This window comes from Hemicordylus capensis, chromosome 2 (genome assembly GCF_027244095.1).
Source record: "Hemicordylus capensis ecotype Gifberg chromosome 2, rHemCap1.1.pri, whole genome shotgun sequence".
In the NCBI taxonomy this organism is placed as follows: domain Eukaryota; kingdom Metazoa; phylum Chordata; class Lepidosauria; order Squamata; family Cordylidae; genus Hemicordylus; species Hemicordylus capensis.
This window is the reverse complement of record NC_069658.1, coordinates 15865456-16009634: the sequence shown is the minus strand read 5'-3', so window position 1 is coordinate 16009634 and position 144179 is coordinate 15865456. Positions and strand designations below refer to the sequence as shown.

At 47.1% G+C, this 144179-nt stretch overlaps 2 protein-coding genes across 2 annotated transcripts; both read left to right on the top strand.

Annotated features, from left to right (window-relative positions):
• The first annotated feature begins 42313 nt into the window (after positions 1-42313).
• Positions 42314-65488, top strand: LOC128345941 (uncharacterized). Its single transcript, XM_053298642.1, has 6 exons — positions 42314-42418; positions 45641-46080; positions 50637-50776; positions 53984-54103; positions 63581-63694; positions 65432-65488. The coding sequence occupies exons 2-6, from the start codon at positions 45642-45644 to the stop codon at positions 65438-65440; spliced, it is 822 nt and encodes a 273-aa protein (XP_053154617.1). The 5' UTR covers positions 42314-42418; position 45641; the 3' UTR covers positions 65441-65488.
• A 224-nt stretch (positions 65489-65712) lies between these two features.
• Positions 65713-123629, top strand: LOC128348269 (maestro heat-like repeat-containing protein family member 1). The gene is made up of 21 exons (XM_053304070.1): positions 65713-65803; positions 68203-68352; positions 71691-71810; positions 79867-79946; positions 81322-81457; positions 83068-83163; positions 85556-85660; positions 87412-87547; positions 88822-88940; positions 90415-90564; positions 95762-95916; positions 97713-97863; positions 99350-99522; positions 103571-103708; positions 105317-105431; positions 111125-111301; positions 114883-115032; positions 117870-117995; positions 119365-119467; positions 119949-120011; positions 123273-123629. The coding sequence occupies exons 2-21, from the start codon at positions 68245-68247 to the stop codon at positions 123431-123433; spliced, it is 2562 nt and encodes an 853-aa protein (XP_053160045.1). The 5' UTR covers positions 65713-65803; positions 68203-68244; the 3' UTR covers positions 123434-123629.
• Positions 123630-144179: the final 20550 nt, after the last annotated feature.

The following is a 144179-nucleotide window of genomic DNA, read 5'->3' as shown; positions in this document are numbered from 1 at the left end:
GGAGAAGACTCCAAAGTAAGGGGGCCACCCCAGAGAAGACCCCTTGGCAATGGGCCCATCACTGAGTGGCAAAGAATAGACTTTGCATTCAGAAGGTCCCAGGTTCAATCCCTGGTCTCTCTAAATCAGGCTGGGGCAGACTTCTGTCTGAAACCCTAGAGAACCACTGCCCTAGTCTGAGCAATGGTCTGACTCAGTATAAGGCAGCTTTCTAAATAGCCCTTTTTCTGGCCACCATCCACATCACGTCAAACAGGGGGGGTATCCAGAGACACCTTTGAAAACTGAGTCCATGTGTGTTCAGCCCTGACACTTTGTGGGACCCGAGTCAGAGGGATTTACTAGTGCTGGTACATAGGAACATAGAAAGCTGCCATATACTGAGTCAAACCATTGGTCTATCTCAGTGATTCTCAAACTTGGGTCCTCGGGTGTTATTGGACTTCAACTCCCATAATCCCCAACCAAAGGCCACTGAGGCTGGGGATTATGGGAGTTGAAGTCCAATAACACCTGAGGACCCAAGTTTGAGAATCCCTGGTCTATCTAGTTCAGTATTGTCTTCACAGACTGGCAGCAGCTTCTCCAAGGCTGCAGGCAGGAATCTCTCTCAGCCCTATCTTGGAGATGCTGCCAGGGAGGGAACTTGGAACCTTCTGCTCTTCCCAGAACGACTCCATCCCCTGAGGGGAATATCTTACAGGGCTCACACTTCTAGTCTCCCATTCGTATGCAACCAGGGTGGACCCTGCTTAGCTAAGGGGACAAGTCATGTCTGCTACCACAAGACCAGCTCTCCTCTCCTGTGGATGAAGCATCTGTGTGAAGCATCAATGAGATGCTTCACACAATCGTGTTCCCTACAGCTCTCGAGTGTTACACCAGTAACACTACTTTCCATGTAATTCAAAATGAGGGGTGAGATATGGATTGTCTCTCTCAATTATTTTGGAGATTGTGCAGTTTTCCCCTTCTCTCCTTCTCTCTTAAATAACAGTTGACAACAGTAAGGCCCCTTATCTTGTTCTTAATTTCCTCTTCTTGTGTCCCCTAAGTGAGGAGATGATTGGAGATGTTGAAATTATGAACAAACTACTCTCTGTGTGTGTAAGAGTGTTCTCCTCCTCACACATGATGTTTTTAGCTATACACCAAATATTTTTAAGCTTATACCTGAAGTTAGTGGCTCAGAAGTGGCTCTAAGTGACAGGCGTGCTCACTGCTTCTGTGGCACTTACAACCCGGCCAGCATGGCTTGCAAAGGCAGGGAGACTCCTCCATGTCTACTAAGGAGTACATCCCCACTTTCCTACTACTTGGGAATGGGAGAGCAGCTGCAAGCCTTTCAGAACACATTCTTCCAAGCTTTGAAAGTGGCATGGGGGGGTCAGGAAGGAGGGGAGGTTGTCAACAGCCTCCTTTTCTCTTCTTGTGCTCCTTTGAACCTTTTCAAGGAGTGCAAACCAGCCTGAAGAGCTGATCCGGTAGCAGCATCAAGAGCTTCCTTCCTGCTCTGCTGGAGCCCCAGGAATCTGCCGCCTGAGGCCACCTCTTGCCTCATGTACGGGCTGCCCCTGAAACCAAGAATGCCCACATCCACTAGGCTGCAGCAGAAATACTTAGAAACGAGCTGACCTGGCACAGAGCATATGCACCCCTAGTTCTCCCTGTCTCCCCCCTTCAGCCCCAATTCATTCTCCCCCCACCCCAGTTCGTCCCCCCCCCGGCCATTCATTCTCCCTCAGCAGCCAGGCTTCTCCTTCCTGCCTGCCACTGCTTCTCCTCCCCACCCGGTGGCTGGCCGACCTGGCCTCTAGTTCACCGCCACTACCGTCTTCTTCCCCACCCACCTCCTCTGCCGTTTCCCCACCAGCCTCCACCGCTGTTTCCCGCCCTGCTTCGCCTGCCCGCTGCCATTGCCACCATTTTCTTCCCGGCCACTTAGCCACCCTCTTCTCCCCACCTGCCAGCCGGCCTCTTCCCCCCAGCTGCCGGCCGCGCCGCTGTTCACCAGTGTTTTGTTTCCCCACCGGCCAACCGGCCAGCAGCTGCTGCCATTTTCCCCCTCCCGACTGTGCCGTCACTATCCCAAACTCTCAGGAGAGCTGCCACAGATTGGAGACGCCACTACCAGTCTGTGAAGACAATACTGTGGCCTTCTTGCAGATGTTGGCCTACAACTCCCATAATCCCTGGCGATTGGCCACTGTGTCGGGGGATTACGGGAGTTGTAGTCCAAAAATATCTGGGGGGGGCAAAGTTGAGCAGGTCTGGTGTAGACAATACTGAGCTAGATGGACCAAGGGTCTGACTCAGTATAAGGCAGCTTCGTATGTTCCTGTGTAATAACTCTTGCTTGGCAGGGGGCACCTTCTGATGCTTTCCCAGTCTGACCCCCCCCCACTACCTGCTAATGCTCTCCTATGGTCATTTCCTCCACTTAAGCTTGCCCCGCTCCTTTAATGTTATGTCATACCCAATTTTATTAATGCCATTTCACATTCAGTCCACGGAGCTGTTTGTAATACCACGAAGAATGACTTGCAATGGATATCTTTCAGGCAAAATCTCTTCAGGTCTCCATTTCATCCTTGTGGTTCAGGAGAGAGAAATGAGCAGATTATATCAAAGGCTTTATCAGATGCCTATTGTCCTGTTGGGCTAGATTAATCTGAATGGCTTTCAAAAGAAAACTGCTACCTGCTGATATCCTATGGTAGCTGTCAGCTTGTAGATGTCTGGCTTTTGTTGTCGGTAACTTCTATAATTTCTAAACACACACACACACACAAAATACTGCATAAATGGTAGTGGTTCTGCAGATCAGAAACAACTACAGTGCCAATTTATTCCAAATGGCCTCTCTTCAGACCAACCTTTTTAAAAACAATAAGTGTACCCCCTCTATTGCAAACCTTCAGCTCAGGCATGCCAAAGAGAGGGTAAGAGGGCAGGCGGGTGGGTGGGCGGATGGGCGGGAGAGAGAGAACACACAAATTTCAATAATTTCAGTGTTAGGAAGAGAAGCTACTGCAGTCACTGAGGCCATTCTCACGACCAGCTCTACCCAGATAGGGTCGTGCCAGCCCAGGTAGCGCTGGTTGTGAGGAGTGCCAGGGTTTTTCCCAATCCCAGCACTCTACCCCAGGTAACCCTGCTCCTTAACCCAGGCTAGAAGTGAGGTCGGAGGATGCACATGTGCCTTCTGCCTCACTCCCAGGTTGTGAGGATCAGTGGACTGCCAGCAGCTCTTACTGGGCTGCTGGCAGCCATCTTACCCATAAAGTGGGTAGAAGGAGCGGTCCGGCAGCACAAAGGTGTTCCAGAGCACAATGCATCTCATGCAGTGCATTGTGGGATACCAAGTGACCTGGCTTCTCCCCCCACCCCCGCATTCCTAATTACCATCAGGCTCACCACAGTGCCAATCATGTGGGCGCGTGGCACGGTGGAACCTGGGAGTGACAGGGATCGTGTGAGGGAAGGTGGGTAGGCTCCTACCTTCCCCCCCCCCCCCAGTCCTCCCCAACACCAGTCTCATGGGTCATGTGAATGACCTCATTGGCTCACATCCATACTAACTTACTCATAGGAAGTCTTATTGAAATTAATGGGACAGGTTTACTGGTCCCATTAATTTCAATGGGAGTACTCAGTGTTAATTTTCTGCAGCTTATCGGGCTGAGGGGATGAGTACACTGAGCTTCAGCATGTAGCCAGCCAATAAAAAGCTAATTGCTACTGTATTCACCCAAATAGAAGATAGCTCTAAATTTAAGATGATGCATTAAAAGATAGAAGACCGGGTCTCAAGATCCGTGAGACCCAGTTTTGGGGCGGTGAGCGGGAAGAGTGGGCTAAGCCCGCTCTCCCGGCTCACGAGCAGCAAGGGAGCCCTGGGCTGCCGTATCGGCCGCCCACACGATTTCCGGCTCCGAGACGGAGCCGGCGGGGGCTGGGGAGCTCAGGGGCCGCGCAACCCCCGGAAGCCCCAGTATGCCCTGCACAAGTGCGCAGGGCATACTGGGGAGACCCCTGGAGCTTGGAGGCGGCTTTTCACCTCCCCTCCAGGGGTCTACTCGTGAGTAGGCACGGTGTGAAGCCGCGCCACGGCGACTCACGATTCAAAAACCTAGGTTTGCGGACTGCTCGCTCTGCAAACCTGGTTTGGGGGCAGGGTTTCTTGAGTGGGTTACCTGCTGCAGAACCACCGGGCTTGTAGCTGAGCCCAGTGGTTCTGACAATTGGCAAAAATCGGGCTAGCAGAGGCTAGCCCAATTTTTGCTGATCGTCAGAATAGCCCCAGAGTCTGGTCTGCATTACAAGATCTACTCATGGCCCCCGCCATTGACTGAGATTCGACTGGCAGGGAATAGTGACAGGGCCTTTTCAGTTGTGGCCCCTTGGCTGTAGAATGCCTTCCTGAAGGGACTTGCCAGGATATTCTTAGGGTTTTAAAAAGGTATTTGAAGACCCTCCTCTTTAGATATATGTTTTAGTGTTTTTATCTATTTAGTGTTTTTATCTATCTAACCCCTGCTAACTTGGCAAAGAGGCACCTTTTAACGTGGTGATTCTCTTTTATTTAGCAGGGGAGAGTAGCTGGCCCAATCCACCACCAGCACAGTAATTCCAGTGACTGTTGCTGTTGCCTATCTTATGTTTCTTTTTAGTTTGTGAGCCCTTTGGGGACAGGAGGATCCATCTTATTTATTTATTTATTTATTTATTTATTTATTTATTTATTTATTTATTTATTATTTCTCTGTGTAAACCTCCCTGAGCCATTTTTGGAAGGGCATTATAGAAAGCATTATAGAAAGATAGGGCTGAGAGAGATTCCTGCCTGCAACCTTGGAGAAGCCACTGCCAGTCTGTGTAGACAACAATGAGCTAGATGAACCAAGGGTCATCTTAGGAACACAGGAACACAGGAAGCAGCCATATACTGAGTCAGACCATTGGTCTATCTAGCTCAGTATTGTCTTCACAGACTGGCAGCGGCTTCTCCAAGGTTGCAGGCAGGAATCTCTCTCAGCCCCTATCTTGGAGAAGCCAGGGAGGGAACTCAGTATATGACTCAGTATATGGCAACTTCCTATGTCCCTATGTTCCTATACTATGGACTACTTTCCCCATCTTTCCCAACCAAAGGCCATTGCAACTGGGGAAGATGGGAGCTGTAGTCCACAACACCTGGGAATCCCTATTACAAGGAACCCCGCTGTTACACACTGCTGGCCTGCAGCACAGCCTCCTCACAGCTGTTTACACATGCACAGATGCGTGCGTACTGCTCAAGCCACCCACATCCCCTTGGGCAGTATTTAAGTCGATATCTTTAATATGTTTGACTCATGTCCATTTACGGCAACATCTCTAAATGACAACCTCTGTCACTGCCCTGTGGTCTGCACTGTGCGGTTTGATCTGTGAGCAATTTGTGGGCTGAAGGGACCCTTGTGGCCACATATTAGATTACCTGGCCTATTGGTGCCTTCCAACGCGATTATCCTATGCCGACAGAAAGGAAGCATCCCTGAACGCATGGCTTTAGCTCTTCAGTTGGGTGTGCACGGATCACACTGTTAACTCCTACGGTGACCCCGGCAGCAGGTGTGAAGCCTCCGCTGTCAACCAATATGCAGTTTCTAATCTCTAGACAAATGCATGGTGTCAGTTTTAAGATTGTCAATTTGCCATCTTAAAAAGGTACATAACATTCACTGGAAAAACAAAGAAAAACCTTGCTAAGGTATCTCCTTGAGGTCATGGTTTTTCACCTCTATCCATCTATTTTTGCTAGCTCCATCCATCTACAAATTCTTCCTCACTCTTACATGACTTTGATAGCACCTGGATTCTTTCTCAGTGCTACAGCCTCATATTTTCTTTGTCCTGCTTCAGAAGACAGCATTTCAGATCAGAATCCCTCCCAGATTCAAAATAGAATCATCAACCCGAAAATTTGGGCTTGTTCGGACAACCTTTTGCCTATGGTAAGACACTAGAGAGGGGCCATAAGTGGTCAACCCATAGGCACCCAGATGTAGAGTACTTATAATCATGCATTCACCCTTACAAATCTGCCAGGGCCCTCTGGTCTGCATTACATGATCTGCTCATGGCCCCCACCCAGGGGCGTATCTAGGGTAGGGCATGCAGGGCACGTGCCCTGGGCGCCACTTGAAGGGGGGCACCATTTTTTAAAATTAAAAATTAAAAGAAAATGGACACTGAAATCAAAATGGCCACTGTGCATGCTCAAATGGCCTCTGTGATGCCCTAGGCCATGCCAGGCCTCGCAGAGGCTAATTCAGCATGCATGGCAGCCATTTTGTTTTCAGCGGCCATATATATATATATATATACACCGCACATGCTCAAATGGTCCCTGCAAAGCCCTAGAGGCCAGCGAGGGGAGGGGGGACCTTTTCAGACCCACCCTACAGCCTTTAGGAAGCCCCCGAAGGGGCTATAGGTATTTTTAAAAATTTAATATAATATAAGTCACTGTACACATATTCAGTTTGGCACTATGTACAGAGAACCAGGACTTGTGAATAATGAGCTGAAGCGTATGAGCTAGGATTGTATTAATTTGCTCTTACTTTGCTTCTTGTGATACTTATGAAATGTGTGAGTTAAATGTGATGTCTTAATAATATAGCTATTAATGGTGAGTTTGTCTTTGAATCAGTGTGAAATCTTTAGTATTAAGGCCCACGGGGAGTTTCTTGCTCTCTTTCTCTCATTTTAACTGTCTTTCTGAAATACTAGAATATATTCCAAGCAGTGACACAGTTTCCTCTGCATATCGTTTAATTATTTTCAGAGTATCTGGGAAAAGCCAAATTCTCCATTTATTTTTAAAATTTATGTAATAGTGATGCTACAATGCATAGTAGAGAATTAGACATTAGTTTTCCAAGTACACCTGCACATAGTATTTGGGTATTTCTTGAGCCCCACCCTACTGAAATTTGTAGTTTTCCAGCACTTTTTGGTCTGGCTACATCCACAACTAAATAGTTTTTGAAATATTAAAAGATGAACGAGCTTGACTTGTATTTTTCAGCTGATATTATGGTAAAGTTATCTGAAAGATGGGTGTTGGATGTTTGGACAGGGGGCGCAATTTCAGTGCTTGCCCTAGGCACTATTTTCTCTAGATACGCCTCTGCCCCCACCATTGACTGAGATTCGACTGGCAGGGACTAGAGACAAAGCCTTTTAAGTGGTGGCCCCTCGGCTGAGGAATGCCTTCCCGAAGGAACTTTGCCAGGCTCCTCTTATGGTTTTTAAGAAGTATTTGAAGACCATCCTCTGTAGAGAGGCTTTTAAGTGTCTTCTATCTTTTGTCTGCATCTGGTGGGTTTTAAACGTGCTTTTAATTGGGTTTCCATTTTTAACACAAATGTATAATGCTCTGCTGCCTAGCTACTCTTCCCCACCCCCCAGACACACACATCTTATTGTGATCTATTATTTTGGTCACCTGACCTAAGCAACGTTGCACTGGAATGGCAGGAAATTTGTTTGTTTGTTTCTTTCTTTGTAGACCACCGAAGATATACATCTCTAGGCACTGTACATAATTTTAAAATAGAACAAACAGAAAAACAGAAAATAAGAAATTAAAACAGTTTCATAGGATAAAAGCAATAGTTGAAAAGGTTTAAAAGAAATGTAAACTAAAAGCCTGAGAGAACAAAAGTGTCTTAAGGGTCTTTTTAAAAAGCAGCCAGAGATGGAGAAGCTCTTATTTCAACATGGAGCACATTCCAAAGCCCTGGGCCAGCCCTAGAGAAGGCCTGGTCCCAGTCGCCACCAAACTAGCTGGTGGCAACTGTAACTGGACCTGTAACTGGCTGGGAAAGGGCCTTTAAATGCCATGCAAGCCCTTCATCTGGCAAAGATTGCACCACTGCGCTCGTAAGAGCCCCACAATTGCACATGCACAATTTCTGGCAGCAGAGGGATGCTGAAGGGCATCCTGTTTTCTGTTTTTCTGTTACTCCGGGAAGGGAACATGATGACATCCTAGGAGGGGATATGTATATGGGAGCGCAAAGGATCCTGGGGCCTGGCCCGCTAGGGATGTGCATAAAACCGGTTCTCCCGGTTCGGTTCGGGTCCGAACCGGGTCCGGACCGGACCGGGGTGGTTCGGTTTTGGTTTTGCCAGACCACCCCCCCGGTCCGGTTCGGTTTTGAACCGGTTCGGATCCGAACCGAACCGGTTCGGATCACAAAAAGTGGCTGGTTTTGAAGGGGACATTGTGTTCTACCTGCCACCCAAATTTCAAGTCGATTGGACCTTCCTCTGATTTTTTACAAATTTTTTTCAAAAAATAAATTTTTGCCCATAACTCACAATGTGGAGCCCTTAGGGGCAAAAAAGCTGGGGTGGGTGGTAGCCACCCATGGGTGTCCTCCACCCCCAAAATCCCAAGGCAATTGGTGGCTCCTAGTATTATTGGTGAATTTCTGAAGAAAATTTTTTTCCCATTGGCTAGAATGGGGGTTCGGGGCTGCCCCAGACCCACCTCTGTGGGGTGGCAGCACCCCCAAAGTGGGTCCGGGGCCATGGCAAAAATGCCCTCAGTCCCTCCCAGCAATCCCCGTAGAGATAGGAGTGATGGTTCTGTTGTTTTTCTGAGGTATTCTGAGTGTAGATTCTATGATAGCTTATGAGATTTCCAATGAGACACCATGAATCCACTCTCATTTGCTATCACAGAATCCACACTCACTCAGAACACCTCAGAAAAACAACAGAACCATCACTCCTATCTCTACGGGGATTGCTGGGAGGGACTGAGGGCATTTTTGCCATGGCCCCGGACCCACTTTGGCGGTGCTGCCACCCCACAGAGGCGGGTCTGGGGCAGCCCCGAACCCCCATTCTAGCCAATGGAAAAAAAATTTTTCTTCAGAAATTCACCAATAATACTAGGAGCAACCCAACAATTGCCACCCCATCTTTTTGGCCCCTCTCTCTGGGCGCCCTAACACGTAACACCTAGTCAGTCCATCTTAATGCCTACCTACTACCACCACTCCTATCCAAGCAAGTAAGAGGAGGACACTCAGAGAGACAACACCCACTCTCTGATCTAACAAAAAGGCCACTGCTGTGCTGCCTGCCAGCACAGCAGCAGCAGCGGAGCAGCACACTAAGCACAAGAGCAGCACACACAGAGAAGAAGCAGGAGGCGGAGCAGCAGAGCAGCAGACCTGCCGCTCTGCATGATGGGTGACGTGATGCCCAAAGGAACCACCGCCTCACTCAGTGCCTGCCACTGACTAGGCCCGACAGACAGAAGCCAGCCAACCTGCTCTGCTCTGATGCTCCCCATGGATGATGCACACACACCCTACATCTGCATCCCAATGACCAGACCAGACCAGACCAAGTGCGCAGAGTCAGCACAGGCCAGCAGCCACCAGCCCAGCAACAACAACAGCTACTACTGCTACCACCACAACCAGTGTTGCCGCTACAATAACATTCCCAGTCCAGTCACGCGCGCCACAGCCTGAGCCTAGCACACAGCCAACAGCTGCTGCCAGCCAGTGCCTGGCAAGCCCAGCCAACATGAGGAGGAGAGAGCTAACAAGTAGACGGCGCACGCACATCACCAACCCATCACGACGGCGCAACTGCAAGGGGAGAGGGCACAATTACAGGCAGGAGGAGGAGGAGGAGGAGGAGGAGGAGGAGGCGGGCGAGGCAATCCTAGCACAGATTTGAAAGTTTAAAATCCACCAGGACATCTTCTAGAATCTAGACTTCTGTTTTTTCTACCACCAGCTGTAGTGTCTAGTTAGTCAGTGTGCTGTGCAGCTGAGCTGAGCTGAGCTGAGCTGCATGTGAGGAAGGGTGATTGTAGCTAGTTCTTTAGTTTCAGCAGACTGAGCATTGAGCATGGGCAGTGGCCTTGGGAAGCAACACAATTACACGACACTCACCTGCTGCTGCTGGTTCTAGAAGTTGCCTCTTCTCGTCTTCACCTCTTCGTGTGTGTGTGTGTGTGTGTGTGTGTGTGCAGTGAGTGCATGCCTTTTGCCTTGCTGGAAAGAAATGCTTCTCTGGTCCACCACCACATATCTGCTCAAGGACACAGAGGCCCAAGGCAGAGGTGGTGGCACCAGTGTGAGTGCATGTGTGCTGGTGGTGTTTGCCACCACAGGTGTTTTGTGTGTGTATGTGTGCGCTGCTAGCTAGGAGGGGGGAGGGAGGCAGGGAGGGAGGCTGGGAGGCAGGGGGGAGGAAAGGGGAGGGGGAGAGGGATGTAGAGGGGATTGAAGGGGGGAGGGTCCGGCTCAGAGTTGGTCAGCCACATATTTGTGCACACACGTGCTCACGTGTGTGCTTCGGTGGGAGAGACCAGACTCTCATCATCTGCCAGACCGGGGTTGGGGGCAGGTGAGGCGGTGGTGGGCTGGAAGGGAGGGAGGATGGAAGGTGGTGAAGAGGAAGGGGAGAGGATGAGAGGGGAAGGATGGAGGGAGGCATGGGGGGGAGGAAAAAAAACATGTAGACAGACACACACCACACTACACACAGAAAGCATCCACACACAGAGACAGTGCTAGGCATCCATTCACACAGACAGACAGACAGACAGACAGACAGACACACAACAGGAAGAGACAGACTGAGCCTGCACCACACACACACACACAGACCCAATTCCCCCCCTGCACAGTTATCAATCAATATGTTGTGTTGGCAGCCAGTTCATTGCTATTCTGATGGTTTTGGGTTTTTTGCCATCAGCCAACATCAACAGTGACCACAATCAAGATGAACATAAGATGATAATAATTCATTCGTTTCATTTCAAAAAATCACCCAATCATCTTCTCCATGTAAACCAAGCCCCCCACACATGATTTCTGGTGACATTTTCAATAAAATCAATTCATTTGGCATTCATCATTTTGTTCTCCCTTTGTCACCTTTTTTTCTTTCTTTTGCATAATTTTGAGGCTTGATTTTGACATGGGGTTTTTAAAGAAAAAATTATTTACATGTTTATTTACATACAGTATTTACATATCTACACTGCATTTTTGAACGTATACCCGCCGCTGCCGCTAAGTCTAGTACTCCGTGGGCTGTGCTACTTTGGGGGGGTGTGCCGTGCCCACGCCAGGTCCCCAAATGCTGACAGGTGGATAGATAAAGGGCCTGTGCTGGTCAGCATTGGGTTTCTTTTTAGGTGGGCGTGGGCATTGTAAACATCTGGCCAGTCGCAGCACTACAACTACTACTACAACTGCATCTCTGTGTGGGCACACTACACGCTGCGACTGGCTGGCACGGCTCAGCATCTGTCACGTCAGCTCAGCTAGAGGTGGAAGGGGGGAGGGTAGGGATAAGCACAGAGTTCGAGCCAGGCAGGTGACCAACCATGGGGCAACCCACGGTAATCACTCGCCCGTCTCAAACTGCAGCTTGGGGTAGCCCAACAGGGGGAGGTTCACCTTAAGGAAGACCAGCTGCTCCACCAGACCAGGGTCCAAGCGGGAGCGAGAGGGTGTCACCACGTCCCCGGCACGTGAAAACACCCGCTCGCTCTGGACACTGGTTGGGGGGCAGGAGAGGAGGCGCACAGCCACCACCGCCAGGTCCGGCCAGACTTGGCGGCGGCTCGCCCAGAACTGTGCGCAGTCCACGCCGTCTCCCTCCACAGGCTCCTCCAAGTACTGCGCAACGCATTGCTCAGCACTGGAGGGGGGCCTGGCAGGTCGAGCCTCCCGCATACCAGGCATGGCGCCATAGCAGAACCGCTGAAACCACTGGGCGGATCTCGAGTCGGTAGCAAATGGCTGCTGCGATGGCGCCGCCTGGGATGCCGCGCTGCTGGACTGGGAAGAGGGAGGGGAAGGGGAAGCTGACGCCGGCTGGCCGCCCATGCTGCTGCTGGGTGCGGGTTGGGCCGCGAGGGCTGCCCCCGCACCACTACCAACACCCTGGTCTCTGCGGGCCCTAGCGGCCTCCTCCTCCCTAACCTTCTCGACCAGGATGCCCTTCCACCTGGGCAAGTCGTCGGCACTCACGGCATTGCCCTTGAGGGCTGGGTGACAGAGACAAGCGAGGACATACTCCTCCCTGTCTCCCAGCACATCAACGAGCCGCTTGTCAACCCCAGACCTCAGCCTCCCAGCCAGAGCACGACCCTCTGGCGTGGTCAGAGAGATATGGAGTCCACCCATCAGCTTCTCGAGACCAACAGCTGTGGGCAGCGCCTGGCTCAAGGGAGTGGTGTCGCCACACAAGCCCTTCGTGGCAAGCTGGAAGGGCTCGAGTGCCGACACCGCCTCGGACATCTGCTTCCACTCTGCGTTCGAGAAGTCGCAGACATCCAAGGACTCGTCCCTCGCCAGGGCGACAAGGGCTCTCTCCTGCTCCAACAGGCGCTGGAACAGGAGGAAGGTGGAGTTCCACCGCGTCTCCACATCCGTAGGGATGAGATGGCGAGGAAGGCCAAGGTCATCCTGCTTCTGGCGAAGCAGTCTCCTGGACTTCTCGCTGCGGTGGAAGTGGGCGGCCAGCTTGCGGGACTTATCCACAAGCGTAGCCGTGGCAGCAACAGCACCTGCGATGGGGCGGGCCCCCTTCTCCTGGGACGCCCTCAGCTCCTTAAGGCCAAGGGCGTCCCTGACGGTCAGATGGAGCGTGTGTGCCATACACCGTATGTTCACACAGTCCATGACTGTCTCGACAGCGGCGGTAACGTTGGCTCCATTGTCGGTGACAATGAAGCCGCGGGAGAGGTGTGGACACCCGCCAATCCACTCCTCTATCTGGCGGTCGAGTACGGCCGCCACCTCCTCCGCGGTGTGCCTCGTGTCCATCGTCTCCACGTGCAGGACGGCCCACCTGTGCCGTAGTGCATCGGGAGCCGCGCCGGACCCGGAAGCATCGCCCGCGGAGGTCCCCTCACTCTCCGGTCCCCACCAGTGGGCAGTGAGGGCCAGGAAAGAAGCGTGCATCCCACTGACACTGGTCCAGAGGTCAGTCGTGAAATGCACGCTTGTCCCGGCCGGAGCTGCACGCAGCTCGGCCGACACGAGCTCCCTGCACCGGCGGTACAGGGAGGGGACCACGTTCCGGCTGAACGTCGTCCTTGAGGGGATGACGTATTCGGGAGCCAGGTATTGGAGAATACGGCGGAAGCCGTTGTTCTCGACCACCTGAAACGGCTGGTCATCGGTGGAAATCATCTCCCCTATGAGGCGGGTGAGGTGATGATGGTCCACGCGAACAATACGCTGGCTGCCCGAGGACTGCGTCCACCGCTGGACGGGCAGTGTAGCCTGCCTGCTGGCTGGCACACTGCCGCTGCCCGCCCTAGTGGCAGATGCACAAGGCGCACTAGCGCTGCCAGCCTGTCCCCTGAGACCTGGGTGGTGACGCTCTAGGTGTCTCCACATAGGCGTCGTACCCAGGTGCGCAGGGTCCCTTCCACGGCTGACAAGCATCCTGCAGTGGACACAGCGGGCGTGGAATGGGGCATCTTGAGGGACCTCAAAATGCACCCATGCACCACTGCCCTTGGCCTCCTGCGCCCTGGGCGCCGTCCTAGGCCGTTTCTCGCAGGGTGGCTGCAGTCCTAGGGGGGGGGCGGCCGCCGCTGCCTGCCCACTGCTGCCACCCAACCCGCCCCTTCCGCCCTCCACAGCGGAGGAAGGGCCCGGCTCAACTGGCATCGGAGAGGCAGGCCTCTCCTCCACCACCTCGCCAGACCGCTCCCCACCAGAGTGTCGGGCTTCACGAGGGGGGGCCCCACTGAGCGGCGAAAGGATAGGGGGAAGGGGCCCCAGAGGGAGGGAGAACCTGGCTGCATCGCTGCCAGCCGCACGGTCCTCACCGCCCTCTACCTGCTCTTCCAACTCCACAGTCTCCTCCACCTCAACAACTGGCGGTAGCTCAGCAGCACCTGGTGCCGCCGGCGAGGAGGGACCCGCCACAGCCCTAACAGTGCCTCTGCCTCTGCCGCGATTGGCGGCAGCAGGCGTGGGGAACTGAATCCTGCGCACCAAAGATGGGGCCGGAGCAAAGAATTCTCCAATGGGGAGAACTGGGGTGTCCTCAGGCTCCCCGCGTCCTCTCCCTCCCCGTGCCGCAGGCGCACCCCGCACCTGGCCTCTCCCACCTCTGCCTGCCAGCCTTGAGCGAGCCCTGCCCGCCACACGGCGCTCAGACATGCTGCTAGGTCAGAAGGAGGGAGACTTTAGGAGGAAGGCCAGACAGGGTCAAAAAAATAATTTGGAGGGGCTTAGGGGCCAAAAAAAAGGCAGCTGATTTGGAGGCGGCGGGGGGGAAGTTTGTTTTCAAAAAAGGAAGCCAATTGGGGGGAAAGGAAGACTTTTTGATATGGGGGGGGAAGCCAATCGAAGTGAGGGGGAGGGTGTCCTTTTTGAATTTGGGAGTCAACCACCAAGCCAATTGGGGAGATGGGTCTGGGAGGGGTTTTTTTTAGAAAAATAGGGGGTTAAAGGGTGGAACCCCGGTGTGGGAGGGTGGCACGGGCAGTTGGGTGGAGTAGTTGTGGTGTGGGTGGCAAGTTTTTAGCTTTTTTGGGGGGGGAGAGTGGATGGGGGGAGGGCACAGCACCTACCGGGGGTGGGGGAGGGATGCAGTCAACGCTTGGGAACCTGCAGATCAAAGGAGGAAACCCTTATTTAGTGAACTGGAACACAAAGTGTGGGTTCTGGGGGGTGGTTCTCAAGTAATGCTCCTGTGGGGGGAGCATCAAACTCAATGCAGCCTATTTAGTGACTCTAAATTGCACACAACCAAAACCAGAACCCAGTCACACCAACACAGAGGTTGAACCCACCCACTCTGTGACTCTGCCTGCCCAATGCCATGGCAAGCAAGCAGCAGCAAACACTTGATGGCAGCCTCATGGATTGAACATCATGATCATCATCATACGTGTGTATTGGCCCAGCATGTAGTGGCAGCATCAGAGCCCAGCCAGGACCCCACTCAGACTGCCCCAGAGGCAAGGAAGCACTCTGGCATGGCATGGGCCCAGCATGTAGTGGCAGCATCAGAGCCCAGCCAGGACCCCACTCAGACTGCCCCAGAGGCAAGGAAGCACTCTGGCATGGCATGGGCCCAGCATGTAGTGGCAGCATCGCATCAGAACCCTGGACCCCACTCAGACTGCCCCAGAGGCAAGGAAGCACTCTGGAAGGCACCTGTTCAAAAACCACCTGCAAGACGCATGCAATGCAACGCAACACACAGCAGCAATTTCTTTACTGGGCATGGGCATGAAGACACAAGTTTTACAACAGTACATCTCCTCTCCAAGGTTCCCTCCCTCCTCCCCACACCCAAATGCATTTCAGAATAGGGGTGTCCCTATTTAAAACCGCCAGCTAGGGAGAGAAAGGGGCAACAAAAGGTGCACAATCGCACACGCACTAACCCCTCTTCTTCCGGTCCTTCTCCTGCCACTCACTGCTGGTCACGGATTCGCCGCCGCCAGCCAGCCACCCTGGGCTGAGACACAGCAGGGCGGCCGCACGAGGCACACAGGCAACCGGGGTAGTTCAACAACGATGGAGGGGCAGAAGTGAGGAGACAACACTATTTGTGTCGCTCAACTCACCCCCAAGCAGAGACAAAATCAACCAAAAACTATAAAAAGAAAAAAAAACCGATGGCAGCCGCCAGGTGGGTAGGCTACTGTGTGCGGCTGCAGCTGTGGGAGAGGAGGTGGAAAGTGAAGGGGAGCAGAGAGAGAAAAGACTAAGAGAGAGAGAAAAGAGAGGGGAGGCAGGGACAAAGAGAAAGAGAGGAGAGAGAGAGAAAAGAAAGAGAGAGAGAGGAGAAAGAGAGATGATAGAGAGAAAGAGGAGAGAGGAGAAGCGCAGCGCAGCAGGGAGGGGGGATTCAGGTGTGGGGGGAGGACACAGCAGTAGCAGCGGTCCAAAGAGGTGGGGGGAGCAGAGAGGGTGTGTGTGGTTGGGGGCTAGTGTGTGGCAGGGGGCCTGGGGTAAGTGGAGAGAGTCGGGGGCAAGGAGGAAAAGAGGTGGGGTGGGGGGAGCAGAGAGGGTGTGTGTGGTTGGGGGCTAGTGTGTGGCAGGGGGCCTGGGGTAAGTGGAGAGAGTCGGGGGCAAGGAGAAAAAGAGGTGGGGTGGGGGGAGCAGAGAGGGTGTGTGTGGTTGGGGGCTAGTGTGTGGCAGGGGGCCTGGGGTAAGTGGAGAGAGTCGGGGGCAAGGAGAAAAAGAGGTGGGGTGGGGGGAGCAGAGAGGGTGTGTGTGGTTGGGGGCTAGTGTGTGGCAGGGGGCCTGGGGTAAGTGGAGAGAGTCGGGGGCAAGGAGAAAAAGAGGTGGGGTGGGGGGAGCAGAGAGGGTGTGTGTGGTTGGGGGCTAGTGTGTGGCAGAGGGGTGTTGGGGGGAAGGGGAGGGGGCAACAACAAACAGCAAAGGAGAAACTGGAACAACTCGGGCAGCAGCAGCGATTAGGCTGGATGGGGTGGTTGGGGGAGGAGCTGGGCCTGGGCTAGGGTAGGGTCTGGGAGGAGGGAGGGTGGGGGGGGCAGGCAGGGGGGGGAGGAGGAGGAGGAGGGTAGCAAAATATATAAAGCAATATATATCAAGAGAACACAAGCCAGAAGTTTAAAAAAAAAATTAAAAGAAAGACTATAACCAGCAGAAAAAACTTGGGGGTGGGGGTGTGGGGAGGGGGAACCAAACACAGACTCTGAGGGGGGCCACTAAGTGAACAGAGACAATGAAACCACAATTGCTGCAAATTAATAATAGCAAATGAATAAGTGGAACCAAGCAAAGAAAACTGGACTCGGTTTGGCAGCAGCAAACTTGGGAGAAGGCTGGATGGGGTGGGGTTGGGGTGGGGTGTGGTTGGACTTGGAGGGGCAAGTTTGGAGCAGGGAACCAAAACTGATTATATGGGACAACAAGAAACAACAACAGAATCCTCTGGGGGTGGGGGGGAGGGATTCAGGGAACCAACTCGCAGGGCAGCAGCAGTCAGCAGAAACAAACAAAATGGTACAATTTAAGCAAAACCAGCAAGCAATATATAACTGAAACCAATGGAATGCAATGTGAAAATCAAAAAGTTGGACAACAACAAGGCAGGACAAAGAGCAATAATTAATGGAAGAAGATTTAAAGCAATGAGGATGCAGTGGGTGGGAGTGGGGGAGGGGGAGGGTAGGCCCAAAGGATGAGAAGGGAAAGGGGGGGAGGGGGGGGAGAAAAGCAGACAGACAAGGAACAGGGAAAATTGGGGGAAATTAAGAAGAAAGTAAAGTGAAGTAACACACAGTATACAGACAAGAGACAGACAGAGAGAGGAGACACACAGAGAGTCACAAAGGGCAGGTGGACAAAGGATTAGACAGAGCACACACAGAGAGACACAGGACACAGTCAGGACTCACAGAGACACCAGAGCAGCCAGCAAAGGGCAAGCAGGTCTCAGAGATGATCCCACAACTGCAGCCAAGAGAAGTTTCCAGAGAAGAGGCTTGGGTTTATATAGGTTTGAAATTCCCTCCTTTGGGAGCCCCCACCTTTGCACTCCCCCCACGGCCAACAGGGTGCCAGCTCTCAACAGTGCAACAGCCAAGCAGCCTACCAGACCAAAGGACTCATTCTGGCCAATCAAGGATCAATAGCGCAGCCAATACAATGCCTGGAAATAGCATCACAAAATGGATGCAAGGAGGAGCAAAAGTTTCGGGAAGGAGACACAAAATGGAGGACACACTTTAAAGAGACACTGAGTGAGACTCAATTTCATTCCCGAACCGGTTCGGGAAACCCGAGCCGGTTCGGTACCGAACCGGCTCGAATTCGGTCCGGCTCGGTCCCCGGGAGGGCCCGATTCGGTCCGGGATCGAGCCGCCGGATCCGGACCGGTTCGGACGAACCGGTCCGGATCCGAACCGAACCGCACATCCCTATGGCCCGCTCTGAAAAAGGCTGCTGTTGCAATAGCTCAGTGAGCTAAGCTCACCCTGGCAAAAGCATCCATGGAGACCAAACCACTCTCCTGCCCCCGTGTCGCCTTGCCGCCCAGGGATTAGCCCTCTCATAAGAGGGCCAGTCCACTGGGGAGGACCTTAGGCTTGAAACCCTTTGGTCTTCTGTTTCGGACTGTGTGCTCATGAGCTGAGCCATCCAAATAAAGGGGGCCTCATTTGTGTGGGGCCCCCATTCCCTCTGGTTAATGATTGACTATTTTCACAGCGACCCCCTTCTCTCCAGGGAAGCCTCTCCATTCACCCAAAGGAGAATTTGATACTCCATGTGTCTGGCTGTTGCCAGAGGGGCAGACTGGGGAAACATCGGGACTGGAGACAGACCTTAACTCTCATTCAGATTTCCCAGGTTCAGACCTGCGTTGCAGCATATGCAGATCAGCCACTGTGGGGAATCATGGGAGAGGGGAGCCACGATTTCCCGCAGCCCCAGTAGAGTGGGGTAGCCATAGCGGGCAAAAATAAAAATGTATATGTCTCGGTGGGCGACTGGATTGGTAGAGGGCAGCTTGGACGTGCTTTCACATGACAGTCACCAAGCCCTGCCAGGGTACCCATCCCTGTGGCTTGCTTATGTGGAGCAAACAGACTGGTCAGCATCTGCCATCTGGCCCACATGCTTGTCTCCATGAGCTAACACTCTCGCGAGAGAGCGGTCTGTGGGAGAAGGGCTTTCGTCACACATTATGGTTGGTGGTTCATCTGCCCGTATGAATGACGTTCAGCCTGTTCTAGAAAGGGTTGCACTCCCCGCAAGGACCAGGTTCTCAGTGTGGGGTGCTCATTCATCCAGCATTGTTGCTAGTGGCTCAAGTGGCCTCTGTGGCTCAGAGCACCTTCTATAAGCTTCCGTTGATATGCCAACTGTGCCTTTACCTGGACAGAGAGAGCTTGGCCACAGTTACTCATGCTATGGTAACCTCTCGCTTAGATCACTGCAATGCATTGTACGTGGGGCTGCCTTTGAAAATGGCCCAGAAACCAGCTGGTACAAAATAAGGCTGCAAGATTATTAACTGGGACTGGATGTTTTGAGCATATTACGCCAGTGCTTCATCAGCCAATTCAAACTCATTCAATTCATATGTTACCTTCCCAGTGATTTAATCGGGTTGCCCAGTTTATGGTGCCACCATGACTATATGTGCTTGTAAACACACACCTTGGTCGCTTCATAGTGCCCATCTTGCCATCCCGTCCCCTTCCTCTCCTGATTGCCAGGAGGGGGGGAACAAGGGACAGAGTGGGAAGAGGGTCTGCCCCCATGTGACCTTCCTATTTGACAAGATTACAAGCTTGGGATGGGATGTGCCAGGCAACTGCTTTATTAGATCAGAGGCAGGGGGCAGGGCAAGTGCTTGGAGAGGCGGCCAGCAAGAAGCACCGGAGGCATAGAGTGAGCACGATCCCAGGCAGGACTGGGCTGCCCTCTATATGATTACAGTTCCAGAAACAGCACGAAACTGTGGTTATGGCAGCACCCGCTTTCAGGTGTAACCCTGCTGCCAAAAAACCTCAGGTTGGGAAAGAGAATCTCACTTCAAACTGAAGGTTCAAATTGGAATATGGTGAGAAAGCTGTTTTTGCCACAAAACCACAGTTTCAAGCATTTGGTTGTACACAAATTCTAACCTCTGCCTGATTTAACTGCAGTTTAGCGTTACGTGCAAATGCAGCCTGAAAGAACATGATTTACCTTGCTGGACTGGGCTAAAGATCATCAAGTCCAACTGTAATCATTCAGATTCTTCTGGGAAGATCACACAAGCAGACCATGAAGGCAACAGCCCTCCCTAGTTTGCCCACAGCATGTAATATTCAGTGGTAGACTGTATCTGTACATGGAAGATCCACTTAGGTATCCTGACTTAGCCATTGGCAGACCTCTCCATAAATTTGCCTAACCCTTTCTTGAAAAATCATCTTATTTAGTGACTAATTTTAATGTAATTGTCACATCTTGTAGCAAATGCCCTGTGTGTAATGATGGGCAAACTTCACCAAGTTTGATTTGGAACCTTAAAAAAGCTCATTTGACCCTAATTTGGATCAGGTCCAAATTAGTTCATCTTAAGCTCCTGGTCTCACTTTCCTCCCAATGGGGTCACTGGAAAAATGACCTGGTCCAAAGGCCTCCAATTCCTCGAACCTCTCCCCCTCTACTAGGAAAAATGAAACAGCCTGGAAACATAAGAACATAAGAACAGCCCTGCTGGATCAGGCCCAAGAAGGCCCATTTAGTCCAGCATCCTGTTTCACACAGTGGCCCACCAGATGCCACTGGAAGCCTACAGGCAGGAGTTGAGGGCATGCCTTCTCTCCTGCTGTTACTCCCCTGCAACATCAAATGAAACATCTCCTTTCCCCAAACCTTACCTGTCATTTTCTACAAGAAAACCTGCTGATGAAGCCTGGATGCATCTGCAGCATCTGAGGCCTCAGGAAGGATCCCAGGGACCTGTCATTCTGGGTCCTTTGTAAGAGTCCAAGAGCCTTAAGAAATAACAGTTCCCAGAGATCCCAGTTTCTAAGCATGCTCCTGGTGCTAGGATTCCTGAGAACTGTAGTTTCCCAGAATTTCTGGCTCCTATCCAAGGAATCAGAAGTCCTGGGAAAGTGCATTCCCCAGAGCTCCAGCCAGTGGCTGAGCCAGACAGCGAGCAGCCCTCTTCATGCCCCTGCATCAGACGTCAGATGCGGAGGGCATGGTCTGTCTCCCAAATGGGGCTGTGTGGCCCATTCAGGAGTTAGAGCCTGGCCGGCACTGTGTTTGCAGCGCGGCCAGGAGCAGCTCTTCCCTGCCTTACAGGCAGGGGAGAGCCACTTCTGGCTGCACTGCAAATGCAGCATTGGTCGTCCAGCTCCCGAATGGGGCTCTCTGCTCCTGGCCACGCCGCCAACGCTGTGCTGGCCATTTAACACATAAACAGGGCCGCGTGGCCTTGCTCGGGAGCTAAACCAGCACCTCCTGCATCTGAAATCATACATGGCGGGTGTGTCGGGGCCACGAGGCGCAGCCCCTGAGGGGCAGCGGCCCGGGTTCTTTGTACTCGTTAGCCCAATGGTGGCTCCAGCACCCATGATGAAGCTGTGACCTAAAGAGGTTGCAGCAGTCCTTCATATTACCACTGACATCAGGAAAGAGAACTGTAGGAAGAGCAGGGCAAAGACTGGGACTGAATGAATTATACACATAGCCCAAACACCCAACAAGTTTCAACTTTGCTTGCCATTCACCCTGAAGCTCAAACTGGAGAAGTTCATCCTCTGAACTCCCTAGTTCTGTACCTGAGCTGTTATCAGTGTGAAGAAGCATTTCCTTTTGTCAGTCCTGAACCTCCTGACAATCAATATCATTAGGTGACCCAGAGTTCAAGTATTATGAAAGAGAGAGAAATGTTTGTCAAGAGATGATGATGGAATCATCTCCAGGACTACGTTCCTCTAGGATTCAAGAACAGAACAATGGGCAGTCATCATGGAAGTAATGCAGAACTATCAGCATCTGAAAAGGCAGCCTGACACGTTTATTACTGTCAAGTCGATGAATGCAGGCAATTGAAAGCCTCATAGCAAGAGGGAGAGAGGGGGCCCCCATTCAAGAGTTAGGATAAAATTGCAGTAGGTACCATACAGAGCAAAGGTTTTCCTACCTCAATTGAGCAAGCCCAGTTTAGGAGTGATTTATTATACTGAAGCTGGAATTGTTATCCTATTATCACTGACACGCCGTAAATATGAGACCAATTTTCCATGAATACCAGGGGATCACTCTTTGGAGATGGAAGGTTTCTTGAGCGAATGCTCCCAAACCCCTATGCGAAATATTTTAAATGATTGTGCAGCGGAAAGAGAGGACCGTTGCAGTACACTTCAGGGACGATGCAGTTACAGTAGGCTATTCAGTTAATTGGTTAGTCTGCTGAATCAGCTAGGGAGCGTTTCCATATGAAAAGAAATATTTTAACTATCGGGGGAAACCAACATGCTAACAAAGGTATATAAGAGCCAGCAATGAAAAGATACATAAAGCCCTTTCTCGTGTTCAGTGAGAAGGGCTTGGTGGAGTGAGGCAAGAAAGGGTCTGTTCAACTTTACCTTCCCTGCAAACAATCCCTCGTTGCTCCCTGGGTGGGCACATCCCCTGCCTAGACAATTGCCAGCAGCCCCCCGGCAGCGTGGAGGGTTGGGGGATGGGATGTGTCCTCCTGGCCCTTGGAACTCCCATAATGCACTGCACAAGTCTGTGGTGCATTATGAGTATCCCAGCAACAATGGGTGAGCACCCGGCGCTAGCACTCCCTTAACCTCATTTAACAGGGTAACTGTGAAGGCGGATTTGCTGCCGAAGAGCCACCTGCAGCCACACAGCTGCTGGTGGTTCTTAAGAGCAGCCAAGACCAGGCTTAGCTCCCTCAGCCCAGTTTTGGCTGATTGTAATAACAGCTTCATAGCAATGGCAATAGCAATAGCACTTACATTTATATACCGCTCTATAGCTGGAAGCTCTCTAAGCGGTTTACAATGATTTTAGCATATTGTCCCCAACATTCTGGGTACTCATTTTACCGACCTCGGAAGGCTGGAAGGCTGAGTCAACCTTGAGCCCCTGGTCAGGATCAAACTTGCAACCTTCTGGTTACAGGGCGGCAGTTTTACCACTGCGCCACCAGGGGCTCTTCCTGAATTCATAGGATTCTAAAGCATCATCTATGGTCAGTGTTGGGCCGGATGCAAGTAAACAAGCTGGAACTGAATCCAGACAAATCTGCAAGTATTCTTGGTCAGTAATCAACCAACCTAGTGATAGGGTGTCTATCTGTTCTGAATACAGGCGGATCTACCATTGAGCACCTGCGTACTCTGCACACAATTTGCCAGGGGGCCCACCAGGGAGGCCATCGAGGGAAGCCCACTCTCACCCGCTATTCACTGCCTCTGCCGCAGGCCCATCACTGGCTTCCGCAGTCCCCTCCCCATTCTCCACCACCGTGACGGCCAGCTCATTTCCATTTGCTGGCCACAATGTGCTTTAATGGCCTTGCCCCCAGCACCCTGGGATGAGCTCACATGAAAGCGGTGATGTCATTATGCCAGCAAAGGGAAACAAGCCAGCCATGACAGCAGCAGCGATCTGGGCCAGCAATGGGCAAGTGGTGATGGGTGAGTGGAGGCCCGTGGAGGCCAGTGATGGGGTTAGGGGGGAGTTGCAGCCAGCCAAACATTTTAGACATGGGCTGCCACCACTGTAACAACCCTACTGGTTCTGACTGAGGTTGCACTTCCCTTGGAAGAGCACGTATATAGTTTGGGAATGCTCCTGGACCCAGCCTTGCTACTGAATGCCCAAGTGGTGCCTTTGGGAAATATTTCCTTTGCCCAGCTGATGACTCTTCCAGATGGCAATAAACAGCACTTTGAAAAGACCTGTCTACAAGTTGGAAGTGAGAGCTTACTCAGCCTCCATACATTCCTTCAGGCTCGCAGTTCTTTCCCTGCATGGGTTTATGGGCTGGACAGCCAGTCAGTATGGACCTTGTTGGGATTTGTGTGTATATACATTGTCTTTGTTCTTGCCACTGCTGTATTGTATGAATATCTGTGTCTAGGTCTGGGGTAGCATTTAGAATGTCCGTGTCAATCATCAGTTCTGTAGACTGGTTGGTGTGTATTTCTTACTGGATGCTGGAGACTGTTGTTTTTCTGTAAGGATGATCTTTCACTCAGAGTAGGACCAGTGTTCCCTCTAACAGAGATTCCCAGATGTTGTTGACTGCAACTCCCAGAATCCCCAGCTCCAATGGCCTTTGCTTGGAGGTTATGGGAATTGTCGTCAACAACACCTCAGAATCCCTGTTAGAGGGAACACTGAGTAGGACTGTTTTTCATGATTTGATAATAGTTCAGTCATAAACCTTAGTAACTTTGTTCAAAAAACTTAACAAGCCTCAGTTTCCGCTCTGTTGCACTCCACTATAGGCCTTGTGTGATTCCACAGCGCCATCCGCTGGCCAGCTCTTACTTTCTGTGATTAACCAACAACTTTTCAACATTACTTTTCTGACCATTATTACTTGTCTGACTTTTCTTTCTCCATAGAGCTGAATGGGGAAAGCACAGGAAAGGACAACATTTCCCAGTGTTGCTCTGTGCATCTCTTCCAAGATGGTTTGACAGGGCTCTGTTTCCTCTTAAAGAGTGCGTTAAACAAGGAAAACAAGAGCTGGCCAGCAGGTGGGGCTGTGGAACTCATGCAGGGTCCCTGCTGACTTTCTGATCAACCCATGAGCTCACACTGAGCAAGATGCAAATCTATAGGCGTAGGTGGAGGCTGAGTAAGCGCTTGCTTCCAACTTGTATGAAACCTTTTTCAAAGTACTACTTATTGCAGTCTGGAAGAGCCCTTCAAATGGTGCATCAGTTGAGCCCTTCAAATGGTGCATCAGTTGAGCCCTTCAAATGGTGCATCAGTTCTGAAAAAGGTGAACCTGGCCATGATGACACATACCCTTATTACTGGATTAGTGGGATATGATGTACATGGAGCTGCCTCAGAAGATAGTTCAAAATCTCCAGTAGGTACAAAACAGCACTACTAGAGTTCTGAATGGTGCCAGATTTGGGGAGCAAATTACTCACTTGTATCAGCTAAACTGGCTCCCTGGGCAAACTTCAACTTGCTGCTTATTGCCTTTAAGTCTCTTAACTGCTTCTTTGTTTGCACTGGCATAGCCAGGGGAACGGGACCCTGTGTCCGCTAGGGATGTGCGTGGAACCGGTTCGGAGGCCCTATATGGTTTGAAAGTCCGGTGGTGCAGATGGTTCAAAAGTGAGGGGGGTAAGTTTATGGACTGGGGCGGGTGCTCTCCCCCCATCGTATTTCCCCCACCGGCACTATCATTAAAATCGGTCCCACGGGGCAGCAGCATACCTCCTTGCCGCCCCAGTACATCGTGGACCAGAAGTGGCCGGAAGTGTGTGCACGTCACGATGTGCGCATGAGCATGACATGGGCAGTTGACACTTCCATCCACTTCCGGTCTGCACCGTACCAGGGTAGCAAGGAGGTATACTGCTGCTCCACGGGTCCAATTTTAATGACAGTGCCAGTGGGGGGAAATGCGATTGGGGGTGGGGGTAAGAGCACCCTCCCCAGTACTTAACACACACACCTTTGAACTGGCAGTCACTGGTTCCGTGCACATCCCTAGTGTCTGCTGCCATCCACTTGGCTTTGCCGGGCGTGCACAGTGCACATGCACCAGTGAGATCCCTTGCTCATGATGTCATGTGCAAGAGGGCATGGCCATATCCTAGGAAGGCACATGTGAGCCCTCCAGAGCTCATTCCCAGCTGGTGGTTGCTGGCTGGGTGTGTTTATTTTCCTTTCTCTCTCTCACTGGAAGGAGATAAAGGGGAATAGATACACCCAGCCAGAAAATGCTGCCTGGAAATTAGTGCTAATTTGCAGAGGGTGCTGAGGCAGGTGGCTCCCAGGAGCTGGTCAGCCCGGGTTCTTTGAACCCATCAGCTCTGCCTCTGTTTGGTTGAGAGCCATAAGCATCGGGAGAAGAAGCACAGATCATTCATGCTTCCCTCAGGGGAAGGTTGACTCAGCCTTCCATCCTTCCGAGGTCGGTAAAATGAGTACCCAGAATGTTGGGGGCAATATGCTAAATCATTGTAAACCGCTTAGAGAGCTTCGGCTATAGAGCGGTATATAAATGTAAGTGCTATTGCTATTGCTATTGCTATTGCTATTCCCCTTTCTCCACTTCTCCAGCTCTGCAAGAGATGGATTTGTGGGGCAGACCCCAGAAAATAATATAAAAAATATGAGGGAGGGATGAATATTATATTTTCCTAATTTATTTTATGCTGGAGTATCCCAAACAAATAGGCCTGGTCCACTTAAGGGGGGAAGATTCACCTATAACCACCTCCTCCTTCAACTCACTCAGTGGTATACTTCACACAACCAAGGCCAGCCCAAGGGTCAGGAGTGCCCCCGGGGAAGCCTGCCTGGGCACTCCTAACCCACCCTGGATGCCCACCCAGCAGTGGTGGCCACAGCAGTGGTGGGCAGGAGGGTGGGCTTGGTGGCAGCAGCAGCAAGGAGGGTGAGAGGGCACATGCGCGATGGGAAACATCTTGGGTGTTCCCCATCTCCTGCCCATGCGGGGTCACTGCCCCTGTCAGCTTTGTGTCCTAAAAGGGTGCTTAGCCCGCTTTAATGGGCAGCGCGGCCCTGCACACAACCACAACTAACCTGCTGGACTCTTTGACAATGTTGCTACCTTTTGTCAGTGATTAACTCATGTGGTTTTTTTAAAATGTGACTGTCTACCCTGAGAACGGAGGGAGAGGACAGATAAAAAAGACAAACACATTGGTTCTCTCTGCTCAGATCCTCTCTAGCCAAGGCTGGTGGCTCCTTAGGGAAGCCTGCCTCACTTTTTCAAAACCAGAGCACTGGAGAACAAAGAAGAAAAACTCTTGAACTGATGAGACTCCCACATTGCAAGAGCAGCCGTCACCAAAGCCCTGTCTTTGCCAGGGAAACCACAGCTGTGCTCCACATGAATAGATAAACAAACGTGATTGCAATGAGTGGGGTGACAGTTCTCCATTCTAAGTGCATTCTCCCAAGGTGCTCCTGGGCATCTGTTATCTTCTCATTTATTTATTTATTTATTTAGAACATTTATACCCTGCCCCTTCAGTACACTACTGTTCCATACAATAGATACAATATACAATAAAAGTTATAAAAATTAACCAAATTGAACAAACAAGTTAAAATTCAGGTTAAAACCCACAATTAGTATAAAGTTCAAATTTAAAAAAAAAATTAAATGCTAAAAACTGAGAGTTATAAAAACTAAAAACTAAAGAACCTACCAGATATAACAAAAAAAAATGGAGCATTAAAAAGCCTCCTTTAAAAGGTGTGTTTTTAGATGTTGTTTTAAAAACACTGAGGGAGGGAGCATGGCAAAGCTCTTCAGAGAGGGTGTTCCAAAGTTGAGGGGCCACAACCCAAAAGGCCCTGTCTCTAGTCCCTGACAACCAGATCTCTGTTAGTGGTGGGGCCTGAGACAATGAATGGAGGACCCTGGCAGATTCATATGGGTGAATGTGGTCGGACAGGTACCCCGACCCCAAGCCATGTAGAGCTTTAAAAATCAAGACCAGCACCTTGAATCTGGCCCGGAAGCGGACTGGTAACCAGTGAAGTTTATTATTTGTTTAATATTTAACATATTTTTATACCGCCCAAAACTTACATCTCTGGGTGGTTTACAACAAAATAAAACATTAAAACATTAATTAAAAACAAAAACAAGAAATTTAAAAGACAACAATTTAAAATTTTTAAAACAATATCCTAAAACATTAAAAACAATCAAAACAGTATCAGTTAAAAGATACTGATACTAAAAGTTGGAAGTTCTTCCCTTAAAGCAAGTACTTTTGAGCTCTTCAAGCATTCTGTTGTTAGCTGCAATCCAGTCCCACTGGACTCCACCATGGCATGTCAATCCATTTCAGCCCCAGCCTAGCAAAGCATCTGTTTGCATGCAGAAGGTCCCAGATCTGATCCCTGGCAGCATCTCTATGTAGGTCCGGGCAAGACTCCTGCTTGGTCTTGGAGAGCTGCTGCCAGTTAGTGAAGACAATACTGAGCTAGATGGTCTGACCTGGTATAAGACAGTTTCCTATGTTCCTAGTCCCTGGTGTAAACTCCTCCTGAGGTTGAGGATCAGTGGAGATTAGCTCATGCCACAAATGCTCCTTCCTTGCTTTTCAAACCCATTGCTGAGCTTTACTCTTTGTGGGACTCCACACCCACAAAATGATCCTTCTGGTTTTGCCACCATGTTAGTCCATTACAGGTGTCCTTCTAACCCTAAGCCCTAAGAATACAGGAGGAGACCTGGTCGTAAAGGGTGCCATCAAGTCGATTTTGACTCCTGGCGCCCACAGAGCCCTGTGGTTTTCCTTGGTAGAATACAGGAGGGGTTTGTGGTAGCAAGCATGAATTGTCCCATTTGCTAAGCAGGGTCTGCCTTGGTTGCATTTGAATGGGAGACTACATGTGAGCACTGTCCAGGGGCTGCTTTGAGAAGAGCATCTAAGGCTCCAAGTTCCCTCCCTGACATATCCAAGATAGGGTTGAGAGAGTCTCCTGCCTGCAACCCTGGAGAAGCCATTCAGTGTAGACAATACTGAGCTAGATGGACCAATGGTCTGACTTGGTATATGGCAGCTCCTTATGTTCCTATGACTCCTATAGGGTCTGTCAAGACAGCCATTTCTCAGTGAGTGTTAGGAATATCCACAACTTCAGTTTTCAATGTGGCATTGATTGAGGAGGAAACCATTGGGAATCTGCCATCCAAAGAATCCCAAAGATTTAACAGAGGGGTTGCAGAAATAAACACTGCATACAGATTAGATTGAAAGAGCATGATGTGAAAATAGAGTCCAGACCAACTCCTAGGCTTGCCTCCTCCCACCTGTGCCCCTCTAGATCCACTCAGTGTGAACAGGGTGCTCTTTGAAGCAGTAACTGATCTTTCAGAAGGCTGTGATCCTTCAAGTATGCTTGCAATAACCCACCATCTTGTTCTGGGATGCATCTGCCTTGGGAGAGACAGCTTTTCGCCCTCTGGCCTCCCTTAGCATGCCTAAGATAAATGGTAAAGCGATGGGTCCACCTTCTATGGTCAACTTGGTTCTTTCTACTTCTAAAGGCAAACACACATTACATGAGACAGTGGTGGAATAAGCTCATAATCTGTGGCTGGGTAGATGCTTTGCCTGCAGAAAGCCACTGCCAGTTGGACTAGCCTGTACTTAACTAAATAGACTGGTTGACTGAACTTGGTATCAACCAGGACAGGGGTTCACAGACCTGGGTCAGGCAGGCCGTTGTGGCCAGGAATTATTGGTGGTGTAGTCCAACAACATCTGGGGACCTGTAGAATCCAGTAGGGGTGTGCAATTCGGGTTTTCGGTGATTCGGTTCGGAACCCGAACCGAATCACCCCTGTTCTGTTCTGTGCCCGAATCTGGGCTACCCGAATCACCCCGATTCAGGTAAGAAAAACAGGTCCCAGGGGCAAAATAGTGGGGTGGGGTGGTAGTGTCCAATGGTTGGAGGCTACCACCCAAATTTCAGGGGAATTGGGCAAAGGGCTGATTTTGGGGGAATTTTTGAAGGTTCTAGTGTTGTGTGAGAGGGAAAAGAATTTCTCTCTCTCCACTTTCTCCACACCATGCATGATTTTATAGACCTAAACTTTTTATAGACCTAAACTTCCCTAAACACGACTGCCGGCTCCGTCACAGAGCCAGCTGGGGTTGCGGGGATCAGGGGCTGTGTGGCCCCCGGAAGTTCCAGCATGCTCTGCTAAGACCCCCGAGCTGGGAGGCTGCTTTTTAGCCTCCTGGTCAGGTGTCTCCTCGTGAGTTGCTGTGGCGTGGAGCCGCGCCACGGCAACACACAATCTGAAAGCCAGGGTTAGCGGAGCGATTGCTCCACTAACCTGGACTTAGGGGAAAGGTAGTTAAGCGGGTGATCCGCTTAGGAGGAACCAGGCTCGCCTGAGAGCCCAGTGATTCTCACAGTCTGGCAAAATCGGGCTAGGCTCCCTTAGCCCAATTTTGGCAGTCCGTGAGAATAGCCTCATATGCTGGTTAAAACCCACAAACACACACACACACACACACACACACACACACACACAGAATAACCCCTCATACCAGAAATAATAACCCCAAACAACACAGAACTCCAGTTTGAGAACTCCCATATCAGGCAGCTTCAGAAAAGTTGAGGGGAACGAACAGATTTGGGGGGGGTCATACTTCTTGGCTCCCCTTTTCTCTGAAGGCAGAGTGTTGGAATGTCTGATGCCAGCTTTGGGGTCCAAGTATGAAGGGAATTCACAGTGTGCTCTTATGGGGGCCTTGACAGCTGCATGATGGCACTGAGCCCTGGCACCAGCCCTGGTAGTGGGCCCAGAAGCATTATACTTAGACACTGGCCATCTTCGGTTTTCCTTGATCAAAGTCAATTTTCAGGCAGGTCCTGAATGGGAGTTATCATCCTGGTGGTATTCTGGTGGTGTTACCACTACCCCATGTCATTCACGGGAAACCAAAACAGAAGCCCTTTTCAGACATTATGTTGTACCTGTGCTTGGATGTCTGTACACACCTACCTGTTTTTCTGCAAATGATTCTACTTCAGGGTTGATTTAAAAAATGATTATTTTTTTAAAAAAATTAAAAATCAGATTTTTAAAAATCCTGCTGAAGCTCCTCCCTTAACTCCGGCCATGACTGGTTGTGCGGGCTGTCCTTCATGAAAGCCCACACAGCCAATTCCCCCTCCTCTCTGCACTTTCACTGACTGCAGAGAGGACGCTCTCCGTGATGTCCGAATTTGGACAGGAGAGCAGGGGAAGTGGGGAGAGGAACTGCAAGTTCTGCATTACATGAGAATGTGGCAGTCTTGATATTGCCCATTGTATTTATAATGGTGTTTGTATGAAAATAGGTTAAGAAAGAATTCTATGAGGATTTAGAGGGCCTGAGACAAAAGGTTTACCTCAGGATGAACTTCATAGAACAGCCTAGCTCAAACCCTGTTGATAAGCCCGGGAAATCAATCATTTCTGGTATGAGGGGTTAGTGTGTGTGTGTGCGTGTGTTTTAACCAGCATATGAGGCTATTCTCACAGTCTGCCAAAATTGGGCTAAGGGAGCCTAGCCCGATTTTGCCAGACCGTGAGAATCACTGGGCTCACAGGCGAGCCCGGTTCCTCCTAAGCGGGTCACCCGCTTAACTACCTCTCCCCTAAGTCCAGGTTAATGGAGCAATCGCTCCTCTAACCCAGGCTTTCAGATTGTGTGTTGCCGTGGCGCGGCTCCACGCCGCAGCAACTCACAAGGAGACCCCTGACTGGGAGGCTAAAAAGCAGCCTCCCAGCTCGGGGGTCTGAGCAGAGCATGCTGGAACTTCTGGGGGCCACGCAGCCCCTGATCCGTGCAACCCCAGCTGGCTCTGTGATGGAGCCGGCAGTCATGTTTAGGGAAGTTTAGGTCTATAAAAAGTTTAGGTCTATAAAATCATGCATGGTGTGGAGAAAGTGAAGAGAGAGAAATTCTTTTCCCTCTCACATAACACTAGAACCAGGGGTCACTCCATGAAATTGATTGTCAGGAGGTCTAGGACCAACAAATGGAAGTATTGTTTCACATAACACGTGATCCACTTGTGGAACTCTCTGCCACAGGATGTGGTGACAGCCAACAACCTGGATGGCTTTAAGAGGGGTTTGGCTAACTTCATGGAGGAGAGTTCTATCTATGGCTACTAGTCGGAGAGCCACAAGCCACCTCCAGCCTCAAAGGCAGGATGCCTCTGAGTAGCAGTTGCGGGGGAGTAATGGCAGGAGAGAGGGCACGCCCTTAACTCCTGCCTGTGGCTTCCAGCGGCATCTGGTGGGCCACTGTGCGAAACAGGATGCTGGACTAGATGGGCATTCTTGGGCTTGATCCAGCAGGGCTGTTCTTATGTTCTTATGCCATTTTCTGTTGAAGATGATAGGAAGAAATAGATGTGGGTGTCATCAGCATATTGATAACACCCTGCACCAAATCTCCTGATGATCTCTCCCAGCGGTTTCATGTGAATGTTAAAGAGCATTGGAGACAGTTATTGAAGGTGAGGTTGTGTATTTAATAATTATTTTGTGATACTTATAGGGTACTTGTATTTATAACTGTGTTTATATGAATATGTATTGGGAGGGAATCCTCTGAGGACGCAGAGAGCCTGAGGCAGAAGGTTTATCTCAGGAGGGATTTCATAAAACAGCTTGGTTTAATGTTAAAAAGCCCCTATACATTTCAGGAGATAGTAGTCTACAAATAAAGAGGAGAAAGCAGCAAGAGAGCAGATCTCACCACAGGCATCAAAGGGGATTTAAACAGAGCAGAAGAACTGTGAAATATCAGATTTGTAGGACCTTTCTGGGAATACAAACCCTTGGTTTGGACGCAGAATCTAAATACATTCCTGTAATCCATTTTCCACTGAACGTGATTGTAATTTAAAATGGGAAGAGAGGAAAAACAAAGCCCCCCAAAAAAGAGGACCAAATGTGAAGTGAAACCATTTCGAACCATAAGGGCTCAAGGGAGAGCAGAGAGAAAGCCTTGAAAAGCTTACCTCCCTGCAGACAATGGTTGTTGCTGGTCTGGGCACGGAGATTGCATGTCCAGACATGCAGCGGCCTTCTCTGGCAGCGTGGAGGGGCAGGGTGCCAGGATGCATCGCCCCGCCCTCTGGAATTCCTATAATGTACGGTGCGAGTGCATGGTTCATGATGTGGATTCCCCCAACACCAGCCGGGAGCCCCCCAGTCTCCCAGCCCGGGCTGCAAGCTGCCAGGGCTGGCAGACGAGGAAGAAAACAGGTCTAAGGGAGCTCTAGCTCAACCCTGTTTGAGAGGCTGGCTGGTTTGACGGGTTTGCTGCCGAGGTGCCACCAGGATCGGGCGAGATCCCAGCAGTTCTCATGTGCGGGCAAGACCAGGCTTGGTTTCGTTAGCCCAGACTTGCCTGTGTGTGAGAACAGCCACATTGCCTTATTATTGCTTCCTCGTTCTTTGCTACAGGTATACTGAAAAACACAAGATGGGATTCCGCTGCCACTCTAACTGAGTAGAGTGAGCTTTAAAATCTAATACACTGATTTTATTTAATTGTGTATTCTATGAAGATTTTCATTGTAGTTGAAAGGAGAGGCATTTGCAGGAGACTGATCCTGCTTTGGGACACACACTGCGGTCACCCCATCACAAAAAGGAAATGGGAGGGTTGAGAAAGGGGCAACCAAGATGATCGGGGGCTTGCAGCTCCTTCCGAGGAAAGGCTAGAACATTTTGGGCTCTTTTACTTCAGAAGAAAGGTGTCGAAGAAAGGAATATGATCAAGGTTTATAAAAATTATCCATGATGTGGAGAAAGTAGTTTTCTCCCAGAACACTAAAACCCAGGGTCATCCAATGAAATGACTGGAGGGCAATTTAAGACAGACAAAATAAAGTCCTTGACACAACGCATAATTACTTTACAGAACTGTCCGCCACAATACATGATGGTGGCCATTATCTTAGGTGGCTCTGAAAGGAAATTAGACAAATTCATGGAGGAATTTACTTAGGTTTATCAATGACAATTAGCCATGATAGCTAAGTGGAACCATCAAATTCAAAGGCACCTCTGAATGCCAGTTGCAGCAGAGCAACAGCAAGATCCAAAAGGGCTCTTCTGCTTCTGTGTTTTTGGCACGTGTGCTCTACTTGCTTGCTCCATCCTCAGCCTGTATATTTATAAACAAACACATAATATAAAACACTGGAAGTGTTTGGTGGTGTTCTCCAAAGAGAATGGATGCAGTGTACTGTACTTGAATGTTCCATGGGCAGGGGAAGAGAGGGCAACTTAAAACAAATAAACTTTATTTAGCTATTAACCAAATCATCTTTTTTTGAATCCTGCAACCTTGTAAGATTAAGCAGAAAGGCCCAAATTTATAAACAGTTTGGATTTGAAATAGTAGTCCATGTGAGATATATATAGGGATGTGAATGCATGGACAGGAGGGAGGGGAGCAAGATCGCACCCACTTTCCCCCAACATCCACATGTTGAGCCAAAGGTGTGAACAGACAATATGCTGACTGGGGAGGAACAAACTCCCCTTCAGATTTCACATATTTGTTCAACTTGCGATAGATCGGTACTATAATAAATGCAGCTTTGATAAGCTTTTGCTTAAATTTGACTACATTGCATTGGCTTCCCCTCTTCTTTCTCTCTTTTGCATTTTTGATATTTCATATATTTTTATAGAATAAAAATATGAATTTAACAAGTTGTTCTAGTAAGAACAAATCTGCCTACTTTCCTTTCACTATCCCTACAAATGGACTAAATTTGGTCCAAATCAGTTAGGCAGTTCACAAGTTAGCCCTTTTGCAGCTCAAACGTTCATACGTCTGCCAGCTTGAATTGGGGTGGATGACATCATCACAAACTATGTGTTTGAGATGTCCCTACAACGGTATCAAATTTGGTCCAAATCAGTTCCCACTTGTACCTCAAACATTCAAGTCTCTGCCATCTTGAATCTGGGTGGATGACATCATCACAAACCATACAGTTAAGCTGTGTGTCCCTGCAGCTGTAACAAATTTGGTTCAAATCAGTTCAGTGGTCCACAAGTTAGCTTCTTGCACCTCAAATGTTTATGCATCCACTATCTTGGACTGGGATGAATGACATCATCACAAACTACATCACTGAGGTGTCCCTATGTGTCCCTACAACTGTACCCAATTTGGTTCATATTGATCCAGGCATTGTGAAGTTGATAGGGACACACACGGACACACAGACAGATGGACACACACACACACACACACACACACACACAGAATGCTGGGTGATCTCATAAACCTACTGGAAAGCTAAAAAAGAGACTATGCACAGACACACACAGACTATTTACAGGTGGGGCCAATGAGCATGATCCTACATAAGGGCCAGTGGGTGGAATCCTGCTTTCTCTCATCCACATGTTTAGATCTCTGGATATGTTGTGTGAGTGGGGCTATGCCTCCATCCAGGGGCACACCTAGGTAATTCTGGTGCCCGGACTGCCGCCACTGAGAGGCCCGACCGGCGCGAAGCCGGCCAAACCTACTGATGTCACAGGCTTGCAATGATCTCTCTCAACTGCTCAGGCACGCCTTGCAGTTAGCAAGAGATGCTAGGCCGAACATACAGGCCTAGCTTTGTTCCGGCTGCCACTGCCGCTGGGGGTGGGAGAGAAGGACTGCTCAGCTCACCCCCTGGCAGCCACCCCTCAGCTGCATGGTGGCTGAAATTTTAAAAAACAGATGCTCAGCACAGCGGGGCAGGTGCAGGGTGGCTGCAGGAGGCATCCCCACCCATTTGGAGCCCCCCCCCCACATTGGAGGCCACAGACCAGTGCCCCAAGGTCCAGGAGTTAGAGTGCCTCTGCCATCATTCAACTAAACTCACTCCAGCACACCCACCACTTTTCACCGCATGAGCCAGCGTGGTGTAGTGGTTAGAGTACTGGACTAGGACTGGGGAGACCCAAGTTCAAATCCCCATTCAGCCATGATACTAGATGGGTGACTCTGGGCCAGTCACTTCTCTTTCAGCCTAACCTACTTCACAGGGTTGTTGTGAGAAGAAACTCAAGTATGTAGTACACCGCTCTGGGCTCCTTGGAGGAAGAGTGGGATATAAATGTAGTAATAATAATAATAATAATAATAATAATAATAATAATGCCCCCAGTGAGGCACTACCTTGGCGTGGTTGTGGGGCTTGCATGCTCTGAGGAAGGTGAGAGCTATGCCATAGGTCCAACCATACTGGACAGGTCTCACCAGACGAGCCAGACGAAAAGTGCCTCTCCCATCAACAATATGGTGAAACGTAACTTTAATAAATCTATACCGGATCGGTCGTCCCCCAGGTCAACAAGGACTGTTCCAAGTGCTGGAGTCCCTGGACATCTGGTGGCAAGTGGGCAACAGGACTCAGGATCTTCAGCTGAGCAACCAGGGCTGGAGAGACTGCAAGGTTACTTGAAGAAATGTCGCTTAACCGGAAAAAATATACGAAAAATGCCAAAAAGGAAATAATGATCTGCTATTACAAGTCTAGTCCAACTAGAAGAGGTTATTTAAAAAGAATGTACCAAATTTGGAAAGAGAAGCATACAAATACAGAAATAACAGAACAAAGGCTAGCAGACCAGAGAAGATTCATAATAAGAAATAAAGTATTCACAGAAGTTGAGCTGCAAGAACTGCAAAGAGCAACACAGGCTCAAGATATGGAAGAAGAATTACCACCAACTGAAGCAGTTGCTCAGGCGCAGGTGGAGGAGATGTTGGAAATAGAGGATGCCACTGTTGCTGAACTGTTTCAAAATCAAAACCAGGCAACCTCCCCTTTGCCTTTACCTCAAAAACCCAAATGCCGTTTAACAGAAAAGCAACAAGAACTAAAGCAAAAAATAACTGAGCACATGAACCAAACAACCACCAGGGTTCGACTTCCAACTCTGAAAACATTTGCCTAAAAAACAACTTGCTCAGGCATTAAAAGATGTCAATGCTGCACTTGCAGAAATAACAACCAAGAATTTGCAAGAAACAAACCAACTAATGTACAGTGCAGCAACAATAACAACACAAGAGCTCGGATATAAGATCAGTGGACCTGTATATAAAGAAAGTAGTACATCACCGAAATGGAAGATTAGATTAGAAAATAAAATCTCCAGGCTTAGATCAGATGCTAGTAAATTGAAAGATATGAAAGACAAGAAGCTGAAGAATGAAAACACCAAACAGTATCTGATCCAAAAATACCACCTAGATTCAAGGAGAATTAGAGAAGTCCTGAAATAATAAAGCAGCAAATAACAGCAGTGTTAAAGAAGATTAGCAGATACGAAGCCAGAATTACACAACACAGGCAGAATCTCCAATTCCAATCGAATCAGAGATGTTTCTACCAAAGTATAGAAGGAGAAACTGCAAGAAACTTAGAAACACCAAATAAAGAAGAAACAGTGCAATTCTGGGGGGAATTATGGGACAATCCAATAGACTATAATAAAAAAGCAGGCTGGATGAACGAGGTCAAAAAATGTAACCAACAAATGCAAGATCTAATAATAACACCAGAATTAATAAGTGAAAGAGCAAAGAAAATTAAAAATTGGACTGCACCAGGAGACTATGAACTGCATGGCTTTTGGCTTAAACACCTAACAAGCCTTCATAAACAACTATCAAAACAGTTCAATCACAAAATCACAAAATACAAAGATCTACAAACTGAAATTGAAAGGCTGTGGCAGAAGAAGACCAAAATAATCCCAGTAGTAATTGGTGCTCTAGGTGCAATTCCAAAAGACCTTGAAGAGCACCTCAACACCATAGGGGCCACAGAAATTACCATCAGCCAATTACAAAAAGCAAATTTACTGGGAACAATATCTATAATAATAACTATAATATCTATAAATAGCTATAATAATAACTATATCTATAATATCTATAATAATAACAACAACAACATCTATAATAATAACAACGATATTGATAATAAAATTCAGCCATCCCAGGTCCTTGGGAAGGACTCGATGTTTGGATTAAACAAACCAGTCAATAACACCTGTCTGACTGTGTAAACAAAGAAATAATAATTTTCTCAAATATTTGAAATAATATAAAGTAGCTTAATTTTATATTTACATCTACTTTACAAATATACTCACACACAGAGCCAACACATGGAGCCTTCCATATGACTGCAGTCTCTTGACGTTGCAGCAGTGGCGAGAATAGGATTTGTATGTGTGTGTGTGGCCATATGCACGCAGACTCTTCAAATAATCAGGAATGCAAGGTATAATCCTTCTGTATGGAACTATTTCATGAGCTTCAAGCTTGATCAGAGTCCAAGCTTTGATTCTTGGCTTCCAGCTCCTATTTTGCCACATTGGACTGCTCTACACCAGTAGCAGGTGATGGGATTGTACTACTTAAGACTGCAGCAGGGGCGGGGGGAGGTGTGCCTTGTTTGAAGGTTCTGCTCTGTTAAAAGCTCAGATAGCTGGCACAGGCCTAGAATAAACTAATTCTCCCTGATATGCCAGTTTTCTTTTTGCAGGGAGCTTTTTTTATGTGGAGGAGCTTTGAAACTGGATCAGCCCACCTGTGGTCTGAGGTAGTGTTAATGAGACAGCTCTGGGCTGTTGACAAAGCGCCCTGGACTAACTTTTGGGCTTGTGTGGGGGATCAGCGAATCTAGAGTGAGCAGTTCATTACAAATTAAATTTGTGCAAAGCTTCAGCCTTGGAAATTGATGACAGAGAGTCGAAGTCAAAACATATTCAGATTTATTGGATGGTAATAATGGGTACAGAAAGGAAATATTGATTACTAGTTGGGCCAGGCTCAGAGTATCTGCGCCACTAGTTTCCCCCACCCGTCTGCTGCCACCAATGCTGATTTCTTTCCCAGCCCATTGGCCGTCAATTTATTTCCCCACCCACCCTCCTGCCTGCCACCATTTTCTTGCCCACCCGCCACCGCTATTTTCTTCCCCTGCCTGCCACTGCGCTGTTGCCATTTTCTCCCCCTGCCTGACGCCATTGCCATTTTCTCCCCCTGCCTGCCGCCATTGCCATTTTCTCCCCCAACATGCTGCCACCATTTTCTCCCGGCCCCCACCTCCTCCACTTTCTCCCCCCACCCGCCTGCCACCGCCATTTTGTTCCCTCTACCACCACCATTTTGCTTCTCGCCTCATCTGCGGTGCCGCTGCTTTCCTTTTCCCCTGCTGGCAACTTGCTCGCAAGCTCTTGCAAGAGCTGACACATGGGATTAGCGACAGGAACACCTAAGAGAAATATATGTATAGATTAAGCAACACAAAATTAATAAAACTAATAAGGCTACTAAAACTAAACTGAGGCTCACAAAGAGGCATTTTAGCTTGAGATCCAAATTAAAATCCACTCAAGGCTGGCCAGAGAAACGGGCCTTTAGAAAACAGCTTTAGACTTTAAAGAGAGCAGGGAGAGAGGGGAGCAAAAGAGTCTGGATCAGAGGTTGGTTAGTATACCTGTATCCTTCCAATGGTGTGTTGGACACTTGTTGCTCAGCAAGCACTGAGAAACCTCTCTCCAGTGACAAGCAGGAAAATGGGATGCAAGAGTGGAAACCCTCGAGAGTCAGGAAGTCACTAAGACTCTAAAGGTGGTCTGATCGCAGGAGACTAGTTCTCCAATGCAGCCAAGCATGCTGTACAGATTGGGCCTGGAGACAGGGCCAAACGAAATTGAAGGAGGGAAAGGCATGAGGGCCAAGGCACAGCTGGATGGAATAGTTGATGCTCTTCCGCACATGCCTGCAGTGGCCGAATTTGGAGGAAAAGCACACTGCTTGATGGGGTTTGTGGTACAAACAGGCAGAAGTGTGTGTGCATTGGGGCCAAATGCTGACCACACCTCTTTGCTGAGAAGGGTGACATCCATGGTGGACAAAAGAATAAATTTTGTCCAGTTCAATCCTAGGTGGGTATGCTCTAGAGCGCAATGAAGTGGAAAGGTTTAGACAACCTGTATGTAAGAACACTGAATAGGTGGACTCAGAGCTTATCTCATGTCAGGAAGACCTTCTGGGTAGAAGAGAAATATTTCTTTAACATAAAGAGCGCTTTCCATGTGTGTCATGCCAACCATCAAGACATATGTTAGAGGAATGAGTGTGCTGCAATCGTATCTGTTCTTCGTTTGAAGGTGATTAGCTTAGAAGTCTAACCCTTTGTGCCAACATTGAGAAGAGTTTTAGTTACTCCTTTTAGAGAAATACCTTAACTCGGGTCTACTCAGCAACCTCCTCTGTGCATGAACAGAGAAGGAGCACAAGAAGTAGTTCCCCCTTTCAGTCATGTGTTAGGCTTGACCTGGAGTTACCTTCACATGCTACCTGCTAAGTGACTTATTCTTGGGAGTTAGTTAGCCTATGTAGGCAAATGGTGAGCCCACATTCCTGCGAATCAAAATGGAAACTACAAGCCTGTGGTTCCAAATCACATGTAGGGGTGCTGCTGGGAGCCCTCAAAGAGGCTGTTCCCTTAGCAGTGGCGACGTCCATTCTAGCCTTCTCCATCACCATTCCCCTGCACGCATAGGCGAGGCAATCACCACAACACAGCCATGTTTACTATTATTTCTTGATTACACAGTCAGACAGGTGTTATTGACTGGTTTGTTTTATCCAGACATCGAGTCCTTCCCAAGAACCTGGGATGGCTGAATTTTATTGTCAATGATGTTGCTGTTGTTATAGATATCGTCACAGAATATAGGCTATTCCCATTAAAGCTGCTTTTTGTAATTGGCTGATGGTGATTTCTGTGGCCCCTATGGTGTTGAAGTGTTCTTCAAGGTCTTTTGGAACTGCACCCAGGGTGCCAATTACCACTGGGGTTATTTTGGTCTTTTTCTGCCACAGCCTTTCAATTTCAATTTGTAAATCTTTATATTTTGTGATTTTTTTCTATTTCTTTTTCTTCTATTCTGCTATCACCTGGTATTGCTATGTTGATTATTTTAACTTGTTTTTCTTTCTTCTCGACTACAGTTATATCTGGTGTATTGTGTGGCAGATGTTTGTCTGTTTGTAGTTGGAAGTCCCATAATATTTTTGCATCTTCATCTTCTTCAACTTTTTCAATTTTATGGTCCCACCAATGTTTGGCTATAGGTAGCTTGTATTTTTTGCAGATGTTCCAGTGTATCATCCCTGCTACCTTGTCATGCCTTTGTTTGTAGTCAGTCTGTGCGATCTTTTTACAACAGCTGATTAGGTGGTCCATCTGCTTCTTTACAAAGCTGGCACTTGCTGTTTGTGGTGGATTTTTCGACTTTTGCTCTTATTGCATTTGTTCTTAGTGCCTGTTCTTGCGCAGCCAGTATTAAACCCTCTGTTTCTTTCTTCAAGTTGCCATTCTTAAGCCATTGCCAGGTCTTGGTGATGTCTGATTTTTTCCACTTATATTGTGCAAATATTGACCATGCAGTGGCTTCTTTCTCCATTTTTCTGCTCGGTTCTTGACTTGTTCTTTCTTGTAGGCATGCTTTCCTTCATTGGTGTTGAATAATTTCTCGTTATTGACTATTTGAAGTGCATCTTCTTCACTCTCCTTGACATATTCTTCAAGGCCTCTTTTCTCCTCCTCTACTGTTTGATGGACTTGCAGCATTCTGCTTCCACCTGAGCTGCAAGGGAGGTATAGCCTATCTACATCACTGCGGGGGTGCAGAGCATGGTTGATGGTCATTATTTTCCTGGTCTTACGATCTAGCGTCTCTAGCTCTGCCTGGGTCGAGTCTATTATTCCTGCAGTGTATCTGATAACAGGTATAGCCCTGGTGTTTATGGCTTGTATGGTGTTCCTGCCATTGAGTTTGGACTTGAGGATTTTTCTAACTCTCCTGATGTATTCACTTCCAATTTGTCTTTTAACTTCAGTGTGTGCGATGTTATCAGCCTGAAGAATTCCTAAGTATTTGTAATGTTCTTTCTCTTCCAGGTTCTTGATCTTGCTTCCATTGGGCAGTTCTATTCCTTCTGTTTTTGTTATTTTTCCTGTGTTCATTATGAATGCAGCACACTTGTCTAGTCCAAACTCCATTGCTATATCGCTACTGAATATACGGATACTGTTTAGCAGTGATTCAATTTCTGACTGGGACTTTCCATACAACTTCAGATTGTCCATGTACAGCAGATGGTTGATTTTACATGATGTTTTAGATGTTTGGTTTCCAAGGCCTGTTTTGTTTAGTATTTGTGAAAGTGGGGTCATGGCGATTACAAACAACAGAGGGGATAGTGGGTCCCCTTGGAAAATGCCTCTTCTAATGCTAACTTGTCCAAGTGTCTTGCCATTGATTGTTAACTGTGTACTCCACATGCTCATTGCTTTTTTTATAAATATCTGAATGTTTTTGCTGACACCAGTTGTTTCCAAACATTTTAGTATCCATGTGTGAGGCAATGAATCGAAGGCTTTCTTGTCGTCAATCCATGCAACACTTAAATTTGTTTTTCTTCTCTTGCAATTTTCTAAAATCATTTTGTCAGTCAGCAGCTGGTCTTTTGTGCCTCTGGTGTTCGCGCAATTTCCTTTCTGTTTTTTTTATTTTTATTATTATTATTATTATTATTATTATTATTATTATTATTATTAATTCGATTTCTATACCGCCCTTCCAAAAATGGCTCAGGGCAGTTTACACAGAGAATAAATAAATAAGATGGCTCCCTGTCCCCAAAGGGTTCACAATCTAAAAGAAACATAAGAGAGACACCAGCAACTGTCACTGGATGTACTGTGCTGGGGGTGGACAGGGCCAGTTACTCTCCCCCTGCTAAATAAAGAGAATCACCATGTTAAAAGGTGCCTCTTTGCCAAGTTAGCAGGGGTTTTTATTACATATATCCATCCCATTGTCTTAGGTCAGGAGAGGCAGAAGTTTCTTGTTTGCTGACATCACCTAACTCCTGGTGATGCCATAAATAAGAGTGTAACCACATGACTCTTGTTTCCAGAGGCCTGGAGGCTTTCACAGATCTAATGACAGGAGCAAGCAGTGTTGCAAAGGAGTTTTTTCTGTGTGGAAATCTCAAAAGTGTCAAAGGATAGAAAATTCATGTTTTTCTGAGGTAAGCCATCTCACACTAGACCAACTCAGCCGTTCCTAAAGCTAGTTGACTAGCATTGGTCTGATGAATTATTTATGGGAGAGGGCGTCCCAACATTGGGTCCCCAAATTTTGAATGACAACTTCCATTAATCCCAGTCACAATGGCCAAAGTGATGGTGGGAGCTGGATGCAACTGAGGATACTATTGAGGATGCAACATTAGGAACCTCTGGTATTGGAGTCTAATATCTATCTATTTATATTTGTATACCACTTTTAATTTTTTTGAAAATAGCCTCATGGCGGTTTACAAAATATGAAGACAATGAAAAAAGGCAATATAATTTTATTAATTTAGTTTAATTTAATTTAATTTATTTTCTGCCTTTAAAAACACAGAGAGGTCATTCACACAATCAAAAACTGTGTTCTACCAGAGTTTGGGAGTTGAGTTTCCCTCTTACTTTGCTTCCACACAACCAAAAATTAGGAGTGCAGAGCTCCCAAACCCAGGCAGAACACAGTTTTTGATTGTGTGAATGACCTCATTATAAAACAATTAAAATCAAGAAACATTTAGACCAGATTAAATCTAATTAAAACCAAGGTTAAAACTAGATATTAAAAGCCGGGCTAGATATTTATGGCTTTCCTGAAGGCCTCCAAGGAAGACAGGCCTCTTTTATCCATAGGGTCGGCAACTGAGAAGGCCCGATCCCAGGATGCCACCAGATGAACTGGTGGCCTGCAAAGTATGACCCCTCTTGATGATCTTCAAGAGCAGTAGGGATCTTGTAGAGAAAGGCACTCTTTCTCTGGTAACCCAGACCTAAGCCATTCTGGGCTTTAAAGGTAATAACCAGCACTTTGTTCTTTGTCTGGAAACATATTGGTCCCAGTGCAACTGTTTAAAAACAGGCATAATGTGGTCTCTCCAGGATATTCCAGAGACCAATCTGGCCGATGTATTTTGAAGTAACTGAAGTTTCCAAACGACACACAAAGGCAGCCCCATAGAGAGTGCATTGCAGTAGTCCAACCTGGAAGTTACCAGCTGGTGCACCACTATTTTCAGGTCATTCTCTTCAAGGAATGGGCGAAGTTGTCGAATCAGTCACAGCTGGTAAAAAATGCTCCTGGACACAGCCTCAACCTGAGCCACCAGGGTGGGACTCAGATCCAAGAGCACTCCCAAGCTATTAGCTTGTTCTTTCTGGGGTGAGTGTAACCTTGTCCAGAACAGGAAGGCCTATCCCATCTTGCAGATTATGACCCCCCGACCTCTGTCTTGCTTGGATTCAGCTTCAGGGTATTATCCCTCATCCAGCCCATACTGCCTGTAGGCAGGCATTTAAGGGGCTAGTGCCATTTCCTGATATTGATGACAAGGATAAATAGATTTGGGTATCATCAGCATATTGATAACACCCAGCACCAAATTCCCTGATGACCTCACCCAGCGGTTTCATATAGATGTTAAAAAGCATTTTAAATGCTGTTTAAAGACGTTAAAATGCTGTTTAGAACTCCATCAAGTGTTATAAAAACAAACTCAAGAATCCATTTTATAAATTGAGATCCCTTAGATTCAGAGGATTTTATCTGAGGCCAGGATAATCTTTGCTTAGCTCCAGAATCTGTTTTTGGTGCCAGACCTGAACTCTTGAGAAATGTAAAGTAATAAGGGAGAGAACACCAAGATGTATAAAGTTCTTTTAGCTTTCACCATTGATTTGCTGCAAGAATTCCCACACATCTAAGTTTAGATTGACTTTTCAGAAGGGAAAGGCACCTTTGAACTGAATGGACCCATAGTTCTGCATTATGTGTGAATGCAGCCATTGTCTCTGCTAAATCTCTGCGTAAGCAAAAATTATATGAAAATAGCACTGTAATAGATTAAAGCCTTTGTCTCAGAGCTAGCTCACGTGTGGGAAAGAAATGCCAAGTTATCCCTGCTGAGCTGCCTGGATGAGCTTCTCATAAAACCTTTCTATATTTCCAATAGATTTAAAATGCTTCCGCCAAGCACCCAAAGCTTGCAGAGAATCGGATCAGTGGATTAGGTGCTTTAATCCAAGGTCCCTCTGTAACTGGGTATTGCGCACACACAAAAGAAAAAACTTCCACGATGAGAAAACTGATAGCTGCTGAGCACTTGAGGATGCTTTTGCACCAGAGAAATCCCCTTTCCACCCTCCCTTTTTCTTGAGTTAAAAACCAACTCTGAGAGGCGTGTAAAAAGAAAAGAACAAAAACCAGTTTTATTCAATTACTACAGACTGCTTCTGTCTGAGGCTTTTAGGTTTTAAATACACTCAAGAATACTTAGTAAGTTTCAAAAATAGGTTGTCTTAGGCTGCAGTTTCAGGTTGCATTTAGGCACACTTAAAAGTTTACAGCGTCTTTTGCAATGCCCTAGGTAGATTGAGCATAGGCTAGCGTACCTTATTTTAATTATGTTGCAGGTAAACAATAATAGAACAGTATCAGGAATATGCAAAGCACACACACAAAAAAAATTCAAGTTACTAGCACAAAATCTAACAAACTGTTCCATATGCTGAATCCCCTTTTCCTTGAAAACTCACCCAACACCTGATGAGAATCAAATTTCCTGCAATCCTGTCTCTCAAGGTTCTGCAGTTATTACATGTGAGAAACCTCCATGCTGGCTTTGACCATGAGGGAGCAAGAACTCCATGCCCCTCACTAAGCCTTACCACACACACACACCTCTCCAGCACAGAACTTCCTTTCTTGTTCCCAGAATTCTCAGCAACAGCTCTCTTGGTCCCACCCCTGGTGGACTGATTGGGTGATCTCTGTATGTTACCAGTCTGTCAGTCGAGACAAGGGTTCACTTCCAGTTAATTCTTTAGAGGGAGGGGAGACTGGCCAATACAAGCACACAGCAAGACCATTCTTCTGTAGTAGAATTGAAATCCTGCACTTTTCAAGGTGTCGTTTGAGTGAGCAGACATCCTTGGCACACAAAAGGTCCCAGATTCCCCATCACACCGGCAGTTAAAAAGGAACTTAGGTAGCAGGACTAAGAAAGATGCATGCCTTCCCAAGACCTTGGAAAGCCACAGCCAATCAGAGTAGACAGTTCTGGGCTAGATGGACCAATGGCCCGGCTCAGCTTAAGCCAGCTCTATGTGTTCATGTTGTTATCCTGCCTGAGCCTTTTGGATAGAGCAGGTGATAACGAATGAGTGTGCCATTTGCTCTATTGCAGAATGAATTCTTTCATAAAGAAGCTGCTAAAGAAGAAGGGTGTGAAGAGCAATGAGTCTGTTCCTCAGACGAGTCGAGGCCGGCCAGAGAGTCGGGAGGCTATCCGAACCCCAGGCTTTCAACCATCATCAAGTTTTAAAGATCCAGCCAGCCTGAGAACATCCCAGCTCTTGCCGCTCCTGGTGAAGCCTCCTATGCCAACATCTGCTGAGGTCAAGAAGAAGCACCAGCCAGTAGTCCTCCCTGAACTGGTACAAGTTCAGCCCTCTAAGTCTCGTCCAGGGGCTCATAAGACAGATGAGAGGTCCCCACATGGAGTTCCAGGCGAATCTTCCAAGGAACATATTGTTTTGCCAAAGCTGCCTGCTGCTAAGTCAAAGAGAAGCACCAGCCCAATACCAAAAAAGAAACTGTCTGAGGGTAAAGCACCTGAATTGCCAGGTACGTTGGACAACACCAAAAAACTCTTTGTCATTCACCTTCATGAGGCCTAAGTCACCAGGAGCATCTGACACCCATACTTCAATGACTGCACTGGTTTCCTGTTACCTTCAGGTTTTCCAGAGATGATGCAGCAGCAAACCCAAGTATTAGGGGTGTGCACAGAACGTGCTGGCCTGGCTCAGTTTAAGTCTAAACTGGACCCAAATTGGACTGGGCCAGTTCAGTCTGGCACCCCCTTGAACCCCACCCTACCTTCCGGTTTGGTGCAGTTCGGGGGGGGGGGTTCATGAATTTTTTTTAAAAAAACTTTTTTTAGAACTTACCCCCTCTGGGGGGTTTGCTCTAGGTGGTGGGGGTCCATGGGGGTCCCCCCTCCCCCCACCAGCCTCCTTTCCTCCCAAACTGGCCTGTTTGGCCCACTCTTCGGCACATTCAGGCCTTCCCCCTCCAGCATGGTGGCCATTTTGGAGGCCGCCGCACCTGCAGACCCCCGTCCCCTCTGCCCCGGAGGGGGTGAGTTCTAAAATAAATAGATAGATAGATAGATAGATAGATAGATAGATAGATAGATAGATAGATAGATAGATAACAACCCCCCCCAATGGGTCAGGGGGAGGTGTTTCAGTCCAGTGTCAGACTGAATGGCAGTGGGGTTCTGTTTGACCCTGAACAGTCAAACCGAACCAGTTCGACATCAAACACCTTTGAGGTCAAACCTGTTTGCTGTTTTATTGTGTTTTTATTTTAGCTGCTTTGGGCACCTCCATCTAGAAGGGAAAAAGCAGGATCCAAATTCATTACCTAGGAATATATATGACTATCAGTATTCATACTGTATGAGATTCAAGTACTGAAATCTTCAGATTTGGAGGTTGGGAATTAGCCAAATGGAGATTGAAAATTGTGAGAACCTGGGCAATTCCACAGGCCAATCAGAAAGTGTTTGACATACCTAATCCTCTACTCTTTACAGTAGATCAGACCTCTTATCTCTGTACTGCAGATGGGAGGGCTGAGAGCAGCTTCCCTAAAGTCACTACTGATTTCAAAGCCAAGGTGAAAATCAATATGCAGACCTCCTATTTTGTATATAAACACTATATTACTATACCAACCACCATGTTTTTTCATTGCCTCTACAATAAACATAAATTACGGCCAGTCTTTGTTTTATTATTTTTTCCTAGGGATGTAGCATTTAGTTGAATGATCAGCTAAGTTAATGGTTTTTAACTGATTTAATTTAAGTTTTTAAAAACATTTTGATCAACTAACAACATGCCACAATTTATCAGCAAGCTTATTTAAGGGTTTCACAGCAACTACTCATAGGAATATTTATATAAAGTTATTTTATAAAGTGGTGTATAAATATTACTTCACAGAGTTGTTGTGAGGAGAAACTTAAGTATGTAGTATACTGCTCTGGGCTCCTTGGAGGAAGAGTGGGATATAAAATGCCGTTGTCGTTGTTGTTTGTTATTATTATTATTACATTTTATAATGTAAAGAAGCAGATGAAACAGTGGACAACCTAATCAGCTGTTGTAAAAAGATCGCACAGACTGACTACAAACAAAGGCATGACAAAGTAGCAGGGATGATACACTGGAACAGCTGCAAAAAATACAACCTACCTGTAGCCAAAAATTGGTGAGACCATAAAATTGAAAAAGTTGTAGAAAACGAAGATGCAAAAATATTATGGGACTTTCGACTACAAACAGACAAACATCTGCCACACAATACACCAGATATAACTGTAGTCGAGAAGAAAGAAAAACAAGTCAAAATAATCAACATAGCAATACCAGGTGATAGCAGAATAGAAGAAAAAGAAATAGAAAAAATCACCAAATACAAAGATCTACAAATTGAAATTGAAAGGCTGTGGCAGAAGAAGACCAAAATAATCCCAGTGGTAATTGGAGCCCTAGGTGCAATTCCAAAACAACTTGAAGAGTACCTCAGCACCATAGGGGCCACAGAAATCACCATCAGCCAATTACAAAAAGCAACTTTACTGGGAACAGCCTATATTCTGCAACGATATCTATTATAATAACGACAACGATGTTGACACTAAAATCCAGCCATTCCAGGTCCTTGGGAAGGACTCAATGTCTGGATAAAACAAACCAGTCAATAACACCTGTCTGACTGTGTAAACAAGAAATAATAATATATCCATTATATTAGTTATAAACTGTTTTTCAACAAAGATTTTCAAATGGTTTACCTGGAAAATAAATAATAAATAAATAAGGTGGTTCCTTGTCTCTAAAGGGATCACAATCTTATTTTTATTTTTTATTATTTATTTAAAATGTTTCTATACTGCCCAAAACTTGCATCTCTGGGCAGTTTACAATTAAAATCATTTAAAACATCATATCAATTTACAATTAAAATCATTTTTAAAAATAATAAAAAAATTAAATCCCATTATTAAACAAATTTAAAACTATAAATCTAATTAAAAGTCTGGATGAATTAATGTGTCTTCAGTGCCTTTTTAAAAGGTTGCCAGAGATGGGGAGGCTCTTATTACACTAGGGAGCACATTCCAAAGCCCAGGGGCAGCAACAGAGAAGGCCCGTCCCTGAGTAGCACCCTACGAGTTGGCGGCAACCACAGGCGAACCTCTCCAGATGATCAATTGTGGCCCCTCGGCTTTGGAATGCCCTCCCTGAAGAGCTCCACAATGCTACTTCCCTCAGTGTTTTTAAAAAACATCTTAAAACGCACCTTTTTAAGGAGGCTTTTTAATGCTCCATTTCTATTACTTTTATTGTATCTTGTGTCTATGTTATTGTTGTGAGCCACCCCGAGCAGTAGTGCACTGGAGAGGCAGGGTATAAATATAAATATTTTAAATAAAATAATAATAAATAAATAAAATCTTAACAGGCAGTGGGGCTCATGGAGAAGACGACGTTCTTAGAAAATAATGATAAGGTAGACACCAGCAACAGCCACTGGAGGGATGCTTTGCTGGGGCTGGATGGAGACACCATCCAACCCTGCTAAATAAAAGAGCCACCACCTTAAAAGGTGTCTGTTCAGATAGCAGGGGTCTTAGCAATAAAAGTGCTTTAAAACCTGCAGATGATAAACTCCATCTTAAAAGAGGCATGCCATCTTTGGTGAGAGGAGGAAGTATGTTTTGTTTTCTTCTAGCACTGTTGCATTTTCCCCCAGAGATGACTCCAAGCTGGTGCATCCCCATGGCAAGGTGCTCCCTCCCCCACCTCAGTGGCCTCCCCTTACCGTGGCAGCAGGTGTTCCACTTTTGGTTTTATTTACAGATATAGGCTAGCAGCAACAGAAACAGCATTTTGGCTACTGGCAGGCTGTTTCTTCAAGGTTGTTTCTTCTACATGGCAGTGAGTGCCTGCGAGCTAGGCTTGAATGCCCTTCTTTCTGCTGTCCGCCTAGCCATACCAGAGGTCACGAAAATAACCCTCGCATCCACCACAACACACCATGGCTGAAAAGACTTATGCACAAATTGAGAAGGAGGTCTTAGCTATTGTCTTCGCTATGAGAAAGTTTCATCAGTCTGTGTTTGGCGCACCAGTTCTTGTCCTGTCGGACCACAAACCCTTGGGAGCCATATGCTAAACCCATTGGACAAGCTCCAGCTAGACTGCAGTCTTGTCTGAATGAAGAAGGCTTCTAAACCTACTTTGTCTCCTGCTCCTTTAGGCCCAAAGTCAGGCCAACAAAGTGACTTTTTGTGAGAATGCCTAACAACCTTACCTAGGGGAAGATACAACATGGTGTCAGAAGTGGGCCTGCACCTTTAGCAAGCTTGAAATAATGGGGCAGTGAGGAAGCAACCTGCCTAGAGAGCAGGAGACTGTTGGTTTGAATCCCCGCTGGTATGTTTCCCAGACTATGGGTTCCCAGACTATGGGAAACACCTATATTGGGCAGCAATGATATAGGAAGGTGCTGAAAAGGCATCATCTCATACTGCACAGGAGGAGTCACTGGTAGACCCCTCCTGTATTCTACCAAGAAAACCACAGGGCTCTGTGGGCGCCAGGAGCCAACACCGATTCAACAGCAGGATCTTTTGTGCCACCTAATGGTGCAGGAGGGAAGCAACCTGCCTAGAGAGCAGGAGGCTGTTGGTTCGAATCCCCACTGGTGTGTTTCCCACCCTCAAGGTGTTTGGACTGTACCATGTGCTGACACCAGGCCTGTTTTAAATCACATGTAAATTCACTCTAATCATGTTTTTGTTAATCAGGTGACAGTTATAATTTTTTCATCTGTTCTAAATCACCACCCTATTGGTTTTTATGACATTTTCATGTGGGAAAAACTATTTTATGTGAAGGCCCTTTCAAGTAGCACGCGTTGGAATTTCCCGCATCACTGAACAATCAGTGTTTGCTCCGATGTGATCATTAATTTTAGCCCCAAAAAATGCACTAGGGCAATTAGCGGTACATCAGAAATTACTGCTAGGTCTTACTTTCGGGGAAACAGGGTAAGTCATTTTTTAGATATAGCCTCTCTCTCTCTCTCTCTCTCTCTTTCAGAACTCTCTGATGAGAATTTCCGGTATCTGTGGGACAGCAAGAAGTTGCAGAAAGGAAAAACTGTCCGAGAATTAGTGGAGACGATGGATGAGAGAGAAGTCCTAGACACCATCCTGGCTCATCTCCAGCAGTCTCTCCAGGTGTGTCTGACTATTATATTGCATTAAAGATCTGGAGTTACTCCTGGAACAATTGATCTTTGGCAAAGATTAATTCCACAAACTGAAGAAGATCACAGATGCAGAAGCAAGACATGTTGATGGAATACTTTGCTTCCCTTCCTTATCCCTCCGAAAATCAGAGTTTTGCAGTGTTGCTGTGGAACATTAACCCAACCTGGAAGAGGTGGACCCAGCAGGTATCGGGGGAAACAGGTCCTTTACTCCTGGGATGGATGCTGGCATGCTGACTATTGCCAAGCCAATACAAAAGGCACATTTTGAAATTGCTGCTCAAAATAAATTTCTGTTTTATTTACTGAGTATATCAAGCTGTTGCCTACTGAGTCAGACCATCTAGCTCAGTACTGTCTACCCTGACCGGCAATGGCTCTCCAAGATTTCAGGCAGGAGTCTCTCCAATTCCTACCTGGAGCTGCTGTCAGGGGCAGAACCTCAGACCTTCTGCTTGCAAAGCAGATACTCTGTCACTGAGCTACAGCCTCTTCCCTGAGCTATAGCTCCTCCCCCTGCTGCTTGCATTCCTGCTTGTATTCTTTAAAAAAAAAATAATTGTAATGGGCTTTATGGCAGGGTTTCTCAAACTTGGGTCTCTAGATGTTGTTGGACCGCAATAGCCATCATCAACTGAGCCAGTGTGGCTGGGAATGATGGGAGTTGTAGTCCGTAGTCAAACAACTAGGGATGTGCAAATTGATTTGAATCTGAATCGATCCAACTCAAATCTGGGTGATTCTAGTGATTTGGATTTGAATCAAATCACCCCTTAAAAGGGCAATTTGATTAGAATTTGAACTGAGTTTTTGAAATTTGATATAAATTCAAATTGAGAGCCATTTGGCACCTTTTAAAAACAATTCAGGCCACCTGATCATTTTTAAAAAGTGAAAAAACAGGGTCAGCTCTATTCAAATTTGAATTTGAATCAAAGTTTTGGACCAGATTTAAATTTGATTCAAATTTGAAATGAATTTTCAGAATTTGATTTGAATTCAAAATGAATCAAAAATTTCATTTAGTGCACATCACTACCAACAATATCTGGTGACCCAAGTCTGAGAACACCTGCTTTTGATTATAATCTCAAGAGCCCATTTATGAGTTAATGGGCTGTGTAGACATCTGTTACATATTTTGAAGATTGCTTGGTTGGTACATGTGAAATAAAGTCATACTTCCTGATAACCTACAGGTACCAAATTTTGCATGCACAGTCCTGTCACTGAAATTACCTAAATACACTACTTTTTAACCTAGAATATGCTTGGTGAGATGTTAATTGTTATTTTTTAGAAGAGATTCTGAATATCCTACTTCCTGGTTAGCTTTCTGGTAAATACCAAATATTTCATGAACAATCCTGCCACTTAAATTAGCTGAACACACTGCTTTTTACACCAAGATATGCTGGGGGAATGTTTTAGAAGAAATACAGATAGATAGATATATAGATATAGATAGATAGATAGATAGATAGATAGATAGATAGATATAAATTTGTACACTGCCCCAAACTTTCATCTCTGGGCAGTTAACAATAGCATAAAACAAGTTTAAAACGTATGCAAAAACTTAAAACAATTTAACAATTTAAAAATAAACCATAAATTAAAACCTAAACAGTTTTAAAAGCTGAGAAAGCTTGGGTGAAGAGGTGGGTTTTCAAGTGCTTTTTAAAAGTTGTCAGAGATGGGGAGGATCATATCTCAGTAGGGAGCGTATTCCACAGTCTCAGGTCAACAACTGAGAAGGTCCGTCCCTGTGTGGCCACCAGCTTTGCTGGCAGCAACTAGAGACAGACCTCTCAAGATCACCACAATGGGCGGTGGGGCTCATAACGAAGAAGTCGTTCTCTTAAATACCCAGGGCCTAAGCCGTTTAGGGCTTTATAAGTTATAACTAGCACTTTGTATTTTGCCCGGAAACCTATTGGCAGCCAGTGTAGCTCTATCAGCAAAGGAGTGATGTGGTCTCTCTGAGATGACCCAGAGACCAACCTGGCTGCCGCATTCTGTACCAAGTGAAGTTTCTGGACTACGTACAAAGGCAGCCCCACACATAGAGTGCATTACAGAAGTCAGGTCTGGGGGTTACCAACATATGTACCACAGTTTTGAGATTGTTCAGCACAGCTGGCGAATCAGCCAAAGCTAATAGAAAGCCCCACTGGCCACCACCTCAACCTGAGATACCAGGGAGAGGTGTGGATCCAGAAGTACTCCTAGACTGTGAACCTGTTCCTTTTCAGGAAGTGTGACCCCATCTAGAACAGGGAGATAAAAATCAGCTCTGTAGTTCTGACCCCGCACAATAAGTACCTCCGTCTTATCTGGATTCAGTCTCAGTTTATTCTCCCTCATCCAGCCCATTACTGTTTCCAAGCAAGCATTTAGGGAGATTATGCCATCTCCTGAAGAAGTTGACATGGAGAAGTAGATCTGATCTATGATTAGATAGATAGATAGATAGATAGATAGATAGATAGATAGATAGATAATCATAGCATTTTAACTGTTGTTCTCCACAGACTTTTAACACACTGTAATCAGATCAATAATTCCAAAATGACATCATGCCTAAGAAAAGAAGATTGTTCTGAGAGTCAATGTACTATGATTCAAATTTACTGTATCTAGTAATTATTCAATGAGATGAATAATGTTTGAAGTTGAAATTCTTCAAATTTCAAACTGTTATTTTACTTCTCTTTGGCAAGCCCAATAATTATTATAAAAAATTCAATGACCTATATAGGTGGCCCTCAGAAGCAAGGAGAGTGGCTGTTTAAATTTTACATCTCCCCCACGCTACTCAGCTGAGATGCGGCAGGGGGTTAAAGTTTAAATAGCCACTCTCTCCCTGCAGGCTGCTCCATCCACTCTTGCAGCGAGTGTGGATTGTTTCACTAGGGAACCTAACTCCGTTTTGGTGGTTAGGTCAAGTACTTCAGTATCACAGTCATCCTGAACATTACCTCCAAGATATTAGAGGGCCTCCTGGATTTTATTTCCTGAACTTTTCTAGCAATGTAATCTATACAACATGACTTTGCCCAATTAACGACAGGCCTCACCGACTAGTTTTTAGATAAAGCAAGACATCAATGAAAGGGTAACTGCTCTTTCATGCTCTGAAGATTTGAAACCTGAGACTCTTCTTTTGTTTTAGTGGACTCCTGCTACAGACTCTGAGAAAGCTGCAAGAAGACTGACAGCAGCAGACATCTATGCTGCAAGCCATAAAACAGCAGCACCGCAAAAGGGCCCCCAAGCACCTGGCCAAAATAAGGTGAATTCTGAGCCTAGATGTGGAGGTGGAGACGTTGTTTTAATTATACTAGCATCCTTTTGCTAACTCTGGATGTAGGCATGTGCTGTTCCAAGGTGGATTGGGGCATTAGCTTGGTACCCCAAATATTGCTACTGTCCCCTGGTATCCCCATGCTTTCCCCCACCCTCCTGTGGCATTCTCTCCACCTGCCCAGCCTTCCCTGTGCCAGTGCTGGGTGAGGATTAAAAGAACCCACCCCTTTCCCACTATATTACCTGGGGCAATTGGCTACCTCCCCATGGAGGGGGGAGGGACGGGTGATGTCGGGAGTTCTGATACTCCTGTTTCTACAGCCCTATGCTTAGCAGCCGGTGGGATTGAGTCTATACTTCTGCCCCATACTATGGTATATTGAGTCCTGCCACCAGATGTGTTGCTAGGTTATTAAAAGATCTGGGGCCTGGGCAGGCTCAGGCCCACAGCCTCCCCACTCCCCACTCCCGTTTTGATAATTAACTTTTTTTTTAATGCATGCAAGCTAATGGCTTCAAAAAATGGAAGAGAACCTTGGCTTGCTTGCATGCATGAAAAACGTTATTATCAAAACGGGAATGGGGAGGGGAGGCCGTGTGCCTGAGCGGATCCTGAGAACATCCTTGTTATATCTGGAGGCTGTTCACACAACTGAAAACTGGTTAGGACAAGTGTCCCACCCAGGTCAGGAGGCTGTGCACATTCTCAGTTTTCGGAGATGGAGGGTTTGTTTGTTTGATTTGGTGTGTATATCCCACTCTTCCTCCAAGACTCCAGGTGGTGTACGTGGTTATGTTTTTTCCCTATGAAGTAGGTTAGGCTGCTGCAGATTTTTTTTTAAAAAAATAGAACTTTTGGTGAGGGCAGGGATGGTAAACTATGGATTTTTAGGGGGCAACTCTCATCTTACTCATGAACCATCACCATCACCTTGTCTACTGAGCTGGGTTGAGGCTGCTGGTCATGAGACCCATCCATCACCCTTCTCCCATCCTCCACAGTATTACTTGTTAGAAGCTTACCTTTGGGGGGGGATTTGTCACTTTAAGTTCTGTCATGCCGCATCCTGAGTATAATGTGGGGTTCTCCATTCGCCCTGGCATCCCAAGTCATAACTCATCTTGCCCAGCTTTCTGGAATGCCTGGAGCTGAGAGGATGGCTCCAGAGTTGTGGGTGGGTTCCTAGGGTCAGGTTGTCTTCCAAAGAGTTAGGGTTGGGGAACTTGTTCACCTCACAGTGGTCCCACTATAACCAGCTGCCAGATACAGACCTCCATGCTTACCTCCTGCAGTCAGTGTTTCCTCTGAAATGTGACTGCAGGCTATCTTTACTGTCCTTGTCCAGCAACAAATTAGTGGGCCCCTCCTCTCACCTTCTGAAAAGCTGAAAAGTCTCATCATGGAATGTAGAAGGTTTCTAGGCGTTCTGAGGCTATTCACATGAGCAACCCAAACCAGGGCAGGTCAACCCACCCTGGGTTGGCCAGTTCATGTGGAGCACCAGGATTACTCCCGATCCCAGTGCTTCCGCCCCCACAAACCCAACTTTTTACCCTCTCCCTTAACAGGGGTTAGAGGATATGAGTATTCCTGCTACCCCAGGGCCGGGGCTGTGCAGGGCATTGTGGAATATCTGGAGGCCGGGGCTCATTTTTGCAACCTCCAGTGATCCGTGCTGCTGCAAGCAGCACAGATCATGTGGGTGCGCATTAGCGTCCTGAAGAGGAAACAACCTATCATCTGGGGGGAAAGGTCGGTTCAACCCTGCCTTCTCCCGGCCACCCTCCCCACCCCAGAAATGGTCATGTGCACAACCTTGTACTCAAATTAACTCTGGAATGATTCTTCCCACTGGTTTTTTGGGAACCCATATACTTATCTATTTTATTCAATGCCTTATTTATTTACTTATTTATATTTTATGCATTTATATACCACCTCAACATGCATCTCTATGAGTTTTACATCCTAAAACGACATAACATTTTAAAACAATAAAAGATTTAAAAGATATTTTTTTTAAAAAAAAAGAATTGTAACCTGTCTTTTCAGTAAGTCACAATCCGAGGTGGCTAATAATACAAATGATAAAATCATACTAAAAGCAACAGATGAAAACAACAAGCAAAAATAGTAAGAATGAGATATAGTTTAGCACAGACAGGTCAAACAAGTACACCACTAGTTTCTGTGTGTCTTATACATGTTCCACTTCCTAGATTGAAATGTGAAGGGTCCCCATCCCTTTAAAGGTCGTGCACTTGATCGTTGGTTGGGCAGGGAGGGTGGGTGGTGGGGAGGCAGAATTGCACCTACTTTCCCCGCAACTGATCAGTTGTCTTTCTTTGGTGTGCCACCCACAGGATCCGTGCTGCTTCCAGCAACACAGATCACTAGAGGCTGATAAAAGTGCAGTGCAGTGCACTGGGAGAATCCACCGTGAGTTGGGTGCTCTAGGCACTCAACTCTGTGTGCGCTCAGGCTGGTGTCACCCAAACACACACACGACCCCAGCCGCCCTGGGGTTGAGGGCACGCTTGCGCCCTCTACCCCAGTTAAGAGCCAGGTTTAAAAGTTGGGCTTGTGGGGGCAGAAGTGCTGGGACTGGGAAAGATCCCAGTGCTCCACACAATCAGCCCTAGCCTGGACTTGGCTGCTCATGCAAATTGCCTCTTAATATGATCTAAGCAAAGAAATAAATTTGAATCAAAGAAATTTTCTTGTTACAACAACAGTGAACCAAAATTACAATAAAAGGAAAGAAATGGGCTTTTCTGTCAAGGAGACCCAGAGGCTCGGAGAATGTGCTCAAGGGCTACAATCCTGCACCCAGTTACCTGGTCTTCCCAAAGTGAAGGGCTGAGTAAAACATGAATGTATAATCTCTCCCTGTCTCAGCACTCTGCTGAGACAGAGTACCTCGCCTGAAAAATATCCTTGTCTGAATATATAAAACTGCCTCGATTGACAAATATCCATTCTGAAAATATTTATGTTTGAGATTCTGTTGGGTGATATTTATTTATTATTAATAATATTTATATGGTGTTTTTCAACAACTACAAAAAAGTTCCTAAAGAGGTTTCCAGAGCAAAAGGAAGAAAAATGGTCCCCTGTCCCAAAGGGGCTAAAAATCTATATTATTGATTCTCTTAGATGGGCCATGCATGGAGACGTGGCAGAAAGGAAGCAATTGGCTGACAAGGAGGGAGGAGGTGATTGGCTGACAGAGGGGGAGAGAGTTCCGGAGCTGCAGGGAGTTTTGCAGGGCGGCTAGAAAGCAGTTTGAAAGTTGACTCGGGGGCGCCGTGAAACGGCAGGGAGCTTGGAGGCTGGGGGCAGCTTCAGGAGCTCGACAGTTGGCTCTGGGGGGCTGCTGGCAGCAGACAGTTGACTGAGCTGTGCTGTGAAGCAGCAGGGAGCAGGGAGCTTGGAGGCTGTCAGGTGAGTGGGCAACAGTCCCTGGCAGCAGCAGGAGGAAGCAAGGACTGCGAGACAGAGATATAAAGATGGAGGATGTGGGGAGGGCTGTGGGGAGAGCGAGGAAGAGAGTTGTGGGGGGGAGCAAGTGAGAGAGTGGGGGGGAGAGCAAGCGAGAGAGTTGTGGGAGAGAGAGAGAGTGAGAGTTGTGGAGGGGAGAGAAAGTGAGAGATATGTGGGGGGGAGAGAGAGAGAGTTGCGGGGGAGACAGCAAGCGAGAGAATTGTGGGGGGAGAGAGAGAGAGATTTGTGGGGAGAGAGAGTGGGTGAGAGAGTTGGGGGGGAGAGAGAGTGAAAGAGTTGAAAGGGGAGAGCGAACAAGAGAGTTGCGGGGGAGAGCGGGCGAGAGAGTTGTGGGGGAGAGAGTGAGCAAGAGAGTTGTGGGGGTAGAGTGAGCGAGAGAGTTGTGGGGGAGAGCAAGCGAGAGAGTTGGGGGCAGAGCATTGTGGGGGGTGGTGAGAGTTGTGAGGTGTGGTGAGAGAGTTGTGGGGGTGGCGAGAGCAAGTGAGAGAGTTGTGGGGGGGATGCCACAGGCTCAGTGCACGACCGCACAGATGCTCTGTGCAGGGCCAGCTAGTCTAAAAGGAAACCCAAGGTGGATGCCAGCAACAGCCACAGGAGAGATGCTGTGCTGGAGCTGGATAGAGACAGTTGCTCTCCCTTTGCTAAACAGAAGAGAGCCATCACTTTCAAAGGTGTCTCTTTGCTCAGTTACAGGTACATAGAGAGGTTTTTTTATACAGCAAAATGCATATTTTAAAAAACAAAGAGGATTGAAAAAAGAGGTACTACTGATGCAGATTTCCAAAAAGGAAAGAGAACTGATATGGACTAAAGATAAGAAGAAGATCTCTCAAGCTATTAAGATCTTACAACAACAACTCTCTATGCTAATAACAAATGAACTTGAGCAGAATCTGAAGTATATTAAGCAAAGATCATTTGAATTTGCAAATAAACCAGGCAAGTTGATAGCTTGGAAAATTAGACTTGAGAGGAAGAAAAACTTTATATCTAAAATATCTACTAAAAATGGGTTCTCTTATAATGGAAAGGAAATAAGGATGGAATTTTTTAAATATTACTCAGAATTATATAAAGGCAAAACAGTAGAAGAAGAAAAAATTGAGCAGTTCCTTAGAACTAAAAATATTCCAAAACTTTCTCATCAACAAATAGAAATTATGAATGCTCCAATAACAGTTATGGAAATAATAGAAGCAATAAATCAAGCTAAACCTAACAAGGCCCCTGGGCCAGATGGACTCTCAGCTCTGTATTACAAATTACTTAAAGATCAAATTCTACAACCTCTTCAATGGACTATGAATGACATTTTACAAAACGGGATTGTGCCAGATTCGTGGAAATATGCAAATATTACAATAATCCCAAAGCCAGATCAAGACTTAACATTAGTCAAAAATTATAGGCCAATATAACTTTTAATTAATGATTATAAACTCTTTGCTGCGGTTTTGGCAAGAAAACTGAAAGTGGTATTACGAGACTTTATTCATGAGGATCAAGCTGGCTTTTTGCCAAAGAGACAATTGAGAGACAAAGAACAGTTTTGAATGTATTGGAGTATTATGTAAAACATAATGATAAACAGATGGCGATGATCTTTTTGGACGCAGAGAAAGCTTTTGACAATATTTCGTGGCAGTTCATGTGGGGACTATTAGAGGAAATAACTGCTGGTAAACATTTTATTAGAGCAATTAAAACTATTTACTTGGAACAATATGCCAAGATTATTGTAAATGGAGAACTGTCTGATAATTGTGTAATACAAAAAGGGACTAGACAAGGTTGTCCACTTTCTCCATTGCTTTTTATATTGGTTTTAGAAGTGCTTTGTAGATCTATTAGGGAAGATGATGAATTACATGGTCCCAAAATTGGGAGACAAGAATATAAATTGAGAGCCTTTGCAGGTGATGTTGTGTTATTTTTAGAGAATCCAATGGATAAGATTGAAAGACTTTTGGACAAGATACAGCAATTTGGCCAGTTGGCTGGATTTTATATAAATAAGACTAAAACTAAGGTTCTGACTAAAAATATAGACCAGAAAATTAAAAATAGATTTGGTGATATAAGTGAGTTAAAAGTGGAGAAGAAAGTGAAATATTTGGGAGTTTGGTTAACAAATAATAACTATGTGTTGTTTTCAAATAATTATGTTAAAACATGGAACTCAATGAAAAATGATTTGCAAAGATGGTCTAAAATGAATTTATCTCTGATGGGAAGAATCTCAGTGGTGAAGATGAATGTTTTGCTGAAAATGTTATTTCTTTTTCAGACTATTCCTATAATTAATAACTTGACTTGTTTTAGGCAATGGCAGAAGGATATAACTAAATTTGTTTGGCAGGGGAAAAGACCAAGAAAAATTTTTAAGAATCTAACAGATGCAAAGGAAAGAGGTGGTCTTACCTTGCCAGATTTAAGGCTATATTTTGAGGCTGTATGTTTGACATGGCTAAAGGAATGGATAACATTGAGAAACCCTAGAGTCCTTGATCTGGAGGGATTTGATAGAAGGTTTGGATGGCATGCTTATCTATGGTACGAAAAAACTAAAGTACATAAAGATTTTCTGAATCACTATGTAAGAAGGAGTTTAATGAGGGTATGGTTAAAATATAAAAATTGGTTGGAACCAAAAACTCCGTTATGGATATCCCCGATTGAAGCTTTATCACGTAAAGAAGTTAATATGCAGATGGCTGGGGGTACGTATAGAGATCTGTTGTATTTTCATGGAAAGGATTCGAAGTTAAAATCTTTAAATGAATTACAAAATGTGGTCAGAGATTGGTTTCAGTACTATCAGTTAAATGAGATGTATAAGAAAGATCTTAAAGTTGGATTTGAAGATCAGATTTTGAATTTTGAGAAGGAATTATGTCAAGATGATGATAAATTAATTTCCAAAATGTATAAATTATTACTTTTGGAGGAGACAAGAGAGGAATTGGTTAAAACAACTATGATAAAATGGACTCAATATGTTGGACATAATATAGAAATGGCAGCAAGGGAGAAGTTATGGAAAAGTGATTTGAAATTTACTGCTTGTTATGCTTTGAAGGAAAACTATTACAAAATGATGTATAGATGGTATTTAACGCCTAAAAAATTGGCACTGATGTATAAAAACGTTTCAAACAAATGTTGGAAGTGTGGGCATGTTGAAGGTACTTTTTTTCATATGTGGTGGACCTGTGGGAGGGCTAAGGCCTATTGGGACATGATATACAATGAATTGAAGAAAATACTTAAAGTGACATTTCCTAAGAAGCCAGAATCCTTCCTGCTAGGAATAACACAAGGAGCAATTTCTACAAATAATTTAACTTTTTTTATGTATGCTTCTACGGCGGCCAGAATATTATATGCACAGAAATGGAAGACTAATGAACTGCCTTCAAAAGAAGATTGGCTGATAAAAAATTTAGAATATGCGGAAATGGCAAAACTTACAACACTGATTAGAGACCAAAGTTTAGAACGTTTCAAGGAAGACTGGAAACCCTTTTTGGTTTATTTAAAGAATTATTTCCCTACTATGGATCTTACAGCAGGATTTGAAATCTGAAATGCAGGTTGGGCTGATTAATGGTGGTGGAAGGTTTAAATTTGTATTTGTGTTTAATTAATATTACTATAAGGGTAAAATTTATAGTTGGTATCACGAAAAGAGGTGCGCGGGAAGTCAATTTGTGTTCATTATGATTGTGATGATTGTTATGGTTATTATTATTGTTAAAACTCAATAAAATTTGAACTGGCAGTTACAGGTGCATAGCTACAACTGAAGGGGCAAGGGGAGTGCCCGGGGCCGCGTTCTGCGAGGGCCACCAGCCACCTCCGCCATATTCACACTCTGCACTGGGCACTCTGCTGGCTGCTCTCCAATGCCACCGAGCTGCATGGTGGTTCGGAGACAGAGCTGTCCCAGCAGGAACGTAACCCCTTTAAGGCAGGCACATCTGTACAATCTGGCCCCATAGATCTAGCACGGCTGCACCAGCTCAGTGACATTATCAGGCCATACCAGCATGAAATAGGTAGGCCTGGCAACAACAAGGGGTGTATATGAAACTGGAATGCCTGGTTTGGTTGGAGTCCAAATCGGACTGGGCATGTTCAGTTTTGGCACACATACCCCTAGACATATCCCCTTGGTTTGGTTCAAATTTGAGCCGGTCTAGAGGTTCTAACAAAAATATATTTTTTAAACAACTCACTGCCTCCTGCGGGGGGTCTCTAGTGGTTCCCTCTCCCCCTGTCAGCCTCCCCCAGTCTCCAGTCAGCCCAGTTCAAGCCATTCTAGTCCATGTTTGTCCCATTCTGGGCCCTTTCATGTTGGTAGTGGCCATTTTCGAGGCTGCTGCACTGCTTGGCTGTGTCATGGCTGAGGCCATTGAGCTGGTCAGTGCGCATGCATGGCAGCCTTCAAAATGGCCACCGTCAGCACAAAGAAGCCCAGAATGGGCCAAACACAGACTAAAATGGCCCAAACCAGGCCAGTTGGAGATAGGAATGTGCACAGAACCATGGCGGGGAGGCTCGAAGGCGGCGGGAGTCTCTCTTTAGTAGTGGGGCAGGGTGCACTTACCAATCCCACCGCTTTCCCCCGCCAGCATATGTATTTTGCAAAGCCGATCAGGATGGCATCGTACCTCCCTGCCGCCCCGTTGCCCTCGTCTTCCAGATATGACTGGAAGTTGCCGATGCGTCTGCGCACACCGGCACGGGCACACACATGACACGCAAGCACGCCTGTGCCAGCACACACCGGTGCATTGGTGACTTCCAGTCCTTCCCCTGCTCTTAAAGAGAGACTCCCGCTGCCTTCAAACCAGCGGAACCGCCAGTTCTTTGAACTGGTTCGGAGGCCCATAAAGGGTTCAAACTGGTTCCATTCAGATCCCTAATTGGAGACCGGGGGCAGCTGGCAAGGGGAGGAGGAACTGCAATAGACCCAACCACTCCCACCCCCATGGCCACAGGAGGGCCCCCCAGAGGTGGTGAGTTGTTGTTTTTTTTAAAAAAATTCTTGATTAGAAGCCATGGACCAGCTAGGGGGGTTCAGATCGAGTTCAATATCAGGCCACTTGGCCAAGTTTGATGTCGGACCGCCTCGAACTTGAGCCACTTTGGACATCCCTAGCAGCAACAAAGGCAGCTAGGCAACCAGGTGGACCCATCCTTAAATCTTGCTCCAGGGCCACCTTCGACCTTGCTTCTAGACTTGGAAAATAATGTTCTCTTCCAATCCTTCACCTCAAAGGGATGAGAATAATTCAGATAATTATTCTCACCCTTTCTAAGTGAAGGATTGGACAATATTCTTTCCTAAGTCTACTTGCAATACCGCTGCCCAGTTAGCATGGGCTAGGTTATGAAGGTTCAGTCTCTGATATTTGATCGGTCATGAGCTGTTCTATGCATGCAAGTTGTCACTTCATGTCAATGTCCTTGAGTGATGTTATTGTGTTTTGAAGGAGTTTATGGCATGCTTTAGCATGCCAGTGTTCAGCCACCCGACCACAGATACCTGATATGCCAACCCTGCCTGTATTTGGGCCAGGAAATGCAGTAAAAACCTCTCAAATGTGGCACCAATCAGGCAGAGCACCTATGCTTGGAAAGAGCTCTCTTCTAGTTTACTAGAGCTTCCCTACCAGCTTACCTGGTCAGTTCTTTACCATCCCTGGTAACTAGGCTAGTGACTGTTTATTTCCAATCCTATATAGATTATGTTTTATCATGTATACTTAAGCTCGACCTTCTTTGAGGCTGAGAACAGATAAGGTCAATTTTTAAGGATTTTCTGAGTTTCCCATGGTAGTATTTTAAGCCTTCAGCCCTCTAATCACCATGATTCGCTAATGATCTCCCTGTGATCCCTGTGATGAGATCCCTGTGACAATAGCAACTTATTCCTTTCCTGACCTTTACCAGGCTTCCCTTTATAAATACTATGGGGTGAAACTGCGAGACTCAAGTCGAAAGGATTTGGTCTACAGACACTTGCACATACTTCTGAGGTTAACAGGACAAGAAGGGGACAGAGAGGTAAGTGACCGGTGGGAGTTTCTGGAACATTCTAGCCGTCCATCCCCACAGGCCCTCCTACTGCAGTCATCTCATTTTTGGCCTCGCTAGAGTCTCCAAGACAACGAAGCAATTGGTTTAAGCCATTTAACAACCCACTACCCTTTCCATGAACTTGCATAATTCAGGGCCAGATTTTGGTGCCGCCCCGCCCCCCCAGCAAAACCTGTTTGTTTGTTTACAGCCCCTTCAGGTAGTCTAGAAGGATACCATGGTCGATGATATCAAAAGCTGACAAGAGATCCAAGGGGATCAATAGGGTCACACACACCCTGTCAATTCCCGATTGGAGATCATCCATCAGGTTGACCATGGCAGTCTCCACCCCATAGCCTGTCCAAAAGCCAGTTTGAAATGGGTCCAGATAATCTGCTTCTTCCAAGACTGAGTGGAGAAGCTACCACCCTCTCAATCACCTTGCCCAACCATGGAAGATTGGAGACAGGCCTGTAATTGCTTAGCTCTGAGGAGTCCAATGCAGGTGTCTTCAAAAGAAGTCTAACAATTCCCTCCGTCAGATAAGGAGGCATCCTGTCCTCCCTCAGAGAGTCACTGATGATACTAAGAAGACCCTCTCCAATTATTTCCCTGCTAGATTGCATGGGGCATGCAGGGCAAGGGTCAAGAGAACAGGTGGTACGGTGAACTTGTGCAAACAGCTTGTCCACATCCTCAGGAGGATTGTATCAGATTCACAAACTGAATCTGATCCAACCTAACAATACAAGAGAAGTTGCCGGACACCTCCATAATCGACCCTGCAATAACCATGGGATCCAATTCAGCTCAAATCCTAGAGAAAAAATCAATAAAGGTGGCACAGTGAGTCACAGTGAGTCAATTTAGATGGCTCTAAATTCTGATTCAAGGGAGGAGGGGCACATACTAGTCCCCTCACAACCTTAGACAACTCTGCTGGGCGTGAGCTTGCAGATGCAATGTGTGCAGAAAAGAACTGCTTCTTTGCTGCACATATTGCCTGAGCATAGATCTTCATATGCGCTCTGTGCTGTAATCTGTCAGATTCGGGTCGAGGTTTTCTCCACCTGCACTCTAACTGCCTCCCTTGCTGCTTCAGCCCCCATGGTTCTTCTGTAAACCAAGGGGCTAATTTAGAAGCAGGCCTGGAGCGGGGCTTAGGAGCAATCATGTTAATGGTGGGTGGGGAGGCAGGAACAGCAGCATGTGACTGGAGCAGCGGCACTTACCCAGGGGGAGGGTTAGCTGCACCACTCATGGCTGGAGGTGCCATACATGCTCTAGCTGTCTAGCGTTGGGGACCTCAACAGGTGATTGTGTGTGTGATTGCCACTGGGTAGTTGCTGGGCTTCCGCCTGCCCCCTGCCGGCCCACTGCCATTTTGGGCAGTGAGCCATTGGTTGCGGATCTTGTCTTTTTTTCTCTTGTAAAGGATCAGCAGATTGGGACGTGATCTGGATCGGCTCCTGGTGGAGAAGTGAGCTTTCACTCTTCCCCTTGCTGTGATCCCAGCTCAGTTCAGGTCTCAATTTAGAAAGAAAAGATGAGATGTACCACTAAATATGCAGTAAATGCCTTGTCTAGTTTGATCGTTCTGAGGTAAATCTTAGAGCATCCTTCCAGAATGCCTTGGTGGCACCACCTCTGTCTTCAGGTCCCTCCTCAGAAGCCAGCCTTCCCATGAAGCCTTTGGCTTATCCCCTTGCTTGTTGTCCTCAGAAGAAATAAATCCAAAGAACGTGTAACTTGAACTTGCTTACATGGATTGCTGGATATGCAAAAGAAGCAAAACCACACAGAGTGGGAAGGGAAGGAACAAACAGCTTAAGAAAGCTAGTTATCATCCGACGAAGGCAAAAATGAGCGGCTCTCGACTTGACAGATGTTAGCCACTGCTGTGGAATAAAGGAAAGGCCAACCAAATAAATGAGTCTGAAAGAAAATGATGTCACTGACATGCATTCTTTTGTACAGGGAATTTCTGAAGCAGTTGGCCTGGTTGCTTTTCGCCACTTGCCTGAGCTTCTGAGGGCACTTGGGGATTATGGTCATTTGTCAAAGAAATATTTGCAATTAGAGGTGGTATCTGAGGTAAGTTGTAGGACTTCAAAATAATTGTGGAAGAAGGTGGGGTCCACAGGTGAAGATCAGTGTTCCCTCTAACAGGGATTCCCAGATGTTGTTGACTCCAACTTCCAGAATCCCCAGCTGCAGTGGCTGTTGCTTGGAGATTATGGAAGTTGTAGTTAACAACATCTGGGAATCCCTTTTAGAGGGAACACTGGTGAAGATTGTGGTGGATTGGGCCCTACCCTTCTATTCACACCTCCACAGTATGGAAGACTAGAAAATTTCCTCTGTAGGTATGTTTCAATCATTATCAGGAGTGACCTGGCCTCGGGAATTTGCATAATGCCACACACTGCTCCTGCAGTGCATTGTGGGATATGTGAAGGCCGGGCATCCTTTCCCCAGCTTCTAGATCACCACAGCGGTGATCATGTGGGTGCACCAGTGGTGGTGCCCAGAACAGGAAGGATCATGTGGGGAGAAGGTCATTAGGATCTTGCCTTCACTCTAGCCCTCCCCAACTCCAGACAAACCGTCATGTGAACAACTTTATTATATCGCAAAATGTGTTTGAGAAAATATGGTATTTTTCTAAAGGGCTCTATTTTGTGCTTTGCTGTACATCCTTACATCTGTTTATGATCCCTCTTGTTGGTTTGAATCCGTTACTGTCTATTTTGACTGGCAGCAACTCTCCAAGGCCTCAGGCAGAGATGTTTTCCAGACTTGCTGGAACAAGAGACCCTTTATCAGGAAATACTGGGGACTGTGTCAATGAATTATAGATAGAAGGATAATCTGCTCCTCAGCTGAATAATCCAAGAAGCTAATCATCTTGAATTTTGTCAAGACTTTCCCATAAAATCAACACCATGTCTCGAATGTAAAGAAGAAACCCTATAAGGATGGGAAAATGTCCTTAATTTTTAAAATATACATACACCTTGGATTTGGCTCCCCAAAAGTTGTTGGACTACAACTCCCATTATTAGCATTTCATTCTTAGATCCAGGCACGCTGACCAGGCATTGTCTTGGGGGGCAAAACCCATAGAGAGAGTCCATTCACAATGACCAGACTGCAAATTCTTCAGTACTACACTAAAACTATGGCCACCTTCAGACGTAGCATGGAACTGCAGGTCCAATGGACCTGCAGTAACCCCTCTCCCCCACCCACCCCTTGCTCTCCTGTCCACATTCAGATGAAATGGAGAGCTCCCTCTCCACAGTCTCGGTGACTGCAGAGAGGAGGGGGAATTGGCTGCTGAGGCTTCCTTCCTTAATGAAGGACAGCCCTGGCAGCCAATAGCAGCTGGAGTGAGGGACATCCTCCCTTACTCCTCCAGTTGCAGAAGGAGGGAACTGTGGTGCCAGCATTCGAACCTAATGCTGGTACCGCAGATCTGGAGATGAAGGTGGCAAAACTCACTTTAAACTGAAGATACAAAATACAGCTTGGGGAGGGAAACCACAAGTCCATTTTTAAATGAAACTGAGGTTGCCCGCATTCAGACGTACGGTTTCCAAAACCAAAGGTCTTTTCATCTCTGGTTTCATGTTACATGTGAATGCGATCTATGCCACTTTCTGGCTACTAAAATGCGGCTGTTACAGAAGAATTCAAATGGAGATTTAAAAAATATTAGCTGAACCCTCACAGAGCATCTGTGTGGTAGTTTACTTACTTTGGGGGGTTTTGCTAACCCCACACAGAGCATCTGTGCGGTAGTGAACTGAGCCTGTGGCATCCCTCCTCTCCCCACCACCACCACTCTCACTCATTCTCTCCCCACCACCACTCTCCCCACCACTCTCTCATTCGTTCTCTCCTCCCCACCACTCTCACTCGCTCTCTCACTTGCGCTCTCCCCCCGCCACTCTCTCGCTCTCTCCCCCCTCTCTCTCCCCACCACCACTCTCTCGCTCACTCTCTCCCCCCACAACACTCACCCAACTCTGGCTATCCTCCTTTCTTCCTCTCCCCCCCCCACCCCACACTCTGCCTTTCCTCCTTTCTTCCTCCTTCCCACAGCCAGGACTACCGGCGCCTCTGCCATCTCCTCCTAACTGCCCACTCCGAGTTTTCCCTTGGCCACTTTCCCTCTCTCACCAGCTCCCGCATTCCTCGACCTCCCGAACAAACTACCCCCTCCCTCCCTCTCTCTCTCTCTGTGTCATTTCACTGCCCTCTCTGTCTGGTTTCTCCTTTCCAATCTGCCTTTCCTCCTTTTGCCCCCTGACTCTGCCGATTTCTGCCTTCCTCCCTTGCTGCCACTCCCTCCCCAGGCAATGGTTCCAGGCATCCAGATGCTCCGGACGCATCCAGACATGGTTCTCTTTCAGGTCGGCCGTAAGAGAATTATATAGAGAGATATGCATTGTTTTAGATTATTCCCCATTTCCCCTGCTTGCCTCCAGGAACAAAAAACTGTCTTTGAGAGACAGATCCGTGCTACTCTGATGTTGTGCTATGGACAAGCAGCCTTCGGGGCAAAGCCAGAGGAGATGTTTGCAGAAGCAGAACTCTTTGTGACAGAGATCCTGTTTCAGTTCCACAGCATCTATAAGGTACCATTCTCTTTCCCCACTGCTACTAGACTGGTGGCTATAGGCCACCTCCAGCCTCAGAGGCATGATGCTTCTCAATACCTGTTTCAGGGGAGCAACTGCAAGAGAGAGGGCATTCCTTCACCTCTTGCCTGTGGGCTCCCCAGAGGCATCTGGTGGGCCACTGTGTGAAACAGGAACCTGGACTAGATAGGCCTTAGGCCTGATCCAGCAGGGCTGTTCTTATGTTCTGATGTGTTACAATTATATCCCAACTTTCTTCCTTTTTCAAACTCAGGGTGATGGACATAAGTATCCTGGAGTCCCATTCACCCACTGTCCAGATCCAGATTTGATTAGCTGCAGCAAGGTTACTGCCTCATGTGCTTTTGGACCACACCCTGAGTTGTGGCTTCCTGTTATTAATGTTGAAGAACAGATTAACCTGCAGATATCACAATGAGAATTTACTTAATGCAAGCAGGACTTCTTAACATGTTTAAATTATGCTTGTCACGTACACAATTGGGAAGGGTGCTAAATTAATGGTTACAGGATGTACATGTTCTCTACCCTGTTATATTGTATATACTTGAATCCAAGACAGGGTTTTTTCCAAGTTTTTTGATGTTAAAAATCAGGCCGTCCTAAATTCAGAGTCCTGTTCCTTTTATGTAAATACCAGTATGGCCTATACTTAACCTCTGCTTTTTAAGAGGGGTCATCTTAAATTCAGAGTCATCTTTGATTCAGGTAAATATGGTAGCTTGCTTACAGGAGATCTTCTTCACAAGTGTCTGAATGCAAAAAAAAAAAAAGAGGACAGCAGTTTGCCTAGATCGGAGGTGGGGTCAGACTCAAATCTATTTTCAAACCCCATGAGAGACTTGAGGGCTACACCCACTATTTCCTGCACACATGCGCAACAATGCACCTGTAGCAATTAGGGATGTGCACTAATTGATTTTTTTGATTCAATTTGTACCCTAATCGAATCACCCCAGATTTGTTTTGGGTCTGAATCTGGCCAGCTAGCACTGGGGTGATTTGTTTTGTCCATAAATCTCCCAAAACAGGTAGATTCGGGTACAAATCATTTTGTACCCAAATCAATTCACACAGACAGCAGGCGCAGGCAATGATTATCTCAGCAGCAGGAAGGGGGTGGAAAACAATTCTCTTCTCTTTTCCTCAATCTGGAAAGCAGGAACAAAAAGCAGATAATCCACTCCAGGCAGCAGGCAGGCAGGCAAGGCAAAGCAAAGCTCCTCCGTCTCTCTCTCTCTCCTCCCACGAGGCAGAAAGGCAGAATGGTGGCTGCCTGCCTTCTTAAGTACATTTGATAATCCCTCCTTCGAACTCCCCCCACCCTTGTCCCTTCTTTGACCCTTCCCCTAGCCAGTCTGGGTCAGTCACCCCTGGCAACGCAAGATTTGAATGGAAATGAGCCAATCTGGAACCAGGGGGGAATCGCCAGCCAGTCCTTGCACACTGTAAGTCACCAATCTGAAGCTTGGGAGGGCAGGATGTTAAAAAAAAAAAAGTCCTGACACAAAATGGAGACAGCAAGAGAGATTGCCACAAAATGGAAGTCTGAATCTACAAATTGATCAAGTCCGAAATCTGGGCAATTTGTTTTGTACCCGAATCTGGCCAGCTAGCACAGCGGTGATTTGTTTTGTCCACAAATTGCCCAAAACAGGTAGATTTGGATACAAATCGTTTTGTACCCAAATAGCAATTGCATTGCATTGTAGCAATTGCATTGACTAGCAGTTCAGTTCTGGGCCCAATTCAAGATGGTGGTTGCTACCTTCAAAGCCCTCTACAGACTCTAATATAAAGCCCTCTACAGACTATAAAGCCCAGGTTACCTTAAGGCAGGGGTTGTCAAATTTGGGTCTTTACAACAGCATCACCAGATATTGTTGGACTATAACTTCCATCATCTCCAGTCACAATGACCATTGTGACCGAGAATGATGGAAGTTGTAGTTCAACAGCATCTGGGGCTCCGATTTGAGAATCCCTGCTGCATGGACTGCCTGCAGCATTACAAACTGCCTGGATGCCTAGATCATCATGACAGTCCTTTCTCTTTGGTCTGCTGCTAACCCAATGTGCTTGATGGGGACTAGCAACACAGGACCTTCCCTGTGGTGGTGCTGGGGCTATGGAATTCTTGTCTTGAGCATGTGCAACAGGCCCCACATTGCCTGGCTTTAAGAGAAACTCTTTTTATCCTGGCTGGCTTTAAGTCAATAACGTTTACATCTTGGCTGATTTCCCTAAGACTAGTTTTAGCTTGCTGCTTATGTTTTATCTTTTGGGGGGGGGAAATTGATTTCTTGTCTTCATGATTTAATTTCTATAAACTGCTTTGTAGTAACTATTTTTGGAAAGCCATATAGAAATGCTTTAAATAAGTAATGAAATAAAATGAGAATTAAATCAAGTGATGAACAGAATTTTAGCTTACATGTGTTGGATCATACATATGTAGGTAACATGCAAATTTTCTGTTACCACATCAATATGCAGGGATGGAGGAAGCAGGGCCAGCATGCCAGGAAGGCTGGTGGGGAGGGAAGGCAAACTCTCATTGCCCCTGGTGGCGCAGTGGTAAAACTGCCGCCCTGTAACCAGAAGGTTGCAAGTTCAATCCTGACCAAGGGCTCAAGGTTGACTCAGCCTTCCATCCTTCCGAGGTCGGTAAAATGAGTACCCAGAATGTTGGGGGCAATATGCTAAATCATTGTAAACCGCTTAGAGAGCTTCCAGCTATGGAGCGGTATATAAATGTAAGTGCTATTGCTATTTATGCAATGAGTCTGATCTGGGGGGAAAGCTCAACCAGCCAGCCTTCATTTCTAATTTATTATTTCCCTCTGTTCAGGGGCATCGCTATAATTGAGCACGGTGAGACAAATGTCTCTGGATCCTGATGGATGGGGCCCTGGCTGTGTGGGGAGTGAATGATATTATTTGCACAGGAGCAAGAGAAAGGGCATGCCAAGCAGTGTTCCCTCTAACAGGGATTTCCAGATATCGTTGACTACAACTCCCATAATCCCCAAGCAAAAGCCATTGCAGCTGAGGATTCTGGAAGTTGTATTCAACATCTGGGAATCCCTGTTAAAGGGAACATTGATGCCAAGCATGTTTTGTTTTCCACCATATCCGTTCTGTTCTTCTGTAGCAAAGACCAGAGGGGGTATGCGGAGAAGAAGTCAAGGCACCCGAGGGGAGGTAGGGGGTTAGGTGTCCATTTTCACTTCTTGTCCCGAGGCCCACTTCAGCCTTGATGCACCCCTGCCTCTGTCCTCCTTAATTTCTTTTTGCTTCTCCCCTCTTGGTAGGATGAAGCAATGAAGAGATGCTTCTTGAAGTCTGTGGTGATGATAACCAAAGCACTTCACCACTGCAAAAAGGAAGACATCCATCTCCCTCATAAAACTGAACTGGTCATATGCATTATGGTAAGGGAGATGGGAGTGGGGAGAGGACTGCAGGCCTGTATCCAGATGGGGGTATTTACATGGCATTTAACACATCAGGGAATGTCTTAGTTCCGTCTGCTGGCCATCTGGTGACCATACATGAAAAACTCATGGGCTTTTTTCAAGTCAGAATTAAACTGGGGGCTGACATAACAGGCCGCTCTGTGTCAATGTTAGAGATTCACCGGGGCTGTAGCACAGCTTGAAAGGCAGCCCCGATGGTGTCATGTGACGGGGCTGCTATGGAATGACTCAAAACCACTTCTGGGCAGTCACACAGTGCTTCTGGAAAGAGCAGCCTTTCAGGTGGCTCACCAGCTCTGGCGGGTCCCTACTGTGATAGTGAGCATCTTTGCTAAGCAGGGTCCACCCTAGTTTGCATTTTGATGGCAGACAACAGGTGAGTGCTCTCTTCTGTAAGATACTCCCCTTATGGGGTGAGGCCACAGCTCAGTAGTAGAGAATCTGCTTGCATGCAAAAGGTCCCAGCTTCTGTCCCTGGCATCTCCAAGTAGGGCTGGGGAAAACTGAAACCTTGGAGGGTAGGGATGTGCACAAATCATGATTCGAAGTGCAATCTGCAGCATATCCTTGGCACCTTTAAAGGAGAGCAGGTGCATACTCCACCACTCACTGCCATTTCCTGTATCAGCAGCGACGGCATCCCTGCCTGTACTTGCAATAGGGATGAGCCCGGACCGGTCCGGAGGCCATTCTGAAGGCCTCTGGATCGGTCTGGACATGAGGGCAGTTCAGCGGTCTGGCATAGGTGTGGCGGGCTATTTAAGGGTGGGGGAGGGTGTACTTACCCACCCCCCGCCGCATTTCCCCCGCCAGCGCGTTTGTTTGGAAAAGCTTTTGGGGAGGCAGGATACCTCCCTGCCGCCCCTTCCCCCAGTCGTCGGCAAAAGGCTTCAAAAAGCCTATTGCGCGTGCGCACATCACATGCGTACGTCACATCTCTACGATGCACGTACGAGACACGGGGACGTGATGTGCATGCGCGACGTGCGCATGCGCAAAAGGCTTTTTGAAGCCTTTTGCTGATGACTGGGGGAAGGGGTGGCAGGGAGGTATCCTGCCGCCCCAAAAGCTTTTCCAAACAAACGCGCTGGCGGGGGAAATGCAGCGGGGGGGGGTAAGTACACCCTCTCCCGCCCTTAAAGAGCCACACACACCAGCAGCTCCGCGGTTCCATGCACATCCCTACCTTGCAACACTACACCAAATCGTTCCAGAGTCAGCAGCTTATAAAGGCAGGCAGAAGAATTCTATTGGCCCTTTGTGTCATCTGACCCCTACCAAGCTAAATCACTGCCTGGCATGTATGATGATGGGCCAACACAGAGCAGGTGGCAGTCCCTTCCTCTGCTTAACGAGTTTATTGGCATAAAGGTGCCAGGGCTTCTAGTTTGAGACTCCTGGTGATATCTTACAGTAACACTGCAGGCATAGTGTTAGTGATCTGGACATCTTAGGTGGTATTTTATGTTTCAGCTAATCTGGAAGGGTAATAGACTCCCCACCCCAGGAATGTGTAATCTCAATCAATATGTTTCAATAGCATAGATCAGGGATTCTCAACGTTGGGTCCACAGATGTTATTGGACTTCAACTCCCATAATCCCCAACCAAAGACTACTGGGGCTGGGGATTATGGGAGCTGAAGTCCAAGAACATCAGGGGACCCAACACTGAGAAACTCTGGCCTAGATAAACCAGAGAGTGAACATCTACCCTTAACAACAACAACAACAAATATTTATATACCGCTTTTCAACAAAAGTTTCCAAAGCAGTTTACATAGAGAAATAATAAATAAATAAGATGTTTCCCTGTCCCCAAAAGGCTCACAATCTAAAAAGAAACATGGTAGAAAATTTCATATGCTACCAGAGAATCTACACTCAGACCACCTCAGAAACAACAAAACCCAGTACCCCATGGGTTAGCAACCCATGGGGGTGCTTGGCATCCTATGTGCACTGCACCACCACTCGCTCTGGGCCACCCTAGTGCCCCCCAAGTGTAGTTATGGGGCTTCTGAAACCTCCATTATTCCCTATGGGGAAAAATCTTAAAGATGCGTAAACTTCATTAATTCTTTAAAAATCAGCCCTTTGCCCAATTCCTTTGAAATAAATTGTGGTAGCTTCCTTGCCCCCATTGGGCACTACCACGCACCACACTCTGCTCTGGGCCACCCCTTTCCCCCTAATGTGAAGCGATACATTTGCTGGAATCCCCATTATTCCCTATGGGGACAATCTTAAAGACGCATAAACTACAAAAATCATTTAGAAAATCAGCCCTTTGCCCAATTCCTTTGAAATCTGGGTGGTGGCAGGCACCCATTGGGGCACTGCCACCCACCCCACTCTTCTGCCCTCCAAGCCCCCTTTCTGCCCCAAAGACATGCACACTTCAAAAATCATTTAAAAATAAGCCCTTTGCCCAATTCCTTTGAAATCTGGGTGGTGGCAGGCACCCATTGGGGCACTGCCACCCACCCCACTCTTCTGCCCCCAAGCCCCCTTTCTACCCCAAATCTGCCCCAAAGAACATTAACAGCACATATTAACAACAGCAGAGCTTTGCAAAGAACCAGGTTTCCAAAGCAAGCATGTTATCACAGATACAGCAGACTAGGGCCAACAACAGCATCAAAAATGTTCCCTACCCTCCCTCCAACCAGCTTTGCTTGTCCACAAGCAACAGACACACAGCAAAATCTGTGGCACCCGGCGATAAAAGTGGGTTAAATAAGGAAGGGTGCACTGCAAAACAACATTCTGCCAGTGGAATAGTGAGGTTTGGTTCCCCCTCCCACCTACATAAGTAAAAGAGTGATGATGACAAAAGTGGCACACAATTTTTGGTGCATTTTTTTAAATTAAATTTTTATTAATTTTAACAATATCTTAACATTCACAACATATTGAACAAATATGGACTTCCCGCTCACACCTCCTCGTGAATCAGCAACTATAGAATTAACCCTTGCTATAATAATAATTCAAAACATAGATCTAAACCTTACAAACACAATTTTGATCTACCCAACCTGCTAATATTACTAGATTTCAAACCCTGTTGTAAAATCAATATTAGGAAAATAGTTCTTCAGGTATAATAAGAATGGTTTCCAATCTTCTTTAAAACATTCCAGGTTTTGATCTCTTATCAGTACAGTAAGTTTTGCCATCTCCGCATATTCCAAAATTTTTATCAGCCAATCTTCTTTTGAAGGCAGTTCATTACTCTTCCATTTCTGTGCATATATTATTCTGGCCGCTGTGGTAGCGTACATAAAGAATGTTAAATTAGCTGTAGAAAACACTCCTTGCGTTATTCCCAGCAGGAAGGATTCTGGCTTCTTAGGAAATGTCATTTTAAATATTTTCTTTAACTCATTATATCTCATGTCCCAAAAGGCCTTAGCCTTCCTACAAGTCCACCACATTTGAAAAAAGGTTCCTTCAGAGTGTCCACATTTCCAACATTTGTTTGAAACATTTTTATACATTAATGCCAGTTTTTTTTGTGTCAAATACCACCTATACATCATTTTATAATAATTTTATTTTAGAACATAACATGCAGTGAACTTTAAATCAGTTTTCCATAATTTTTCCCAGGCTGCCATTTCTATATTGCACCCCACATCTTGAGCCCATTTTACCATAGTCGTTTTAACCACTTCGTCTCTTGTCTCCTCCAAAAGCAAGAGCTTATACATTTTAGAAACTAATTTTTCATCATTTTCACACAGCTCCTTCTCAAATCTGATTTTTTGGCGCATTTTTTGAGATTTCTGCAACAGATGCCTGTGGCACCAGCAAGTGCAACCTAATGTAGATGCAAGCAATCTAGTCTGAATAAAAATGATGATGCTAGAAGCCACACAATATGACCCAACCTTCATTGCAAAGAAATCCAGAGAGAGAGAGAGAACCTGTCCTGTGCCCATCCATGATGAGGCCCCCCCAAATACAAAGGCAGCAACAACAAACCAAACCAAGGCATTTGAATTGCATAATATTCTAACTAGCAGGGAACAGAATAGATACATCAGAGACAGTACTAGGGAGGGAGCAATAACTAGGGGAGCAGCAGAAGATACAATAACAGATACAATATAATGGATTTAGAATAGAACAGATAACATATAACTAGGGAAGATAATGTTAAGACTAATATAATATGGGGCAGAGGGCTGGAGGACAGGCTTCTGTTTTTTTAAAAATGCCCACGACCAAAAATAAATAAATAATAACCTTTGGAACGAGGAAAAAGACAGAATGGTTTTTTAAAACCACAAGGCTATGCTACCCTTAACCACCTATAGTACTAGCTAATGGGGATCCCTCCCACACAGAACCCCTGTTTATATCTCTTCTAAACTAAACAATACACAACTTTTTAAATCCAATTGCAACCCAAAACCTCCATCCAAACAGGAAAAAACCCCAAGAATACAGAATTCCAGAGGGGGTGTGTGTGTGTGTGTGTGTGTGTGTGTGTGAGAGAGAGAGAGAGAGAGAGAGAGAGAGAGAGAGAGAGAGAGAGAGAGAGAGAGAATGGGGTACACTCACTCATACTAGGGCTTGGCCCACATTGTGTGTCCACAGTTGTCCACTTCTGTGGTCTGGTCTGGTCTGGTCTCTGCGTCTGCTCTTTCTTCTTCAATCTTCTTCTTGACTTCTTCTTCTCCTTCTTCTTCAGTCTTCAGATGGGGGGGCATGGGCGTGGACAAAAGCCTGGAAAATTGTGGGGAGGGGTGGCTGGCCAGGTGGTGGCCAATGGCCACAGGGGCTGGGGCTGGTGGCTGGCACACAGCAGGCACAGGCAGGCAGTGATTCTCTCAAGGGGGTGAAAAAAGAATTCTTCTCAGGATTCAACAACAAAAAAGGCAATGCAGCAGAGATAAATTAATTTTAATCCATTCCCAGGCTGGTAGCCACACTAGTAGCCACTAGCCAGCAGCGGCAGTCTGGGTAGGCAGGCTGGGCTCAGGCTGGCAAGGCAGAAGGCAATAGGCAGCAAAGGGGCAATGGCATGGCGGCAAGCAAAGCTCTCTCTCTCCCCTCCTCCTCCTTCCTCCTCCTCCTCCTCCTGAGTCAGAACAAGGCAGAATGGTGCTGCTGCCTCTTTAAATCTAAATGAATGAAGTATGGATGAATGAATCCCTCCTTGAACTTCCTCCCACCCTTGTCCCTTCTTCGACCCTTCCCCTGGCCAATGTGGGGTCGGGTCAGGAGTGGCAAGAGCCAAAGGAGCCAATCAGGAGCAAGGAGACAATTGTCAGCAGATCAGCCCATGCTTTCGTTCACTGCTCTGAAGGCGGAATATTCGAATAGATGTCAAACACAAAATGGAGACTACAGTGAGATCGCCACAAAATGGAGGTCCAAAACAACAAAACCTTTGTAGCCAAAACAGGGATGATTTGTTTTGTATACAAAACTTTTGGACTTGGCCATCGGGTGTTTCGTTTTGGCTACAAAACACCCGAAATGGCCCATTTGGGGTACAAAATGTTTTGTACCCAAAACGTTTTGCACATCCTACTCCCAATTCCCAGCAGCTTCTCATCTCACTGCTTTCTCAGGGCACTCTTGGGACAGACTAACAGAACAAAGCTTTCTCTTCTTCAGTATGTGGCGGTGTGTGTAGTTCCTGCCCAGTGCTCTGGATTGGTCCTTCTGATTTGAATGTCCCGGGCTTTGTCTCTTATTAGGAAAGGCCCACCCTCCCAGCAGTCGCTCTAAGTGAGCTTTACTATCACTACAGGAGCATTCTGTCATAACCCCCTGGGACCCCAGCTGCCTTCCTTAGAACTGAGTCCGGGCTTCCTTCAGTAGAAGTTCGATCCATCAAGTCGGTTTTAATATACTATAAGAGACTTTTGGAAATACCTGAATATTGCCTTTCCACGCTCTCTTTCAGTGAGCAAAGGAAGGAAGCTGGTTGGGTAAAATTTTGTTTGGATTTAGGGTTTGGATTTAACCCCTGCTAACCTGGCAAAGAGGCACCTTTTAACGTGGTGATTCTCTTTATTTAGCAGGGGGAGAGTAACGGGCGCTATCCACCCTCAGCATAGTACCTCCAGTGACTGTTGCCAGTATCTATCATGTTTATTTTTAGATTGTGAGCCCTTTGGGGACAGGGAGCCATCTTATTTGTTTGTTATTTCTCTGTGTAAACTGCCCTGAGCCATTTTTGGAAGGGCAGTATAGAAATCAATCAATCAATCAATCAATCAATCAATCAATCAAATAAATAAATATTTGTTACACTCCAGAGGTCTGTTATTTTAATAATCTTGCTTTAATAATCTTGGATATGGAAACAAGTTAATAGAATGGAAACAAGTTGCAGGGAAACAAGTTGCAGGGGAAACAGTTGCAGGGAATTAATACCAGTTGCAGGGGAGTAATAGCAGGAGAGAGGGCGTGCCCACAACTCCTGCCTGTGGCTTCCAGCAGCATCTGGTGGGCCACTGTGCAAAACAGAATGCTGGACTAGATGGGCCTTGAGCCTGATCCAGCAGGGCTGTTCTTATGCTCTTATGTTCTTTATGATAGTACCGGCCGGGGATCAGCGGCGGGGAATCAGCTCCGCCATTCACCTGGCCACCGGAGGGGGATCGACTCCACGGAAGCCAGGTGAGTGGTGAAACTGATCTCCCACCACAGGGAGTGCCGGGCAGCACATGGCTGCTCGGAGCAACTTGCAGGTGTGACCAGAGCAGAGGTGAGCATCTACTAATTTATGCTTAAAGTTGCCTCTTGCCGCCACCCCCACTCCCACCCCATCAGTGCTCACACCAGCCACTACTGCTTTATGGGCTGGATACCCATCTGGATATGGAATTAATCAAGACTTCAAAATTGTCTTATTGGTATTTTTTATTTACATGTAACCATGAATGTGTTCATTATTTACAAGGTCTTTCCTTTGTTTCATTAAGAATTGTGTTTACAGAGCTCTGGTTTCAAACTATGCCCTCTGCCTTTTTAGCTGGAAGACGGAGGCAAATCCCTAAAGAATTACGATTTTGTCTTTCTGGCACTTATGAAGTTGATGATATAAAGCACTATGTATTGTATTTCTCTCTTTATCAGGATCCTAGAATGAGATTTTTAGGACAAGTCTTATATTCAATTCGTGACCAAAATGCTAAGGAGAAAATTTGTTGGTTGCTGGGCGATGTTGATCCATATATTACATATCACACTGCTTTGCAAAAGCAGCTGAGTCTATTTGCATTGCATTTCTGGAAAATATTGCTGTAAATTGTAACGGAGATTTTTAAATTGATAATAACTTAGCTTATTTGTTTTATTCTTTGTTTTGGAATATATACCTTTTAAACTGTTTTGTAAAGGATTATAGTCATATACAATAAACTGGATTGGATAGGGTTGGATGCACTCCCTCTCTTAAGAACATAAGTGCCTTGTTGGATTAGACCAGTGTTTCTTAACTGCCGGTCTACAGACCGGTCCATGAGCTGTTGGGTAGCGGTCCATGAGAGTATTGGTCCGTCACATGAAGAGGGGTGGGGCCTGGGATCCACGTAACCTGGGCGAACTCTCCGGAGCTCATTGCTAGGCAGGCAGCCCTCGCTGCTGGATAACATTCATTTAGCTTCCTCAAATGAACATTATCCAGCAATGAGGGTTGCCTGGAAATGAGCTCTGGAGAGCTCCCGGTGGTGGCCCCTACTGGCCCAAAATTGTTTGGGGGGGCCTGGGGTTGGGGTGGGGAGCGACCACTTTTCTAAGTGCTGGTCCGGGAAATTGTGCACGAAGAATGTACTGGCCCATGACTCCAAAAATGTTGAGAAACACTGGATTAGACCAAAGTCCATTTAGTCCTGCATTCTTTGCAAGAATCCCAGCAAACACTAGGGAAGTCATTGGAAAATGTCCATGGTCTGCCTCCTACTTACTCCTGGTCCAAGGTTTGCTGGAGCCCAGTTTGGAAGATCTTTGAAGCTCACATAGGCTGTGTGTTTTCCCCCTAACAGGAAGTGATTGATGAAGAGCCACTGGGGTCATTCTCCATTACAGTTCTGCATCAGGCCATCACAACAGTCTCCTATCTGACGTACGTACTGTGGTTTTTGATGTCTTCTTGGCCCTCAAATCAGGCTCCTCTTGTACTCTAGAGCTAGAAACGCCACTTGCCCAGACAGGGGTGTAACAATAATAGGGCAAGGGGAGACAGTTGTCTGGGGACCCACTGCCTTGGAGGCCCCCCCAGAGGCAAGTCACATGGCTGACTCCCCCAGCCGCGCACCCGCCCGGGCTTCCTTCAGTTGTATTCATCCTCCAAAGTTGATGTGAGTGTTAAGACCTGGAGCTACCAGAACAGCATGTCTTTCTCTAGCACCATTAAATGACTTGCATCGTCCACAATTTACAAAACCTTTTAAAAAATAATTTAGGATGATGTTCTATTGTGGCACATAGGTAAATTTTACTATGCTTTTTGTTACCACTATTCAGCCTCATTTAAGATTTCTTTACTTCATGAGCTGAGCTTGGGGGGGGGCGCATTTTAAAATCTTGTCTCTGGGCCCACTACAAACTTCCTACACACCTGTGCCCAGATATTATCACGATCACTCTACCCTTCAACTTTACCTCTTTGTTTAGGTGAAGTACCTATTTTCTCACCAGGTGCATTGCTCCCTCTAAGGCGTGTGCATGTGCCAATGCTCATACGTTTTTTGATGTCTGCTCAGTTAATTTTAGATCCTGCTCAGATTGAATCAGGAAGGCCCCACTCTGAATGCATAAATAAATAAATAAATAAACACATAGATAGATAGATAGATAGATAGATAGATAGATAGATAGATAGATAGATAGACAAACAAACAGCCCTGAGATTGTTTTAATGATAGGCAGCATAGAAATCTAACAATAAAACAACAAATGCATATGGTCACACACTGCCTTGATAGTGCTGTCCAGAACAAAACTCATTCTGCACACAGATGAAAAAAAAAAAGAGGTAACACAGACCAGGTATATGGATTGCTATTAGGTGTATATTGGGTATATGACTAAATTCAATATACACCTAATCTGAAAAGTTATCTGCCAAATTCTATGATTTTGTTCCTGTACTATACTTTGAAAATCTGAAAACATCAGTATTTGGGGAATGGGATGCCATGCCTGTGAAATTTAAAATGCACAAATTGTTGATGTTAGGGGATGGAGTCATAGCTGTTTGGCAGAGCACATGCTTTGGATACAGAAGATATCAAGTTCATTCCCTGGCTTCTCCTGCATGCAAAGCATATTCTCTACCACTTAGCTATGGCTCATCAGTTGTGCCCTCTCTGTTTTCTTCTTACATCCTGCTGTGATAATTAAGTCCCATAACTGTTGAATTAGTGCTTCTCCTTGGTAATGGTCCTTCCTGCTGGCCTGTGTCATTTTCTCCCTCCTTTCTTCTGTTTCCTTCTAAGTACCTTGAAGCCGCCATTGGACTCAGTCATCAAATCTGATCTAGTGTGCAAAAGCATCGAGAAGGTCTACTCTCTGCCTTCTCTGAAGTTGACAAAACTGAAAGCTGGCAGCCCAACGTACCCAACTCAAACACAGGTGACTCAACTTTCTGTGTCAAAGGATCTAAAGAGAAAGAAGATTGCTCACAACATTTTATTGGGTGGTAACTATGGCCAGATCAAGGATCTGAAGCGGGCAAATGGAGGTTGATCCCATATTACCCTTTTCTTTGGAACTGTCATCCTTTTCTCCTTCCCCTTTTTATGGAGCATCCAGATGACAACGTCATCAAGTCATTGCGCTCACTGTAAAAGAAAGGGAGGAGAATACCAAGAAATTTATAAATAAAGCCACCTTCTACAGGAAACAAAAGCTGATTAAAAGGGAGAAAATATGGGCAATTCATTATTAATTCCCAGCTGCACTCAATAAGAACCAATAATCTGTAGGGAAGAATGGAATTCACAGGGAGGAAACTTTTTAAATTAATGATGCAGGGAATCTTTGCTGAACAGGCCTTACTTGTAAATAAACATTACGGAAGAATATTGGCAATGGGGAAGAGCGTTGTTGGATAATATAGCACTTGCATTTGAAATCTAATTCCACTCCTAGCTAATTGCAGAAAAGCAGTACCTCAGTAATGCTAAAAGTTTCTAGGGTGGAAGCAATTTGAGCCATAGTCTGAACTCTATCTTCCGGAAGCACTTGCCCTAAATAATGCATCCAGATCCATCACAATTCCTCTGTCCCTCAATTTTACTGCAGTACTGTAACTATACTGCTCCTCAGTCCTGCTACCCACTTCAAAAGCCTTTTTTCTTCCACAGCAGATCTTTTGCCTATAAATGCAGCCGAGCTCTTGCAAGCAGTACCAAAACCTAGACACAGCCACAGAAAACACTTCTAGAGTTGCCAGTCATCCAGGATTGAGTCTCCAGGAATCAATATCAATCTCTAGGGGCTATTAAAAGCATTAATAGTCCACTGGGTGGGGGTGGGGAACTCTAGGAAAAGCTTCAGTCAGTTGGTAACCCTGCCAATCAAATGTTACCACCACCACCTGCCTAGCCAAGTTTCTGTTCGAGAGAGAGAGAGAGAGAGAGAGAGAGAGAGAGTTGGCTGAAGGCACCTTGTGGTTCCTTCACACCTTCATACAGGTTCTCTCTCAGATATCTGTCTGGGGATCTGATGTGGGAGAGTGGCGTGGAGTCCAAGTGTTTGCCTCCACTTATGGACAATTTGCATAAGAACATCAGAAGAGCCCAATCGGATCATACCAATGGCCCTTCTAGTCCAGCATCCTGCTTCCCACAGTGGCCCACCAGATGCCTCTGGGAAGCCCATGGCCAGGAAATGAAGGCATGCCTTCTGTCCTACTGTTGCTCCCCTGCCCTGGAACATGTCGCCACTCAGGGACATGGAGAACACACCATAATATGATCATCATTACTACTAATTTTTCTCCTTTTGTCACCAAGTCAGCACCATTTGCAAAGCTTTTCTAAAGTTTTATTTTTAATATTAAAGGGTACGACCTTCAGCTCTCTGCTCATAGGACGCCTTGTAGAAACAAGCACCCTTCTCTGCCTGATTGCCCCTCTCAACTCACACCAATGCTGTACCCAGTGGACCACTCCACCCCAGGCCTTCAGCAAGCAGGGTTTTTTTTTTTATGCTTAGTGCTCTTTCTTCTCTCTTTTCAGGATTTTTATCAACAGACCATCAATGCCTGCAACAGCATGCTCATTGGCTTGCTGTCTGAGACCCCCAATATGGAATCGTTACAGGATATATTGATAGTAAGACAGCAATTCAGATGTCTGGCAGAAAGGAACAGTAGCTTTGTGCTGAACATCCACTTAATGTTATTATGCATCAGGAGTGACTCTAAAACATCTAGTCTGGGGGAACAAAAGGGTGTCAAAGAGCATTATTAGGGGAGTGAGGATTTTGCTATACGTTAAATACTTATAGAGGTAAAGTAGTTTATGTAAAACAAAATTAATGAGTCTCCTAACTACCTGGCTGCACTGTCATCTTCAGCTTGTTCTGTGGTAGAGGAGTGCTTGAGGCATCTTTAAATTAATTAATTCAGTCTCTAGGACCAAAATATACTATGATTGTGTTGTCTGACACTTCACTGTAAAGTTCCAGTCTGGTGGATGGCGGAACAAAAGGAAGAGTGGGAAATATTGGCGGGGGGGGGACACACCCACTACCCTTTGGAGGCTGCCTTGTACTGTATTACTGTATTTACCTGAATCCAAGACCAGATATTTTTTTCCCCACTTCTTTGATGTTAGAAATTGAGGGGTTGACTTAAATTCAGACTGCTATTGCTTTTTGGGTAAATACAGGTATAACTTTTATTTATATTTAGAGAGTCATCTAAAGTTCAGGGCCATCTTCTGTTTGGGTAAATATGGTATGTGTAAGCATAGGAAGCTGCAATTTACTGAGTCAGACCCTTGGTCCATCTCACCTGGTGCTTGATGCAGCACAGGCCTCCTCAGCTGCTATCTCTCAGAGCCCTATGGTAAGGGTGGGAATTCCCCACCCCCTTCGATTGCCATGCTGGAGCTGCCAGTGGTTTCCTCCTAACAAAATGCCTCTCCGACCACTGCTGCACCCAGGTGCCAAGATGTTTGCTCTCAAGAGATGGCAACTCTCTGGCCAGCTCACTGGTTCTGTACACAGGCTATTGGAATGTTAACTAACTATTGCAATAGTCAGTGTATAGGAACGCGTGCAGAAGGCTCCGATTCTTTTGCTTCAAGAAGAGTGTAGTATTGATAAGATGGCTATAATTATTATTTTTTTAAAGTATAAACACAGACAAGGCACTTGTAACATGTTCTCTAAGAAAACCATCTCCTTTTTGCAAAGTATGTACTGTATGTATGTATGTAAGTATGCATGTATTATTATGTTCCCTAATCCACCCTATCCACCCCCAGCACAGTACCTCCAGTGACTGTTGCTGGTGTCTATCTTATGTTTCTTTTTAGAATATGTGCCCTTTGGGGGCAGGGATCCATCTTATTTATTTGTTATTTCTCTGAGGCATTTTTGCCAAAATGCCCTGAGGCATTTTTGGAAGGGCGGTATAGAAATCAATCAATCAATCAATCAAATAAACAAACAAACAAACATTTCTCTGTGTAAACCGCCCTGAGCCATTTTTGGAAGGGCAGTATAGAAATTGAATTATTATTATAGTTATTATTATGGTTATGGTTACGGTTATGGTGTTACGTTACATTATGTTATATCTGTACACTGACACAAACATCTGTCTCTGGGCAGTTTACAACAACATATAACAAACAAAAGCAAAATTAAAACATTAAAACAATCCAAAACCACAATTCTTGTTAAAAGCTTGAGTGAATAGATGCGCCTTAAGCATCTTTTTTAAAAACTGCCAGAGATGGGGAGTCTGTTATTTCAGCAGGGAGCACATTCCAAAGTCTCAGGGTGGCAACAGACAAGGCCTGTCCCTGAGCAGCCACCAGACAAACTGGTGGCAACTGCAGACGGACCTCTCCAGATGATCTCAATGGGTGGTGGGGCTCATAGTAAAGAAGACTTTGAGGCTGTTCTCACAACCAGCCTGGTCTGCCCCAAGGAGAATTAGGCTGGTCATGAGAAGTGATGGGATCCTTGCAGATCCCTCTGCTCCCTACCTGTCTAACCCCCTTAACAAACCCACCTTTTAGCCAAGATTAAGGGTCCTCTTGCACCTACCCTGGCTACGGGGTATCGTGTGATTCCTCAGGTTCCATGCCATTCCAGGGCTGTCTGTGTGGGTGTGTGGGAGGTGTGCTGATGAAGGGGATTTCGGTCATCTGAAGGGAAGGTAGATTAAGTGCAGCCTTCTCCCAGCCTTCTCAGGATGATCGTGTGACTCGCCCCAGCCTCTTAAATACCCTGGACCGAAACTGTTTAGGGCTGTTTAGGGCTTTATAACCAGTACCTTGTATTTTGCCTGGAAACATTTTGGTAGCCAGTGTAGTTCTTTCAATAGAGGAGTAACATGGTCTCTTTGAGACAACCTGGCTGTCCCATTTTGCACCAATTGCATTTTCCGGACTATGCACAAAGGCAGACCCACATAGATCACATTGCAGTAGTCAAAATACTTGCAAGCCCTAGATAATGCTTTCTTCCTCTTGCATTTTTCTCCCAAAGTACACAAATGGCTGGATTGAATCCCAAAAAAACTACGAGCGGGAAAGGGCTGTTAGGAGCACCAACCACTTACTGAAGTTTGTTTCTGAACACCTGGATTTCGATGTGAGTGTCCTGCAGGAGGGCAAGCAGAAACCCCTATCTCATCTAAATGGGTCATGAGAATAGTCTACTGAGTCAGACCAAAGACCCACCAGCACATCCTGGACAAGTTCTCACGACCCCAAACTGGGTAGGAGGAGTACCCTGCCAGCAGGGATGTGCCAACAGGGATGTGCATGGAACCGATTCACCCAGTACTCTTTGAATCCGAACTGGACTCAAACCAGATTGGGCATGTTCGGTTTTGGCAACAAGGGGCCCATCTCAGTACAAATTCAAACCAGTTCAGGCCCGGTTCAGGGGTGCCAGTGTCATTAAATGGGGGGGGGGGTTGCAGCGCTATGGTGCTGCAGCTGTGGACTCAATGGAGAACTCAAGGGTACAAGGTTCTTTATTTGCGATCCAAGGTCAGCATAACATAACGTGAACAAAACATCTCATAACATAGAAAGATACAATTGGAAAAAAGATATATGTAAATATAGATAAATATCCACAAATAAATAATCAGTAAAATTTTAAAATTAATCAAAGACAAGCTCGCTGCCATAACAATACTGCAATAAAACAGAATTTGGCCACCTTAAAGGTGACATCTAAAGTTCTATCCGCAAGAAGTTAGGAAACATAAATGGAGAACTCAATGGAGAGACTCAGTGGAGAACCACAGGCTGGCAAGGTTTTATAATGTAGCTGATTTCTCCACCCCTTCCTGGTTCTCAGCTAGGCTTCAATCTAGGGATGTGCACAGAACCAGTTAGTCCAGTTTGGCTTGAATCCGAACTAGATTCAAGCCACCCCAGTCAGCTCAGGCTCGGGCTCAATCAAGCCCAGCTGGTTCCAGTCTTGTAAAGGGGAATCTGACTAGGAATCCGGCCTCTGCACGAGGCCTCTCTAAGGGCCTCTGCGCATGCACAGACTTACAGAAGCCTATACCAGGACATAGCCAGCCCAGACTGTCAGTTGGTCGGCTGGCGGGACGGCGAGAGGAGCCCCCATTGCGGCCTCCTGAGCCTCTGCCACCACCACAGTGGTGGTGCTTCATTTTAAAAGGTAAAAGGAAGCATTCCCCACCGCCACCATTGTAAAGTTACAAGACAGCCTTTTTAGCTTAAGATATCCCCTGTACTTGTAAAGGGGAATCCTAATCAGATTCCCCTTTACAAGTATAACCGCCACCGCCCCCCAAGCCAGTTCTGTGAACCGGGGTATGGTCCGGTTCCACCTTGGACAGCCTGAATCGATGTCAAGGCTGACTCGATGCAAGCTGGCTTGCACATCCCTTCCCTACTTCAATCCAGAGCATGTGTTTGTGCTTGCTCCCACCTCATAAGTGGAACTAATAGTGGAAAGTCCTAGGACCCAATAGGTCCTGCATCTCCACTCATTCTGGGCTTCTTCACAGATCCATCGTCGTCACTGCTCCTGAGGCACCAGGGGCAATGTGGGAGACTCTGGAGTGGGAGGTGGAATCCTGATTGGGGGGTTGAATCCCTCAATATTGTGACTTCCTCAGGCAAGGGTGTTGAGGAGGTGTTTTCCAGCAGTCCCACGGGGGTTATTGGCTCCCCCAGACCTCAGCCTATGATAGAGGCCCAAGTAGAGTCCTAATCCTCTACTTAGATTTGGAGTGTGGGCACAGGAGAGCCCTGGCAGACTGAAAGCACATCAGACAGCAATCTCGATAGTCTTTTTGTGACAGAGTTGACTCTCTCTCTCTCTCTCTCTCTCTCTCTCTCTCTCTCTTCCTTTAGATAACCCAGGAATTTTCCCTGTTAGGAAACCTGGTGGCACTCCTGTCCCTTCGCATTGCTGACAGAGTGGAAGACATTGGCAAGCAGGCTGCAGAGGCCATATACTATCTCCACTACATTATCATGGGCAAACTGGGTGAGAGACATGCTGGGAAATCCTGAGTTCTTTGTCAAATGTCTACCTTGAAATGAAGGGAACGGTGCCAGCAGCATAGGGAGGCTGGCGGCGGCCCATGTGCGGCCACCGTGGCCCCCCTGGCCTTGCCCCCCATGTCTGATGTCAGACGCAGGGGGCCGGCTAGCCATGCCCCTGCTCCTGACGTCAGATGGGGGGCGTGGTCTCCCTCCCAAACGTGCAGCCCTGTTTGGGAGATTGGTCCATGCTTCATTGGGCAGCGCAGGTTGGAGTGACTTTCCCTGCCTTAAAGGATTCCAGCCACGCTGCCAATGCAGCGCACGGGGATCTCCTTCTCAAACAAGGCCGCGTGGGCCTGTTTGAGAGGGAGATCGATCGGCCCCACTGAATTAGCAGCAAGACCAGGAGCGGATCTCCCTGCCTTTTAAGCAGGGAGAGTTACTCCAGCCGCACTGCCAACACAGTGATGGCCGATTTTGGTTCCAAATGGGGCAGCGCGGCCCTGTTTGGGACTGAAATAATGCCGCCTGCATCTGGAGTCAGATGTGGGGGGGCATGTCTGGAGCTGTGCTCGCGGCCCCTGATTGGTGGCGGCCTGGGTTCTTTGAACCCATTCACCCAAAGGTGGCTCCGCCCCGAAGGATGCTGTCAACTGCCCACAGAAAGGACCAGTAGCTCATCCTTGTGCCTCCTGAGGATCCCTGATTATTGTTGAGTACGGTGTCTCTGCGGCTTGAAACTAAGGGCTGGAAGTGGGTTTTAAGTAGACACCTTTCCCAGAGGCCAAAGGTAATCCTGGGGTGATGCTTCCCTCCTGCATCAAGGCCAAGAGTTCTTTTCCACAGCTTGTAAGCAGTTGGGTTGCCCCGTTACTTTCCTTTTCAAATGTCTCATTGTTGAGCCTTTTGTGGGTGGATGGGGTTTGTTTTCACTTGGCCCATCCCCCAAGGCCCGGACTAGGAGCAATATTTAAATGTAATTGTTGACAAAAACAATGGAAACATTTTGTTTTTACATCTTCCATTTCAAAGAATCTCCTCCTCACCCCGAGCTTCCAAATCCTAATATCTGGAGGGTTTCCAAATTCATGGTCTCCACTGCATATCTTGCAGAGCATCTGACAAAGAGGTTTGCATTGCATGGGCAGCTTTCTTGAGCAAGCAATGCAGCCAAAAGCAACTGTTCAACCAGCCCTTAGATTAGCAAATGTTTGGAAACAGTGGTAGAAGGAAAGACTAATGCTGTTTCCTTTCTCCTCAAAATATACTCCTTAGCTAGGGAGATGGAGAGGAAACCCAAGAATAAGAAAGGGAACGTTGTGAAATGGTTCCGAGAAGATTTTTTCGTTTCTGGGCCCTCTGTCTTCTTCAACAATATCTCAAAAGTTGCAAAGGTATTGTTCTAGACTGCCAGTTGTTAGGCTAAACTAATGTTCTTTTTGTCAGCCTTCTCGCCAGCCATCTATTTCCTTTCCAACTGAAACTTAACATTCACCACCTCTTCGAATTAAAAAGCCACATTTCCTTTGAATTTAGCATGACTGCCTATTACACACCACTTTTGCCATATTCACAGGTTTCTAAAACAAACTGAGTTAGATGTTAAGAGAATGGGGCCAATTCAGATCTGTTATCAGGTGCCTACTCATAACACAACAGCTAGCAGCCCTGGATGAATATCTATGTCCCCATCCACATCACAAGACACATCCTGCAAGTTTGAGGAGGCCAGATGGATGATTGTTTTGTGGCAAATGTGGCTACACATCCCAGAAGCACACCTGAAGTTGCATCAGCTGCATATTTGAGGGAAACTGCTTCTGTACACACACGCATCTCCTTTTCTGGATCAGGGCAAATGTGTCCTCAGCATCATTTGTGAAGACACCCGAGGATTGCAGTAAGTGTCACTCAAACAAGCAAGCTCCCACTCATTTCAATAGCTTGATTTTTATGTCCAAGACATGCAAAGATAACTCAATCTTGGAGGTTAGCAGTTCTGGGGGCGGCGGGGGGTGGGGTTGCAGTTCAAATACAGATTAAAGTCCAAGAGATGAATTCTTGAGGGTTATGAAATGTAGAAAGAGTATTGCTAAGTGAAAAGATTTGTGGTTTGCTAACCATGAAACCATTCAGAGAGAGCAGCCATCTTCCTCTCCAAGGAAGAGAGGGCAACTAAGAACAAAGGGCAGAGATGCTTATGACTGAGAAAAGGATAAGGAAGCCCCCTGCCTCTGGTATACCAACTAGCATATAGACTTAAAACCCTAGGGCCTAGACAATGATATAGGCCTCTCGCTAGACCACACAGCAATAGTACATTGCAGTGGCATAACCAGAGAGAGGGTGGCCCGTGGCCCTCCCGCTGAGGGCCCCCACATGTGACCTCTGTGTGCATGATGTCATGTGCAATGGGGGCATGGCCTGATTGCCAGGGGGCTCACTCCAGACCTCCCAACTGCATTTCCAGCCAGCATTTGCTGGCCAGATGCATTTATTTCCTTTTCTCTCCCTCAATGGAGGAAGAGAACGGGATATAAACAAACAGGAAATAAATGGAGGACGTAAGCAAATGCTGGCTGGAAATGAGCTCAGGAGGGCTGGGGTGGGTCCTCCAATGATTGGGCCATGCCCCCTTTGCGTGTGACATCACACGTAAGGAAAGAACTGGTGGCCCTTTTTATTGGCGGCCTGGGTTCTTTGAACCTACCACTCAGTGGTAGCCCTGAATAAATGGCTGCCAAGGGGCTCATGCATTATGACATAGCTCTCTAGTCCGCATGCATTCTAAACCTGGGATGCCCCCATAACAGCACAATAACACAGGACAGAAACTCCTAACCTGCTCCATTTTCTTCTTTGCTTCAGGCTTTTGGAGAGCACCTGGTCCCTGGCCAGATCTCGGAGCTTGTACTCAGAGCGATTGATAATCTTACACATGAAGAGAAGGCAATCTCTCAGACAGCCGGTATGCTGCTGAGCTCCTTCCTAGAGGAATGCGGGACAGACATGGAGGACGTAAGAAAACAAAAGGGGCAGGGGGGACCTTCACTTTGGACATAGAATTAACTTCTAGCAGGGTGTCTAATATTTCTACTCTCTCTAGAGCAGTGGTTCCAAAAGAATCCCAGATTTGGAACCATTGCTCTAGAACCCTTCGGAACATAGGAAGCTGCCATATACCAAGTCAGACCATTGGTCCACCTAGCTCAGTATTTCCTTCACAGACTGGCAGCGACTTCTCCAAGGTTACAGACAGGAGTCTCTCTCAACCCTATCTTGAAGATGCCTGGGAAGGAACTTGGAACCTAGATGCTCTTCCCAGAGTGGCCTGTTCCCAAAGGGGGATATTTCACAGGGCTCACATGTAGTCTTCAGTTCAAATGCAACCAGGGTGGACCCTGCTTAGCAAAGGGGACAATTCATTCTTGCTACCACAAGACCAGTTCTCAATCTCTCCTTTTAAGGCAGGGGTTCTCAAACTTGGGTCCCCAGATGTTGCTGGACTACAACTTCCAAAGGCCATTGGGGATGGGAATGATGGGAGCTGTAGTCCAGCAACATCTGAGGACCCAAGTTCAAGTACCCCGCCTTAAACCCAAACATGTGACTGCTGTCAATTCACACCTGGTTCCCCATCTCCACCATCATTACACACAACATGTACTGCAACATCACCATGCTCAGAGTTTTACTCAACACTGCTCCATTTTACTTCTTGGGCGGCTGCTGGCCAGGGGAGCAGAAAACTCAGGACACACTGATGTCATGTGAGGCATTTTCTTTACGTCAACATCACCTTGAGACACAGCAGCAGGACATGAAGGTCAGTAGCAGCGACTCATTCTTCATTCTGGATGACTTCAGGCAATATGGCCTGTGTGGCCCTCTCAATCATATGATGAGGGGAAGTGTCTGTGTGTGTGTGTGTGTGTGCGCGCACACAAGTATTTAAACCAGACAGTTAAGTACAGAGGTTCCACCTGCCCACAGCCAGTGTGGTGTAGTGGTTAGGGTGCTGGACTAGGACCGGGGAGACCCGAGTTCAAATCCCCATTCAGCCATGAGACTTGCTGGGTGACCCTGGGCCAGTCACTTCTCTCTCAGCCTAACCTACTTCACAGGGTTGTTGTGAGGAGAAACCTATGTAGTACACCGCTCTGGGCTCCTTGGAGGAAGAGCGGGATAGAAAGGTAAAAATAAAATAAATAAATAAATAAATAAATAAATAAAAATAATTATACAGCAGTGGCACAGTGTGCTCAGAGGTAAGATATGAGCACAGACATGCCCCGCCATGTGTTCAGTTGGGTGGTATCATCCAAACTGGCATAACTGGTAGCTTGGACGTTAGCCAGGGGCAACTTCCTCCATGAGCTATAGTGAGATTATGGCCGCAAGTGGTGAATGTGCCACAGGGCGGTGAGTGCAGGCCCCCTGTCCCCCCCACCCCCACTGTGGGTATCACCCATCTGTCTGCTGCTGCTGCTGCCCTTGGTCCGTTTCTGGTGCTCCTCCTGGCCCCACTCCCTCCTTGCCAACCCTGCCCACTAGGCCAGAGCCCAGGTGCTGCCCCTCCTCTTCCCCCTCAACATCCAGGTGCACGCTCTGTCTTTGGGCTGGTGTGTATCAACTAGCTGCATGCTGTATCAAATAGCAGGTGTGCATCCAGTTTCACCAACTGCTCCCTCACTCTCACGGCCACTGCGCTCTCCCGTTCAGCACGAAGCATGTCCATTTGTAGCAGGGATGTGCCAAGATGTGATTCAGCTGTCGGAATTGTTGGCACCGCCCTTTGAAATCTCGAGCTTACACAGCCCCTTTAAAGCAAAGGAGAGAAGGTCTGTACCTGCTCCTCCTCCACTTGCTGCCATCCCTGTGCTCCCCCCCACCCCAGCTATGCCCATATGCTGGTGGAGTGTCTCCCAGCTGCCCCTATTTGGCTCTCTGCATGCACAGAGTCCAGAGTCCGTGCAGGGCCAGCTGGGACACACCCCACCGGCACACAGGCATAGATGCTGAGCACTCCTGAGACAAGCATACATTTAAACTTTACATGCAATTGTCACTGACTCTTCCTCTAGGGGTGTGCATAGAACCAGTTGGTCCAGTTTGGTTCGATTCTGAACTGGACCCGAACCGGACTGAGCAAGTTCGGCCCATCAACCCCTTGGAAACACACACACACACCCCGGTCCGGTCCGGTCCGGTCTGGGGGTGTTCGTGGATTTTTTACATTAAAAAGTTGAATTTGTTTTCATTACACTTACCCCCTCTGGGGTGGTTGCTTGAGGCAGTGGGGAGCGGGGTCCGCGGAGGTTCCCCTACCCCCACCGGCCTCCCTTATGCCATCCCCGGGTCACCCCAGGCCATGCAGAGGCCCATTGCACAGGAGCAGCAGCCTCCAAAATGGCCACCACATCAAGGGGGAAAGACCGATGGGCAGCCAAAGAGCAGAATAAGGGAGGCTGGTGTAGGAGGCGGAACCTCCATGGACCTCTCCCCCACCACCTTGAACAACTCCCCCAGAGGGGGTAAGTGTAATTTTAAAATTTTTAAAAAAATAATTACAAATTCCAAACCCCCTCGGTGGGGGGGATGTCGGTCCAGGGTCAGACCAAATGGGGGTGGTTCATTTCCATTCCAAACAGTTGAACCTGTTCACACATCCCTATCTTCCTCTTGCATTTAAAGGCCTCTGGGCTCCTCAGTTCATTTTTTTCTACAGATAGAAAAACATCTACCTATAGAGAATAGGTACACAAAGAGAGAGTTTGTGCACACAAGCAGCCAAACCCAGGTTTGGGCAGCCCTTTCTGGGTTTGACACAAGCCTGGGAATTTATCCCATATTAGGGGCCGTGAGAATGTTCGGGCTGCACGCATTGCGTGATGCATTGTGGGATTCCTGGAGGTCAGGAAAATGAGTCCCGGCCTCCAGAAATCCACGATGCACAGAGCAGCATGGAGCATGTGGGCACGTGATGACATGCCAAAGAGGACATCACTGATTATCTGGGAAGAAGATAATAGTTAAGAAGGCAGTCCATCCCTGCCTTCTCCATAGTGGTGTGCACGGAACCGGCTGGTCTGGTTCAGTATGAGTCTGAACCAGACCCAAACCAGACTGGCCAGTTTAGTCCAGCACCCCCTGAAACCCCATCTCACCCCCAATTCAGTTCAGTCCGGGGGGGGGGATTCACAAACAATTTTTTTTTAAAAAATTAACCCCTTCTGGAGGCTTCTCTGAGGCAGCAGGGGGAGTCCACAGAGATCCCCCTCCTCCCCATGGCCTTCCCACCTTCAAAAACAGCCCCGTTCAGCCATTCTTCGGTCCATTTGGCCTTTCCCCTATTCAGGTGGCCATTTTGGAGGCTTCCACACCTGCACAATGGGCCTCTGCATGGCCTGGGTCATGCCTCGGCCACACAGAGGCCCATTGCACAGGCGTGGCGGCCTCCAAAATGGCCACCCAAATGAGCTGAAGAATGGTTGAACTGAGCCATTTTTTAAGATGGAAAGGCCGGCGGTGGGAGGGGGAACTTCTGCAGACCCCACCTCCATCGCAGAGACACCCCACCAGAGGGGGCAAATTTAAAAAAATTAAAAACATGCATTCGCAAACAGGCCGGGGGTGGGGTGGGGGTTGGTCCTGGGTCGAGCTGAACCAGGGGTGGTTTGGCTAGACCCCGAGCCTTTGAACCGAACCGGTTCAGCTTCAAACCAGTTTAGTTTTGAACTTGTTTGCACATCCGTATTTCCCCACTGCCCGCCCTCCCTGCCTCTATTATGGTTATGAAAATGACCATGCAATCTTCCAGCTGAGGATAACATTTCATGCATCTGAGGACATGGAGTCTAATCCAGAAATGTTGTAGCCTTTAAGTGCCACAAGAGTCTCTGCTGTTTCTGCTGCCACAGAATAACACAGCTACCCATTCAGAAGTTTGAAAAATATCTGCTAATTTACAGATATACAAAAGCAAGCATTGAGACAGACAATGGTAGTCCTCACAGCATATCCTTGGAAGTCCATCGGTCATGAGCATCTTAGCGATCTCATTAAGTGTCAACTCGGACAGTCAAGAGTCCCAACTAGTTGGAAATTGATTTATTTCTTCCAAAGCATGCAAATAACTCACATTAAGGAGGCAAGAGATTGCAGACAGTTGATTGTTCAAATGATGATGAAATCACAGGAATACATTATTGCAGGCAGAGAGTGTTGGTTCTTGATCCATTAGATTTGACAAATGAGATCACCAAGATGCTCATAGTGAAGTAATGCTGATTTTTATTAGCTAAATTTTTACTAAGTGAGAACCACCTAGAACCATTGGAGTCAGGCAGTATATAAACTAAATGGATGGATGAATGAATCAATTAATCAATCAATCAATGAAACTTCTCCAGTGAGTACCAGAAAGAAGGCTTCATGGTGATATGTGCCGGAGATTGAAGTCAACAAGCAGGCAGAGCTGCTTACACGGGATTGGTTGTCTAAGATAAGACCCTGTCAATCAGTCCCTGCTACCTGGATTCATGACACTGATTCTGATCAGGCTTGACTAGGTGATTTCTGCTCACACACAGGTTAATCTATGGCTCATTCTAAGGGATTCTCCTAAAGATTATACAAACAGCTCTAAAAGGCTAACTTAACAATAACATGATCCTCTGCTATGCATGCAATCTAAACTCCTGGTGTCCTCATGGCAACACACCATCAAGGCTCCTTCTTGATAACCAGCTGCAGAACCCCAGCTTTAGTTTCCTGCGCTGGCTATGCTCAAGTGCCCAGTGCTTTCTATGGTACATCTGATGGCTAGTAGATGCCAGCCTCTCTTGTTTACCATAAGCAATGGAGCACACTACTATGTTGTAATGTGCTCCGGTTCTCTCTCCATCCCGTTATCCTTTTGTAGTGTATGGATTACACAAGGGCGCCCAACCTTGGGTCGCCAGATGTCGTAGAACTACAGTGCTGAAGGCCATTATAACCGGAGATGATGGGGATTATAGTCCATTTGGGGGCCTAGGATTGGCAACCCTTGTATAACTGCAGGTACAATCTAAGCCATTTTCAATCTACCTAAATTCTAGGTGCCTTATAAACCAATCCATCCATCAATAAATTAGCAGAGGAAGATAAAAAAAAACTTGCTGTTGAAAGGGGAAAGAGATAGATTAATTTTGTTTCTTTCTATCTACCTTAGCTGCCCATGATTATCAAGGAGATTTACAACCATCTTCCTGTCATCAATGATCCTATCACCAAAGAGGAGACCCTGAAAGCCGTGCGCAACTTAGCTACGAAGCGTCTGAATGGAGTAGTAGACATCCTTCTTGAATGCTCACTGGAATATGATAAGTAGGGACCTCAAGGAGATGCACCAATCAGCTCTCCAATATTTTATATATATATATATATATATATATATATATATATATATATATATATATATACACACACACACACACACACACACACACACACACACACACACACACATATATTCACCAAACCCACTAAGCTACCCTTCCACCCCAGAGGACTGAGATGTTACACTGGTCTGTATCTATTCTGCTAGAGAGACTTTGGTGCTATATTGTAGGATGTCTTAGATGTTCATTTTCCCAACCTGGAAGTCCATGGGCCAAAAGCCTCAGCCAGGCTTGGTTCTAGAAATCTTTGGAATATTAGGTTCCTCATCCTCAAGGATATATTTTTGGGTGGCAAAGAGAGCTTCTGTGGGATGGGGAGACTTGTTGAAAATTGCCTCCCTCCCCTTGGTGCATGAGCAGTGGAACCGAGTTAGCTGAACTCTTCAAAAGCACCAGAGCTTCTACTGTAGCACTGATCTTTCATTAGTCTAGGTGTCAGTCACTGACATGTCCTGGTGTCCCAGGTTGAGGCAGTGGCCAGAAGTGCCTTCTAGTTATCTTAGAGAGAGCCTTCTTCTACATGATCCCCACCACACGTTAAGGTCATCTGAGGAGGTCCGTCTCCAGTTACCACCAGTTCGTCTGGTGGCGACTCAGAGGCAGGCCTTCTCTGTAGCTGCTCCTGGGCTGTGGAATGCACTCCCAGCAGAAATCCGCAATCTGAATTCTTTATTGACCTTCAGGAGAGCCCGTAAAACCTATCTGTTTGGCCTGGCCTTCCAGGGTTTTTAATTAGTTTTAATTGTTTTAATGCTGTAACCTGCTTTTCAGGGTTTTTTAATTGTTCTGATTGTTTAATTGTTTTTATGATGTTTTAATTGTTAATTTATGTTTTATATTGTCTATATTTCTGTTTTAATTGTTATTGGTTTTAATGGTTTTGTTTTTAATTGTAAACCACACTGAGCCATTTTGGAAGGGCAGTATAAAAATCGAATGAATAAATAAATAAATATCCGCTTCGGCTGATACGCCAGCTGCGTCCGTTTCTTGAGATAAACAACCTCAAAACAGTGGTACATCTGCTGGTAACCTCCAGACTGGATTACTGTAATGCGCTCTATGTTGGGCTGCCTTTGTATGTAGTCCAGAAACTACAGTTGGTCCAGAAAGCAGTGGCCAGGTTGGTCTCTGGGTCATCTCGGGAAGACCATATTATTCCCGTAGTGAAGGAGCTACACTGGCTGCCGTTATGTTTCCGGCAAAATACAAGGTTTTGGTTATAACCTATAAGGCCCTAAACAGCTTGGGCCCTGGGTATTTAAGAGAACGTCTACTTCGTCATGAACCCCACCGCCCATTGAGATCATCAGGAGAGGTCCATCTGCAGTTGCCACCAGCTCGTCTGGTGGCTACTCAGGGACAGGCCTTCTCCGTTGCTGCCCCGAGGCTTTGGAATGCGCTCCCTAGTGAAATAAGAGCCTCCCCATCTCTGACAGCTTTTAAAAAGTCTTTAAAGACTCATTTGTTCACCCAGGCTTTTCATTAATATTGTTTTAATGGTTTTAATGCTGTTTTAAAAAATATTGTTTTAAAATTTTTAAATTGTTGTAATGTTTTAAACTTTTTGTTTGTTTTAGCTAATGTTTTACTTTTTCTATTTTTATTTTATTGTAGAAAAAAACTTCCTGTAGATTTCCTGAGCTAATGCAGGTGGAACATCAGGGGGAAATACAAGAGCTGAGTTTAACTTTTTTTTTTTTTTAATGTCTTGAAAACCAGCAGCAGCATAGCAGAGATGTGGAAGACCCTGGCCTGTGACCCATATTCGAATATCAAGCTTATAAGACCACTGCTCAAAAGGCTGAAGGATGAAGACCCTCTTTCAGATGTCTGCAACAGACGTCACAGCAAGTCTCTCATGCCTATTGCGGTACAGAAGTGCTCAGCTATCAGTTCTTTGTTGGCCCTGAATTTGGGGAGTGCGGGGGTGGTTTCTGCCCAGGGCTGCTGATCTCAACCATTGTCTGTGATTGTGCTTGATGTGCTGTGGTTTGATGTTGAGACATTAGCAAAAGAATATGCTGGTCTCCATGAAAAGCTTCACCTGCTGATTCCTGCAAATCAGGCTGCTATTCAAGGCAGAAGAGCAGACCAGGGTGCTTTCCAGATTAGACCCTGCAACGGGGTCACACCGTATCTCTGAAGTATGCTTCCACACTTCCTGTGTTGTGACACCGCAGTCCCTATACTGACAGCAGGGTGCCATTCACATTTCTGATGCTTTGTTTCAGATTTAATGGCTGCAATTTATTGATAAAACGTTGTCTGTTGCTGTTTTGGGGGGTTGTTAGTTTTTTGCAAGACTGCTCCCCTTGCTGGGCATGTTTTGAATGTGATTTGCCTGAATGGAAGCATTTTGCTGCTGTTGAACGGCTAATCTGGAAAGCGCCCTGGTGAAACGTTTTTGATCGGTTAGCGCCCCTCTCTCTGGCTACAGCAAAAACAAAATTTGTAGAGCAAAATCTTCTCACACAGATTGTCAGATATGGAAACATTTAAGCTCCTCAAAGCTGGAACTTTGAGGATTATGTGGCTAATCTGGTAATGGGGATGGGGCCATAGGTGGGTGGTGGAGCATCTGCTTTGCATGCAGAAGATCCCAGGTTTAGTCCCTGGCAGCATCTCCAGGTAGGATTGGGAAAGGCTCCTGCCGGAAACCTTGCAGAACCACTGCTGGTCAGTAGAGACAATGCTGAGCTAGATGGACCAGGGTACTGACTTGGTATAAAGCAGCTTCCTTATTATTTATTTACACAGTCAGACAGGTGTTATTGACTGGTTTGTTTTATCCAGACATCGAGTCCTTCCCAAGGACCTGGGTGGCTGAATTTTATTGTCAATGTTGTTGCTGTTGTTATAGATATCGTCACAGAATATAGGCTGTTCCCAGTAAAGTTGCTTTTTGTAAGTGGCTGATGGTGATTTCTGTGGCCCCTATGGGGGCCCCATAGGGGGGCCCTGTGGCCCCCTGCAGCTTCATTAGTAGTAGTAGTAGTAGTAGTAGTAGTAGTAACCCCGTCCCAAAGGGGCTCACAATCTAAAATGAAAATAAGATAGACACGAGCAACGACAGCTGGAGGAATGCTTCTTTGAATCTATGCCTCCCTTGCAGCTGTGAAAGGGATAGAAGGTGCCTTAAAGGTGGCTGCCTTCTTATGCACAGGAACCCTTGCTGGAAAAAAGGTGGCTGCCTTCTTATGCACAGGAACCCTTGCTGGAAAAAAGGTGGCTGCCTTCTTACATGGAGCTCTGTGATGTCTTCTGTTTTGAGGCTGGAGGCAGAGTGACTGATGTGAGGGATTATAGCTCATGATGACTCCCTGCCAATTGTGGTTCTCCTTCCATGCCCCTTCTAGGCTACCAATGCTTTGTGTGTGATCCTGTCCTTACCGGAGTCTGCGGATGCAATCCAGGGCAAATTTCCCCACCTGCTCATTGCTCTGGTCACTCAAATCTACTTTGTCGTTGGGACAGGAAGGAGAGGATCCAAGAGGCTAAGTAATGCCGAGTTTCCTTCCACCCCACTAAGGTAAGAAACCTGTAGGGGCAACCCAAGGCATTGTGGTACCTCAGGTGAGGCACCAGATGCTGCCTTGCCCCATACCTCTGGAGGGAGCCAGTCCACTTTCAGAACCAACCTGTGCAGACTCCAGAAGAGGTGTGGGGGCCAGAGAGTAGGGGAGGTTGCCAGCAACCTCATTTTCTCTCCTGGTGCTTTCTGCAAGCCCTTCATGGCATGTGAAGAGAGATGCTCCCTGCAAAATTTGCAAAGGTCAGATGGGTCCTGAAGAGCTGCTCTGATGGTAGCGGGTGGGGTGGGGTGCAACTTTCTGCCCTTCCGGTGCCCCAGTGATCTGCTGCCTGAAGTGACTGCCTGCCTTTGCCTCATAAAAGGGCCGCCCCTGAAAACCTGAAGGAACATTAGGGGTGGCTCTTCTCCTCCCTTCCCCTGGCTTGCAAACCTGACCCACTGCACTAGAAGCAACTCTCTGAGCCGGGTCTCACGATCAGTGAGACCCAGTTTGGTGAGCTGAGCGGAGAGAGCGGGCTAAGCCCACTCTCTCTCTGCACACAAGCAAGCAGGAGCCCTGGGTGGCCGGATCAGCCGCCCACACAATTGCTGGCTCCATGACGGGGCCGGCGGGGGCTGGGGGGAGTGGGGGCCGATCGGACCCTGGAAAATCCAGCATGCCCTGCGCGAGCGTGCAGGGCATGCTGGCAAGACCCCCGGAGCCAGGAGATGGCTTTTCACCTCCCCTCCGGGGGTCTCCTCATGAGTAGCTGTGGCGCAGAGCCGTGCCACAGCTACTCACAATTTTAAAAACCCAGGTTTGCGGAGCACTCACTCCGCAAACCTGGTTTTAGGGGAGGGGTACTTGAGTGGGTTACCTGCTTTAGAACCACTGGGCTCGCAGCTGAGCTCGGTGGTTCACACAATTGCAGAAAATCAGGCTAGCGGAGGCTAGCCCGATTTTCTGCAATCGTGTGAATAGCGTCTCTGTTGGTTCCTATAAAATCCAGGTTTACATAATCCTACAAGCAGTAGTTGGTTGGACTGGGAAAGTGGCTGCCCTTCCCCTCCCCTTGTGAGCCCAGGGAATCTATTTGTTTAATCACCACTCTGCATGTCATTGCAACATAGGAGACATGCTTTAACGATGCTTTAACGGTGTACAAATCAGGATATAAGATCTCAGTTTCACAGTAGCCATCACCACATCTTTGGGCAGAGACTTCCTAAGTCAGGGCTTCTCAAACATGGGTTCCCAAATGTTGCTGGACTTCAACTCCCACAATGAGTAATGGCCAAAGGCTATTGTGACTGGGGATTATGGGAGTTGGAGTCCAACAACATCTAGGGAACCTGCCCTAAATAAGCTGATTTACAAGATCAGTTTTGAACCTTTTCCCAACATACCTTTTTAACCTTCGGCTCTAGCATTAGGAAAGAGAGAGAGAATTTTTTCTGTCTGCTCTCCCCACTCAGTGCTTAATTTTGTAAGCCTCCATCACGTCCCTGTTTTTAGAGCCAAATTTAGGTGAGAAACATTTTCTTAACGTGTGCTTTGCAGCTGCATGTTTCCTAAGTTACTTTCTGCATACCATCTGCCAGGGGCCAATCTGCTTTGGGACCATGGAATAGAGGGGGCATTAACCCTTTATCCTTGCCACGATCCCAGTCCAGACCGAGGGCAGGGGCTCTGCAGCTGGAAGGAAAGCTTCATTCCTTCCCCCCTGCATACACACACACAGAGATAGCCATGTGGGGAAGGTGGCCATCTGGGTCGAGACCACAGTAGGGACAAAAGGTGAAGCTCCCATCTGCTGCAGCGTGTGTCTAGACTGGGGCCATGCACAACTGCTAATTAAAAACCCACTCAGGCCCCAGTCACGCACAGAGGTGCTCTTAGCCCTGGACTTCGGGGCCGAAGTCCAGGGCCTCCACAGCCCCCGGGGCCCCCCAAATCCTCTTTAGTCTGGCCTGGGTGGTGTGGCCGCCTGGCAGAGCATGATGATGTTTAATTTGCAGTGGAGTGGGGCCTCCAAAGGCCTTTAGGTCCAGGCTCCAAAATTACCTAGGTGCATCTCTGGTCATGCAATAGCTATGTTGCTTAGTTTGGCCCTTCATCTTCTCTCTGCTTAACAAAACCACCACAGCAGCCCTTTCCCCCTTTGTGCAGGTGTTATAGACGCCAGAAGTATATGAAATATAGGCCTGTGTCTGATTTCATTTTCTATTAAGAGTTCAATTAAATGCCTGGACTCAAGATAAACTGATGCCCAGGTCAACTGCTCTGTGAGGGAGGAGGCAATCCAGCATTGTATTGTGGAATGAGCACTCACAGAAACAAAAGGGCTAGGCCTGAGCTAGTCAATAGTCTGCCAGGGGCTGATCTCCCCCACCTTCCTGTTGCAAGAAGCCAGTGTTAATCCTTGCCAACGATTAACTCAATTGCTCTCTATAGAGATTCAACATAGCTAAATGGATGCAAAGAAAATGCCTGTAGACTTTAATTCTTACCTCACTGATGTCACAAATGTATTGAGCATCTCACACATGTATACCTTTTCATGTTAAATATTCTCTTGTTATAATTACACACTAGATAGAGGTACACAAGAAATAATGGAATTGCTGTCTCTCACCAATAGAACTAAATTTCCTCACTAACTCCTGACTTTTAACACCTTCTGGGGGAAGATGCAATTTGCAGCTCTGAGATGCAGATTTGCCTTGGGCAATGTTACCCCTCCCTTCTAAGCGCACAGTTTACAGGAGATGAGATTGAGATCTCTCTGAACTGACCAAATATCCTGAGAGATTTTTGGTAATTAAAAGACAATATTCAGAGGATAGCAGGAATAAACGCCTTTTGTGATCCAGAAGACTCAAATGGACATCAAAGGATGGAACCACTATAAGAAGGAGTCTCTGGACATGGCAGTATAGCAGACTTATGCCTACGGGCAATCTTGCTCACAGCAATGCCAGAGTTTGCTGCCAAGCCGCAGGGCTAAGCAGGAACTCTGCCCATGGACAGGAACTGTCTCCTACAAGCAGTTCTGTGCCTACGGGCAATCTGCTCACACGCCTTCCCAGAGTTTGCTGCTAAACCGTGAGGCAACAAGCAGGAACTCTGCCCATGGACAGAGGCTGTCTGTGACTTCTACTGCACAGTGAGAAAGTCAAGACTCCCCGGCCATGGTGCTCTGGCTTTCAGCCGTGCCCTCAGCAGACTGCAAAAAGGCTCCTGTCTCCTGCCAAAGGCCTCGCTTCTTCAACTGAAGAGATTCACCGCTCTCAAATCTCTCTGATCCTGGTAAATATGCTGCTCCTACAAGCCTAGAATCCCCTCACCCCTTCCCCTTTCCGTGCCCCCCTACACCTCTCCCCCTACTAATTTCTGATCCCCCCCAAACCATACCTGCCCTTAGCCTTCCTTCCTCCACCCCTCCTTTTCTGTCTGTATCTGAATTGTATTAGGCTCTAGAAAGATTTAATTGCACACACATATGGTAGTTAGGAACACTGGTTGTGGTTAGGATGTTCTGTTTAAATACTGTTGCTGATATTAATAGAGGGTTCTGCTTTCTGCTTTGCTAGATTATGTTGTTAGTCTTTTATACTCAATAAAGCCCATTGAATCTTTGAGGAATGGTTTGATCTCCTTTCTTCCATGCGCCCAGATCATACATGGTCACTAATATAAAAGAACTTGGTCATGAGCCAGACCTAATTTTGTATACTAGCTAATGAGCATATTTAGTGTATAAATCAGGCCTGGATGGTAACACAGGCCTGCACAACAACCACACAACCCCCTGAAAAGGTGGCCCACCAGCCATGTTGCTCGGCAACCCCGCCCCCATTTTTTTAGTACCCAGCAGGGAGCTAAAAGTAGGGCTTATTGAGCTCTTTGGGGGGCACCAACCGTGGCTAGTGGACTAAGTTCAGCTTTGCAGACTGCAGATCCCGAAGGCTGAGAGAGACTTTGGGTTGAGACCTGCAAGAGGGTCTACAACTGGGCCCATGAGCCAGCAGCTTCTGATGATGCTTTTTCATGTGTTTAACTCAGCTCTGCCATCCAGGCTCTGAAAAATCTAACTGTTTGTGCTGGCTATGAAAAGGAGTACAACATTCTGGGAATGCAAAGCTGTTGGGACAAGCTGGCCACCCCAGAAGACTTCTTTGAAGGCGTTCTTCAGCTGATAAGGTAAGAAGCCTGTTCAATTTTCATGGCCCTGAGCACCCAGATTCCTGCATGTCCATCTCCTTTCCTAGGGCTTCATCCGAGCCGGGGCTCAGACCCATAACCCCTTTCCAATGTCATAAATGAGAGTGTGTGCCTGCTGGGTGTACAGGGTGTGAGCGGCTCAGAGATTGACTTCTTACTCTCAGCTGACTGGTTAAGTGGGAAATGGGGTGACCATGCTGCTCCTCCCCTCAGCCCTATGCACTGCCTTCTTCCTTTCCCTGCAGCAGTAGGGGGCCAAGCCAGATGTGAAGGTGGCACATGAGAGAGCCATCTCCTTTCACATCTGACTCTTCCATGAGGCCTTTGGCACAACCCCCTAGTCCTATATTCTACTGCTCGAGTTAGGAATATAGGAAACGACCTCATATCGAGTCACATCATTGGTCCAACTAGCTCAGTATTGTCTACGCAGACTGGCAGTGGCTTCTCCAAGGTTGCAAGCAGGAGTCTCTCTCAGCCCTATGTTGGAGATGCCAGGGAGGGAACTTGGAACCTTCTGGATGCAGGCATTCAAGTGCTTTTCCCAGAGTGGCCCCATCTCCTGTTTTATTGTGTGCAATTATTAGTCACTATTTGTGTATATTGGTTATATCTGTTATTCTGATTTTTATCTCTTGTTGGCCAACGGCTGTAATAAAAACTGACTGACTGACTAAGGGGAATGTCTTAAAGTGCTCGAATGTATGTATGTATTCATTCATTCATTCAATTTCTATTCTGCCCTTCCAAAATGGCTCAGGTCTCCCACCCAAATGCAAACCAGGGTGGACCCTGCTTAGCAAAGGGGACACGTCATGCACCCCAGGCCACAATGGGCTTGAGCCGTTGTGGCTAGGATGATTCAGGTTGTAGTCCAACAACATCTGGAGACCGAAGGTTGGGAACTCCTGTCCTACTGTCACTAAGCTGAAGTTAATATACCTGAAATAATAGCATACTAGGTGAACCGGGTGCAGAGCATCTGCGACTCTAGTCCACCAAGACTGCCGTCCCCCACCATCCTGCCCCCGCTGCCATCACCATCTTCTTCCACCTCCACTCCTCTCCCGCCTACCCACCAGCCAACCAGCCTCCACTGTTGTTTTCCCCCTGGTGCTTCCCCTGCCTGCCTGCCTGCCTGCCAGCCAGCCACTACTTCAGCCACACACCCACCCTCTGCCACCGCCTTCTTCCCGGCCAGCCACCCTCCTTCCCCCACCCACCTGTCTGCTGGCCACCCACCCACCACCGCCGTTTGCCACTGTTTTGTTTCCCCACTGACTGGCTGCCGCCACCATTTTCTTCCCTCCCACCCATCCCCGTCGCTATCCGGCAGCGGCTCAAACTCTCGCAAGAGCTGTCACTCATGGGATTAGCAACGGGTATGCCTAACAGAAATATATATAAAGAAGATTCTTCCCCTGCCAAGCTCTGCCTCCTTCCCTTCTACTGTGGTCTGCCTTGTGTCATTTCTAGGATCTAAGCCTGTTGGGCAAGTCCTCTCAGCTGTCACCCAGGGTAAGCAGCAGTGTTTCTTGCAATCTTTCCGATTTGTGATTCATCTGGGTTTTCTGTTTGATATTTAAGGACTTTGTTTGCATTCAACAAAATGCACCTGAAACTGACTTTCAAACAGGCCAACACATACATGCGCCGTCCAGATGTTAAGGAGAGGACCGTTGGGATGGCCTTCTTCACTGAGGTGAGATTTGGAAGCCAGCTGTGCATGTAGGCTCTCTAGTAGGGAAGTTGGGAACTGTGACCTAAGAGGTGCTTAACAACTCCTGTGTTTTTGCCATCCCAGGCAGGCAGCAAACCCAGGAATTTCATTAGCCCCTGGTCAGTCACCATGCCTGACTACTGAACTGCCTGGTGGGTCACCTTTTCTGCAGGCCTAATATAGGGACTGGAGTGGGGGCTTTAAGTGGACAGGGCCAGAGAAAGTGGGGTGCTGGTCACACAGGTAATGGATGCTTAAGTACATGTGGCTGTGTGTGCTCACATTTCCCTTCCTTCTTTCCCATGCCTCCACCGTTGACTTTCAGTCTCCACATATCACACAATGAGGTCATAGAAACAGCCAAAAGAGTTGCAAGGAAAGAAGGGGGGAGGGGAAGGGAAGGATGGACCTACCTACTAGGGATGTGCATGAATCTATTTTTTTGTTTTGATTTGTACCCAAATCGAATCTCCCTCGATGTGTTTTGGGTCCAAATCTGACCTCCCCCCGCCCCAAATCACCCCAGTTCCAAATTGTACCTGAATTTTCTGACTCTGAATTGATTCAGGGCAAAAAAGGGGTCAGAGGGGCAAAAGAGTGGGATGTGTGGTAGTCCCCAATGGGTGGAAACTACCACCCAAATTTCAAAGAAATTGGGCAAAGGGGTGATTTTTAAAGAATTTTTGAAGTTTGCATGTCTTTAAGCTTTTTCCCATAGGGAATAAGGGAGTTTCAGCAGCCTTAGTTATAACTCCCCCCAGGGGGGGTCAGAGTGGCCCTGAGTGGGTTGTGGCAGGTGGTAGTGCCCAATGGGTGCAGGGAAGCTACCACCCAGATTTCAAAGAAATTGGGCAAAGGGGTGATTTTTAAAAGATTTTTGTTGGCATGTCTTTGGGGCAGATTTGGGGCAGAAAAGGGGTTTTAGGGGCAAAAGAGTGGGTCAGGTGGTAGTGCCCCAATGGGTGCCTTCTACCATCCAGATTTCAACGAAATTGGTGAAAGGGGTGATTTTTAAAGAATTTCTGAAGTTTGTGTGTCTTTAAACTTTTTCCCCATAGGGAATAATGGGGAATTTAAGCAGCCCCATAACTCCATTTGGGGGTCATCACGGTGGCCCAGAGCAGGGTGTGGTGTAGTGCACATAGGGTGCCATCCATCCCCAAAATGACAAGCCCATGGAGCACTGGGTTTTGTTGTTTCTGATTTGTTCTTCTGAGAGTAGATTATCTGATAGGAAATGAGAGTGGAGTCAATGTTTGTAATTGAAAATTCTTCACACCACACATAATTAATTGATAGAGTCAATGTTATGACAAGTGTGGATGGTCACTTGCTCAGGTAACTTTACGAGGGGATTAGACAAATCCATGGATGAAGATAGGTCTGTCAGTGGCTAATAGTCACAATGGCTATGTCGAACTATGCTCAGGGATAGTCATTCACACAACCGAAAGCAGGTTTGGGAACTTTGTGTGCTCCCAGTTTTTCAAGAGTAAACAACAAGGTAGGAAGAGGGAGAAGTGGTTGTGTAGAAGCAAGGTAGGAGAAAAAGATGGGTAGGACAGCAGTGCTCTACCCAGCTTTCATACAAAGCATTTGACCAAGGTAGGAGCAAAAACTGTCCTGCCCAGCTTTTTCTCCTACCTTGATTTCTAGTTGTTTGCCTCCACACAATCAAAGATTGGGAGCACACACAGCTCCCAAACCTGGGCAGGACACTTGCCCTACCCAGTTTTAAGTTGCGTGGATGTCCTCCGTATATCTCTGGATGCCAGTTGCTGGCTATTGGAAGAGGGAGAGGGCTTTAGCCTTTTCCCCCTGCTCATGGGCTTCCCAACTGGTTGGCCACCATGGGAAGCAGGATGCTGGGCTAGATGGGCCATTGGTCTGGCCCAGCAGGGCTCTTCTAATGATAGGAAACATAGGAAACTGCCATATACTGAGTCAGACCATTGGTCTATCTAGCTCAGTATTGTCTTCACAGACTGGCAGCGGCTTCTTCAAGGTTGCAGGCAGGAATCTCTCTCAGCCCTATCTTGGAGAAGCCAGGGAGGGAACTTGAAACCTTCTGCTCTTCCCAGAGCGGCTTCATCCCCTGAAGGGAATATCTTGCAGTGTTCACATATCAAGTCTCCCATTCATATGCAACCAGGGCAGACCCTGCTTAGCTATGGGGACAAGTCATGCTTGCTACCACACTTCTGGGATGGGTGGTGCCCCACTCTATGAACTTGCTTACCAGCAAGAACTTTGTTTCTCAGCTTCTTTTTTACACAGAGATAGGCCTGCTGTTTGTGAAACAAGACATCCTGGATGTCCTCCGAGAATGGATGATGCAAGCCTGCCCGTTGATGCAGGGATTCAGTATCCGAGGGCTGGGGTACCTTCTGCAGCATTCCTTCGAGGTAGGAGTATCACTGCAGGAACTAAACAGCTCTCATGGTGGGGCAGGGAGGATAACAAGTATATACACTCTTGGGCTTGAAGCAGGAATCTCATGCTCTGTGACTGGGGCTTAAGCAATGTAAATGTCTTGGGACCATGTGTGCTCAGAATCCTAAATTGCAGGTAGCAGAGATGTGGAAATATATCTTTGATTATGAAACGGGTATGAACAACTGTGGGATATACTCGGTAGGAATACAATTTGTTCTTCACTCAAGGACATAAATAATAAACAAACAAACAAATAAATAAATAAGCAAGCAAGCAAGCACCTATTTCTGGACACTTGGTTACTTTTTGATATATTTTACAGACCCCTCTAAAGCATTTTGGAGCAGACCAGTAAGACTAAATCCTGTTAACATAGTTTAGCAAATCTATACTTGGCGATCTGGAGCAGTTTGTAATACTCCTTGCATAGTTTCTCAATATGTTTATTATTTCCTCAGATCAGGGCTGCTCAACTTAGGCCCTCCTGCAGATGTTGGCCTACAACTCCCATAATCCCTGGCTATTGGCCACTGTGGCTGGGGATTATGGGAGTTGTAGTCCAAAAACAGTTGGGGGGCCTAAATTGAGCAGGCCTGCCTCAGATGATACATTCTGACACTCACCACATAATGTTGTTCTGCATACTTTATGTCTCTTCATTTTACTCTGCCCCTTGGAACTGTGTTTCATCCCTCATTCTTCCTGTTTGTGTTGAATGCACTCGATTATGTTATGTGAATGTAAAAAATAACTAAAATTCAAAAATAAAACTTAGAAGAAGAAGAGGAGGAGGAGGAGGAGGAGAAAAGGAGGAGGAGGAGGAGGAGGAGGTGGAGCAGGGGAATGGGGATAAGAACCCCTGTGATTGGCAGACAATATGACTCTTCTGGACTGACCAGGCCTGATGCCAGTGAGGAGGAGCCTGGCAGTCTAAGCTTGCCTGGTCCATAGAGCAGTATGGTTTTCAGTGCACCTTGTGTTTCAGGCCCCAACTCCAGCTATCAGCAGGGACCCTGGGATTGGAAACTTGCCACTCCAGGTCTGGATTTAGCTGCCCAGCCCCTAGCCTGGCCCTAACAGTCTGAGATCTTTCCCAGCCTTGCTACCTGAAAAAGGGGAATATTGTTGTTGCTCCTGATAAAGCACATGCTTTGACACTAAGCTATACTGAAATATATATCCAGTGAAAGTCGGATACTGTGGGACTGCACAACCAGTGGTTCATGGGCAGCCCTCCTGTGGTGGCGGCGGGTTCCCTACGCCAGCAGAAGACTTCCCTGGTGGTGACAATGGTGGAGGCACGGCGGAGGTGGCCTCCCCACCCCCAGCCATGGCAGAGGCATGCTCCTACCACCCATGCTCCAGCCAGCTCTGACCCCAAGGCAGCAGCTGGGGATGAAAAGTGTGCACACCCTTGTTCCCAGCTGCCTTCAGAGAATCAGAACCCCAAGTGTCTGGGAAGCAGCTGTGGGCTGCAGGAGCACCACTGAGGATGGGCAACGTGGCGTGGTGTGGGGAATGGGCAACGCGGGAAGGAACATGGTGGTGGGCAGCAGCAGGAATGTTTGCCCAGCGGTAGAGGGGAGGCGAGTGAGGCAGCCCATGATACAGGGCAAAGCGGCGTTGAAGGCAGGGTAGTGTGTGTTCTTCAGACCGTCTGCCCAATTGTAGCTCAGCCCCTGTGCACAACAGCTGAACCTGATTCTGAAACAGACATTCTTAGTGTCCACGCCAGCTCTGTTCCCAGCATACACCTCAGGAAAAGCTGGCACTCTTGGCCCTAAGTAGGGTCTTAGTTAAATGTTCCAGCTTCTTGGTTTGATTGTGGGAATCTGCATCTGTGGATTTCACCCACCCTTCTGCTGCAGTCCCAATGAAAATGCCCCCCCACCGCCAGTTGATGTTAATTTCAGGAGTGAAGCTGCCATTGACACCGAGGAAACTCCCCTCCTGATGCTCATAGCAGCTGGGTGTGGGGTTTTTGCTGGGATTGCAGCATGAGGGGAAAGGGTTAAATTCTCTCTCTCCATGGTCCTGATCCTGATTGCACACACACACACACACACACACACACACACAACCATAGCTGCAAAAAGAATGCACACGCAGGGCCAGGCTGCATATTTAACGTATTGAGGTTTGGGAGCTGTGTGCACTCCCAATTTCCAGTTGTGTGGAAGCAAGATAGGAGGGAAAGCTACCTAGGTTCCTCCCGTACCTTGCTTCCACACAACCAGAAACTGGGAGTGCACACAGCTCCCAAACCCGGGTAGAACACAGTTTTTGATTGTGTGGATTATCTCTATGAGACTCTACACACAATCCGGCTTTGCCCGCTCTCCCCGCAGATGAGCAGACGCTCCTTGCTGAGTGGCTGGATAGGCTCTGTCACGGAGCCGGTAAGGGTTGCAGGAATCGGGGGGCACCCAGTCCCTGGAAGTCCCAGGATGCCCCGTGCAAGTGCGTGGGGCATCCCGGGGAGACCCCCAACACCGGGAGGCTAATTTTAGCCTCCGGGCGGGGGTCTCCTCACGAGTCTCTGCAGCACTGAGCCACACCATGGCGACTCACAGTTGGGAAACCGTGGTTAGCGGAGTGCTCCCTCCACTAACCCCATTTAAGGGGAGGGTTTCCTTCTTTGGCTAACCACCAAAGAAGCACCGGGCTCACCCACAAGCCCGGTGGTTCTCACGATGGGAGAAAAACGGGCTGGACTCCTTTAGCTGGGCTTTCTCCCATTGTGAGAATAGCTTCTATGTGTTGTTTGGCCCTGAGTTCCTCTTTAAAGAGAAACATCTTTTCTCCAGTAAGTCCCATCCAAAGTCTGATCAGGTCTTCTGGCAGGGAAGGGCTCTCTGTGAGTAGATCTGCTCATGAACAGAGCTGTGGGTGGGGAGGAAGCCAGAGAGCCACTTGAATCCAGACCGTTCCCAGCCGGCTGATTGGCTGCAGCAGTCACTGGATGGCTTCATGGTAGGCCCTCTGCTGAGAATGGAGAGAAAAACTGGCTGAGAATGGCTCCAGCCAGCTCAAGCCCTCCCACCCCACTGATCTACTTAGGGGTAAGCAACCCCTGCCTGAAATGTTTACTCGTGAGTAATTCTTCTGCTATGCTTGGCAGGTGCAAATTGCCCTCCTGCTCAAAGCAGCAGAATTGAAGTAGCGGTGTGTTTTGTTTATGAACCTAGCTTTCTGTAGTGGCTACCATATCTAACTGCTTGCATCTATTCTTCCTTCAGGATGAAGCTCTGGAACCCTTCCTCTCTCCTCTGCTGACCCATGCCTTAGGTTCAGACAGGATGACTGCCAAGGAGTCCATTAAGACCCTCCAAATTATGTTCCGGCACTTGGACCCAAATAATTTTGCACCCATGAGGATGGCCCTCATCCCTCACCTTCTGGGGTACTTTAATAATGTAAGTCAACAAACTGAAAGCAAGCAACTAACACAGCAGCTAAACCCTACAAATACAACCCATTGGGATTAAGTAAAAAAGCAGCACAATTCATATGCTGGAGTAAGCTTTTTTCCATACTGAGCAGCCAGTTTGGCAGGGCTTCTATCAGCATGTAAAGCTGTTCCCTTTCCCCAGAGATTATGCCTATCCATCTGGTGATGCAAAATGAACACAGTCATGTGTTGTGAGGTTCTGGGTGTTTGGCAGTGGCACTCCACTCCCAGGCTGGTGGGCTATGTGCTCCTAGTGAATCACATGAGCCCTTTCCTCTGCAATTGCCATCCTTTTATCTACTCACTCTTTATGGAGAATCTACACAACCTTATTAAATCACTGCAGTCCAGTGCTTTCTGTGCTGCCCTATTTTTACCCCCAGACCCGATCTGTGGTGACTTCTGTACACTGCATCTGCAGCACTATCCTGTCTGTTGTGGACAGACAAAGCACTATGGAGCCATTTCAGGACTCCTTGCCTTAAATTAAAAGCTTCTGCTTTGCAGACTCAATCTCTTGTATTGCTTCCTGCTGATCTTGGCTGAAGCATAGTGAAGACTAATCTCACAGGTGCTCCTTGAATAGCCTCTTTTAATTGCCCAAAGCCAGTTTTTGTTCCTGCAGGAGGAAGGCTTAATTACTCATCTCTTCTCATTTTTCTTCTTTTCATTCTTATAGTGAAATAGCACTAGTAAAGAAAAAGAAATATATAATGCAAGGAAATGAGAAATTAAAGGGCTCCGTATTGTCTCCAATGTTGTTTAATATCTACATGAAACCGATGGGAGCAGGGGCGTAGCTAGCCCGCCGGCAGCTCATGTGCGGCCGCGGCGGGCGCCCCAATAGCCCCGCCCCCTGCTTCTGACATCAGACGCAGGGGATAGCCCCGCCCCCTGCGTCTGACGTCAGACGCGGGGGACGTGGTCTGGCTCCCAAACTGAGCCTTGAGGCTCCGTTCAGGATCAGATTGCTGCAGCAGCTTAACTGCCGAAGGGGCCGCGTGGCCCCTTCGGCAGTTAGACGAAGGCTGGTGCTGCATTTGCAGTGCAGCCAACGAGCGGCTCTTCCCTGCAGGGAAGAGCCGCTTCTGGGCTGGCTTGCGAACGCAGCACCAGTCTTAGCTCCTGAAGGGGCCGCGCGGCCCCTTCAGGAGCTAGTTAGGCTGGTGCTGCATTCGCAGCGCCAGCCAGGAGTGACTCTTCCCTGCCTTTGCGAATGAAGTGCCAGCCTTTGTTTAGCTCCCGAAGGGGCCGCGTGGCCCCCGCTCGGGAGCTAAACTACCGCCCCAACATCTGACGTCAGACGCGGGGTGTGTGTCAGAGCCGTGAATGGCGGCTCCTGATTGGGCATGGCTCGGGTTCTTTGAACCCGTTCGCCCAATGATAGCTCCGCCCCTGGATGGGAGATATCATCAGGAGATTTGGTGCAGGGTGTTATCAGTATGCTGATGACACCCAAATCTATTTCCCCATGTCAGTATCATTGGGAGAGAGCATAATCTCCCTAAATGCCTGCCTGGAGGCGGTAATGGGCTGGATGAGGAATAACAAACTGAGACTGAATCCATATAAGACGGAGGTACTCATTGTGCGGGGTCGAAACTCAGAAAATGATTTTGATCTGCCTGTTCTGGATGGGGTCACACTTCCCCAGAAGGAACAGGTATGCAGTCTGGGGGTGCTTCTGGATCCAAGTCTCTCCCTGGTATCCCAGGTTGAGGCGATGGCCAGAAGTGCCTTCTATCAGCTTTGGCTGATACGCCAGCTGCACCCATTTCTTGAGATAGACAACCTCAAAACAGTGGTACATCTGCTGGTAACCTCCAGACTAGATTACTGTAATGTGCTCTATGTGGGGCTGCCCTTGTATGTAGTCTGGAATCTACAGTTGGTTCAGAATGCGGCAGCCAGGCCAGTCTCTGGAGCATCTAGGAGAGACCATATTACTCTTGTATTGAAGGAGTTACACTGACTGCCAATATGATTCCGGGCAAAATACAAGGTGTTGGTCATAACCTATAAAGCCCTAAACAGCTTGGGCCCTAGGTTTTTAAGAGAGCATCTTCTTCGTTATGAACCCCACCGCCCATTGAGATCATCAGGAGCGGTCCGTCTGCATTTGCCACCGGCTCGTCTGGTGGCTACTCAGGGACGGGCCTTCTCTGTTGCTGCCCCAAAGTTTTGGAATGCGCCCCCTAGTGAAATAAGAGCCTCCCCATCTTTGACAATTTAAAAAACGTTTTTAAAGACACCTGTTCACCCAGGCTTTTAACTGATAATGTTTTGATTGTTTTTAATGTTATTTTAGAATATTGTTTTAAAAATTTTAAAATTGTCATATTTTAAATTTCTTGGTTTTGTTTTTTAACTAATGTTTTAATGTTTTTATTTTGTTGTAAACTGCCCAGAGACATAAGTTTATGGTGGTATAAAAATATATTAAATAAATAAATAAATAAATAAATAAATAAATAAAGGATCCTCCCAATGGGGACAGAAATTGCCATTGGGGCAATTAAAAGGCTATTCTTCACTCATTCCCCAGCTGGGATCAACAGGAAGCAATAAAATGGGCTAAACCTGCAAATAGGAAGCTTTTATTTAACAATGGAAATCCTCTCTGCGGACTTGAGAACATACTGTAGAAGGAACTTGGCCATGGGGAAGAGCATTTTGGGGAAATCTAGATCGTCTAACTTTACCAACAGAGAGCATCTGCACACTAGTGTTCTGGTCTCCTCACCCCCCACCCTCACCTGAGTCCTAACCCTCACCTTTGATCCCCACGCCCATCCTCACCTGAGCCCAGTTCCTGCTCCTCAGCAGGAGCCGCAGTGGGATCACAGAGGCCTCTTCCTCCTCTGCTTCCTTCTCCGATGCTGCCACTACCAAAACTGCCCCCGAGGCCCTCAGCACCCAGCCTGCAGTGCTCCTCTGAGCCTGGATGGCCACACTACACCAGGCCCCAGCTCTGCGGCCTCTGTGCCTGTTGGCTGGACCACTTCAGGCACCTCTAGCTGCTGCTGCTAGCCTCAGTCACTCCCTGCTGGCTGTCGATTCGTTTAGCACTGTGAGGGAAGGGCTTGCCAGATACCACCTAAGCGTTTTTATAGAGAGGTGTTATGCTGTGTGAAACCTCCTTGTTTAATGTATATACCACCTTTCATTAAAATAATCTCAAGGCTCTTTATAGTATAATTAAAACAAATCACCATTAAAACAATGCACAGTTTAAAAGTACAAATATTAAATTTAAATATAAGAATACTACATCTCTGTTTAAAAGTTATGTTATGATTCTGTTTCTAGATGGTTTGAGGAAAGCAACACTACAGGGCTCTGGTGTGGAAACCACCACAGTTCTTGTACAATCAGAACCTGGGAGGAACAGAGCATTTTACTTATTTGTTTTGCTACCCCTACAAAAAATATACCAGCCATTTCAATGCCATGTTTTGCTTCCATGCCAACATGAAAAAATGCATAGTGTTTATTTAACTGAAAACTCTGACAGCCTGCAAAACCTGTGACTGACTCTCTCCTTAGGATGACAATGAATTGCGAGTGTCCTCCATTGGTCTTTTTGGGATCCTATTGAAGAGGATCAAAGATCGCTCCAAACAAAGCCTGAAGGAAGAAGTTTTCAAAGCATTTGTTCCCCTTTTAATTCAGCTGATGGACCCCTGCACCCGCGAAGTGAGTTGACATTCTAAGGGCTGATATAAGCTCACTCCCTCACCCAAACTAGTTACCTTCAAATGTATTTCTTCCATGGCCATTTGCAGCAACAATCACTGGCATTTTGGTCTTCCAGCACCACGCTGCAGCTCAGAGTCAGAAGATTCAGAGAGTCCTCTGGTTGCCTAGGCAACTTGGAGATATTTTCTTGTCATCTGGTCCTGTGCTGTGCTGCATAGTATGGCAGCAGTAGACAGCGAAACATCTCCCCGTTGCCCTCACAACAAGGTAACTCTTCCAATCTTCCAGCAAAATGGCAGTAATCACTGTGAGCAGCCACAGATAGGAAGGTAAATTAGTTTGCAGGGAGTTACATACTTACACAAACCCTCAATTTCATCCCCAATTTTTCTGCTGGGTAATTCTTCAACTCAGTTCTATTTATAGCAGGGCACCAAGAGCACTCATGAAGAATTTGCTTCCAGATCAGGTAGTAGATACAATGGCCCTGGATGGGAAGGCTTTGATCATACTTAGAATCCGTGTATTTTTCAGGTTAAGGAGGAACTCTTTTCTAGATCAAATACATCAAGAGTCATCTTGAAGTTTTTGCACTACTGTAAGCTGTGGGTTGGACTGGAACCTTTCTCCAGATCAGACTGGTTAAAGGTCTTGTCGTTGCCCTTTTCCTTGTGGGCTGGATCTCTTGCTGGAGCCATCTTGATGTATTTGCACTGCAGATATTCTGTGGTTTGGATTTCAGGGGTTGATATGAGAACAGCTGTGAGTTTGTCCAGTTTGGGGGAAAGTTGTTTTGATCTAGGGGAAGGGCCATAGCTCACTAGCAGAGAACCTGCTTTGCAGGGGCGTAGCCACCATTGGGTGACCGGGTTCAAAGAACCCGGGCCGCCACCCCTCAGGGGCCGTGCCTCTGACGTCAGATGTGACTGGGCTGGTTTAGCTCTTTAGCAGGGCCTTTAAGGCAGGGAGAGTCGCTCCTGGCTGTGCTGTGAATGCAGCGCTGGCCTGGATCTAACTCCTGAACGGTGCTGCACAGTCCCATTTGGGAGCCAGACCATGCCACCCATGTCTAACATCAGATGTAGGAGACATGGCTAACCCCCACATGTGATGTCAGACGCAGGGGACGGGGTGAGCGGGGCCGCCGCCGCCGCCGGATATGGGCCACCACTGGCCTGGCTCCACTACTGCTGCTTTGTATGCAGAAGGTCTCTGGTTCAATCCCTGGTGTCTCTAGTTTGAAAAGGAAAGATCTCTGCCTGACACCCTGGAGAGTTACTGCCCATCAGAAAACACAAAGCTGGACTAGATGGCTACATATAAGACAGTGTTTGGTCTCTGTCAATTTTGGATTCTATTATTTACTTTTGAAACTGATTGCCAGGAAATTTACAAGCGACAAAAAGAAGAACTTTTTCACTCAATGAATAATTAACCTATGGAATTCTCTGCCATGAGATGTGGTGGCAGCCACCAACCTGGATGGCTTTAAGAGGGGTTTAGACAAATTCATGGAGGACAGGTGTATCAATGGCTACTAATCAGTTGGCTATAGACCTGCCTCAGAGACAAGATGCCTCTGAATACTATTTTCAGGGGAGCAACAGTAGGAGAGAGGGCATGCCCTCAATTCTTGCCTGTCAGCTTCCTAGAGGCATCTGGTGGGCCACTGTGGGAAACAGAATGCTGAACTAGATAGAGCTTGGGTCTGATCCAGCAGGGCTGTTCTTATGTAAGGGGGTTTTTTTGTTCCAAATTTGGGTCCCCAGATATGGTTGGACAGTAGCTCCCCATCCCCAGCCACAATGGCTTTGACAACCCCTGCATTAAAATCCTTTCCATCCCAACAATATGACTTCCATTTTTTTTCCAAGAAGAGCCTTAAATAATGCTACAATTCCTCTCTGCTCCCCCCCAGATTTGGCTGAGCTTTTGAAATTTCACGATTTCAGCCCGGTCTGGGTTTGTTGATACTCACTCTGAAGATATTGATGTTATTCTCACTTGTGGTGAAAACTGGGCTAAGGGAGCCCAGCCCAGTTTCCACCATGTGTGTGAACCGGCGGGAGCTGTGTGGCTCCCAGTGGCAAGCCCGATTAATTCTCCCCCCCGCCCCCCGCCGTAAACAAGGTTAGCTGAGCAAGCACTCCGCTAACCCCATTTGTATGACCGTGTGGCACCGTACCGTGGTGACCCACAAGTAGCCCCCCAACCAGGAGGCTGCAGCAAGCCTCCCTGCATCAGGGGGCTCCCCAGAATGCCCCGCGCACTCGCGTGGGGCATTCTGAGACTTCCAGGGGCTGGTAATTGTGTGGGCAGCCGATCTGGCTATCCAGGGCAAACTGCCTGCTCATGTGCGGGGAGAGCGGGTCAGGCCTGCTCTCCTCACAACCCCCCTGCAGGCTCCCCACACTGCTCTTGTGAAGAGCCTTATTGTTTGTTCATTGATCTTGCTTGCTCCTCGTTTTATGCTCTTGTTTTCGCTTCTTTGTAAGCTGTTTAGTGTCTTGTTTCTGTAGAAGTAGAAAAGTAGCCATTAAAAAATGGCTGCTCACCACTGGGTCTGCCTCTGTATCCACTGATATCTGCTTCCAAGTCTGACTGGCTTTTCATTGTGAAAACATAGCTTTTATGCCCTTTCCCTGGGTCCACATGCCAGACATCTCTTGGCCAGTACTCCTCCACCAGGCTCTCCATCTGCTGAGAAACTTTCTCACATCACACCTCCTAAGAATCACATCTGGAGTTACCCCTATTGCCTCTTCTGAGCTGTTGTTCTAAGAAGCAGCCCCATAGCCTGGCTAAACCCCCCTATCTCTAATCTCATCATCCAGGTCTCTAAGGACGCATTGGCCACCTGTATCAGCTCCATGAACTGGGAAGATGTGCCCAAAGACGTCAAAGAGATCGATCCCAATGTCAGCCTCTTCTATGCATATAAAAACATCTGCAAGTACCTTGTGAGTAAAACCATGGTTGACAATATGGTGCTGGTTCAGACCAGGTGAGAACATGGTAACCCCTTAATGTGGCAATTGCCCCAAGAGAGATTGCATAGCTCCCCTCCTGTGAGACTCTGGTTTGCAACAGGTTTGGACTCTTGCTTCTATCTGTTTTCCCCAGTTCCTTTGTCAGTAGGTGTGAACAGGAGGCTTTTCAGACAGCAGGCTTTACCGCCTGTTTACCGCAACACTTTACTGCAAATTTGGAGCATAACGGATACTCTGATGCAAAAAGAGGATTTTTTTTTTACCCTGGACATAAATCGAGCTACGTTCCAATATGAAAGGCAAAACCTGAATCATGTGTGAAATGCTCTCTGAAATATCACACAGAATTCGGGGTAAATCTGGCTGAGATGTGAATGCACACCCACCCTCCCAAAATAAAGATATCATCTGAAAAAGCTCCAGTCTATGTATTGTGGGTGGTAGCCAGCTTGCTCTATCTAGCATGACTGCAGAGGGACTCGGAGGCCATGAATGTACTCTCCTGTAGGCAACACAGAGAGCCGGGTCTCACGATCCGTGAGACCCGGTTTCTTCGGGTGAGCGGGGAGGGAGCCCTGGGCGGCCGGATCATCCACCCACATGATGGTCGGCTCCAAGACGGAGCCATGGGCTGGGGAGCTCAGGGGCCACGTGGCCCCCGCAAGCCCCAGTATGCCCTGCGTGAGCGCGCAGGGCATACTGGGGAGACCCCCGAGCCAGGAGGGAGCTTTTTGCCTCCCAGCCAGGGGTCTACTTATGAATAGGCACAGCATCAAGGCGCACCGTGGCTACTCACGATTGTAAATAGCAGGTTTGCGGAGTGCTTGCTCCGCAAACCTGCTTTTTACCAGGGGTTCCAGAGCAGGTTTGCCGCTCAAGAACCACCGGGCTCGGCTGCAAGCCCGGTAGTTCTTACGGTCACCAAAAATCGGGCTAGCGGAGGCTAGCCCGATTTTTGCTGATCGTCAGGATAGCCCCAGAGATTCTTGGCCTTCTTTCTCTGCTGTGCCCCTGCCATCTTCCCAAATCCACTTATTTGGAATATGCTATCAATTGCGGGGAGTGAAGTAGGGGAGTTTCAGGTGAAGTGGGGAGTGGATACTCATAATGTTAGCAGTTACTTAGGGGAAATTGGACATCACACAGAACCATGGTTTATTTTGTCTAACTGTGTAGTTAGTTTGTATGTCTGAACCTGTGTCAGCAAACAAACTGTGATTGATTTCAGATAGTGAAATAGCAATCTGAACTAGGTAAGGACTAGGAACTTATAGAAGAGGTAGGATTTAAGGAAGTCAAGGGAAGCTCTGCAACTTGATTGCCTTCCTGTTTTCTCTAGGTGCAGAAAAACAGGCAAAAGTTGCCAGAAATGGCAGCCCAGATGACAGAATATCTGAGGAGCAGGTTTACGTCCCACCGACAGGCAGCGGCCATCCTGATAGGTAATCAGAGGCAAAGCGTTCAATGGGGTGTTGACACGTGGGCCTTCAGTGGACTCTTCCACTGGAAACTGGGAGGATGTGGGGCAGGTTTTCAGCCCAACATACATGTGACTACCCTTCTCTGGCCAAAGAAGGGATCAGAAGATTATCCAGCCCTACCAGGAAGGAAGCCTCATGACACTGGTAGGCTAAAGCAGGTCAGGTGGTATTCTTTGACCCCCTATAAAAACTTCCTTGTTACTCTTGGTTGCTGGTTTCAGCAGCCTAGAGAATCTGCTCTCCACTTCTGGCTACAGATGGCCGCCCTCTGCTCTCAGTAACCCCACTGGGATTTAATTGGCAATCTTGTGAAGATCTCAGAGGATTGCAAGGATGTCCTTGGTATTTAGATGGAAAGGGGTTATGTCATATTTCATGCGCCTTTTTAGCTGGTCAAAGTATTGCATTCCAGGCAATGAGAATTTTCTGTGGATCTCTCTAGGGTGCAATGCGCAGTACATGAAGTCTGATTTGTCCGCAAAAGATATTGAAGATATTTATATAGGTGAGTATGTTAGCAGTGCTGGGTTCTGAAGAAATGATTTGGAACAATAATTCATAACTATATGAAACTTTACTTGGAAATAAGAAAAGTCTTAGCTGAGCGTCCGGTGAAGCTGGCTGTCCTTACCTCCAAGGACGGGATGGTAAGGGGGCCCAAAGAGAGAGGGACGAGTGGCAGCTGGGGAGAAGCGGAGGAAAAATTGCCAATGGGCATGAACTCCAGTGGAGGAGGAGCAGAGCCCTAAAAGAACAGAAGGGGAGGCACAAGAGGATAACGTCAGCAGCATGCCTCCCAAGGGAGGGGGTCTGAGCAGGAGGAGGGAGAAGGGGGAGACATTGGCAGCAGCTGTAAAGGATAGACAATTACAGGGAAGAAAAAGGGGCATTAGCCCCATAATTGGGGGTGGATGGTGCATAGCGATATGTGAGGAGGCACATAAGGAGCCGGATGGGGATGGGAGGCCGGCTGGTGGTAAGTGTCAGGGGGCCCTGGAGAGGGGCAGACACAAAGAACAATCAGCCTGGGACAGAGGAGGGGCAGGGTGATGCTCAACCCCCTCCCCGTCCTTGCTCTGAGACCGGACCCGATAAGCCTAGCCAGGGACATGTAAAGTGGTCGGGGACATGTAGATGAACACTGAGTTACATGTCTGTTTTGGATGGAGAGAGAAGTCTGTGTCTGTGAGTCTTTGGCTGGGTTCAGACGTAACATGTAACCGGAGGTCCCTTCGCCTCTAGTTTCGCTAACTCAACGTCCGAACATGACAAATTGCATTTAAAGCGGGGGGAGGGATGGGCCCACGGTTTCCCTCCCCAAATTCTATTTGTTACCTTCGGTTCTCTCTAAGTTTCATTGTCCCAACCTCTGGTTGCAACTTTACATCCAAACGTTGGCTTGTTAGGCTGTTAGGCTTGTCCCAAACCAGAGTTAAAGGAGGAAGCTCCTCCCTCGTTCTGGCTTCTATTGGGTGTGGGGGCTGTCCTTCAGGAAAGAAGGAGGCACACACAGCCAGCTTCTCTGCCCCTCCACAGTCTCGGTGACTGCAGAGAGGCCCTTCTTCCCTATGTTAGAATGTGGATGGGAGAGCAGGGGGGCACAGGACCGCAGTTCCATTGGCCCTGCGGTTCTGTGTTATGTCTGAACCCAGCCATTGTCTTTGTCTGTGTCTCTGTGCCTAGCTGGCACAAAAGCAGATATGTAGAGAATCCATTTACATTCCTTCACCTCAAGAGGTGAGATTAGCCCTTTACTTTCTGGCTGGGATTATCCCACCATCATTACAACTTCCAAAAGAATAGTCAATCAGGAGTTTATTTCATGTACACCGTAATCCTTTCCAATATAGCACATGGCATATAAAAAACCGCCTGGGAATTTGATTCCCTTTCTGAAGCCTTTCTCTGGCTTGCTCTGTTGTCTGAGGTGTGGTGGCTGAGTACCTGAGACAGAGTCTTTTACTCATGGCACCCCAGATTAAGAACAGACTTTTGCTCCCAAGGGAAGCCTGACCCCTTCACTAGTTGTTTTTAAGTGGGCAGGAAGGACTGTTTTGTTTCAGCAGGCTACTTCAGATTGTAGTTTTGGAGAATATGTAGCTGTTGCTTTTTTGTTGTGTTTACTTATTTACTTACCTATTTGTCAAACTTAGAAGCCGCTGTTCAGCACACGGCTTCGGGGAAGCACACAAATTAAAACAATGAAAGATTAAAATAAATGCAGAGGTCGACATCCTAACACTGTGCATGTGCAGCTGGAAAAGGCCGCCAGCACCTCCACTCCTGAAGCACAAATGCTCTCCATGCAGCATGGACGGAGGTGACTGAGGGTTGCACGACCCACAGTGACCCACTTGCAGGTCTCACATGGTGCTTCAAGGGGAGAGGGGGGTTCAGTGAAACCACACACAAACACCCTGTGCAAGCATCTGCACTTCAGAAGCGGAGGTGCTAGCATTTTACACGTATGCCTTTTAAAACAAAATAGTTGACACTCCTCTGTGGACAAAGGAGATTTCAGAGGCTATTCTCACGATGGGGGGAAACCGGGCTAAGGGAGCCCAGCCTAGTTCCACAGTGGCTAGCCTGCCTAAATAACCCTCGCCTTAAACAAGGTTAACGGAGAGAGCAGTCCATTAACCTTGTTTGCTTGATCGTGTGTCAGCTGTGGCTGCTTGCAGCCACCGCTGACATACTCAGGGTGGGGGGGAGAGGGGAGGGGGAACCCCAGGAAAGTCACTGTGCACTGGCAATTCCTGGGGCTCCGGGGGCCGGGGTGCAGCACGACGGTGCTCCCCTTCCCCAGAGCTCCCAAGGGAGCCATGTCCGGGCGCGGGAGGGCCCAACCAGAGCAGCCACTCATCTGGGCAGTTGATCTGGCCACGCACCAACGAGTGACTGCTCATGTACAGGAAGAGCAAGCTAAGCCTGCTCTCCTCGCACAACCCCATGAGGCTCTACACATTGATCGTGTGTCGAGCCTCTTGATCTGTTCACCCTACCATGGCCCTAATTCGATCACACCCTACCCCAGCTGCTATTTAGGAAACAAAAAGCTAGCATCCAAGGGACAATGGCCTGGTTGACATAAAGCATGTTTTGTCCTGGTCCACTTTTAGTTATTTATTTATCTGCATCATTTAATAAATATGTTGCTTTATACAGAAATGCCAGCCTACCCTTCTGGCCATAAAAGGAGCCCAGTGCAATTTAAATCTCTTACACATCTCTCTAAAGGAGCCAAACAGTGAATTGTGAGCCAACTCTTCAGTCACCACTGGACCACAGGGGCTCAAAAAGGCTTGCTTCAGAAGGTGCCTTAGGGCCGAAGGAGATGTGGCGTGGAGTTCCATGGCTCACTGGAATTCTTGGTGTCCGTTCAGAAGAACATCTGGTCTTTCCGAGTCCTTGCTCAGTGGCAGTGTATTTGCTCTACATAGATAACATTCCAGGCTGAATAAGGGCTCTTCCAGTTGGTAATATATTCCAACCTCGCCACAAATTACAATGAGAAATAAAATGAGAAATCGACACTGCGTGCAAGGATACTGCTTAATATTCTTGGTGCCATCTGCTGGCCATCTGTGGTAATCCATGAGTAATTTCCTAAAGATCTTCCAGACTAAAAAGGCCAATGGTTCCAACTATATTAGGCCGCCTCTTCTTCTCCTTGTCATGAGAAAAGTATTTACTAGGCTAGCTACCCTCACTCAGCCCAAGGCACATTGCGACCATCCTGCAAACCAGTTCTCTTTTGCCATTTCAGCTCTCCAGGAGCTCCAGGCAGACCATGAACCCACCGTGGCCAAGATTGCTGCCGAGGCCAACGAGGAATTTCTGAGACACTGCGGGCATTGGGTCAATCCTAATATTCTCGCCAGCACATCTATCCAGAGAAGCAGCAATGCGAGTGAGACCAGGAAGTAAAAGGACCTTGGGAAAAGCAGACTACTCCTTGCTGAGAGCCACAGGGAGAAGCCGTGGAGACCGGGCTGGATTAAGACATGCTGAGGCCCTAAACTATGAGGTCATTCACAGAGTTGGTAGGACACCGTTTTTGCTTTTGTGAATGACCTCTATGTGAAGCATGAGACCCTATCGCATTTTTTAAAATGCATTCTAAAACAAGGTTAATAAAAATAGAAATAATAAAGCTTTGATTTTTTTTCATATATATTTGGCCAAAATATAATGGAAAACTAATAATCTAACAAAAACATAATCTAAACAAGAAGTTACCTTGCAGTAAGCCTATTTGGATTAGAAATGACTTTAACTGAAAATACATTCTGATTTCTTACTTTGAAATTTTCAGAGATGCTAATATACAAAAATATGTACAACTAGCTGGCCCGGGCGCAGAGCACCTATGCCTCTAGTTCTCCCTCGTTCTTGGCCCCCCTCCCTCTTTCTCTCCCACTGGCCTGGCCTCCACTTTCTCCCCCCCCCACACACACACACACACCAGGCGGCTTGGCTGCCGCTTTCTCTCCCCCAATGCCCCTCCAGCTGGCCGGCCTGGCCATCACTTTCTCTCCCTGCCCGCCGGCCAGCCTGGCCATTACTTTCTGGTCTGGATGCCTGGCCATTTGCCTTATCTTCTCTGCTGTCACTTTCCTCTCCCCCTCTCCTCGCTCATGAAAATCCACGAGAACTGCCATGCATGGGATTAGCGACGGGTACGTCTAATAGAATTATATATATACTAGCCAACCCGCACAGAGGATCTGTGCGCTCTTTGGGGCCGGCTGCTCCCCTCTCCTGCCCCACTCTCCCTCCCCCTCCCTCCCTTCTGCCCTACACTCTTGCCCCTCTTCCCCTCCCTCCCGCCCCACCACCCCACTCTCTTGCCCCCTCCCCTCCCTCCCACCCCACTCTCTCTTGCCCTCCCTCCCCCTCCCAACCCCCTTTCTCACCCTCCTGCCTCAGTCTCTCCTGCCCTCCCTCCCCTCCCCTGCTCCTCTCTCCTGCCCTCCCCCACCCTCTTGCCCTCCCTCCCCCTGCTCCTCTTTCCTGCCCTTCCCCTCTCCCCCGACCCACTCCCTCTTGCCCTCCCCCCACTCTCTTACCCTCCCCCCCACTCCCTCTTGCCCTCCCCCCATTCCCTCTCCCCTCCTCCACTCTCTCCTCCCCCTGCATTTTTTAAAGCTCTACTTACCGGGCCGCTGCCGCCGCTCCTCCTCCTCCCGGGAGGCGAACAGGAAAGTCCTGCCACCCATTTCCCTCCCACCCCAGCCTCCCATGGGCTCCTGGCCTCCACGGCCGGGCGCAGCACCTTAGCAACCTGGCCCACCACCGGGCCGAGTGCCCCCTTTGTGGCCGGGCCCACCACGCCAAGTGCTGCCTCCGTGGCCTGTCGGGCCCGCTGCCGCCGCTTGCCGGTCTCTGTGGCCGGCCTCTTTGCGGCTGGCCTCTTTGGTGCCGGCCACCTCTCCCCCCACCCCCACGTTCCGCCCCAGTATCCGGGCCCGCCGCCGCCGCACCACCTTGGCCGGGCCCGCCACCACTTCACCACGGCCGGGCCCGCAGCCACCGTTGCCAGGCCACGCCCGCCAGCTGGGGCCGAGTACCGGTTTGGCGGGCTGCCGCTTGCCTCCCCCAGTGCCAGCCAGTCCCAGGGCCAGCAGTCCGGCCTGCCGCCGCCATTGGCCTGCGCCCCAGCCAATCAGATGGCTTGCCGGGACACACATTCCATGGCACACCTAGGAGAAATAGATAGATAGATAGATGTGTAAATGCACAAGATTAGTTATACAGTTCAGCATTACTAACTTTTTGGGGGAAATGCAACCTGCACTCTGTCTGCTTTGCTTTTCACATAAAACTTAAAACATTTTATTTTGTGCATTTTGGAAAGGAATGTCATTTATGATGTCATCAATTGAGAGGTTACAAAGTTTATCACTTTCTCTGCACATAATTCTTAGTGCAGAAAGCCTTTCTTCTAGTATTATTGTCCGCGGTTCATTCTTGATCTTTTTCAGCTGTGAAAATGACCTTTCTCTTGAGCAGTTCATTTCCATTAGACTCAAAAAGAGCCACAATATTGCTTCTATATTTGAGAAAGCCAAATGTATCTTTGATGGTGACTTGATACAGAGCCTGATGGCATAAATGTCCTTTGTTTGGATTGTTTGATATAACCATGGAGTGCTTCATTTCGCCAACATACCTAACATTAACATCATCAGGATATTCTTTCATCAGAAGTTTTATGCCTTCACACAACTGGTTTTCTGTGACATCTAAATCAACCAAAAAAAGGGGGGGGGGAACTGTGCAACATTTTCATATATAATTGCTCTTTTTTTCAAGTTGGTTTCAGATTCATCCAAGTGCTAGTAGTCCTAACCATGCTCCTTTGTGATGCCAGGTAAGTTCAAAACAAGATTGAAATCATCCATTTAATCGTGGATGAAGGAGCTGGCCTGGCTTGTATCACTGAGACCTTGTTGGGGGAAGCTAGTGGTCCTGAGTAGGCCCAACCTCTTCCCCCAGGGTACTCTGTTGTTGAGCAGGTATGGGGAAGTGGAGAGTGGGTGGGGTCAGGTGGCTGTGGTCTATAATAATAATAATATCTCTTTTACCAGGATCCTTGTGAGAGAACTGATGTATATTGAATACCTTATATTGGGGACTCAGGATAAATTGGGGATATTGTTGGTGTAGCGTCCACCCCACTGCCAACAGACTCTCGAACTGAGTTGACGGAGCTGACCCTGTCAGCTCTCTTTACTAGCAAGCATTTTTACTCGGAAATCCCATTCGCAAAAAGAAGAGTTTTAGGAATTTTTTACAATTCATTTACAAGAAAAGGGCTAATTTTCAAAACAAAGAGGTCAAGGCCTAAAATGTTAAAATAAATGCAGAGTTCAGCATCCAAACACTTGTCTCTTAAAATGGGTTACATTTGTGTTGAATGTGTTAAATAAATAAAATAAAATAAAATAAAATAAAATAAAATAAAATAAATTTAGCCTAGACATTATGATGAATTTCCAGATAGTTTGACAGTGGGACAGTCTGCCTTGTATGCTGGCAAGTTCTCCTTCCCTGGGGTTTTCAAACAGAATCTTGGCAAGGATGCTGTTGCATTGAGTGGGGGAAAGGTTGGTCTAGAAGACCTCCAAGGGCCCTTTGAACCAAACATGCCATGATTCCCCTTTCATCAACACAATACATACAATAGCCCTGCAAGGTTTTGTAGCTGGGGAACATGGGAGTTCTAGTCCCAAACCATCTGGGTGCCTAATTTTGAGAAGCCCTGCCTTCTGGAATCTATATCCTGCCCTTCTTCCCAGGATCTCAGGGCACTGAATGTGGTTCTTGTAATCTCACAGTAGTCCTGTGAAGTAGGTCAGGCTGGAGAGAATGACCAGATATAGATGTTGGACTACAGTGCCCATCACTCCCTTAAGTGACGGTTAAGAACATAACATGAGAACATAAGAACATCCCTGCCGGATCAGGCCCAAGGCCCATCTAGTCCGGCATCCTGTTTTGTACAGTGGTCTACCAGATGCCTCTGGGGAGCCCAGAAGCAAGAGGTGAGGGCACGCCCTCTCTCCTGCTATTGCTCCCCTGCAACTGGTATTTAGAGGCATCTTGGCTCTGGGCTGGAGGTGGCTTATAGCCTTCAGACTAGAAGTCATTGATAGACCTGTCCTCCATGCAGTTATCTAAACTCGCTTAAAGCCATCCAGGTTGGCTGTTACCACATCTTGTGGCAGAGAATTCCATAGGTTAATTTTGTGTTGTATGAAAAAGTACTTCATTTTGTTGGTCCTAAATTTCTTGGCAATCAGTTTCATGGAATGACCCTTGGTTCTTGTGTGTGTGTGTGTTGCATTTATATTCCACTCTTCCTCCGAAGAGCTCAGAGCAGTGTGCATGCTTATTTTTATCCTCACAACAACCCTGTGAGGTGGGTTAGGCTGAGAGATACATGACTGGCCCAGAGTCACCCAGTGAGTTTCATGGTTGAATGGGGATTCGAACTCAGGTCTTCCCGGTCCTAGTCCAACACTCTATCCACTGCGCTATGCTGGCATTATGCAAGTGGGAGACAGATTGCTGTCTATCAGCTTTCTCCACACCAATTGCGGACACCATGCAGTGTCGAGATAGGACAGCCCAGCTGGGCCAGGCCCGAAACCTATCTTGTCCAGTAAGCTGTTTCCTACAGTGGCCCACCAGATGCCTCTGGAAAGCTCACAGCCAAGAGATTCTCAAATCTGGTCCCACACATTGTTGGACTACAGTGCCCATCATCCCCAGCTAACTGAAGTCAAGGGAAGAAAGCCAACCAGGAAATAATTTTATTCATCCCTGGTCGCTCTTTACCAGTTATTGGCACAATAATGTGTTTACAAGTATTTGCGTGCAAGTGTCTCTATATTATGCATACTGCTGCTTAACACTATTTCTCTGATTCATTGCACAGGTCCACTGCATAAAGAAATAAAAATAAAACATAGCTGAGTGTTTGATTGATTGCAGGAGCAGTACCCCAATATTGAGAGTATTTCAACATGCATGGGAGTGAGTAAGAAATGAGGTGTAGGGGGGTAAAGAACTTCACCAGTCATACACGTTCATCCTAGCCTACCTTCTAGGGCTGTTGTGAGGCATTGGACAATTATTGTTGTTGTTGTTGTTGTTGTTGTTGTTGTTCAATGAACATTGAAGAAGAAGAGTTACTTTCTCCACTGCTGCTGAGGGCAGGAGAAAGTCCTATGTGATGCAATGAGATGTAGCAGATTTGGGACAGCCATTAGACATTATTTTTATCGTTATTTTTATTGACCCTTGCACGATTAAACGTTCTCCTTTCGGCAATACTTGATGGTAAATTCAAACAACTTCCTTATGATCAGTGCTGTTGCCCCTATGGTTCAGGGGATATAGAGTCTATCACCCATGTTATTCTTTATTGCCAATTTATAAGGACGCTCGCACCAAATTTATTGCTCCTATTTGAGCCATTTATCCTGGTCACACAGACCAATTTTATTTGGAAATTATGCTGACCAATTTCAAACCTGTAATTTCAGATAATGTGGCAAAGTTCTGTTTCATGGCGTTGAAGCTCCATAAAGACTGTATTAGTAATTTGAACAGTTTGTGATTCTGTAAACTTTGAAATTCCTTGAATTTTCTTATTAATGTTATTAATTGTTAATCTGGTCTGTGACCACAATAAACTTACTACTACTACTATGGTTATTTTTACATGGTTACTTTAATCCTCACAACCTGCCTAGGAGGTAGATTAGGCAGAGAGTCATGAAAGTCCATAATTATACAGTGGCTTTCATGGCTGAATGGGGATTTTGAACTCACACCTTCCTGGTCTGACCATACTCCAACTGTCTTGTAGTAGACCGACCCAACACAATCAGCACACCAAACGTGTTTTAAATTTCACAATGCTGTCTTTAACACTGCTTTTCAATGTCAGCCTTTCAGAAAGAGGAGAGGAGAGGTGTGCATCTTGGTGGGCTATTTTTGTTCCTTAATACTAACATTCATGCTGTGAAGATTCTAGACAGGCTGAGATGAATAAAAAATTAATAAAAAAGCACATTCTTACTGAATCAGGCACTGTGGAATCAGGAGTCTGTTTTACAGTGAATCTGTAAATTAAGTCTGCTAGACGATAAGAAGACACAGTGATAATGGCTGATAATTGCTGAACAATCAACCTTATCTGCCTTTGCCAGTAGTTTAAAAGTAACCTTTCACTTGCAAATGAGGCTGCAGAAAGAATTATTTGGAGAATATTCTCCAAATATCTTCAAGTGCAGCAGAAACTGCTTAGAATTTCTCAATTCATATTCTCCTTCCCCCCTCCCAACCAAGAATGTATATAGAATATTTGGGGGCATATTCTCCCCAAGTCTGTTTAAGAGCCTTACCCAAGTTTGCTAGTATTCATACAAAAAAAATGAAAAAGAGTGATTGAAGTGAGCAAGTGGTAACAATCCTGTATAAAATGGTGGCAGGTTATTTTTATGAACAGTGAAACATACACTCTGCAAAGTTTATACCCTGATCATCTCGCAGGCACTACAATGCTTGAGAGAGAGATATTATTCATCTTTAGAGCAAGGGCTCTCATCCTCAGGTCCCCAGCTGTTGTTGGACTACAACACCCCTCACCCCCAGTCCCAATGGCTGAAGGGGAGGGTGATTGGGAGTTGTGGTCCAACAACATCTGGAGAGTCAAAGTTGAGAACCCTCGCTTTAGTGGAAGAAAGAAATCGCTCAATGACCTCTCTGTCTCATATTTCATCAAAAATGGAAGGCCATGCTGAATAATTTAACAAGTCCTGGCCACTGCCAAGAATTGGAGGTGCTTTTGGAACTGAGTCAGAAACCCTCTTCTCCTCCACATGCAGGTTTATGCTTAGTAATTGAATCTAAATACGTACAATTGCTTAATATGGCACGAGGGGCATTTTAAACAGCCACGCACTGGGGAGAGCATTTGGATCAGGTTTGTTTATAGCATTTGGAGCTGGCGATGACATTTTGATGAGGGAATTGCCAAACATGTAATTTGAAAACTGGAGTGTATCGGCAGCAGGCTGGCAGATTTGGGATGGATTATCACCTTCTGTGGCAGCAAAAGAGGTTGAAGCACAAAGCCATGCGATCCTTATTTAGTTGCGGGCTGGAAGGCTTACTTGGTGCAATGGGCAACTGAATTCGAGATTTCCTGCAAATCAAATCACCCTTTACTGTACAGCAAAGTGATTGCCTTACAATGTATCATAGATGGCCAAATACATCCAGATTACAAGTTCTTCTGGTAAGAATTAATCTGCCTACTTGCCTTTCACAATAACCTTAATCGATCATTACCATCCTCACAAGTTAACCCACTACAGCCTTAAAAGTTCACACATTCACCATCTTGAAGTATAGTGGCAAACTCTGCCATTGACAAACTATGCCAAACTATGCCATTGAGGTGCCCCTATGTCTCCCTACAACTGTTCTAAATTTGGTTCAAATTGGTTAATCGGTCCACAAGTTAGCCCGCTTGTGTCACAAACATTTGTGTCCGCCATCTTGAATTGGGGTAGATGACATCACCACAAACGACACCATTGAGGTGTCCCTATGTTGCACTTACTACAACTGTTCCCAATTTAGTACAAATCAGTTAGACAGTCCACAAGTTAGCCCACTAGCACCTCAAATGTTTGTACATACACTATCTTGAATTGGGGTAGATGACATCATCACAAACTATGCTGTTGAGGTATCCCTATGTGGCATTCACTGCAACTATACCAAATTTAGTTTAAGTTGGTTAGATGGTCCACAAGTTGGCCCACTTGCACCTCAAACATTTACATGTATGCCATCTTGAATTGTGGATGACATCATCACAAATTAAACTGTTGTGGTGTCCCTTGGTGTCCCTAGAACTATAGCAAATTTGGTTCAAATCACTTAGGTGGTTCAAAGGTTATCCCACTTGTGCCTCAAATGTTCACTTGTCCAGCATATTGAATTCAGGAGCATGACATCATCACAAACTATGCCTTTGAGATGTCCCTATGTGTCCCTACAAGTATACCAAATTTGTTCCAGATGAGTTTTCACTTGTACCTCTAACACTCACATGTCCACCATCTTGAATGGGCTGGATGGCATCATCACAAACTGTGCCTTTGGGGCATCTCTATATGTCCCTACAACTGTACTAAATTTGGTTCAAATCAGTTAGACGGTCCACAAGTTAGCCTACTTTCACCTCGACCATATATGGGTCCACCATCTTGAAAGGGTAGATGACATCATCATAAATTACACAGTTGAGGTGTCCCTACAACAGTATCCAATTTGGTTCATATTGGTCCATGTATCGCAAAGTTGAAAGGGACACACACACACACACAGAGGCAGCATACACACATAACATAAAAGCGCAGTTAAATGGGGCAGAGGTTAGAATTTGTGGATGTTTGAATGCGTGGAATCATGATTGCACGGCAAAAGTGACTTGCAGTGTGCCTCGTCAAACTCTAGTTTGAACCTTTGGTTTGTAGTGAGTTTCACCACCCCAACCTGAGGTTTTGCGACTGCAGTGTTACGTCCAGACACAGACCCTGCCATAACTGCTGTTCCGTGCACTTTCTGGAACCGTAATCATAAAGGGGGGACCCAGACCCGCCCAGGATCACACCCGTTCCCTGCCTGCAACCCTTCTTGCTGCCCACTTCTCCAAGCAATTGCCCTGCCCCTCTGTCTCCAATCTAATAAAGCAGTTGCCCAGCAATGGGGCACAGCCACATTCTCCTCCAAGCTTCCAAGCCTGTCAAATGGGAAAGTCACGCAGGGGCATGCCCTCTTCAAACTCTGTCCCTTGTTCCCCCCACCCTCCTGGCCCTTGTTCCCCCCTCAGGAGAGAAAGATGGTGGGATGGCAAGATCGCTTCTATGTGCTTAGCTCTCTGAAAATGAAATGTTCAAGATGTATTTTCACAAGCACATGCAGTCGCGGTGGCAACATAAAGAGGGCAACCCCTTTAGATCACTGGGGTGGCAGCATATGGCAGGACGACAATACCCATGGTCAGATTTAAAAGGCAGCCGTAGCCCGGAATTCTGAATGGCGGAGGTCTATTTTTTGCACAATGATGTTATGGAAGGGGGGCCCAGCCCCTTCCCCTTGGGTTAAGACATGCAGTCCCTAGGCTTTCTCATGAGAAGGGCCGGGCAGCAGGATAAGCAACATGTTCTTATGTTCTTATCAGCATTGCCTCCGGTGGCAGGAGTGATTCCTCACATGTGATGAGGATGGATGCTGTTCTTGAGCAGATCGCTCTCTCATGTGGAAGGCCATGTGGATAACCCTTCACAACTCATGAGAAGAACCATCTGTGTGGACGGGCGTGTCAGGCCAAATCACTAATAATGTGTGATGACATCCCTTCTCCCACGGACTGCTCTCTCACGAGAGTGTCAGGCCATGGATACATGCATGCAAGCCAGATGGCAGATACCACCCAGCCTGGTTGCTTGACACAAGCAAGCCATGGGAACAGGTACCCCGGCAACACCTCTCCCTGTCCTGGCAACTGCCATGAAGATGCAGTCAAAGCGGGCCCTCTGCCAGCCCATCCACCCAGTTGAACACGTCCATCTTTATTTTTGCCCGGAACAGCAGCCTCACTTTCCTGAGGTCACAGACAAATGGGGCTCCCTTCTCCCACAATTTGCATCTTTGGTGGCAGATCTGCATATGCCACAACACCCATCTGACATTTTATGATTTTAGATGTTGTTTTTAAAATAATTTTAAATAACAAGTTTATGTGACATATTAAATTTGCTGCTATATATTTTTGGAATGTGGGTGATCTAAAAATTTTCATATTTATTCAATGTCACTATTGGATTCTTTTTGGACCATTATTGTTATTTTTGAATCCAAGAATGTTGTATTCATGTATTACGCTTCTATGGATTACGTGGTGGCCAAGTTCACACATAGCATAGGTGCTATGCTTCTCCAACGCCCAGGTGCACCTCAAGACCTACCTCCAATCTTGCGATTGATATTCTACTACGGTTGCTACTAATATTTATATATGTATCACTTTTCAACAAAGACTTCCAAAGCAGTTTACATAGAAAATGAAACAAATAATAAATAAGATGATTCTCTGTCCCCAAAGGGCTCACAATCTAAAAAAGAAACATAAGGTAGACACCAACAACAGCCCCAGGAAGGATGCTGTGCTGGGGATGGATAGGGCCAGTTGCTCCCCCTCACCCCACTCCCTCCTAAATAATATAAGAGAATCACCACTTTGAAAGGGGTCCTGCTAACTGAGATTCTGTGATTCTGAGACTGGACATGATATATGTGTTGGAGATGGAGTTCCAGTGCATCGACCTTACTCTCCTAATGACCACTAGGGGCATTGGGAGCAGAGGTAGCTAGTGAGGGTCTCCTTACCTGTCCCTGCTTTCCTCTGCTCTATGACCCCTGCTTTGACTCCTCAGGTACTTCCTGTAGTGAGTCAGTCCTCTTCCTTTCCTCCTAGGGAGAAGATGGAAATATCTCCCCCCGCTCACCCCGCCTATTCATTATGTAGCTGATAGATAGGATAGGTCTTTCCTATCTCAAATGTACTTCACCAATAAATCAATTTAGTTTAGATTCTACAGTGATCTCCATGTGTGTTACTTAAACAGCTGCAACAACTGAACTCTGCACTCTGTAACTGGAGTGGTAGCTTCCTTGGCACTTTGCTAAATAATCACAAACCGCACCAATATGAACCCACCAATCCTGGCATGTTCTACTCTACCTGCAGTATGGAACCACACATCTCATCTGTAACTGTGATTTGAGTGACAGATGTTCCGAAGACCAGAAGGAGGGCTGTAGCAGCTGGTTCTGCACTACAAATGAACCCAGCCAATGTTTAGCAGGCAAAGAGAAGTCTTCAACAAATGTGTTATGATGGAGGGAGGGATGTGCTGGCAGTATTCTTTAGGGCGGGGGCGAGGGGGTGATCAATACAGGATAGTGTTAACCATTTTCAGACTAGGAAATGTTAAAGGATAGGCCATAAGCCAGGGGTTCTCAGACTTGGGTCACCAGAAGTTGTTAGCCATTGTGGCTGGGGATTATGGGAGTTGTAGTTCAATATACCGACAAAGATTAGAATCGTTTGGACAATGGTTTCTGCTGTGATGGATGCAAAAGCTGGACTTTGAAGAAGCAAGATATTATTATTATTATCTCTTGTTTACACAGTCAGATAGGTGTTATTGACTGGTTTGTTTTATCCAAACATCAAGTCCTTCCCAAGGACCTGGGATGGCTGAATTTTATTGTCAATTGTTATAGATATCGTCACAGAATATAGGCTGTTCCCAGTAAAGCTGCTTTTTGTAATTGGCTGATGGTGATTTCTGTGGCCCCTATGGTGTTGAGGTGCTCTTCAAGGTCTTTTGGAACTGCACCCAGGGCGCCAATTACCACTGGGATTATTTGGGTCTTTTTCTGCCACAGCCTTTCAATTTCAATTTGTAGATCTTTGTATTTGGTGGTTTTTTCTATTTCTTTTTCTTCTATTCTGCTATCCCCTGGTATTGCTATGTCGATTATTTTGGCTTGTTTTTCTTTCTTCTCGACTACAGATATCTGGTGTATTGTGTGGCAGATGTTTGTCTGTTTGTAGTCGGAAGTCCCATAATATTTTTACATCTTCATTTTCTTCAACTTTTTCAATTTTATGGTCCCACCAATTATTATTATTATTATTTTATATCCCGTTCTTCCTCCAGGGAGCCCAGGGCGGTGTACTACATACTTAAGTTTCTCCTCACAACAACCCTGTGAAGTAGGTTAGGCTGAGAGAGAAGTGACTGGCACAGAGTCACCCAGCAAATATCATGGCTGAATAGGGATTTGAACTTGGGTCTTCCTGGTCCTAGTCCAGCACTCTAATTACTACACAACGCTGGCTCTAGATAGAAAAAGCATTGACACTTTTGAACTTTGGCACTGGAGAAGACTTTTGAGGATACCATGGACAGCCAGGAAAACTAACAAATCAATCCAGATCATAGAACAAATCAATCCAGAATTTTCACTCGAGGAACAAATGACCAGACTCAAACTATCATACTTTGGATACATTATGTGAAGACCCAGCTCCCTTAAGAAGGCCATTATGCTGGGGAAAGTTGAAGGAAAGAGAAAAAGAGGATGGCCAGCAGCAAGGTGGATGGACTTGATTCTGACAGCAATGAATGCACCACTGAGAGACCTTAAAGGCCAAGTTGAAGACAGATCATCCTGGAGAGAATCTATTTATGTGGTCGCTAAGAGTCAACACCGACTTGACCTCACTTAATCTATCAATCAGTTCAACAAGATCTGGGGATCCAAGTTTGAGAACTGCTGCAAACATTACTCAAGCCAAGGCAAATGTTGTAATGTATGATTCTGGAGACTCTTTCTGGTGATGTACAGATGAGAATAAGGATGTAAGAATTACCCTCCTGGTTCAGACCAAAGGGACATCTTGTCCAGCATCCTGTTTTCCACAGTGGCCAACCAGAGACCTCTGAGAAGCCCACAAGCAGGAGATGAAGGTATACCCTTCCCATAGTTGTTTCCATGCCACTTGTATTCATGGGCACATTGGCCTACATCCAGACTAACGAAGTACTGCTGCAGCAAATATGCAGCATGCCTTTTGGGAGACGGGCAATTCTGCCAACCTTGCCTTCCCTCCGAAGCCCACTGTATTGTACTGTAGCGGGCTACAATACATCCCTGAAGGCTGAGCAGCCCTTTGGGACATATTTTCAAGAGTCATAGTGGACTTCAGAGGAAAACGGAGAGCGACAGGAACCACCCCTCTCCGTTGTGCATTTCCTACACCAGTGCTTCATTAGTCTGGAGATCGGCCACCCTCTGTTCTGGGAGGCTGCAACTTCCAATTAGTCATCATGGCTACTACAGCACTGATAGGCCCCATCTTCCTCCATGAATTTGTCTAATCCCCTTTTAAAGCTGCCTATGCTAGTGGCCATAAATCCCACACATGAATTATGCATTGTGTGAAAAGGGGACTTTTTCTTTTTCCTCTCCTGACTCTACTGCCAATCAGTTTCTTTCTGCCGGTCAGAATGATTGCTTCTATTGACAGTTTTCGGCATTCAGCATTTAAATGGGACTAAAAAGATCGCTATTCAGAAAGAATTTTGGACACAATCCTCTGGGAATTTGTTCTCTGCAAGCCCCATTAACAAGAGCACAGTCTGCAGTTGTGCTGGCCTCATTCACTTTGGCAGGGCAGGCATAGGACAATTTCCCGGTGGATTGTCCCCGAAAGGTCTTCTCCGTTCAGACGGATGTTCCTTCTTTCTGGTCTCATTGCTGGCTTATTGTTTTTCAGGAATGACAATGCAAGCTGATTCAGGCACTCACTTTTGCAGTATACATTTATACTCACTGATGGGTGTCGTCTCCTGGTGGCTAATTTAAGATCGCTTTTGGCCCGAGTCAGATTATATTTTTGGCTGGGAGACTATGTTTGGCTAGTAAACTGGCAGCTGATGTGTTTGGGGCTATTCCAGCTGTCTGTAATTTCTGGAATGGAACATGTTTTCTGCTGGCTTTGGCCAATACAGTGGGCATTAATTGAATAATGGTTAATTCTCCTCCGAGAGCCATCTGCTGAATGCTGGGCCAGCAACTGCCTTGCCAGAAACCTGTGAAACATTGCCATCTAGTGGCACAGATATTCTCTGCACTTATCGCTTATTCAAAGCCACATTTTCAACTGTAAAAAAAAGGAATATTTGGAGACCCAAACTAAATGATATGGCCATGTATGGCTACCACAGACCTATGTCCTTGGGTCAAAGTAGAAATGACATAGGAGTTCTGTGGTTGGGGTGGACAGCTGGTCTTGTATGCACGGTCTTGCTACCATCTTTGTATGGTGGAAGTGAGCATGAGTTGTCCTCTTTCCTAAGCAGGGTTCACTTGGGTTTGCATTTGGAGGGGAGTGCTGTAAGACACTCCCCTTAGGGAACGGGGCCTCCGCTCAATGGAAGAGCATCGGCCTGTTTGCATGCAGAAGGTCCCAATTTCAATCCCTGGCATTGCCAGGTAGGGCTGGGAAAGACTCCAGCCTAAAGCCCTGGAGGGTTCCTGCCAGTCAGTGTAGAGCAGGGCTGCACAACTCCAGCCCTCCTGCAGATATTGGACTACAACTCCCATCATACTTGACAATTGGCTGCTGTGTCCAGCGGTGAAGGGAGTAGTAGTCCAAAAGCAAAAGGAGGACCGACGTTGTGCAGCCCTGCTGTAGACCATCCTGAGCTAGATGGACCAATGGTCTACCTCAGTATAAAGCACCTCCCAAGGGCGGAGCTATAATTGGGCAGACACAACCCAAGAGCACGCACTGCCCAGCCTCCAGAGCTGCCTCACCCCATCTCAGGGGCTGCAATGCTGGCTTCCCCACACCTCCCCTCCCCTACCGGCCGGCCAGCCACTTCTGCTACCAGGCCACCCTGCACTCTTCTTGCCACCTGCCACCACACTCCTTCCGGCTTCTCCTTGAGGCAAGCCATGCTGCCCATACCCAGAGGCACACCACACCACAGTTCTGCAGCTTTCCAGCTGCTCGGGGTCCTGACCCCGAGGTGGCTGGGAATGAGCATGCGCATGCACCTTGTGTCATCAGGGCGCATGCACACCTTTCATCCCCAGCCCCCCCAAGATCAGAGCCTGCTGGAGCGTGGCACACAGGTGGTAGGAGGGTGCCACCAGTGAGAGGGAGGCCATCACCATCATCGTTGCCACCGGGGTAAGAAGCAAGGAAAGTTATCTGTAGGAACATGGGTTGCTGCAGCCCCCTCACTATGCCGTTGGCACCTCCCTATGTTCCTATGACATTTTTTTTAGAAGCAGCCTGGGAAGCAGATTTGGATCAATACAGGGTGCGGGTGGTCATAACCTTTGCCCCCGTACCAATTCCCCAGCTTATATCATCTGTCCCAGTTTCCATTAGTCACAGAGGGAGGAAACTTACTGGCACTTTTTCTCCCCGCTTCCATGGTGGTAATTATTATTTATAGACCACTCGCCGTCTAAAAAGAAACACAAGGTAGACACCCGCAATGACCACACCCCAGGGTGGGGATCCAGAGTGTGGAATATGGAGTCGCAACAGGTGATGCCTGACCCAAAGGGGCCCCTCTGTGCCAGGAGCCCCAGACTTACAACCAGGAACCGTTGACACTGAGCATAGCTGCCCCGTTTGATGAATCACCAGGACTAGAGGCTGAAGCATCTCCCGGGACAATGAAAGATTCCCAGGTACTGGAGTGACTCCGCTCACTCATACTGGCCATTGGGTTGTTGTCAACAGGAAGGGCTATCAAGGCTTCCTGTTAATGCCGGGCCTTTGCTTGGGCTTCCCTGATCTTGGCTTAGGCCCATAGACCCTGGGCACTCTTGGCATGCTCCCTGACTTGATCCCCATCTCCCTTGGCTCTAATCTCCAAGGGGACTTCCAGCTCTTGGCTCCCATGTGACAGCTGCCTACATCGGTCATATTGTAGCACTTATGGGGGAATGTTCCCCTTAAGACGCATGAGACTTGCTGCAGTTTGTGTAACTGTGCCTCCTCAAGCATGCCCAAGCTCCAGATTTAGTGCAACTAAACTGTTGTGCTAGTTCAGCATCTGTCCACAGGCACTCCGTTGCTCTGGATGCAAGCCAATCTACTTACACACACACAAAGAAGAAAGCTATCCACCCTGGCTCCATGAATGGGTCGACCATTTGGAATTTGGGCTATGGGCGACTCTTGTTTCTCCGGAAGGGGACAGATGCACAGCCCATCCATGTCTAACTGAAGAGTGTTTCTAATTTGCTAACCTTATCCGTTATAAATAAAACATTGCGGAGATGTCTGTTCTGACAGGAGGACTTAAGCCCCAGCCTGCTGCTGTCAGAAATGACTCCATTAGACGCAGGAGGAAGTGCCGTGGGAGGTGACGGTGTCGAATACTTTGCCTGCCGTTTAAAACCAGCCGGCATTATGTCAGGACTGCTAACAAGGTTTCCACTGACACAAAAATCAGGTAATTAGAGTATATATGAAGTATATTAAGGGGCATTGGAGTGTATTAACCCATCACCCAACTGAGAGAAAAATATTAAATAATCTCTTCTTGCAAGGCCAATTCAGACATTTGCTGGGGCCAGTTTCTATTCTTATGGAGAGACAGTGTGGTGTAGTGGTTAGAGTGTTCGACTAGGACCGGGGAGATCTGAGTTCAAATCCCTGTTCAACCATGAAACTCACTAAGTGACTCTGGGCCAAGCACTTATCTCTCAGCCTAAACTACCTCACAGGATTGTTGTGAGGATAAACCTAACCATGTATACCGCTCCTTGAGGGAAGAATGGGGTTAGGGTTTGCATAGCTCATCCAACGACAGTCAAGAGGTCCTTCTCACTGCCCAACCCCCTCTGTGGCAGTGGCAGCCAGGCAGCTAACCACAGCTCACTGTTTCATCGCCTGCACAAAATCTCTTAACATGTAGATTCTCAATATAAGAGCTCCTCATTAGAGAGAAGCAAGTGCAAAGTGCATCCTTAGCTGTAGTACCAGTAAGAAACCTTGAGGAGAGATAAAATTGTAGAGTATAAAGCACAGGTCAATCTTGTGAAAAATTGATCGTCCAGCCTTCCAGTTTCTTCTGTCAGAGACGGATTGTGCATAATGTGGCAACTTGTACTGACACTTCATTCAGCTGGTATCTTGTGTTCTGGAGGTGCATTTATGCTGCTGCTGCTGCTGCTAAGGCTACATAATTGCTTCCATTCATAGGGCCTCTGCGCTTTGTACCCTTTTGGCTTCACCCAAGGTTTATAACTTGGTGGTGAAGTATGACTTCAACAAAATAAAAGTGGCATAACATCTTTTAAAAGGGGTGTCATGTTGTCATTTTGCCTGAATGAGCTTTCTAAAAGAACAAATAGTGCTAAATATTTATTTTGAGACATCTCTTTTGGGTGGGTGCTGTTTGTTTGTTTGTTTGCTTGCTTGCTTGTTTGTCTTTTTGTCTGTCTGTCTTTCTATTTATTTGTTTCACTTTATGCATTCAAAAATCTGTGACAAACAAGGAAAAATGTAGGCTTGTTCTTCAGTGTGAGCGTAAACCTGTGTCTGGGCTGTACTACTTCAGACTGTAAATGTGGGCATGCAAGTTTGAATTTTCCTCCACATACAAAAAGGTTCCCTCCCCCTGGAAAACTAGATATCAGGGAGAAGATCTGTAGTCTAGCCTTTTCTGTGATGTGTTGGTTTCCTGCGCGCAGGCAATTATTTTGTAATTCAATTGTATGGGCTCCCAGTTGTAGTCTAGAAGGGTCAATTCATAGGCCTTAGACAAGATGACTAAATGGGGATAAAGCTGATGGGGGATGAGGGGACATGATGGACATGTATAAAATCATGATGTGGAGAGAGTGAACAAAGTTGCTGTTCTCCCACCCTTTCTCTTAATACTAGGACCTAGGATCACCCAATGATATAGATTGGTGGTAGGTCACAGTTGACAAAAGAAAATAATTCTTTGTCCAACTTTAACAAAATGGAATTCCCTGACACAACCCATGGTGACCATGGCCATCTAGCTTAGATGGCTCTTTAAGAAGGATTGGAAACCATCCTGCCTTCCACTATGTTCACAGGCAATGGCTCTCCAGGGTTTCAAATAACTCTTTCTAAGCCTTACTTGGAGATGTCAAGGCAGAGGTTCACCTAGGTAATTTTGGAGTCTAGACCCAAAGGCCTTTGTAGGCAACTCTCCCCTGCAAATTAAGCATCATCATGCTTCGCCAGGCAACCACACCATCCAGGACAGTCTAAAGAGGGTTGCGGGGGGCAGAGGCAGTGGAGGCCCTGGACTTCGGCTCCGAAGTCCAGGGGTAAGAGCACCTCTGTGTCAAGGATGTGAAACTGGGACCTTCTGCAGTCTACAAAGCATCATGTGGTCTACCACTGAGCTTATGATGGCTCCACCTCCCCAACTGACTGACAACTGGTCTAACATCAGCTACCAGCCATAATAGGAAAATGCTAAGTTCAGGCATCTCTGAAAACCAGATACTGGAGAGAAACAACAGCCAAAGGCTTTATGCCCTTTATGGACTGAAGCACAGAAGCAGTCTGCTTTGTGGGAATTCAGTAGCCCTATTCACATGCTGTGTCCAACACTCATACGACAAGTGTTCAGTGTAAAGGTAAAGTGTGCCGTCGAGTCAGTGTTGATTCCTGGCACCCCCAGAGCCCTTTGGTTTGCCATTGCCGCCTCCTGCGCAGAATGAGATAATGCCTTTCAGCATCTTTCTATATCACTGCTGCCCAATATAGGTGTTTCCCATAGTCTGGGAAACATACTAGCGGGGATTCGAACCGGCAAGCTCTGGCTTGCTAATCAAGTCTTTTCCCTGCTGCACCATCAGATGGCTTGTACAGTGTACACAGATACAATTATTCACACATTATGCTGAACATGGGTACAGCAGTGCACTTCCTATCTGGACTATGCATTGGAGGGGCCTATACCCAGGTTCAGTTTTAAAATGAACACAAGTATAATCATTCACACGAACAATAATTTGTTGACAAATTAGTATTGAAATGCTTGACAGTGTCAAAAAAAAAAACCCTCCAGTTGGATCCAAAGGGGCCTTAACATAAACAAGGCACTTCCACTTATGCCAGTGGGAGGAGTTCTGAGATTTCTGCCTGCATCCCCTCCATATGCAACCCCTGTGTCACATCCCATGATGTTCTTGAGGGTCCATTGACCCTCTTGAGTGGCTGGATGTATTTTGTGGGGTGGTGGGGTTCTGTCGACCAAAATAGTGACCTTCAACCCCAAAATCCAAATTAGGGACTATTCAGTGTAGCTCTAAAAACAAGGGAAATAATTCTGTAGGCATATTGCATGCCATTCTGTTTCACCTTCTTAAAAATGCCTCCAACAAACAGCTGATCTTGCTGGTTTCTAATACAAGAGCTTACGACAAGCTATATTCTAATATGATGTGATAAGTATGCAGTTTCCCAGAGTAAAATGGAAATCTATAACGTCAAGTTTCTACACATCTTGTTTCCTTGCAAGTCAGAAGAGCTCACGCGTCGTTCTGCCAGCTAGGAAGGAATATGTCATGTATACAAGGCAGACAGAAAATTTGCTGCATGAATGACATTTTCCAAGTAATTTGGGTATTTCCCAAGTAATCTGACTCCTCGGGACTTCACGGCTAATCTTTTAGTGGAAACTGTGCAGGGGTAGCTGCAGCGGCCGGTGTTTGGGCCACACTGGCTGCCAAGGTGGCCAGCTTGGGGGAGAGGGATGTGGCCCCCCTGCCATGGCATCAGGGATGGAAGCAGATTGAGTAGGCCAGGAGGGAGCAGCTGTGAGCTCCCTCCTGGGGCTTTTACTTATAGCAGCTTTTACCACGAGTTTATGAGGAGGCTTTACTGAGAAATTGAAGTTGTCCCCAAAAACTGACACAAGTAGTGGGGTTTTTTTACCCCGGATATAAATCAGGTTACACTCTAATGCACAGTGAAAAACCCAAATTGATTGTGAACTGCTCCCCGATAACTCGCAGGGGCTTCGGGGTAAATCTAGCTGATATGTGAACGCACCCCCTCCATTCCGGAGGAGATTCGAGTTAAGGGGCTTCAAAAGCCCCATGTGAAAAGCTTGTTGCCTTAGCATCACTGCAGTGAAGAAAGTGAGGAGGGCTGCAGGGGCGGGTCCATCACTGGGCAAACAGGTTCTAAGAACCCGGGCCGCCGCCAATCAGTGGCCGCGCCTTGCGGCCCTGACACACACCCCGCATCTGACATTAGATGCGGGGGTGCTGGTTTAGCTCCAGAGAGGGGGCCATGCGGCCCCCTTTGGGGAGTTAAATGACAGCTGCGTTCATGGCGCAGCCAGGAGCGGCTCTTGCCTGCCTTTAAGACAAGGAAGAGCCGCTCCTGGCTGCACTGCGAAACTGCAGCCCCTTCGGGAGTTAAATGGTTGGCACCACGAATGCAGCACCGGCCAAACTCCAGCTCCCAAATGGAGCCATGCAGCTCCGTTCGGGAGCCAGACCACGCCCCCCACATCTGATGTCAGAGGCGGGGGCGTGGCTATCCCCCGCGTCGGATATCAGATGCGGGGGCGGGGTGAGCGGGCCCGCCCCCACGGCCAGACACGGGCCACTGGCATTCAGGCTCCACGCCTGGAGGGCTGGGTGCCTCACAAGATTCCCTCACAAGGCTCTGGTTATGCACAGTCTATATGAGCCTCATTAAGACCTGGTGGGCTGAGGAGGAGATTCCTGGAGCCAGCTGATAGGGCAGCTCTTGCTCCAGGGAGGTAGAGGAGGGTCCAAGTGATGGAGCCCTTTCCTTGAGTGTGTTCGAGGCCAAGGGAGTGCAGTAAGGGGAGAGACCTGGGCTCAGCAGCCCAGAAGGAGAGACAGCAGTGCAGACAAGAATCCTGCTGCCTCAAGTCAGGAGTCCTAGCAGGCCAGAGGAAAAGCAGTGCTGCCATCTGTAGCCTCCTCCTACCGCTGCAGAGAAAAAGACTTTCCATAGCTGTATTAATACTGCTGATTTTTTTTTTAATTCACAAGGTTAATTGATGTATCTGAACATTATCCAATTATAGCTTGGACTATGAAGCAAGGTGGGTTTGTGATGCTTGCCAGAATATGACGGATATGGCTTTTATGATCCCAATGGTTCTTTACTGGTTCAGATTAAAATCTGAATTTAAGTGGAATTTAAGACTGCCTTCCCTCCCTCCCTCCCTCTCTTTCCCTCACTCTGTTTGCTACTGACCCACCAGCCCACACCCGTATCCTTGCCTTTTTTGCTGCTTCTGCAGTGGAGGAGGGAATAAATAAGATTTCTTTCTTCCTCCCTCCTCCAATGCCCATCATGCTCCTTTGGCTAAGTGCAAGACATCAGAAGCACCGGGAAATGTAGTTTTGCCCCATAGTATTGATCCGTGTCAATAGCACTGGGGAAATTTCATTTCCCCTTGCTCTTTGTGTCTGGCACAGAGTCCATGTCGCCTGTAATGCCCACCTC

Excerpts from the sequence above, each read along its gene's own strand:
- LOC128345941 (XM_053298642.1), top strand. The coding sequence starts at position 45,642 with ATGAATTCTTTCATAAAGAAGCTGCTAAAGAAGAAGGGTGTGAAGAGC. Across the intron at positions 46,081-50,636 it reads TAAAGCACCTGAATTGCCAG|AACTCTCTGATGAGAATTTC; the intron begins GTACGTTGGACA and ends TCTCTCTTTCAG. Across the intron at positions 50,777-53,983 it reads ATCTCCAGCAGTCTCTCCAG|TGGACTCCTGCTACAGACTC; the intron begins GTGTGTCTGACT and ends CTTTTGTTTTAG.
- LOC128348269 (XM_053304070.1), top strand. The coding sequence starts at position 68,245 with ATGTTGTGCTATGGACAAGCAGCCTTCGGGGCAAAGCCAGAGGAGATG. Across the intron at positions 87,548-88,821 it reads CATTATCATGGGCAAACTGG|CTAGGGAGATGGAGAGGAAA; the intron begins GTGAGAGACATG and ends TATACTCCTTAG. Across the intron at positions 95,917-97,712 it reads TGCTCACTGGAATATGATAA|CAGCAGCATAGCAGAGATGT; the intron begins GTAGGGACCTCA and ends CTTGAAAACCAG.